The sequence below is a fragment of the Pygocentrus nattereri genome, chromosome 22 (genome assembly GCF_015220715.1).
Source record: "Pygocentrus nattereri isolate fPygNat1 chromosome 22, fPygNat1.pri, whole genome shotgun sequence".
NCBI classification, from domain to species: domain Eukaryota; kingdom Metazoa; phylum Chordata; class Actinopteri; order Characiformes; family Serrasalmidae; genus Pygocentrus; species Pygocentrus nattereri.
In genome coordinates, this window is record NC_051232.1 from 19,990,602 (window position 1) to 20,134,780 (window position 144,179).

A 144,179-nucleotide genomic window follows, 5' to 3' on the forward strand; every position below is an offset into this window, starting at 1 on the left:
TGTGAACGACTGAGCCTTTCAGGGATGCTCCCTGAGACCGACTTTTGTGACATATTTGGCCCCTTTTAACTGTTCCAATGCCACAGGTACCAGAGGGAGAAGATAAGGGTAGCTTTTAGATACTCGATTAAGGGCCCGATAATCAATTCAAGGGTGTAGGCCTTCGTCTTTCTTTTTGATAAAAAAAGAAGCTACAGGCTACTGGAGATGTGGAAAGGCAAATAAATCCTTGTTCGAGGGCTTCACTAATATACTTGTCTAGGGCTTTCTCCTTGGCTTGGGTCAGGGGATATATACGGGCCTTTGGGAAAACGAGGTTTTCTTTTAATTTTATAGAACAATCCCATGGTCTATGTGGGGGTAACTTAGTGTCCTGATGTTTGATAAACATGTCTTTCAAGTCTACATATTCCAGCGGGACTTGAAAATCATCATTGATATTAGGGCTTTCTACAGTGGTGGAAGCTATGTTAACTAGGGGTAGATATACAGTTCTGTTTACAAAAATCAGACTGACAATCGATGGTACAATCGGTCCAGGAAACGGAAGGATTATGTTTTTCTAGCCACGGAAGACCTAGGATCATGTTAAATTCAGAGTTTTGGAGCACAAATAGTGTCAAAGTCTCTACAAGTAGGGCACTAGTCTGTAGCTGAACAGGTTGTGTTTCTTCAAAAATGACTTCCCGAGCAGCTGGTTTCCCATCGAGAACAGTGACTTTCAGGGAGGTTTTCAAAGGGTCCACCGGAATCTCAAGCTGCTTCACCACTTTCTCCTGGATGAAATTCCCCTTGGCTCCTGAACCAATTTAGATTTAGAAACCAACCCCTTTTGTGGAGTATACTCCACGTGCTGTCCAGGGGTCAGCACCTTTAAGGTTTGTGGTCTGGCATGACATTCTCTGATACAGTGCCCCTCTTTCCAACAATATGAACACAGGTGTTCTCTCCTATGGGACTGTCTCTCCTCACTGGATAGTCGAAAGGTCTCACATTGCATAGGTTCAGATTTATCAGATGTCTCAGAGAGTGTGTGCACACGAGGAATAGTAGTGCAGGTCCGGGTCTCGTTCTTTGTTAAGGTCCGGTGATGTAACAGATGATCCATTTGAACAGTGAGATTAATGAGCTGGTTAAGATTCAGTCCGTCATCTTTACAGGCTAGTTCATGCAGAATATCAGTATTTAGTCCTTGATGAAAAATCACCAGGAATGCAGCCTCATTCCACCTACTACTAGCAGCCAAGGTATGGAATTCCAACTTATATATACAAAGCGAACTTATTCTGCTGCTCTGTCTGCTGTTGAGCGAGTGACTCTAACGAGTGAGTTACCCCAGAAAGAACATGTTGGTGACGTCCTATCCTTGTTCCATCAGAGCTTTCTGAAGGGTTTCGGAGTCGGCCATCTGTAGAGTAGTCGAGGTATTCTGTAACGCAGTCACAGAACTCAGACACTCACGGACTTTAAAAGATACATAGGTTTTAATGATAACATTCACATCCAAAGTCATAATCCCATAACAAGCATCAAAGTCACAACACAGAAAGAGAGCAGTGGGAGCAAACAAATCAAAGGGGCAGTCCAAAGTCATCGTCGTAACACAAGCATATGGGTCAGAACACAAAGGCAGAAGTTTCCAAGCAGACAAAGCCAAAAGGGACATCCAAAATCGAAATCGTAGGTAAACGAAACAAAGATCTTTAAGCTAAATAAAAACATTACATGATCCACCCACAGGTGAAAGAATTCAATAATCAGGTGAGTGCGAATGCGGATAGGAGCGTGGGGGAGAATCTGAAGTCAGCTGATCTCCCATTGTGTTCTGGTAGATCGAGTCTGCATGAGTGACCTGAGGGGAAGCAGGAAGTGTCATGAACACCTGAGGACTTCTGGGAAGAATGGAGTTCGTTTTCTCCGTAGACGTGACATACATATTAGACTCTAAATATACACATTTATAAACATCAGTATTGCACCATTTATATTTATATATATATATATATATATATATATATATATATATATATATATATATATATATATACACCACTGTTGTCGGAAGAACTTCATATATATATTTATATATATATATATATATATACAGTACAACTCTGGAAAAAATTAAGAGACCACTGCAGAACGATCACTTTCTCTGATTTTACTATTTATAGGTTTGAGTAAAATGAACATTGTTGTTTTATTCTATAAACTACTGTCAACATTTCTCCAAAATTCCAAATAAAAATATTGTCATTTAGAGTGTTTATTTGTAGAAAATGAGAAAAAGATTTCAAAATAACAAAAAAGATGCTGTGCTTCAAATAATGCAAAGAAAACAAGTTCATATTCATTTAGAAACAACAATACTAACTCAGGAAGAGTTCAGAAATCAACATTTGGTAGAATAACCCTGCTTTTGGGTGACTTTATGCCACTCTGCATTCAAGCAGTTCAGCTTTGTTTGATGGCTTGTGACCACCCATCTTCCTCTTGATTACATTCCAGAAGTTTTCAATGGGGTTCAAGTCTGGAGATTGGGCTGGCCATGACAGGGTCTTGATCTGGTGGTCCTTCATCCACACCTTAATTGACCTAGCTGCGTGGCATGGAGTGTTGTCCTGCTGGAAAAACCAGTCCTCAGAGTTGGGGAACATTGCCAGAGCAGAAGGAAGCATTTTCTTCCAGGATAACCTTGTATGTGGCTTGATTCGTGCGTCCTTCGCAAAGATGAATCTGCCCGATTTCAGCCTTGCTGAAGCATCCCCAGATCATCACCAATCCTCCGCCAAAGTGGAGGTCCAGCAAGTGTCCAGCAAGACACTGTGGCTTGTACGCCTCTCCAGGTCTCCGTCTAACCATTAGACGACCAGGTGTTGGGCAAAGCTGAAAATTGGACTCATCAGAGAAGATGACCTTACTCCAGTCCTCTATGGTCCAATCCTTATGAACTTCAGCCTGGCTCTTCTTTGCTTCTCATTGATGAAGGACTTTCTTTCTAGCTTTACATGACTTGAGCCCTGCCTCTAGGAGCCTGTTTCGAACTGTTCTTGTTGTGCACTTCACCCCAGCTGCCATTTGCCATTCTTTTTGTAGGTCACTTGATGTCATCCTGCAGTTGCTGACTGACATTCAAATAAGTTGACGGTCAGTGGAGAGTCGATTTTGCCCTCTGCCTGTCTGTGGCTTTGTTGTCCCCAATGTCTACTGCTTGACCTTGTTGTAATAAACTGCCGTCTTAGGAATTTTAAGGATGGAAGCAACATGACGCTCACTTTATCCCTCTGCCAGTAAAGCCAGAATTGAGCTCTTCTTTTCCTCACTCAAAACTTTTCTTTTCAACTCTTTTGGCATGGTCAATAGTTTTTATTCCAATTACTTTTGAGATATTTTTAGCACTTTTTTGCCATCCAGCTTGTCCTATTGCAAGAGGATAGTGATGACCACAGCAGTGTTTTTTATACTTTTCCTCGTTAAATAAGATTTGACTGGAGATATAATACACTGCGAAGTGTTTACAGTGTTTACATTTACAGCAGACGCTCTTGTCCAAAGCTACTATATGTATATGTATACGTATATGTATATATACATATATATGCATGCATGACCGACTTTTCACGATGTGAGTCGAGAATGATAACTGGCCATCCAGAATCACACCAAGACTTCTTGCTTCTATAGACGGAACAATCAGAGAGTTCTCAAATGAGATGGCAAGATCATGATGAGGACCTGTAGTTGCAGGGCTGAATATCAGCTCAGTCTTGCTAGGATTGAGCTTCAGGTGGTGACCTGCCATCCAAGTGTTAATATCTGAGATATCTTCAGGGAAAAATTCTAAGACAAATCATGAACGTCCTATGATTTCAAGATTGTATATGGAGTGTAGTTAAAACGGCAATGTAGCCAAGAATGTCCTTTTGGCTGGGCAGATGAGGAGTAGTAATGACCTTTCTGTACAGACGCCAGAAGGGAAGCACTCCGTTTACAGACTCAAGAGCTGTAAGGTTATGTAATGTTCTGAAGCTCTCAGTACAGAACGCACGCACTTCATGCTGACTCATATTGCAGCTATGACTGAAAATGGGTCTTATTCTGGGTCATTTCCTGTTACATGTTGCTAATATCAATCATGATATTGACAGAAAGATGTGTTGTTAATGCATATTACCACTTTATTTGTGCTTATTTAGACAGCTGATTTAGTAATCTCAATTTTGAGTTCCCTTTCCTGACGTATTGATTCTTTTCCATTTTAAACAAAAGAACATGATTGAGGAGGGTTAAAAAGTGCTGCAATTTGAATCATATACTACATTATTCAATGTTGTCGGAACCATTAAAGGGCCCACGCCACGTAAACCTCACATTTTACTTGCTTTGTTTTGAAAATAAGAGTTTGCTGTATTATGGAAGCAGAATTAAAGACTCAGAACATACCATTCTCTTCCTCATTCATGCAGTCCACATTTTGAAGTCACTGTTTTTGTGATGTCACAAAATCCAACATATTTACATACACCTATTCAGCCTACAGCAGTTCAGCTCTGTGCCATTTATGTTTGTTACGTTACAAAGAATGTTTCACTCTTGACTGCTTTCAGAATGAGGTGCAACATAATGCAGCCAGTAAGACCAGGGGTCATTTACATATATCAAGTCTTAAAGGTATGGTAACAAAATACTCTGGCACAACGAACGATTGAAAAGAGGTCATGTACAAATGAATTACAACTATTTTTAGGACATAAACCAGCATATACTATTTTAATGAGGCGTATCAAAAAGCAGCCAATAAGAACAGGGGTCATTTACATATATCAAGTCTTAAGGGACAGTATCAAAAGACATGGACCCTTTAATTTGCACTCACATTATTGGTCCCCCCCAGGCCTACCAGCTCTGGTGACGGGTATGGGGGTTGGGGGTGTGGTGGTCTTACATTCTTAAAAAGGTTCTTCAAGGGTTCTTAAGTAGAGGGAATTAGTAATGGGAACCATAAGGTCTATATAGAACATTTTCATTTTCATGCTTAAATGACCCTTTGTATAATGAAATGGCTATTAATAGCAACAAAAGAAGCCTTTTGGTGCTAAACAGAACCATTTCCATAACAGTCCCCATCAATCTGAAGAACCATTTCACCATGCAAGGAGCCATTCATACATGAAATTGCTCACTTATGGTTCTATATAGAACTATTTAATGCTTAAATGGTTCTTTGTGTGGTGAAATGGTTCTCCAGATTGATGGAGAATGTGTTTTGAAAAAAAAAACACCTATTAATAACAAGAGAAGAACCCTGTTTGGTGCTATACAGAAGCATTGCTGAAACACAATCTCCATCAATCTGAAGAACCATTTCATCATGCGAGGAACCATTTAAACATGAAATCAGCCACTTCTGGTTCTGTATAGAACAACTGCCTTGAAGAACCATCTTTTTAAGAGTGTAGGTGGGGTTGGGGTGATTCATTGTTGTGAAATAAGAACAACAATGTACAACAACCCAAAACTGCTTTTCCATTCACGGAGGGCGTAACTGGTTTCAGTCATCTCGACAACCAGTTCGACTCGAATGGACACCGAATGCGATTAAGACCGCCTGTAGCTTCGAGGTTGAGACTGAGAGTGTGTGTGTGTGTGTGTGTGTGTGTGTGTGTGTTAGCAGTGGGCGGGTCAGGTAGTTTGGGGTGTGTGTTTTAAAAAACCTTGGCCCATTCCTCCTCTCAGTCAACACCCATCCTTCACGCCATGTGGACGAGGAAGGCAGTTTTGTTAGCGTACTGAGCTCAAATCCTCCGACCTGTGTATCTCAGCACTTTCCGCACCCTTTCTCACACGGTTTTCTTTTTTTAATGTTTTGTGCTTCTTTTTTTTTTACATTTGCTCACGCAAAACTTTCACTCAGACCCACTTTTGGATTTTTCCTCAGCTAACAAAACTGAAGGCTAACGTGAAGTGAACTCTTCAAACTACCCCTCTGAAGGTTTTAGAGGTGCTCGGTGGACTTATGTGGACTCTGAATAACTTTTAACGGCATTAGGAGGTTTAGAATAGCCGTAAAAAGCTTTAAATAGCTTTCAGAACAGACGAGGGGAGTTTTGTTTCTGCCGTTGGCGTCGCCATGGAGAGATTTCAGAGATGCCGAGGAGCCTCCACAACAACAACGGCGCACCCGTTCGTTCACGATGTGAGGCCAACGGGAATGCAGAAAGTTCTGGTACGGCTCATTTCTCTGTGTGTTTATCTCACTTTCGTGTTGTTTAACGTGTTTAAACACCGTTTTCCTATGAAATGACAGGCCTAGTCTATCTGAAGTGACTTGCACGCTGTTTCTCCTTGACTGTTGCGCATGCGCAGTTCAGGAGTTCACGGGGTTGCGCTCGGTTAACGCAGTGAGAGGGCGCTTCTGTGGTCTTTAAATCTTTACATTATCACAGCATGGAAGTATAAAGAGTTTGGAAAACACGCCCAGGTTTTCGGAATGCTCTTCATACGTTGGAGAAGCGTATTACGTACGTATGTTCAGGGAATTTGGCTTGTGTACATTACGTGAAGGACATCTCCCTGGAACTGCGTAGACTCGGTGCTACTGAAAACTGTAAAGAGTTGCGGCAGCTAAACCGACACGTACAGTTGAGAAGCTGGCGACGGTTGCCCCGGCAACTAGCGTAATTAGGGCTACGCTACGAAGTTGACGTTATAAGCTGTCGCAGAATATGCAAATTTTAGTGATGCATGTAAATAAACTGGCTTTGTTTCCTTCAGCAGTCCAGTCTAAAAGCCATACAGATCAAAATGATAAAGGGAAATTCCACCAATTTTTCGAATTTCTGATCAGGTCACCCCTTGAGATGTAAACAAAGCCATTCAGAGTGTTTTGATGTGAAGTGATTCACTGCAGAGAGATTTACAGACTCAGATTTCTTTACAGTGGTGGCGATGGGAACCAGGGGTGCATGTCTACAGCACAAATATGGACATTTTATTTACTATCCAAAACCACAAGTGAAGTCTTCTGACTTTTAGATGTCACGTTGATGATGGTGAAAGAGACATAAATCTGAAATAATCATTTTCTTTGGGGACTGTTTTTGTCTCACATGTTCTCCTCCACCATGAATGGATTAAAGTACATGGAAGTAGATGGATTAAAAATGCATTTTAAGCCAAAACCTCATCACAAAAATATCACAAATCAATGTGTCATCATGCATTCATAACAATTACATGTAATAACTTTTTGTGAGGGAGCTTATAGAGGCGTGACGAGCACCACTGTGAACAGTTCTGACTCTGCAAATTTCTCTAAAATGGACCGTTTCACATCAAAGCACTGAATGACTTTACATCTTAACCATTTAATTATGTAGAAGTTTTGAAAAATCCGTGGACTTCCCCTTTACGTTTGGCACTTCACAAGTGTTGCTATTGTGATAACTTTGCAGGGCTTAGATGGTTTGATAATAGACACTTGGGGGTTGTGGATATACTGCATGTATGTTCATGCCTTTGCTCCTAGCAGGAATCTGTAGCTTGGAGCAAAGTATTTAATACTTGGATGGGCTGCTTTTACTCATTAATGTAAATTAATTGTAATGTAGTGTAAGTATTTCTAAACACTTGTTTAGTCTAATCTAATATTTTGCAGGTCCAGCTTTTGATCGAGTTTAAACCGTACTGTAGTCCAGTGCACTTGAAAGATGATGAACTAAATTGTTCCAGTTAAAAAGACCAAATGCTCCCTTTGTAATAAATTATGCAGTTTGTCAGTGTCATTTATGCACTGGTAATAAACCAGAATAAGCTCAGAAAAACATGTTTTGACATATTTTGATATAACTTATCACTGTGATGATAAATATTGTCATACTGCCCATGCTGTTTTGTAGCTTTATCAAAAATGGGCACTTCTTTAGAAAGGAAAAGCTTGGTGTTTTTCATTAAATGTGTTCTGCTATTGGGTAAATAGTTTCTGTAGTTAGGGCTGGGTGATATTGTCCAAGCCAGTATACCACAATACCCATGTTGTAATATTTATTTTAAATTTGGTGATATTTTAAGCAATATGTTTGTTAGATGATGAGCGTTTTTTCACTTTTTCTCTTTTTTTTCTTCCTTAACTCTGTGTGAAATTCTGTCTGGTATACTTATAAGAAGAGAAAATGGTCCAATCAAAACAAATCATGCCAGACATTCTTGTAGCATACTGTGGTAATGAAGCAGGTTTGCTTAACTTCACTGATGCAAACTCAAATATCTGGGATATTTATTATATAGTGGGTTGGGATAGTGTAGTGGTTAACACCTCTGCCTTCTACGCTGTAGACTGGGGTTCAATCCCCACCTGGGCAGGCACCCTACACTATACCAATAAGAGTCCTTGGGCAAGACACCTAACACCACCTTGGCCTACCTGTGTAAAATGATCAAATTGTAAGTTGCTCTGGATAAGAGCGTCTGCCCAATGCCATAAATGTACATATGCTTGGAAAATAAAGAATTCAGAACCATCCCAATACTGTCAAACCAAATCTTGAAAATGTTAGATTTTCTGCCCTAAATTTACTATAATTAAGTAGTTTTGACATCAGAGATGAACATTTATTTTCCTGAATGTCTGTGTAACATGTTCCTCCTCTTGTTTGCAGATGATCTTACTGGGCTGCATTTTCTTCCCTATTCGCATTGCTCTTGCCGTCCTCTTCTTCCTTCTTGTATGGCCCATAGCTCGGCTGCGATTGGCTGGGCTGTCGGAGGCAGATCGGGCGCGGCCGGTGGAGGGCTGGCGACGGTGGCTGTTTCATCCTATCGTCCTCTTCCTGAGTCGAGGGGTGTTCTTCTTCACCGGCTTTCTGTGGATAAAAGTTAAGGGTCATCAGGCGACGCAGCAGGAGGCGCCAGTGCTGGCTGTAGCGCCCCATAGTGGGTTCTTGGACATGCTGGTGCTGTGCGTGTCGGGGCTGCCTACAGTGGTGTCACGCTCAGAGAACGCTAACCTGCCGGTTATAGGAGGTGAGCGAGAAACTGAGGATGAGGAGAAAGGAGACGATGTTTTAGAATAGAACAGGCACAAGTTAAAATATAATATATGATACTATTGTGTGATGTTTAATAATAATAATAAGGCCAAGTTATACAGGCAATTCTGCAGTAAGGTGCTATATGAGATACACAGCACTGAGATGGTTTCAGGCACCTAAATACATTGTTTACACTCACTATCTGCATAGTAAGTCTGTTCTTGCTAGTAAAAACATCGTTAGCATAGATGCGAATAAACAAAAAAGTAGAGAAAAAGTAACAAGAATTTCTTATTTTGGAAAAAAGTGTGATTAGCGCCCCCTTGAGGAGGTGTGAAGTAGTGGTAGTCAGGTAAATCAGGATAAATCCACTTTGAGTGCTGGTGCCTTGTAATAAAAATACATTGATGCTTGGTGGATCAGTACTTCTCACATGAGGATATATATTCAAAACACTGAGAGATATATGCTAGAATTAAGTACTCTTTTCTCTTTTCTTTCTCTCTCTCAGCACTGTTGGAGTTTAATCAGTCAGTGTTGGTGAGCAGGAAGGATCCTGAGTCCAGGAGGAAATGTGTGACTCAGATCAAAGAAAGACTCACCTCCAGCGGCTACTGGCCTCAGGTATGCTATGATGCAAGGTCAGAGGTGGTCTGAAGAAACGTATTTGATGGTGCTCTGCAGTCACCTGCTGAACATATCCAACCAGCTTTAACCTCAACACGTACTGATTTATGGGAATGTTTCTCTCTCTCTCTGTCTCTCTTTTTTTTTTTTTTTGTCATTCTCTCTCTCAGATGCTCATGTTCCCTGAGGGAACCACCACTAACGGCCAAGCCCTCATTAAGTTCAAGCCTGGTGAGTGATGGTCATCAGACCAGTAAAAAAAAAAAGAAACGCCTGACTGTAATCAAGGCCCAGAAGGCCCGATCATATATAAACTGAACAAACGAGTGAACAGGGCTGCAGTGATGAGTCTGCAGCATCAGTTAGAGCTCGGTACAGACGTGAGCTTTTTTTTTTTCGCATGTCATTCTATAATTAAGCCACAGAACAATAGAAGTAGTTTAATTAATGTCAGTAACATCTCAGCTGGAATTTGGTTGCAGGCATAAGCCAAAAGCGACATCATCTCAGATCATCAGAGCTGTGATGTTGTTCACAATAACACATGACCTGTTACTGTTACACAACAGTTCTGCTAAATAAATAGAGACGTGAAGAAAGGCAGCCCTCATCGTATCAAAAGTGCTTTATTGTTGACAGTTATGAAACTAACACTATATAATGTTTGTATTTGTTGTTTTTAGTTTATGTATAAATAATAGTTTCTAGCTGTTTCAAGTTTGTTTTAGGGGCTCAGCTGCTGGACGAAAAGCTTTCTTAGGGGCTATGGCAGGTTTGGACTTTGGCTTGGATCTGCTCATCTCTTCAGAATCTGACTAAATGAGCTGAAGTTCAAATATCTGACAGAAGCCATTTAACATAGTTTTTTCTGTTTGTGTTCAGCCTTATGCAAAGGTTTGGGTAGCCCTGGTCAAATTACGTGTTTTGTTAATTTACTAAGTGAACACATTCTGTACAGAGAACACACTTCACTGCACAAGGTGTGGTACTTACTGCATAGTGTGTGGTACTCACTAGATTTTTACCTAAATAAATATGGGAGGCAAATCCAGCCAAAAAGGAAATGAAAATGAAAATAATAAAATGTAAACGCAAACCTCTTTTTGCCATTTCTTGTTCCAAACATCTGCGCAAATATCCTGCCAAAATTGAAAATGAATTGAGCACGAGCCATTTGTGACAAAAATAAAAATAAATTGAAAACAGCTATTTTGTATGTTCATTTTAATTTTGTCAGATTTGCAGCCGATCGCTATGAAAAAGAAATAAGAAAGTAAGCATTGCATTTTGATTTTAGTTTTGACACGTATTCTGCTTTTCACAAAGAAACTGAAGTTTGTCTTTAGCTTTTTCATTTTAGATTTGGCCATGAAATACCAGAATAAAGACTAAAATGACGTGACATATAGCTGATTTCAATTCATTTTTATTTTTGTCACCAACGGCTCGTGCTCAATAACGGCATATCATTTTCAATTTTGGCAGGATATTTGTGTAGATGTTTGGAAAAAGAAATGGCAAAAAGAGGTTTGCATTTATGTTTTATTGTTTTCATTTTTATTTCCTTCTTGGCTGGATTTGCCTCCCATAAATAAACAGTACACCATGTCATTTCAGAGGCTCTGTAATTTTTTATCTCTGGAGCTCCGACTAGTTACATTGCTATGCGAGGTTAGATTAATCACTTAATAGAAAAGACTGAAAAGTTGGAGGGTTAAACTAGGTTGGGCTAGACTGAATAAATAAATGAAAACATTATTCTTAACTGATGTCCTCTTTCTCTCTTGTTGTCTTTCACAGGTGCTTTCTTAGCAGGTGTTCCAGTGCAGCCAGTGTTGCTCCACTATCCTAATAAACTGGTGAGTGGGGAAATCTTAATCTTACCTGTTAACCCCTTAAATGGCCAGTTTTATTACACACTTGTATTTTATTTTTCTATTTTGATTGGCTGATAGCTTCACTTTTCAGTGCCACTCTCCAACACAGACACGTTATGAATGACCAATGAAAGACTAGTAGGAAGGTCCAGTAATGTTTGATTATAGGGCTGTGGTTGACTGGTGGTTGAGATGTAAACACAGTAGTTCAGTGTTTGATGTGAACTGGTTGTTTGTTGAGAAACGGATTTGATTACAGTGGTGGTGATGAGAACCAGGAGTCAACACAAATATAGTCATTTTATTGTACTATCCAACACCAGCAGTGAACTTGCATGTGTCGTCTGAGTTTTTATATGTAATGTTGATGATGGTAAAATAGTGAAAAATCTGAAAAAATAAGTTTTGGGGGGACTATTTTTTTGCCTCGCAACACCCTTCATGAATATAATTAATTGATTAAAATATATTTCAGGCCATTTTTTAATCACCAAACTATCATAAACAGTGTCTGTCATCAGTCAGTGAATTCATAAATATTTCATGTAATAACTTTCTGTGAGGGAGCTTTTAGAGGTGGACGTCTGGTTCCTATCACCATCACTGTGAACAATTCTAACTCAGAATTTCACACCAAATCACTCTAAATGACTTTGTTTCCTTCTGAGCAATTTTTATGCAGATGATTTGAAAAATTGGTGAAGTTCTGCTTTAATTTCTATTGATCTCCAAGTTTTTATTGGCAAAGAATTTTGATTTTTCAAAGTCTGCACGATGCAATTGTTGATATGTAAACGAGTGGTTTGATAATAGTGTGTGAATATAATAATAGCTCTAAATCTTGTATATAATATTAAAGTAATAGAATAGTAAGCAATATCTTAGATTGATATGTAAACAAGAGTGGTTTGATGATGGCTTGCGAACAATCTACCTTTATGTGACATTCGTTCATTCATCAAGTCATTTGTTGAATGTTGTCAAATTATTTGAACTGCTTTAAAATCCTGAGACATTTCTTTTGCAGGACACTGTTCGCTGGACTTGGAAAGGAATATCCTGGTAGGAATGTTCATATCTGTATATTTATCATAATATTGTTTGTGTACATTACCTTGATATTTGAGCAATGATTAAAGCCGAAGTAAATGTGTAAAAGTATTGGCTCTTTTGGTTCTAGGCTTGAATGTCTCTGGTACACCACTTCTCAATTCTACACCAATGTTACTGTGGAGGTATGGGGCCTTTGTCATCTCTGAGCCAGTCATATGTTATTATTTATTCATTAATTTATGTGTATATTTGTGACTGCTGAAACAAGTGATAAGACTGTCTGCCTGCTTGGTTACAGTTCCTGCCGGTCTACATGCCTTCCCAGCAAGAAAAGGAGAACCCAGAGCTGTATGCAGATAATGTGCAGAAACTCATGGCCAAGTGAGTCAGCAGTTTACTTTGTGTGTGCCGTGCTTTCAGTGCTGTACTGTACTTACAGTCCATATCTATAGTTTTTAATGTCCTTTGCTGTTTGTTCTCTGAGCTTGCATGAAAATTTTCAAAGTAATCAAATAATCTGGCTAAGAAGTCTTTAACACAATTGAATCTAGTCATCTAGACTAATTTCTTACAAAATTACAGACCATTTAAATGTGAATAAAATGAAAATGAATGTAAAAATAGCTGGTGTTGGATGTTCATCCAGTATAAAACTACCCAAAATGTGATCACTTTACACCAACCAAAACAAATTCCATAGCCCTTTATTTATATCATACCTAGTACACATGGTTACTCTGCAGCCTCACCGCGGCCCTTCCGTGATTTTCAAATGCCCCACTCATTGTTTAGTTCTGGTGCTGGGTTGGTATTTGCAGATAATGGTAGATAGGATCTCTGAAGGGTTAGAAGGAATGATTCCAACCCAGTCTGGAACAAATCTGTCCTGAAATTGTACTCTCACATTGTGTATTGTGATGTGTGTGTCTTTCTGTGGGGTAAGAGAGAGTTAGAGTAGTTTTTGATTAATAGGCTACTTTTAGACGTGCATCTTAATAAAGTGGCTTAAATAAAAAAAAAAATCTTCATGGTTATTAAAGAAGAAATATTTAGGTTATTTAAGAATATTTTTATCTGTAGCTACTAGTTACAAAAACACTTCGACAGATTGTGGATTTGATTTGATTTCACAGGATTTAATTTTTTCTACATCATATGTGTGTGTTTATTTCAGAGCCTTGGGAGTTCCTGCTACTGACTATGTAATGGAGGGTCTTTTTCCTGCCACAAAGTTGGGTGGTCTGTCTCTTCCTCTAGAGTCTCCAGCAGGGGAAACCCTCAAACTGCTCAAACGTCACAGGTGTGTGTGTGTGTGTGTGTGTGTGTGTGTGTGTGTGTGTGGGTGGGTGGGTTGTATGTATGAAAGACAGAACATGCATGACAGCCTTTTTCTTACGTCTTCCTCTTTCTTACGCATTTGTGGTCAGAAGCAATGAGTACTATATATGCCTATATAGATTTATTCAATTGCAGGAAATCGATTGCAAGATTATTTCAGCCTGGATTGCTGGTTTGTTTAGCCCCATGACAGAAACAAACAAATAAGCAGATTGTCTTTGGGTGCAATAAGACGGGTACAGGGAAACAGCAACATTGGGTGGGTTACTTTCCGTTTAGAGATAGCCAAAGGAATGCAGAGAGTTTCACCACCTCATTCAGGAGCCGAATCTTTGAGAGCTTTCACTTACAGCTCACTTGTCTGTAACCCAGTCTGAGACACTTTTAATCAAGCATAGCATGCGAATCCTTCTGATGTTTGTGAGAAAGTTGTAGATGCTGGGACACAACTGGCTGTCACCAGAGACATTTGATTGGTCAAGAAGTTTGTGTTGATGGCAAAAATTTGCAAAATCTACATAAAATAATGTTACTTTTTCGCTGTCTGAAAAAATCAGGTTTAGCACACACGTTGTCTTCTGTTATGCATGTATTTTGAATCAATTAGAATTTTTGATGTCTGAATAAATTGCACAAATGAATCCCACTTTGTTCTAAAGCAAAGCAAAGTGCCTTTAAAGAGAGGATGATGGAACATGGCCATGTAAAATTGATTTTAATTGATTTTTGTGTTTAAACCCACATAGACGTCATAAATGGACAAGAACCATGTAGGATATAGTTTTGTTTACTGTATTCTCTCTCTCTCTCTCTCTCTCTCTCTCTCTCTCTCTCTCTCTCTCTCTCTCTCTCTCTCTCTCTCTCTCTCTCTCTCTCTCTCTCTCTCTCTCTCTCTCTCTCTCTCTCTCTCTCTCTCTCTCTCTCTCTCTCTCTGGGTCTGTCTCTGGGTCTGTCTCTGTGTGCCCAGTTTTAGCAGCGCTCAAGTGGAAACAGTGATGAACACTATGATTGATTACTGTCACTCAAAGCAGCACTCTATGGTAACTGTCAAACAACTGGCCTCCTTGCTGGGACTCGCTGACGAGAAGACTGCTGCAAAAATCTGTTCACTTTATTCAAAGGTAGAGTGTGTGCCAAAGTGGACAGCATAGTTACAGACGTAGATGCAGATGTTTTGGCACCCCAGGTCAAATTCCATGTTATGTGAATTTTTGTGACTGAAAATAAGTAATAACATTTCCTTTATAGAGGCCACTATTCTGCACGTTAATGCCCAAATTTTGTTTAATTTACTAGAAAGAAATCGTAAAAATCTGGCCTTTGCAGACATTATGGCACCTTTTTGTTTTTCCCATCATGATAAACTCAGCAAATAAATATAAAAAGTGCACTACACTTTGCAGAAAGTTCTATTTAAGCTTGTTCCCTGTAGAGGATGTGCTAACTTATTTTGACTTAAACATGTAATTTGACCAGGGGTATTCAGCTTTTTGTATACAGCTGCATGTTTTGCTGGCCTAAAGTGAATGGATTCTATGTATACTCTGTCTACACAGTGTAGACAATAGTGAGCATCACAAGGTGAGATGTTGGGAGTATGTGGTAATGTAATGATCAATAGAAGTCCATGCAACTTGTTTGTGAGAGCCTTTAACAGCATGTATTAAAGGGCTGTGCATATGTGTGTTTTGGAACAGTGTGTTCACATGTTCGCACTAAGACAAAGGTGTGTGTGTGTGTGTGTGTGTGTGTGTGTGTGTGTGTGTGTGTGTTTTAGAATGACACATTGGATCTGAGGCAGCTTTGTTTGAGTGTGTGCACTACTGCGGGACTCAGGAGCCCAGAAGCTCTCCTTCATACTGCGTTCATGGTGAGTTTGTGTGTATATATGTGCTGTCTCTTTCTTTCTTTTTTCTTTTCTCCACTTCCTTAATCAGAATGCTAGATCCGTGCCTAACCTGTAATGAACCCTTTTCTCTCAGTAAACAAAGCACCTACAGTCACGTAGGCTGGCATCAGTCTTTTGACAGTGACACTTTCAGATACCATTACAAAGCTACATCATTATGTCAGGCACAAAAAAAGCAAACAGAGGAGGTGAGGTCAAAGTACACACCTTTCACAACTCGCCTCACAGCCTGTTGGTAAAGGACCATCGAATGACTTTTACAGTTGCTGTTTACAACTATAGCAGTTGTTTGCATGTCAAATAAAATGTCAGTGCAAGAACGTTACTCTACTGCCAGCTAGTGTAGTGAGGCATCAAAAGAAACCTGGGGGATGTTTCACAAAGCAGGATTTCTCAATAAGCTGAGTTATTTAGACTCAAAATGAGGAATGCCCATTGCCTCTTCTCATAATGGACAGGCTGGAATTAAAGAATTCTTCAGAGTTTCACCAAGAAAATGAATCTATATAGAACTATAAACACTCAACCCTTTGCATGATGTAGATGTGTGTTGTAGATGGTTCTGTATAGATCCTTTTTGAAAAGGGTTCTATATAGCACCCAAAAGTGTTCTTCTATTGTTACAATGTCAAGCTTGTAGTAGAAGAACCCATTTAGGTGCTATATGGAACCCTTTTCAAAAAGGTTCTGTATAGAACAACCTATGGCAGAGGTTCTAAAACTTTTCTACCCACCTGTCTGTCACTAGAAAACATGAACACCACAAGAAAGCAAACAATATTTTTATTTAATGTCAGTTTTGGGAAATTTTCAACAGAGTGATGTGTGGGGGCACTATTATTGCAGGCTTGTACTAATACTGTTTACTGTCTGAAAACATTTTATTTCTTTTTTTATTGTTGAGTTGATTGTTTTTTCAATGATTTTAATGACTAAATCCACTTCACGGCCCACTTGTGGTCCTCTGCCAAGTGGTTGAGAAACCCTGGTCTATAGCACATTCATGCATATCAATCCAAAGAACCTTTTAAGAACCATTTCTTCACTGAAGAACCCCTGAAGCACCAGATTTCTTTACAGTGGTGGTGAATGGAACCAAGGATTGCAATGTCAACATAAATACAGCCAATTTATTTGCTATCAAAATGACTAGTGAACTTTCTTACACGTGTATTCTGAGTGTTTATATGTAATGCTGAAGGCAAAATAGTGTTAAATTTAAAAACCAACCTTTTCCTTGTGGGCTACTTTACTTGCCACCCTGCATACATATTTCTGCCATGAATGGATTTTTAATAAGTTTTCTTATTTTTCTCAAACCTTCTCTCAGAATTACTCTAAAAACAATAGGCCTCATTCGCCAACTGTTTGCCAAAAATAAATTTAAGAAAAACTTCTCGGTGAATGAGTTCCAATGTTCTCAGGTATCAGACAGCATATTTGTTCACTTTTTCCACTTTCTGTAGATTTTAGAGGCATTAACACCTTTAGGCATCCAGGTTCTGTGAATAACTCTGAGAGCAAGTTTCTCTAGAACAGCATTTCACACCAAACTGCTCTGAAGGTCTTTTTTTCATCTTAACCACTTTGAAAATTCTCTATTTGAAGTTGGCTTAAGTTTTCTGTTTAACTGATATCTTGTGAAAACCCTCCTTGTCATTCATTATCTAGAGGAGTAAAAAGAAAGCAGAATGTGAAAATCTGTGCCTGTATGTCTTCCAGCTGTACGATAGTGATGGTGATGGTTTGCTAAGTGCAGTGGACCTCTCCGGCCTGATGGCAGCACTGGTAGGAGTTCCTCAGTACAACATTGCAGAGATGTACACAGAGCTGACCACTAGGGGGCAGCCCACAGAAGGTCAGTAGATATGCACTCATTGAATCAGTTTTGTCCAAGGTTCAAAAGGCTGCCTTTATCTTTGTTCTGTCTCCATTTACACAAAAACAAATCTATTATTTTAAGAAAAGTAATATGAGGTCAGTTTTGTCATTCACGTTTTTTGGGTTTAAAGAAACCATTAAAGTTTGAAGAGGCTTATAATGGCCAGACCGTTCTTGCTATTCATTCGTTATCAAATGGGTGAGCATTGAACAGTATTACTGAGCATGTTTACATGGACTTATTAATGTGATAACTGCAGAAAATTTGATTTTTGTCAGTAATCCAATCAATACGTTTACATCTGATTATTCAAGGATATAATGGTAAACTCCAGGTCTATACGAGTCAGTAATCAGATTTCTGCCTTGCACCCAGATACTAAAGTCACAGAGGACGTGATGTAAACATAAAACTCAAACTTCATATATATATATATATATATATATATATATATATATATATATATATATATATATATATATATATATATATATATATATATATATATATATTTTTTTTTTTTATTTTTTTATTTTTTTTTTTTTTAAAACACCACTTTACCTGAAAATATGAACGTGCATGTCAAGCATGTAGTTGGTTTCAGCATTGCTCCAAAAGTGTTGTGCTGCGCCTTTTGGCAATGCTGCTTTTTTAAGTTGTGATACCTTTTTAAAACCCACAAACAGGGAAATTCCACCTCCGCATTTAACCCATCTGTTAAGTGAAACACCACATACACACTAGTGAATACACACACTTGCCCAGAGCGGTGGGCAGCCCTATCCACAGCGCCTGGGGAGCAACTGGAGGTGAGGTGTCTGACTCAAGGACACCTCAATCATGGACTGTCGGCACTGGGGATTGAACCGACAACCTTCTGGTCATAGGGCCAGTTCCCTAACCTCCAGCCCACGACTGCCTGTTTATTTCTGGTACCGCAGTCTGTTTTTGGACATGCACAGACTCAGAAATCTGAAAGAAGTCAGAGTTTGCATGCACTAAGAAATCTGACTACTGAACCAAAATCCACCCTCTTTATCAGATTTCTTATTCAGATTACTAGACTTTACTTTGATCTAAGAAATTGGAGTGTGCTGCTTACGTAACCATTTGAATAATCAGATATCTGCAGAAATCTTATTATGGTTACATTATTGAGTGCATGTAAACGCATTCACTGTTGGGGTCCGAAAAATCCATGTCTGTGAGAGTACTACAGCACAGTCATTGTGATTAGAACAAAAACTTGTAACTCCAAAATGGTAACTTTACAGGAAGAAAAAACATTCCTAATTTATAATGGAAGTTAACGTGACAAGATTTTTCTTTACCTTTTTTGTTGGTCCAATGAGATGGGTAACGGGAAAATTTTTCAAATTATGACACTAGTAGGATGTTCATGAAGTATTTTTGGGAAATACTTGTTTAAATATCAGTGACTCTATTCAAACTTTCTGCTGAAAAACATGGTCTAATTATTGATTCAAATTTCTCCACTAGCTGCTTTATATGACTTGCTGACAACTCACCCAACCTATCAGAAGTTCCTCAACGAATGCTTCCAGTCTGAAGGAGCGGGTCTAGCCATGGCTGATGGAGATCACTTTCTGAAGGGAAAAGCTAGTAGCAACAACAATGGCATTCATAACGGAAATGGAGTAGCCAATAAGAAGTTTTACTGAGGGCTATGACGTCAGACTCTTGCAAGAATATATAAGTGGCTGTGTTGCAATAAGATGATGGACAAGTGACTGCAGAACAAATGTATATATGATCTACAGAGAATTCATGCAGCCACATTTTATCAAAGACTATTTTATGTGTGTGTGGGGTTTGTAAGTGAGACAAAGTGTGAGTGTGTGTTTTAGCGTGCATTTAATGTGCGCTGCATCAAGGGAAATGTTTACTGGTCTGTGTGATGGACTATTGCTTGCTTCTACATTATGAATCCAAGCCATTCGTACACTGTGAAAGTCCGTCATTCTGTCTGACGGACGTTAGTGCCTTGATATTTGTACTGTATTTTTAAATGTCAACCGAAGGACTGTTTTTGTATCTTTTTTTTTTTTTTTTTTTTTTTTAAATATCTACATGCACGCCAAAGGGTTTCATACCAAAGAATGCTGTCAACTTGTCGTTTTACATTTTAATATATGAAGTTTGTAAATAAAATAATGAAAACTGATCAGGATGTTTGTGTCACCATCTTGCCTTCCTTTTTTGCATTTTCCCCAGTCTGTCACTCTACCTCTCTTGAATTCCTTCCTTCTTTTTTTGCTCAATATTTCCTCTGCTTTTCTTTTGAGCATCTCTTTTACCTCCCTGTCCTTTATGTCTGTTTACTCTTGGAATATCATGCCTTCCACTCTGCCTTTCTCCCCCTTCCTTCTCTCTGTTTTCTTACGAAGGACAGAACTTTCTTTGTCTTAATTTTCACCCTGGATGTTCCTGCTGCCTCGTCAGATTGCAGTGAATCAAAACTCTTTCTAGTATCCATTAAAGAGCAATGATCAGACTTAATGTTTTTCTCTGGTTCTTTTTTGCTTAGCCTCTCTGATCTGCGTACGGTTTGCATTTTCTCTTCATTTATCATTCTTTGCTGCTTTTCAGCAAGTATCTCTTTCACTTTGCACCTTGTTATTCTTCTCATGACCTCATTTCTTTGGTCTTTGACTGTCTGTGCCACTTCAGTTTCAGTCACTTTCAGGTTTTGTCGTTTCACCATACCTGTTTTCTCACATCTTAAACCTTTCATGATCTCCAGCTTTCTCTTGGATTTGTTTCTCTGTATACCTGAAGATCGGTTTCCTCCTGTTTTATTTTGCACTCTCTTTTCTGCAGTCTCAGTTTTTGTGCTTTTGCTACTAACTTTCTTACTCTCAGATGATTCCTGTTTTAGAAGTGAAGCTCCAACTTCCAAGTTAATGGTCGTCTTTGTTGCTTTCTCAATGGTGTTCTCTGTGAGATGATCATCTTTTCTCTGCGCCTCGTCTTTTTTCATATCTCCGTTTTCTTTTTTGAGGCTACATTCGCATTCGCTCTGTCCTTTCCCAGTAATAACTGGAGCATTTTCTAATGTTAGTTCAGGCTTTCTGGCCAGACTTGTTTTGTCTGTCAGAAAGCTATCACCCAGTCTTTTTCTCAGGCCCATCTTCTCCATCTCCCTGTTGGCAGTTCCTACCGTTTCCTCAATCTTTTGAGCTTTTGTTTTTGATCTGGTCATTCTTTTGTTCGCTCTTCCATCATCACTCCTTGTTTTTTGGTCATCACATTTGTTTTTGTTTAGGTTTTCCATTGGTTTTGACGGTGTTTTGTCTCTACTGGATAACTCCCCAGCATTTGTAGTGACCGGGCTCATACTTTTTATGTTGCCTTTGTCTTGTTTATGTAGGCCAGTTTTTTGATCCAGGCATAATGCTTCTTCACTCATGCATAAACTGTTCTCAGCTGTCGTCTCCTCTGTTGATGTGTTCCCCTCCTCTACTGTTGCACTGAGCACTTCAGTTGCAGTCTGCGCCACGTCAGCTGCCTGTTTGTTGTTTTGTACTAGGAGACACCCAGGGCTTGCCACATATGTTTGCTGGCTTATATTTGACGTCATTCCCTTTATCTCCACATCAGAAACCTTTATTTCATCTTCCTCAGTCAAAGTTCCCTCACTATCCTTCTGACTGTCTATCTTGTCAGTGACCTCTGCATCAGTCTCTGTCGGTTCCTCTGTGCCTCCACCCACATGTTCCTGAGGGATTTCAACTGCTACATCCTTCAAATGTGTAGCCAGCTTGGGATCAGCCTCATCTGAGGTGCTGTCCAGTCTCGTGTTTGAAAGCTCTGATTGTGTGTCCACATCCAAACATTTAGACACAGTTGATGTATTCACTAAATGGGTCGATGACTCCTCATGTGTATTGGACAGACTCACAATGGGATCTCTCGCTTTGCCTGAATGGTCTTCTGTTACAGGATCATGTTTGGTAAACTTGTTTTGGATGACCACATCATCATGTTGAACTATAGTTGGAGACAATTCAGTTGTTGAAACTTCTGACTTGGAGTCAGTATCTGCACCTTCCTGTTGTGGTGCGTTCGACTGTTTATCAGTCTGAGATGCTTCTTCGCAAACTTGGTTGACCCTGGGGCTTGTCTCAGAGTCCTCTTGGGGTGTCTCTCTCTCAAGGGTAGCTATAGAGGCGAGAGGGCAAATAGTTCTTGGAGGGTCTAGGCCTGAGCCAGAATGTGTGGAAATCAAAGTCACTTCCTCTGAATGTCCTGCCTCACAGTCAACAGAAACATCTGAGTTGTCTTTGTGTAGCAACTGGGCAGCTGAACATATGTGCTCAACTGCATCCTCCATCACGATGAATGCAATATCTGTCCCATCGTTGTCTTGTATGTCAGGCGTGCCTTCCGTTATTTTCTGTTGTCCTATCACACATTTGTTATCATTTTCTTCAGTGGTCTTCAGTTTGTTTACTGTGGGTGTTTCAAACAGAAAGGTTTCTCTAGCAACGTCAGATTTAGATCTAACTTTTTGGGTCCTGGTTTCGGTGAACTGAGAGGTGGTTTGAGGACTATTTTGGGAACCACAATCTGTTGTTTGCCCATTTAAATGGCATGCTTCTGATGCTACAGAAACACTGCTGGGCACCTCCTGTGAATTGTCCTAGAGAAGAGAAGATTTGTTATGTACAGAAGTTCCTTAATACTACTGCAGTACTGCACAGAAATCACAGAGCACTTTCTGCTTAATTCATTTCCAGTCAAAATGGCTCTTGGTTTATTCATTTTGTTTAGCATGAGGAAAAAACACAAACTGTTTAACAGAAACCTGGAAGCCTCAACAACTAAATACAAAATCAAATGAACTATTAAATCGGTGTCCACCCATTGCTTGTATTAATGCTGTTCTTCTTCAGTAGAACTTGCTTTCAGTTTTTCAAAGATGTCTGTCCACACCTCTTAAGTTCAGTCTAAGAAGTTGGTTTTGCACTTTCTGCTTCTCACTTATCTAAATAATCCCAACCACATTCAGAAATGCTGAGGTTGCACTCTGGGGTGGTCAGTCCATTGGGCCTCATTCACCAACCGTTCTTATGAAGAAATGTCTTTTTGAAACCCATTTATTCAGTTTTTACAAACATTCTGACATTCACTAGTGTTTTCTTGTTTAAGATTTGCTCTTGGGTAAGAACAGAATCTACACACACTCAAGAGCATAAAGGTGTGAACTGTTCTGCACTTTAAGAACAGATCATGAATCTGACGTAGACTTTTTCTTAGTACACTAGGAAGATATTGGTGAAGGAGGCCCACTGTTCTCAGAATACCAGCAGCTTTGTTTGATGCATCCGTCTCTTTTTCTCAGTGATGGTTCTTGACTGTAAAAGTCAAGAAATTATCTTATTCTACTGGATAGTCAATCATTATTTTGACTGGAATTGAATAAGTGAAGGGTGCTCTCTGATTGTTGCATATTGCTGTATTTCAAAAGAAAAGGACGATTTATAGAATATATCGCATAAGAGAGATCACTAACCAGATCTTCTGGCTGCATTAGCATGTCTATAGCATTTGAATCTGAAGACAGCAGTGAAGAGATATATGCCAGGTCTATCTCAGCTCCAACCTGACAAAGAAGAATTGTGATAGGGATTAAATGGCAGTGAGTCTTGTGAGAAAATGTCCCACTTTACACAGAAATACAAGTATTTCTCCTCCAAAGACGTGCACCTGTGGGACTTCTTTACCTCATTTACGAACTCCTTCTGACTGCAAAGTTCATTAAGATACTCTGTGAACGATCCTTCCTCTTCATCACCATCATTCACCTTTTCCTCCTTTTCAGAACCTCCTTTGTGCTTTGTTTCCAGGACCACCATGATCTCGCTATACTCCCTCAGGGCCTCCTCAGCCAGGTCTTGAACATCCCTTCTCAATGTCTGGCCACCATGAGGTGTTCTAGCACCACCTTGAGCTCCTCTACTGCCTGCACCGCTTTTCTTCAGATGGTAGCCTTCAAAGAGAAAGAGGCAGTTCTGTTTTCAAGGGGTTGTGTTCCTTAAGCTTACCATATTTTTAATTTAACATTGTTCCAAACTGAATATCGCTAAAGAAAACAAGCCTAACTGACATTCATTCATTAACTTCTGACCTGTGGACTTGACGGATTGTTCGTGCTTCAGAATTGGAATATGCTGATGGTTTGCAGTTTCCTGAATGGCTTGTGCCTCTTCTTCCTCCCTTTGGCATTTCAGCTTCTCCTCTGCAAAATCCATGAACCTGAAGGAGCACACGCATGTGTCTATAGGCACTTTGTGCAATCTTGACTGCAGAGGTTTCACCCCCTCTCAAAGACACTCCCAAAGTCTGACCCACAACCCTACTTTGTATGGTTACTCAGTCACATTTATGACTGGAATGGGGTATTGGAACTTTATTAGACATACCGTCGCTGTCCAAATAAAATAGCTGTAGCTTTACAGAAGACAAAAACACTCTTACCTTTCAATGTAGGTTAAAGAGATTTTATTATAAGTGATTGCTTTTCTGTTGGTCCATTCACCATGAAATATTCACAGAACGTAAAGGAAGACAGAAATGATATAGAATTGGAGATTGTTTTCTTTAGACAGCGACTAGGCCTATATTACATTTTTTTTAGAGAAGCTTTGCGTACCACAATTTAGAACTGGATGTTGTTCAAAACGTTTCAGTGCTACTACCAATACTAATATTTTAACATTGACATGTGGCAACTGCCAGAAATGAGTGAGTAATGCTGGAAGTGGGTATAACATAACATTAATAACATGCATGTGCACTACAAATGCATGCATAATTGTAATTATAACATTCGCCAGTCTAATTTCTGGAACACACTTGTTTATTGGCTCGCGAATGCTGATAAGTAACCACTAAAATTTTAAACTGAATGCCATGATATTCTAATTCTGTACTAGTTCAGTTGATACCATAAAAGTACTCAATTTCCATTGAGCCCTACTCAAGCTTTATTACTAACCTCTGGGCTATGTGGTAATACTCCATGCGGTCAAAGTTAGAGTGCCTCTCCCATTCTGATACAGCCATTTTTACTGCTTCAGAGAAAGGGATTTCCGGACATTGAAGAGTGACCGAGCGAATTACTGGTCTGAAAGAGGAAGAAGTGCTTTAGCAGTGGGACACTGTTATACTTTATCGTTTGAATTTAAATCAAAGTGAGCTATGTTGAAATCTGTGTATGATTCAGTCAGACTTTAGTATAATACTCACATGAAGAAGCAAGCCAAGGCTTCTGCATCAGGGCTGCTTGTGTAGACAGACTTTGCTACCTTGCAGTATACCTGCCACAACCTGTAGTTTTCATACAGCTTATGAGAGTGGCTTTGCCCTTCATACGTTGACTGTACCACAGAAGGCTGCTCAAGACCACCCAGCCATAATGGACAACGAGTGTTTGGATGAGCAAAGTGACTGCAAACATTTGTTTGAAGGTGTGGGGAAATGGAGAGTGGGTTCTTGTAGCATATAAGAGGGTTAAAATGAGGCACTAATACTGATGAGCTACTGTCAAGTTTTATCTGAGGAACGAGAGGCACCCAGTTATCAGTTGCAATGCTTGCTGGGAGGAGCCTCATTTCAGAAATAAAAGGATGTGGCAGGTAATTATGGGGCTGAAGGCATGGCTGAACACAAACAGATGCTAACTGATTATCTGGTTGCATGCAGTTGACACCAAGCGGTAGGACTAGTGGAAGGTAAGGAGGCCTGATGAGTTGGACTGGTTGTGGGTCTGAATCAGACAAAACTGGTGTCTGATGGGTATTAAGATGGAATTTAGTTGAGTGGTATTGGGAAAAGAAAGGTGTTTGGAAATGCTGTGGTAGTCCTGAAAGGTCCTGAAAAGTCCCAGCACCAAGTCTCAGAGGCTGAACTGATGTAGAAGGCAGCTGCAGTCCTCTTGCTGATAGTAGATCAGTGTCATCTCGAGGGTCAGACTGTCCAAGGTGTGGTTGAGAAATGACATGCTTCAGTATGTCTTTAAATGGCAAAATGGCAGCCTTCTCTGTGAACTCGAGGCAGGAAAGTGGAAAAGATGGGCCCAGTTCAGCTGTACTAGAACGCCCTTGATCATATTCCTGCAGCCATACATTTGGCTCTGACTGCAGCTGAGCAGGAACAGAATATTCTGGAATCCGATGAGGTGTTTGCAGGCGTGCAAGATCATTTTCATGTGGTTGCACAGATCGCTGAGATCGCATTTGAAATGAAACGAGCTCAGCTGGGTTGAGAATGTTCTCAATATGCTGTGATTTCACATCAGCATTGTTTAATTTTTCAGAAAAAGCTGAAAGAGATGTAGGATCGCTGTCAGGTATAGTCACTGGAGCAGTTTTTGTCTGTCTTGATAGGTCTTCAACTAGGGCAGCATCTGTCTGGATCACACCAATCTCACCTTCGAAAATAATGTCCTCAAAAGGAAGACGGGGAGGAGTGTGGTTTAGCCAAGGTGAAACTACAGGCCTCGGTTTCCCTTTACAAAGTGGTCCACAAAGTTCTAAAAGCATATCATTCATGAAAGGATCTTCTGTGGTCCATTCAGCAACTGCTGGCTCCAGTGCACTCGTCTTTGAAAGTTCAGAAGGTGACAGAAGAGTAGAGGCTGCAAATTCAGGAGCGCTGTTTGGTCTCAGGTGAGTTTCCTGTTTAGTCCCAGAAGATTCCAAGTCAAAAGCAACGACAGGATCCTCTTTGAACAGTTTACTGCCATTGTCTAATGAGTGTGGTTCTTGTGTCCTAACCCATCTGTTCTCTTTAGGAGGAGAGAAGGTGGTCCGCTCCATCAGTGAGGTCTACAGGTCACACAACTGTGTCAATATGCTCTTTGATGGAAACAAAATCTGTAACCAAGAGTGAAAGAGATGGAACTCATAAAAAAGAAGTCTAATCAGTCTAATCATAGGGAATACAAGTCTGGTGTAGCATTTCCTTTAACAAAGCAGCAGCTGATTTTGTTATGGAAAGTGTTTCAGGTTTGAGGCTTTGAGAACGAATTATGCAATGTAAATTCATCAATAACTTTGTAATCTTTTCAGAATAAAAGAGGTGTACTTTATTTTTCTCTATTGTTTCATGTTTCTTAATAAAATCACACACATTCCTGTTAATATAATACTGTCACAGATGCATTGTTGCATTGATCAGTTATAAATATGTAGTATAGGCTTCTATGGTCTACAATCACTTAAAAGAGTCACTCCTTATTGTATTTGCACACTAATTACCTTTTGATATGTATTTCACCAGCATCTGAGGGCCGTGATGAGTTATATTATCATCCTACTTAAATAAACATATTTCAAATTTTACTAATATTTTCAAATGATAATACTTTTACATATCGCTGTTGTCGGAAGAAAATCTTGGATCTCCAAAATGGTAACTTTACAGGAGAAGGAAAAAACGTACTTTACTTTGAATGTAAGTCAACGGAACCAAACATTTTTTCCAAGTCATTTTGGGTCATTTCTACTATGTAAAGGTTAACAGGCGTTTTCAAACTATGTCCGAAACCGAAAAACGACAAAAATGGAGATATGAGGTATTCTTCCGACAGCTGTGTTCACTCTAGTACATTTGTGAGGCAGTTCATCTAGTATCTATATTTAAGTCCTTCATCCTTACATCCTATTCCTTTTTTTCTGTTCTTCAAACCACTTTGAAAGTGGTCTCTGGGGTCAGCGTCTGGAGTGTGGCTGTTGCTGTCACTTTCCATCTTTAACGTATCATTTTAAATTCTAAAATATCACCACACTACAGGAAGAGTGCCTAACAAACTACGAAATATCACACCTCAGTGTGGTTCATGGCCTTCTACACGCCCAGATATTAGATGTACTAAAAAGGTTCTACCGCATTTCTACCTCTTGGGCCTGGCAAGTAGTAAAGGTCTCTTTTACACGTCAAACTACACAGCCCCTAAGGCGACATGGTGATTATTTTTGTAATAAGGTGTGCCCATGAATTAATATGCTGAGGCCACGGGTAAAGTTTCTCACAGCTCACGGTCTCAATATATTATTTTGTGGCCAAGCCTTTTTAAAAACCATCACCATTTCACATTAGGGCACATACTTCTAATCAAACATTTCATTTTGGGTCGCTATTCTGTTAAAATGATAACATTTTACCGTATTTATCATTATATATTATGTTTACTGTACGGTGTCAGGCTTCTTTACCCACCTCTGGTAGCGTAATACAGTAGCGAGGCTCTTAATGTCCAGTCAGCCGAGCGTTAGCAGTTCGGGCTAGTCGGTGATTTTATTAGTTCACTTTCGAAAACAAACAGCCGTAAACATTCCGACATAGGAATTCCTAACAGACAAAAACAGTTATTAAAAACAGTACCGCCCATTTAATTCATGTTATTAAAACCGTTAGTTTGGCCCCGTTCCACCTTAAATGGTGCAGCAGTTACATTCCGGCGATTATTTAAGGTGGAACGGAAAAAATTGAACAAGAAGCTGGCGAATAAGACGCTTATTTATTAGCATTTTTTTTTTGGTATTGCAAATTTCCTTGGCCGGGAATTCAGTTTTGACAAGTACACCATTTTGTTAAACATGTTAAAAATAAAATATGAAGTGTAAAAATTCTAACTTGTCAAAAAAAGGAAGTTAATATAAAAAATGTAAAAGTATTTTATCGTATAAGATTTATTTAACATCGTGTAACAGTCCACGCTAGTTAGCCTGCTTGGCCTTTCCCAGTCCATGACGCCAGAGGGCAGTCGCTCTTCAGGGCCGATTAGTTTACGAAGAACTCCATTTCCCATCATCCTCCGTGCCTTTCAACTATCGGATATCCTTTGCGCTGGACGGAGGTAAAGGACCTCGTGTGCTAGGAGACGGCGCAGCTCTTTGAAAATCGGCTGTTTGTAACTCGATTTTTTATCGAACTACGCTGCTTTAAGGGTTTTGGCTCAGCCAGCCGTCACCTCAAAACACCCGAACTAGCCGGATATTCGACTAAAGCTCCAGCCACCATGTTTCTGCAGTTCTACCTCAACGAGAGCGGAGAGAGAGTTTACACGCTGAAGGTGAGCGGATCCGCTGGGCTTCCTTTTGAGTTGTACGTTTTCTGTTTTTTGTACATATGGATGAAAGTATTGCGGTGTGCAGAACGAATTAATCTGTTTATACCTATGCGGTATAGAGCAGTAACGTGTAAACAGTAAAGGGGAACTCCACCGATTTCTAAAAATTCCTGACTAATTCGGTCATGGACGTGCAAACAAAGTGATTCAGGGTAGATTTATGTAAAGCGGATCGTTGTAAAGAAAATTACAGACTATTAATGATGGGGGGGGAAATGGTCATAAATCTGGGAAAAAAACTTTGGGTAGTATCCCTTTCATATAATGACTCTCTGTGAGAGAACCTTTAAAGGCGGACGTCTGGTTCACCAAACCGCCCTGAATGACACTGTTTACCTCATAACCATTGTGTGCAAAATATGTCTCCATCATCAACTGGTACTTGTGGTTCACTGTTATCTGTATGTTATCACTGTTATTAAGGCTGTGATGGAAGTGATGTTTGTTTTTTCTGTAAAAACTGTGGTGCAAACCTTGTTGGCCATCTCTCCTAAAAGTTGTACACACTTAAAATGATTCTTCATGGGCTCCTACAGAAAATGGTTCTGTATAGAACCATGAAAACATGGTTCTTCAGTTTGATGGAGAATGTGCTGTATAGAACCATTTTCAAAAAGGTGATGTATAGAAGCAAAAAGGTTCTTGTATTGCTACAAGATCATGTTTGTAACAATAGAAGAACCGTTTGTGGTGCTATATAGACCACTTTTCACTAACGTTCTTTATAGAGCCATATGCATCACATTCTCCATCAGTCTGAAGAACCATTTCATGATGTAAAGAACCCTTTAATCATGCAAAGGATTATGAGTATTTATGGTTCTATACAGAACCTTTCTCTTTACTAAACTGAAGTGTTTGGTTTTGTTTTTTAATCTTCCTTTTTTCTGTAACTCCACAATTTTCATTTGTAGTAATGAACAGCATTTCTGCAAATCAGTTCTTCTTCAAAGAGCTTTGTGTTTTTTTTTTTTTTTATATTACTTTTATTTATTTTTGTTTATTCACTTCTCCATTTCAGAAGCTGGATCCAGAAGGCCGACCCACCAGTTCTGCACACCCGGCTCGATTCTCCCCAGATGACAAGTTTTCCCGGCATCGAGTGACCATCAAGAAACGTTTTGGACTTCTGCTGACCCAACAGCCGCGACCTGTGCTATGAAATGGACAGTCATTTGTGTGTGTGTGTGTGTGTATGTATGTGTATACCCCCCCCACCCCCGGCTGACCTATGATACTGATATGGCTCATTGTATTGCTCTGTTCAGCAAAATTTGATGTGAACTGAGTTACTTTTTTTTTTTTAACCTGATCACCCCCATCCTCTACTGTAATGTGATAATTGTGTGCAGGAGCCTCATGTATACAATAAAAACATGTGATTTTGCTGATATTCTGCGTGTCTGCGTGTTAACCTCACATTGTCACAAGCCCTCTTAAAGAATCGTTGAATTCAGCTGTTTTGTAAGACTACGTTACCCAAGAGGCATTTCGGGCATTTACGGAAAGCGAAAGGGTACAGCAGGACGGAAGGGCGCTAGAGTTCAGTTGAGACAGGAGGACGGGCGGTAACAACTCAAGCATGAATGGATTTAATTTAGTTCAGCACATCCAGCTCAAGCGCGGATTTCCTTGGACGTGAGGCAAAGTGACACAAGGTAAGTGCTACAACACACGAACAAGAACCCCAGTCTGTTTATTTACGGTCAGGCCGCGGAGTGTTTTATACGGGCGAAGTGAGCGCTGTCACGAATGTAACACTAGCCAGATGTGCTAGCTAATTCAGTGTCGTCAAGGAACGATAGTCTCAAAGAAGTGAATGATTTAACACGAAATACATCAGAGAAGGAGTCAAACAAGAAGTAGATAGCTTATTTGGACATCAGTCTGTGAAGCTTCTGTGGTCGTTTAAGGCGCTAGCCTACCGCTCGTTAATGTTAAACGAGGCTTTGGTTGGATTCTTGTTGGAATTTTCACGTTCCATCTTAAATGATGCAGCCGTTACACTGGCGCGTGAGACGTCGGTTCGTTTTAAAATGTTTTACAGCGAACGTTATTTTACAGCGTTTTCCTGTTTAAGGTGGAACGAGAAAACCCGTCTTCAGACTCGTTTAACGTTGTCCGCAGCGCTGGCGCAGTGCACTTTGTGCTCACTGGACATTTCGTCCCGGTGCTGTCAGTGGGAGTTTGCGGGAACTGTTCGCTCGTCCGTTAGGTGTGAAAACGGACGCGGACACGGGCTCGAGCGACCGGTCGGATCCAGAATTCCTAATTGGCTTAATATGGATGCTAGCGGTGCTAGCTGCGTGATGCTAGCATTAGCTACAGCAGGTGGCAACATCGACCCGCTTGCTGCGGCTCATTTTTACGCGTTTATATATATATAAAAAAAACTTGTCAGGTTTAGGAAATGATTTTTCACCTCGAAGGGTCGAAACGTCGAGACGAGACGCGCTCCGGTTTGATCCAGACAGACCTTTTAGCTTTTATCAGCCTCTACGAAAAGTCTGATAGGTTGTCTTAAGGGCAGTTCCGCCGATTTTTCCCAAATTTCTGAATAATTCAGTCTTTGAGATGTAAACAAAGCCATTCAAACTGGTTTGCTGTGAAACGGTTATTTGTACAGACTGCTTTATTTACAGTGGAAGTGACAGGAACCTAATGTCACCATGCCTGCAACACAAATGTTGGTATTTTATTTATTCTTCAAAACCATCAGTGAACCTATGCGTGTTTTTGGTGTAATAGTGGTGATGATAAAATTGTCTTAAATCTGAAAATAAGTTTCGTTTGGCTGCTATTTTGCCTTACAGCATCGTGCTTGCACCGCTCCACTATGAGTGGGTTAAAATAAATGGATTCAAATACATTTTAAGCCAGAGGTTTATCACAAAACTCATGTGAATCGGTGTCTCTGGCACTCTGGCGCCGGAGCAATGCACCCCAAACCACTACGAATGGACCTTGTTGACATCTTAAGTATTGAATTAGTCAGAAAGTTTGAAACTTTGGTGGACTTCCCCTTTAAAATCATTTGGCCATAACGAAACCTTGCGTGCTTTCTCGGGAGTTTGGGGTGGCTTATTTATTATGTGGAGACCTGCCACATCCCACAAGAAAGGAGTACACCCGAGAGACATGAGGAAAGCCTAGAAAATACGGGTAAATTTGACAGATTTGTGCCTCTTATGTGATTTGACAAGGCGAACACGAGTCGTCGCCTCAGCCGGTTTGAACCGCCTTTGTATAATGATTACATTAGATGTGCGCTGGTCACCTCAGGTTTATCTTGGTGTATGAGTTGTTCCATATGGCCTCACTTACTGTATCCACCTTTCTCTTTCTCCCTGTTTTGTTTGCACACATACACACAACCTTTGTCGTGTCAGCCCAGTTTTCATTCCTGGAATTTGTATGAATAAGAGCACTTTAAATTTACATGACAAAAGTGGGCCCATATCTAGTTTAGTCAGCTTGCAGGGAGGGTTTACATTCTATGAAGAAAGGCATTTCCAGACATATCTTTAAGTACCAGAATGTACAACCTGCTCCCTGAATATTCAACGAAAGCCATTTTTCTGACATATCCTCTATTTTTCCATTCGAAGACTACCTTGCTAATGTATAGAGCACTTTACTGAGAGCGTTTCTACCTCGGACTATATACCAGTCTCAAGTACAATTTCGTTTTGGAACAGGGTAAAATTCCACTTGATCCGTCTCATACTTCAGTCTAAGCTACAACACTTAATTGGCAGCGATTTCATACCTCTTTTGAAACTTGGTAACCTATAAGTCAAATTCTCAGCTGTTTTATAAGTATTTTGACCCATAAGCTATATCAAGGCTGTAGGACCCACCCATCCGTAAGCAAACAGGCGAGCATATCCAAAAGCCTCTCTCACTCACTTTCAATGGAGACGCGCTGGCCTGGACCCGTTCCTGCCCACACACTTAGCTGAGAGTGGACGTGTCGTCCCAGTGGTCACCCTGGCGGAATCCCAGCAGCCCCGGGAAGCCATGGCATCCTCGGTGCGCTTCACTGTCACTCCAACCAAAGCCGAGGATGTCCCAGGCCTCTCTGACACTTCGCCAGACCTCAGCTCGCGCTCCAGCGGCCGGGTGCGCTTCGGCTCCAGGGAGAGTGTCAACCGCAGTGAACCGCCCAGTGAAGCGTCCGGTGCGCTGACCACCACTGCTGGAGTGGACACCCCAGACCGCAGCCACACTGAACATGGTGAGTCAGAGAAGATGGTCGTGGTGTTGCTGGCATTCTAGGTTCAAGTTTTGACTGGTGGTAAAGGCCTTTAAGCTCTTTATGTTTCTGCAGGGGTTCTTTAGTAAAGAAAATGGTTCTGTATAGAACCTTGAACACTCAAAAAACCCTCTGCATGATTAAAGGATTCCCTGCATCATGAAAGGGTTCTTCAGACTAGCAGGGAATGTACTGTAGATGCTTCCATGTAGAACCTTTTTGAAAATGATTCTATATAGCCCCCAGAAGGGTTCTATTGTTGCTGTGTCAAGCTTGTAACAATAGAAGAACCCTTTTAAAAAAATTCTATATAGAACCGTATATAACACATTCATGCACATTTTCCATCAATCTGAAGAACCCTCACGTGATGCAATGAACCCTTTAATTATGCAGAGTGTTCTTTGAGTGTTCATGGTTGCATGTGTTTTTTAAGAGTGTGGTAAAGACTCCTATTTCTCATAGTGTGCTTGTTCTGTGAGAAAAGGAAAGGTTAATTCAGCTGTAGTTGGCGTAATATGATGGATCTGATGCTCAATAACAATAACAACACGGCATATTGCTGTGTCTGTTAGCTTTGTTAATATAGTACATGGTTTTGTTAGTACATTGTTATGACAACTGAGAACAATCTGTGTTCAGCAAATTGAGTCATTTACACATCACTTACTACTATCAGAAATGTTATACACACGTTGCATATTTGTTCTGGGTTGAAGTCATAAATCTTGTCTGTAAGCATTTAAATTACGGTTCCTCATCTGGTAAAACAAATCCATTTTGCACAGGGCTTTAGTTGGTGTATAAAGATGTTAGTAATTGTTAAAGCCATGTATTAAAGGTAATTTCAGTGGAAATAACGAGCAAGAGGAAGGCGGTATGAGTGAATCCCTGTTGTGGTCAGTTATACTGATTAGACTGTGAAGATGTGCAGGCTGGGTGAACTGGTCAGCAGTCAAGAGGTTTAAAAAAAGGTTAATTGTAAACATTACGTTCAAGTAGTCGGGGAAAGCTGTAATAAATGGCCATATTGGCAGGCCTTTAAAGCTTTACATATCTTTTAAATGTCTTTCCCACATTTTCTCCCCATTTCTGTGGACAGTTTGAAATGCAGTCAGTCTGTATGTCACAGATTTGTGTTCTTGTTGGGCTGCTGAGAAATAGTAGCCATGTTATTTTAGTTCTCACATAATAAAAATTATATAAAAATGTTAAAAGAAAAAGTAAAAAAAAAAAAGAAAAAGTAGTAGTCTGTCAAAAAATGAAACTGACAATAACAATGTTACCCCAGACACTCTTTAGTTTTAGAGGATACCCAGTTTGCAGTATATAGACTACATTCAACTGCATTCAGGCTAAAGGAAAATGTATGTAAATTAATGTGTTTGCTGAGCTGCTCCTTTAAACCAGAATGCTTTGAGAAAAGAATATCATTCCATAGCTGCTGTAATTAATCAGCACCCATGCACATTTGTGCCTACACAACAAAATACCTCCCATCCCTTCCAAATGTTGATCAAGTGCATGAATGAAACAGAGTGTTGAGGAGAAAAGAGAGGGATGGAGGGAGAATTAGAGGAGTGAATGCTGTTTCCAAAGCCTCTGGCGCTGCGTGGTCTTTTGTTTTATCGGTGTTATTTTTAGTCAGTTATGTGTATGTATAAAATTTGAAATATCAGTGGACTCGTTCAGCTGAGCTGGTGAATGTGCCCTGATGCAAACACACACATGCTGACGGTCTAATGTTTCCAAGTACACGCTGTACTTGGAAAAAAGAACATCCTGAAAAAAAAGAGATTCATTCAATGTTTTGTATATATATCCTTTTGAGATGAATGAGATAAATGACAGTGACATAATTATTGCCAAAAGTAAGTAAACTGAAAGACATGATTGTTTTCATGTAGTATGTTTCATTCACACTGAAAATACAGCACTGTGCAGAAGTCAGAGACCACCTGTTGGTTTAATTAGTTTCCTGAAATTATGTCAGTAGTTAAGTACCAGTTATGTTTTTTTTAGCATATGGGAAAAAAAGAAAAACATTCTACAGAGAGTCTTTGCCTTTCGCCACTGCTGCCACTGTAAGTAAGCTGTTCTTAATAACAAGCCTGGTTAAAAAAGACCAAAAATAAAAAATAATAAATAATTACACAAGCCTAAAGAACCAAGTAGAATCTCAAATATTTCAGTATTAAGAGTGTCCACAATTTTTTTTAAAAGAAATGCTGTATGCAGGGATATTTTTCCACACCTTTCCACAAGTTTTTCAGCATTCTTCAGGTTTCTCACGCTGAAGGTCTGCTCATTGTTGATGTCACCAAAGTGTGGACTATCAGGTGGACTGCCAGCAGTATTTTTAAGCTGGGCCTACGCATCACAATATTTAGCCTGATTTTAACCTTGATTTGCTTTATATCTTTTGATATATTTTCACATTCTGAAGCAGTTTTCCAGGTCAGGAGCCTGATCGGAATCTGACTGTGCAGATGATCTGGTAATCTGAGAAGAGACGTGTGTCAGTTTTTGGCCCTCCAGCATTTACAAACATTTGATTTTTATGGCCCAGACTGTTCACTAATCCAGAAGTGTGAGACTGTAAGTGTAAGCGAATGCTATTTAGGTAGCAGCTAAAAGAGAGCTAGGAGAAAGAGAAAAAAGCAAAGAGGCATCCTTGCACTCCATCACTGAACACAGGCAGAGAATCACTGTCTTTACAAGAAGTGAGCTGCCTGTTTGTAATATATATTGAGAGTTTCTCCTCTCGTGTCTGTGTTTCTCACCCCAAATTCATCCTCACTTTTTTGCTATGCACAAACAGGCTCGGTCTAGTTTAGCTTTGTTTGTATCACGTGAAAATGGGGGTGATTTAGTGTTTCGGGTGCTTTGTCGTAACTGAAACTCGTTTGTCTCATTCTCATGACAATAAAGATGAAATTCTGTGAAAGTGTGATGTCCGGTTTTTGAGCAAAATTTTTCTGTTCTATACATTTTTTCTGACACAGAAAAGAATAACTTGCACTTAATGGTCATGTTGACTGGTCTCTGACTGCACAACAGTATAAATATTGCTTTTTCAGTGAGGACTGCATTTCCACATGCTTATAAATCCCCTGACAGTGTCTTTATTTATGCATGTTTACACACAAAAGGTACAGAGTGTGAGTTAATTGTTTGCAGAAAGAGGAACTTCCATGGAGACGAAGTTACAGCATTTGCATTTGCATGTCTACACATGACTGTGTGTACTGGTAAGGGTTTGAATGTGTGTGTGTGTACGAGGGGAAGCGAGAGTAGCAGTGCTGACACATTTGCTGAGACTGATGAAACTGAAGTGTGATGGTGAAGCTTCTGTGGTAACAGTCTTTCACTCAAACACATATACGCACCCAGACACACATCCTGTAGATGGCAAATGTTACCCAGCAGAGAGATTTCCTCTTGTTTCTTGATAACTACAGGTGTAATGGTTTCAGGTATAGACCACTTTGTTCTGTGTATGCCCCACCCCTGCCCTAAATTATGAGGTTGTCAAGGAGTTGAAATTTGAATATTGCTATCTCCATCCTACTGGCAGGCCCAAAGTTGACCTACACACATCTATAACCTAAGGATACATTCATTAAAAAAGCTGGTGCTTCAAGGGTTCTTTAGTAAAGAAATGGTTCTGTATAGCACCTTAAACTCTCAAAGAACCTTTTCCATTATTTAAGTGTTTTTGCAGTATGGAAGAGTTCTTCAGATTGGTGAAGAATGCAGTAGATGGCTCTGTATACAACCTTTTTGAAAAGGGCTCTATGTTGTAATAAGCTTGATATTGTAACAATAGAAGAACCCTTTTTGGTGCTGTATAGAATCATATACAACACATTCTCCACCATTCTGAGAAGCTGTTTCACAATGCAAAGAGCCCTTTAATCATGCAAAGGGTTTTTTGAGAGTTTGTGGTTCTACACAGGACCATTTTCTGTGCCATAAAACCTTTGAATCAACAGAGGTGTAGCTCAGCCAGTTTGCACCGAAGTCTCTGTAGTTACTGAAAAATGAGCCTTAGTATGTAATAAGCCTTGGATTTTAAGGGGTTAATACAGTTATATACTAACAGCAATGGCTCAGACTTTAGCTGAGCACTGCCAAAGCACTCACACACACGCATCATCTAAACCGCTTAGCCTTCTGGGTTGCAGTAGAGTGCCGGAGCCCATCCCAGTCCCAGTTCCGACACCGGGCGGATGGCAGGATACACCCTGGACAGGTCGCCTGTCCATTACAGGGCAGACAGACAGACAGACAGACAGACATATACATTCTGCCAAAGCACTCTAACTACCAAATTTGACAAAGCTTGCTTGTTTGCATGGGGTATTTTGGTGAGGTTACCAGTCTTATGATGTTAGTTCAATGCCCAGTTTTGATGCATTAGCAATATTCGTATTTCAGTTATTTAATGACCTCTGAATTCAGAGGTTCAATGACATTTACGTAGAAAATGTACATATGGCAAAATGTATTGCCTTTGGAACATTTTAGTTAACCCCATGTAGAATGGCATTCATGTTTATCATAGAAAAAACCTGCTTAGACCCAGAGTTTCTTTTTGACACATCAGGTTTTTTTAAATCATTTATTTCTATGCCTCTATTGATAACAACTCTCTCTCTCTCTCTCTCTCTCTCTCTCTCTCTCTCTCTCTCTCTCTCTCTCTCTCTCTCTCTCATTCACTCTCAGGTGATGGCAATGCCAAGATCTCCAGTGTGTATATCAATAACAGTCATGCTATTGATGATGATGATTTCTATGATAGAAACCTGGCTCTGTTTGAGGTATGTGTAAAATCAACCAACTATTGTAGTACTACTACTGTTCTAAGGTAAAATGGGATAATATAAAACGTGTTGATCCCTAAAGGAATGTTCAGTAGTTCAGAGCGTCAGTGTGTGTATAATACGGTGTATAAGGTTCAGGAGGTAGACATATAAACATATTGTCACTGTCCTAAGAAAAACAAGTATCAAAATATCAATTTTACAGGACAGGGCAAAAAAACTCTTACCTTTCAGTGTAAGACAATGTAAAGACATTTTATTCCAAGTGATTTTACAGCATTTTTATTAGTCCATTATGAAATTTTCATAAAATGTAAAGGGCAGCTGGTGTGTTGAAATTATGTAGAAAAATAAGAATCTTCTCATCCTTAAGAAAATCTATTAAATATTGTGTGTAATGAAAATATTAGGATAGCAAAAGCAGTGAAGTGCTCCTTTGATAATCCTTGAGTTCATTTTTCCTTTTAATGGCATGCTTTTAGCATGCATATCATAGTAATTTTAGTTTTGCATTTATAATAATAAGCTTTTTTAAATGATGAAAAACATGTACTGTGTTCCTTTAAATCGGCAGCTCTTTACTAAACTTGAAGCTGGGTCTTATGTGTGTTGTTGCGAAGGCTTGTTAGTTAGCTAATTTGCCTAATGTGATTACCATTCAAGTTAAGATAATGTTGGCTTGTGAAGCCAGTAAGCCTACTGAGCAAATAAGCTTCTTAACACCTTATTTGCTCTTATTTGTGTATGTTCCTTTATTAATGTATATATGTACTGATAAACAACCCCTGATAAAGGTACACTGTAAAACAGTGTCAATATCACAGACTGTTGTAATGTTTAATTACACACTGAGGCATGCTTAAAGCATGGTGTGTTGCATGACCACGTATTCAGATTCAGATTCAGATTCCTTTATTGATATCCTTGCTTACTAATACACAAAGCGGGTAAAGTCTTTATGCTACATAAATGGAACCATAACTCCAAATCACTCAAGAACATTTCATTCAGACATTGAACAGAACTCATTTGTACCGGATTATTATTGAGATCATTAGGCTAAGTAGTATAGAGCTGGCAGTTGCTTTAGTCGATTCAGAGTCCATTAAGTGAGTGCTGTCTTCAGAATGACCAAGTTGACCTATAGGAGGCACACTTAAAGGCTCTCTGTCTTTATCCCACTTAATACAGGTCAGGTACAGTACAAAGTAGTACAGTGATTTGCTAATCAGTCACTCTCTCTATATGTAGGAAGAGATGGACACTCGTCCGAAGGTTTCCTCTCTTCTCTCCCGTCTGGCCAACTACACCAACCTCACACAGGGGGCCAGAGAACATGAGGAGGCAGAGAGCATCGGAGAGAAACGCAAGTCCAGCAAGGTGTGAACACACAAAGACACAAACAGAAACCCACACACCTGCACCGCAAACTGAAAGCAGTGCATTTACACTCACACCCACACACACACACACACTCTAATAAATGGATATTACAAGTCACATATTCAACAGTAGAACAGCGCTGATTCACACTACTGTTGTAATCAGTGAAAGCATTCAGACCCAAGGAATCCTAACCATGGTTCTCAATTTTTTCCTTTTACACACATACACACATGTGTGCATACTGTAGAAAAGTGGCTCATCAGATCTACCTAACAAGTAATTGAACCAGTTTTATTAAACTTAAAATACTTGATTGAAAGAATTGTTCATTCAGAGTATTTATTTAGGTTGAATAAAAGTAGTTGGTTTGTTTGTTACCACATGAATTTTAGGTAGATCTGATGAACCAAAAAACATACTTTACTTTTAATTGAAGTCAAAGGGACCAGACATTTTTCCAAGCAATTTTGGACAGTTTCTTTTGGTTATTTCAAACTGAAATAATACATACACACACATTTTCTTCTGTCATGAACTATTTATCTGGTCAGTGACTCAGCATCAGTTCCCGAAACAGAGTCTTTCATTTTGCTCATAATATTTTTAGCTTTCTTGAGAAGTGTCTGCGTAGAGTTAGGAAGTATGCACTTTTTTCATGCCATCAAACTTTGTCCTAATGCAGTGGTCTCCATCCCCAGTCTTGGAAAGCTACCTTCCATGCATTGACCTGCACTGTCATTTACCTAACTCTAAAACATCTTATTCAGCCAATCAGAGACTTGGAAAGAGGTTGATTAGCTGGAACAGGCGGATTGGGGTTGAAACTAGACTCAGCAGGAATGTAGCCCTCCACGACCAGGGTTGGAGACCACTGCCCTAATATTGCTCTGTGAGTAGCAGAATAGGGGTTTTGAATTGCTTTCACAAAATGTGAGTTTGCGAGAAATTAATATTTTGTAAGATAGAAAAAACATAGCCATAGAACAAAACCTGTAAAAGCAGTAAAACAAAACCCCTCTAAGTTTTAAAGGGGCTTAACCTGAAACACAAGGGCCCAAGAACTTAAAAAGCAACACATGCACTAAAACATGCCTATTGCACAGTACTGTACCTATTTATCTGCCTAATTTCAGTGATTCTAAACTGGATTTCCTAGAAACTGTTACTCCAGCATCAGTTTCTCAATTTTATTCTCTAAACTTACCTCAGTGATCCAGAATCTAACCTATCCTGTGGTGTATAGAACTGTTAGCCTGGTATAGAGCTGTTAGCCAAAACTATCACTAGCACCACAAACAGCCTCACTCCACTGTACTTGTTATTATAGTGTAATATATAGCTATTGTTTATTGAGTGATGAATTGGAAAGCACACTAGTTTATTTTCCTGCTGCTTTTATGAGCTGAAAGTCACTCATAAAATTTCTCAACTTGGCTGTTTATGAAACAATTTTGAAATATATGACATATGACCAACGATTGATCAACCAAACAATTTCGCAATTACTATACAGGCATGTAGCTGTTATACTGGACTGCATTTACCATGAATCTCTCTCTGCTGTATGTTTTGTCCCACAGACCCCTCAGATGGGCACTTTCATGGGTGTGTATCTACCATGTCTGCAGAACATCTTTGGCGTCATCCTCTTCCTCAGGCTCACCTGGGTCGTCGGCACAGCTGGAATTTTACAGGCACTGTGTATCGTCTTTATCTGCTGCTGCTGTGTGAGTCTCACACGAGCACACACACAGTCTGCAAACATAATTATTTACTTATTTTAGTGGTGAGGGACATTCGTCTCTTTGCAAGAGTCCTTATGTATGCCTCTGTGACCAAAGGAAAGAACAAAAGTCATTCATTAACTCACTTGGCTCTCCCTCTCTCTCTCTCTCTCAGACCATGTTGACTGCTATCTCGATGAGTGCTATTGCCACTAATGGAGTGGTACCAGGTATGCTTCGCTCTCTTCATTTTCCGCAGTCTTCGCCATTCCCACAGTCCTTTGAAATGAACAATGAGTACATTATTTTAAGTGATGAAATATATTCTTTGTAGCTGAGCGAATGTCTTTGAAAAAGAAGCCCATAAAAAGCCTGTATTACTGTAAGATTTTAAAGTGTGTTGAGTCTAGAGTCTAGTGTGGAGGGGCTTGATAGATAAGGACTATGGGTGTAATTCATCTGAATGTGGTGCTTCAGTCACATTAATTTTAGAATCTTACAGTCAATTCTAAACTATTAAAAAAATTAATATGTCTATATTGTAAAGCTGTTGAAATCCTTCCTGCAGTCACATTGTTGTATTCAGTGTACTTTAAAAAATATTTCTGAATTGTACCAGATTAAGGCTACGTTCACATTACAATTCAAATTCTGATCTTTCTCCCTTGCTGGTTCATGTTTGTGTTTTTAAATGACCCATATAAATGTCCCATATCGACCGTCTGCATGAGCACATCCAAATCAGTGATGTCACATGAATTATATGTCAGTATTAACAAATGATGAACTAGCAGCAAAAGCTGTCACCGCAAAGATCATGAGCACTAATCAGCTCTCAGCTGTTTATGATGATGAGAGGTGGCGAAAGAAAGCCAGATGCATTACTGCTTTCGTAGCTATTACCATTAGTAACTTCAGGTTAGCCACTGTTTCCATACTGCCAACACTTGGTAATGATGGCAATGTTTATGGACAGGAAAAAAACTTATGAATTCTGAATGTTTATTTCTACTATTTAAGACTATTTGTTTGTTTCTAGTAATTTCCTGGGTGACACAGATTGTGTTGAGGTTTCCTACGTATTAAGTCATATGTGGAAATGTGGTTTGTGTCTGTTTAATTTTCAAATTAAAATATTCTTTTTCTCAACTTGGTAATGTGAATGTAGCCTAATAATGGTGGAATTTCAGATTTCCTTGTACATTTCCTAAAGAGCCATAGTCAGATTGAATCCATATAATGTCATACCTAATATGACCCAGAAAATGTTGTGTTGTAGACAATATGGCAAAACATACTAAAGCCTGCAGCTACAATGATTTATTTAGTGTTTTTTTAAACTGCAGTGCACTACATCTAATCAAACAAGTCTAATTATGCTCACATCGGAATGAAACATTGCATGAAACAAAGCAGTTGGGATGTGTTTTTAAGTACTGATGATATTTGCCCAGAAAAGTGTATTGTGACATAATTTTTCACAATAATCATAAAATATAATTTTTGCCTACCCCATGTCATTGTCTATAAATCGTTGCTATTTATAAATGCGTAATAATATAATCATTATGCTTGTTTTTTTTAATTGTGCACAAACTCTGCTCTAGGCAGTTTGCAGCTCTTGTAACCCCAATTTGTGTCTGAACCGATTTCTTTGAAATTGAGCAGAAGATCTGTAAATTGGAGCTGCAAAGCCAAAAAATAATAATTTTCACCATAAACCAGTGTTCTCCTCTTTATACAATGTGCTGTTTGAAGAAGTTAAAGAAAGTCAACATCAGTTCTGTCCTCTTAGCATGCTCCTTTCTGACTTGTGCTTTGACAGCACATCAGCATACATTTGTAGAGTTTCCATAGACTAACTTAGATACACTAATACCTCCTTTTCTTTTTTGTCTCTCTCTCTCTCTCTCTCTCTCTCTCTTCCTCTGTTTTCCTGTAGCCGGGGGCTCATATTTTATGATCTCGCGCTCACTGGGCCCAGAGTTTGGGGGTGCTGTGGGTTTATGTTTTTATCTTGGTACCACCTTCGCTGGGTCCATGTACATCCTTGGAGCCATTGAGATCCTTTTGGTGCGGCAGCCTTTCTCATGCTCTTCATCATTAAATACCACTTTCCACCTTCTGTAGTATCATGATAACTGCTTAATGTTGTAAATGTCAGTCTTATAGTGATCGTATTACATTTCTACTATCAGCTTTTCCAGTTTTACATGTGTTACAATTGAACAACTGTAGAATAGTATTTGACATGTGAACAGTCAGCCTGTCTAGGCTCCCCCTGTAGGTGCATTCTTTCACATTACCTTATGTAAAATTGGAGTCTTAGAACAAATTGGATTTTTTTTAAGCAGAGCCTCACAACTGTTGTCTAAGGCAGCAGATTGCTGCACTTTCTGTTTTGGCTGTAATGTCAGTGTATAAGGATGATTGAATGACAAGGGAAATGTAGGCAAATGCCCTACATTAACTACGACTGCATGGGTTTCCTCCTGGGGCTCTGGTTTCCTCCGACAGTCCAAAAACATGCAGTCAGGCCAATTGGGCACGCTAAATTGCCCTCAGGTGTGACGGTCGTGGGGGTTGCTGGAGCCTGTCCCAGCTCTCATTGGGCAGAAGGCAGGAAACACCCTGGACAGTTCGCCAGTGCATTACAGGGCAGACAGACATACATACACATTTACATACCTAGGGCCAATTTAGTATCTCCAAATCGCCTGACTGCATGTCTTTGGATTGGGGAGGGGGGAGCCCACGCAGACATGAGGAGAACATGCAGAGTCCTCACTGAAAGGACCCTGGCTGCCTGGCTGGGGAATCAAACCCAGGCCCTTTTTGCTGTGAGGCTACTGTGCGGCTTTTGAAATTAATAACGCAATTTAAATGTAGGTTTTTTTTTTTTAACTTATAAACATATGTACCAATTTATCAGCAGGCTAAATGAGCCTTTGTTCTCCAGCAGTTCAGCAACAGTTGCTACATATGCATTTGTGGGCGGAGCCTGGAAGAGTCAGTATACTTGTTACTAGAGTTCTTTGCTTTCCAACTGTACTTTATTTACAGGAAGGTTACATCCCTTCTCAGTTTCATTGTTTCCTGTGTCTCTCTTTTGGTTTGGCTCAGATGTACATGGCGCCAGGAGCTGCAATCTTTGATTCAAAACAGCCCGAAGGCGAGGCGGCGGCCATGTTGAACAACATGCGCATCTATGGCTCAATTTTCTTGCTGCTCATGTCTCTTCTGGTCTTTGTGGGGGTCAAATATGTGAACAAGTTGGCATCCGTGTTTCTGGCTTGCGTCATCATCTCTATCCTCTCCATTTACACTGGCGCTCTGGTGTCTGCCTTCAAACCACCTACTTTCCCGTGAGTGCAAATCAAAATGCTTCTTAAGCTTGATTGTGGTTAGTTCTAAGCATAGCGTGTTTATGATTGACAAATTTGTGATTAAAGCAAGCTTAGTTACAGCCATTACATGAGGCTAAGCCTTCGCAAAGCCTTTGCAAGTAACTTGCCTATTAGTTTATAAATGAGCTTTAAAGGGTTGTACCCCACTAGGACTTTTCTGATTTTCAAGAGTTAACTAACAACAATAACAAACAATTGGTAAATAGTAAATCCGTAACATAGACATTTATTTATGTAAAATATTTTGTTTTATATATATATATATATATATATATACATACATACATATATAATATGGCTGAGAATGTTTGTGTTATATTCTTTTTTATTAAAACTGCTTAGAAATATTTGGTTATCTAAGTTGTAGCATGCATATCTGTAAAGTAAGGGGGAGTTTACCATACAGTTTACCATAATTATTATAATAGCTTAATAATAATCACACATTTTTAAAATAATTATTTGATAGTTGCACTGTGGTGAGTAACATCACTTGCATAGTTTACAATTTACCTTATTAGAATCATCTTTAAACCTTTTGAAATGCATGCACATAGAATTTTTTAAGCTGTATTTGCCTTGCTTTTAAGTACCCAGTGACTGATCTACTTGAACAATACGTTTCTAAAAAGAAGTAAACCTCCACAAGAATCCATCAGCTGTATGAACAAGAAAAGGAGCAAGAGGTTACAGTCATGGGAGAATTGAATGTTTGACTGTGTTTAAAGTATATTTTATAAACACACATTGTCAGGAATATACAGACACTATTGGGGGTGGTTGGTTAGTGTAGTGGGTAACATCTCTGCCTTCTACACTGTAGACTGGGGTTCAATCCCCACCTGGGCAAGCACCCTACACTATACCAATAAGAGTCCTTGGGCAAGACTCCTAACACCACCTTCACCTACCTGTGTAACAATAATCAAATTGTAAGTTGCTCTGGATAAGAGCGTCTGCCAAATACCATAAATGTAAATGTAAATGCTCTCACTGGATGTCGTTAATGCAAATTGGAAACTACATTAACTGTATGGAAATCATATGATTTTCATGTTCAGGTTCATGTGAGTGCGGCATTCGCATGCTGGGAATAATGTTGTTGTATTATTGAAAGTAATAAATGCATTCTAATGAAAGTTATTTTTTCCACTCATATAGCTATTAGAAAATGCAGTGTTTTTTCATTGGACATAAACTTTTATTTAGGGTCAAATTTGAACCTAAATTTAGAATTTATATTTAAAATGTCTTAACACATGGTTATTCAAAAAGATCCACCCAATTTCATAATGATTTATTTCACTTCAGATCATTACAGAACAATGCATTAAATTGTAGATGGTTTAAGTGAGTTTAGTATGTAATTTCCCAAGTGCTCAATGCTCCAGCTGTATGGACATGAACACCATACTCAAATTCATCCCGTACTCGATTGAGCATGTCGGGTGTCACTGTACTCACGGTTCTTTCAGTGCGATTTCAGAGATCATCCGGTGTTGTTGGGAGTGATGGCACATAAATAGAGTCCTTAATGTATCCCCACAATCTGGTGACGCTGGTGACCTTTTTCTTGGAACTGTTGGTGCCAACGACGAATGCTCTGAGCTGTTGGAGGTTCACTGCCATACTGACAGTCAGAAACTCTATGACCTCCTCTTAACGTTGGTGTGTGATTGGTTCCTAGGCACCTCACAGTTGTAAAAATATGGCGCTTTGAAAATGGATTAATCTTTTTGAATCACCCTGTAAAAATATAAAAATAAATGTTTTGTTGGCTGACGTTGACTGAGAGTAGCTTAGAGCTTTTCCTCTATAAGGATGGAGCATCTGACCAATCAGATTCCTGCCTCTCCTTAGGGTGTGTATGCTGGGGAACCGAATTCTTTCTCGCCATGAACTCGGCGGGGACAATCAATGTTACAAGACAATTCCAGTGCCCCAAGATCCGCCGGTGCCCGAAGAAGCGAGCATTAACGTTACCTCAGGCTTCAATGGCACGGACACCTCTCCTGCTTCGCCAGCAACAGTTGAGAAGACAACAGTATTATGGATGCGTTTCTGTAATTCTTCAGAATTGAATGCAGTGTGTGATGATTATTTTGCTCACAACAACGTCACAGAGATCAAAGGGATACCAGGACTTGCAAGTGGGGTTATTACAGGTATTACACATGCATATGTCTGCAACTGACAGAGGGAATATTGGTATTTGACAGTGGAGTTATAGTGCCATTATAGGTGCTCAGAAATAAAATATATCCTTTAACCTGTAAAGTTTGATTTCCATCTTTGACACAAAGTGCTAAAATTTAAAGCAAAATATTGAGAATGACAATTTAGTTTCATTTGCCCACAGTTATGGACTGTTAGGTTAGAAATAGTCTTTGTAATCTACAACTCTAATTCAAAAAAGTAGGAAGAGTATGTGAAATGCTAATAAAAACAGTAAGCAATGATTAGCAAATCTGTTTGACATGTATTCAAGTGAAAAACACAATATTTATTACATTATTAACTTTGGTTTTTGTAAATACGTACTCATGCAACACATTCCAAAAAAGTTGTTATACGAGCATGGTACAGTCTTGACTTGCATTTGTGGGTGCAGTGACTGTGTTTATTGACAACCAATGACGCTCCGATCCACAGTTTGAAAGCTGCTAGTATATAACATAATTGCTACTGCTAGTCCTGGTGATAGTGATAGCCTAAGAACATGCATTAACTGTGTTGTCTCCTTCCAGAAAACATTTGGAATTCGTACCTCAGTAAAGGGGATCTCCTGGAGCGACATTCTCATCCCACTGCCGCCCCTGTCCATGTAAACCACAACTATCCATATGTCTTCGCTGACATCACCACGTCCTTCACGCTGCTGGTGGGAATTTTCTTCCCTTCTGTCACAGGTGCTTTTTTGTTTTTTCTCAGGATATACAATACATTTGTTTTATTCACTCACTGGCCACATTATCAGATTTGTAGCTCCTCCTTGCTGGTGGTGCAGTGAAGATACCGCAGCCCATCTATTGACGCACAAACTTCTTGTCGATATATTTAAGTGACACTGAGATTCTGCTTTAGGATTCTGAGAATCTGCACTGTCTGTCACTGCTGTGCTGGGAATGACCCGCTATCCAAAAAATAGCTGGACAACAGCAGTTCTGTGGTCAGAAATTAAGGCTGACAAATGTACAAATTGTCTGATAACAGATGGGCTACAGTGTGTTATTGTATACCTATATAGTGGACCTATAAGGTAGGTGGCACTCATAAAGTGGCCAGTAAGTGGAAATACATTGCTGAATGTACATTTACAGTGAGATTTGACACAGATATTTTCTTTTGCTCTCACACTCTGTTTCTCTTCCACAGGGATTATGGCAGGCTCTAACCGGTCAGGGGATCTGAAGGATGCTCAGCGCTCTATTCCTATCGGGACTATTCTAGCCATCCTTACCACATCTCTAGTCTGTATCCTTCAACACTTGTGCACATGCAAACAATGAATATAAATGTAATGAATTACATAATTAATTCTAATTTAATTGCATTCAACTGTGATTGTTATTGGGCACGGTGCAGTGGGTAGCGCTGTCGCCTCACAGCAAGAGGGGCCTGGCTTCAATTCCCTGGCTAGGCAACCAGGGTCCTTTCTGTGTGGAGTTTGCATGTTGTCCCCATGTCTGCGTGGGTTTCCTCCGGGTTCTCTGCTTTCCTCCCACAGTCCAAAGACGTGCAGTCAGAGCAATTGGACATGCTAGATTGCTAGATTGCCCCTAGGTGTGAGTGTGTGTCTGTCTGCCCTGCAATGCACTGGCGACCTGTCCAGGGTGTATCCTGCCTTCCGCCCAGTGACCGCTGGGATAGGCTCCAGCACCCCCCCGCGACACTGAGGGAGAAGCGGCTGAGAAAATGTGTGTGTGTGTGTGTGTGTGTGTGTGTGTGTGTGTGATTGTTATTGCATTAAATAGTACAATAAAATAAAATTCTAGAGGGGTGAGCAACATAAAACAGTTCAAAACCGCACTCCCAGCAGCCTCTCACTAGTATGCATTATGTATCATTTCCTGAGTGTGTCTGAAACAGATCTGAGCAGTGTGGTGCTGTTTGGAGCCTGTGTGGAGGGAGTGGTACTCCGAGACAAGTAAGTTGGTTTCTTCCAGTTTATTTTTGCACTTTCTTTCTTTTGCTCTTTCTAGCACTCATTGCAGGGTTCTTGCATTTTCTGTGCAGGTTTGGAGACTCAGTGAACGGGAACTTAGTTGTAGGTACACTTTCTTGGCCATCTCCCTGGGTCATTGTGATCGGCTCTTTCTTCTCGACTTGTGGTGCTGGCCTCCAATCACTGACCGGTGCCCCGCGACTTCTGCAGGCCATTGCTAAAGACAACATCATTCCCTTCTTGAGAGTAAGATGTCTTTCTTGCTTGTGTTGTGGTCTGGCATTCATGTGGTGTGTAAGCCTTGGTTATAACCACTGCCGTGATCACTGAAAGCGAAGGGATCATCTACAAATCGCATTGGGGCAATATGGAACTAACAGAGGCTTCAAGAGAAGGCACAATATTTCACAATATTTCTTTCATATTTTCATATTTTAAAAAGTAATTTAGCATACTTACGAAATGCAAATTTTGACAAGACTTTTGAATACTGTATGACATATGTAAAAACATCAAATATCGTGAAATATGGAAGGAGTAACAGCTGATATGGGAAGCACATTTTTATTTCTTTGAGAAAGGTGGTATTATTCATTATATAGCACTGACATTTTTTGTGTGTGTAAAGCCCACTGTTAACAGTGTATATCACCGAAGTTTTCAAAGTGGTCTTAACTTAACTTAACAACAATCACTCAGTTCCTTGTATTTTAGTCTGAGATCACCAGAATGCTTAATATTTGTGGTAAAATCCTCAAAACTGGCTCTTCTACAGGGAACAGGTTTCTGAACTTGTGATGTTTCTCACTGTCTGGGAATTATTTAATTGTTCTGTGGGTGTTTGTTAATATGATAATTTTGTTCATAGGTGCTTGGTTTGGATCTCTCTGTAAGCTTTTGATAATTATGATAATGTTTAATCAGTGTAATAGTATTCTCTTTTGAAGTAATCTCTCTGTAGGTCTTTGCTAATCGATGCAGTACTTATTCCTTCATTACTTATTCTTTAGGGTTTGATCACAGTAATGGTAGAAACAACTTATACTGTACATTTTTAATAATATTAAAGGGTATTTGCATGCTCTTAGGTATGTTGCTATGTTGATGCTGTGTAATACTCCCCTGTAGGTCTGTTATAACTGTGGTGTTATTTTTGCTCTCTGTAGGTCTTTGGTCATGGTAAGGCCAATGGAGAACCTACATGGGCTCTGCTGCTGACTGCCTTCATTGCTGAGCTTGGCATTCTCATTGCCTCCCTGGACCTGGTTGCACCTATTCTCTCCATGTATGTGTGGATTAGGACTGCAAATTATGGAAAGATATGCCAGTCACAGTCCATCAAATTAAATAATTTTTATTGTTCATTATATACAGCTATTAAAGGACAAGCTTAAAGTGACCAAATTGGCTGATTAGTTGTCTGGCTTCCTGGTTATTGATATGTAGTAGCTCTCAACACGTCTAAAGGTGTTGCAGCACCAGTCAGAAGTTAGAAATTTTGTTTTAAGACCCACTGCTTATATTTGCATGCATTTCAAATTCATCCGATTCACATTCTGCTTTTTGCAGTGTAAACATATGATTATGAAAATAATTGTGGTCAACTTAAATAATTGCCTTCAGCACAAATAACTGCAGTCAGGTGATTATGTAGTAATTATGAGAGGCCTGTGGACTGATTGTGGCTAATTTGTATGTATAGTGAATGTGACATGCTTTGTAATATATTAAAATCTCATCAAAGTGCAAAGATTAACCCGCATTGTTTTGACCAAAATTATCACCTCATATTGGTTGGGATGCTCAAGGTACCCAACAGAAATGTAGTGGTTAGTTTTCCTATTGTGCTAGAAGTATTGCAAAGGCCAGTACTGTAATTACAAAGCTGCGTATTGTGCAAACTTAGTGTGTTTTAGGGTAGTCACTACCGATGATATTAGTGATGATATTATAACTACAAACATTTATGCATTTGAGAGATCCTGCTGGTGTGGATTTCCTATATGTTAGGGATGTACACAAAAGCAAATTGAGCACTAATAGCTACTCCCTTGTGGAGGATGTTCAGACGGCTGAAAACAGGTTTATAATGACCTGCGGATATCCTGTTTATTAATTGCATTGCAAAGCATGTTCATTGAGAACATAACTTTTTTATCAGTTCTCTTTTTTTTTTATCTAGTAATCTATCAAGTAACAGCCCATGTGTGTGTATGGATCAGTTCAGGCTGTATTATGTAATTGTTATCTGTCTCTCTCTGTGCAGGTTTTTTCTGATGTGTTATCTGTTTGTGAACCTGGCCTGTGCCCTTCAGACACTGCTGAGAACCCCCAACTGGAGACCTCGTTTCTCCTATTATCACTGGTACATGCATACACACACATTTGAACCTTAAGCTATGAAAAATGGCATCTTGTTAAATATGGATTTAACTCTCCCTCTCTCAGGACTCTGTCGTTTTTGGGGATGATTATTTGCTTGGCCTTGATGTTCATTTCATCATGGTACTACGCAATTGTCGCCATGGCGATCGCCGGCATGATTTATAAGTATATAGAGTATCATGGGTACGTTGACATGGCAACCTGAATACCTCACTTTTCTTTTGCCTTTGTTCATGCTAATGACATGTGTTGATGGAAAAAAAATAAAAAGAAATGTTACATTGTTAAGTGATGGTTATATATGTATGTATATGTTACAGAGCAGAGAAAGAGTGGGGAGATGGCATCAGAGGTCTCTCTCTCAGTGCAGCTCGCTATGCCTTGCTCAGACTGGAGGAAGGCCCACCACATACAAAGAACTGGAGGTATGCAAGTTCTTATGCATACCCTCTTTTTAGGTCCTTTCAAAGAGAAATTCACCTCTTAGGTACAAACACATTCTACGCATGCAAGATCATGTGCATTATGCCGTTGTACGATTGTTCCCCCCAAGCCATTGATGATAGTATTGTAGGGGAGGCAACCTAGTGGTTTCAAGCAAGCAAGAACTATTATCCAAACAAAGGTCTGAGCATCTTCTCAGGATACATATGTACCACAGAGTTTGCCTCAGAGCTTCTTATTTAATTTACAGACTGAGGAGACAGATGAGAGTCGCAGCCGTTTTCTACAATAACCAGTGTCAACAATGCATCTAATGCATTAACACCACAGATAAGCCTGCTGTAACCAGAGAAAATAACTTTGCTTATGCCACCAGTAACTTGCTAACTTTCTAAGCTGTCTTTGTTTGACTGGGATATATGACAGCCCTGATCGAACCACACAAGTCAGTTAAGTCAGCATTCATGTTTCTCAAAGAAAGATGCGTAGAAGGCTACAGCATGGCTTTATCTGTTTAGCAGGCACGACCGCAGTAAAAAAAGAAAAAAGTGCTGTCTCTGGTTGTTAAAGAATATTCTGACACCAGATGGCACATCAGAACATGGACCACGCATTGAAATAAAACAGATTAAAAGACATGAAGCGTGTCACTTCAAACCTAATATAAACTTTCATGGTGATGATCGATAATTGATAGATTGAATCAAGAGGCGCTCTGGCCAACATGATCTACTGTAAACATACCTGCTTGCCTCCCAGAGCCATGCCAAAGTAGTCACCAGAGGAAGATGTTCTGGTTTAAAGAATGAAGACGTTTTGAAAAAACTACAAGCGCTTTAGAGAGATTATTTCATCATCACCACTGGAGAGATTCCCTTTGTATGTATGTTGCATTTGCGTAAGGCATAGCTGGGTTTTGTATTGAGAGAATGTTGTTGTACAAAAATATGAAAGGATGCAAAATACGGGATACAAATACTGTGTTTATACAGAATACTACATAATCTGACTAAAAGCAAATTCAAAAACCCTTATTCACCACTTATTCACTTATTTATATTGTGGTCCTAACGATGTGTGATCCTAATGATTTCTAATGCTCAGTTTTGTGCGAATAGTATTTTTATCCTTGATTAAAACAGAAAGTAGTTGATTTGAGAAAACTGAACCAGTTTCATACTGCAAAGGCCGCAGATGGCCTTTTTCATTTTCAGTAATTTTAACACTGAAAATAGGTCCCTAGCTAGCTCTTACAGTGGTTTGTTCTGTTGCACGTAAATAGGCTTGTTCGGTTTAATGCAGGGATGTAGGCCATGTCAGTTTTCAGAGCCAGGTGCTTATTGGCTCCGTTGACAGCATTGTAGGCAGAAGCTGGAGTGAATGCACGCTTAAGAAAACTGCGTGTAATGTGTGTAGTTATTAGTTTCATAAGTAAAATATACAGTCTTGTATTTCAAAAAAAGTCTTTTACGCAAATGTTATGAGAACCGCTCTGGATAAGAGCGTCAGCCAAATGCCATAAATGTAAATGTAAAAGCACATCGCCACCTAGTGTTCTGTAGAAACAGCTATGCTGTAAATACTGACTGAGTGGTGAAATAATTTCATCTGAGTATCCCAAATGTTCATTATGACCCTCAAAAAAGTTTGTTTCATGACTATGTTTATCGTTTTATTGCTCAGGCCTGCACTCACTCACTCTCCCTTGCATTTGTGTAGGCCTCAAGTGCTTGTCTTGCTGAAGCTGGACGAGGACGCTCACGTCAAATCTCCACGTCTGCTGACGTTTGCCTCTCAGCTGAAGGCAGGGAAAGGGTTAACAATTGTGGGCACTGTCATCTCTGGGAACTTTCTCCACAGCTATGGAGAGTCCCTCGCTGCTGAGCAGGTCTGTCTTTGTTTCTGTTTGTCCATCTGTCCGTCCATCTGTCCTTGGTTCATGTTTTACTTCCAGAGGTTCTCGATCAATATGATGTATGAACGTGGTTAATGAAAAGTGATCACCATCGAAAATAAAGTTGAATTTAATAGGAATTAATCTCAGTATCAAATATCAAATAAGTCTTTGATCATTTAACTTCCAATTTGTTTAGTTCTATTGTACTTACTTTATGTAGAATTATTATTCAGTACTAGTGTAGTATGTTGTGTAGTTAAGATAATGAGGAACTAAAGTGTGGAACCACATTCACAAATGGGCCCTTGTCTGTATTAATACAATATTTGTTCTCTATATTAGTGTCTAATCACTGAGTCTGTTTAATAATCCAGTCATAATCATAATCTGCAGTTCAGTGGTGTCTCTTTTTTTAAACAACAGTTTATTGTGTCCCACCAGGCTTTATATGACAGAAATGCCACTGCTGCAGGTATCCGATTATTCAATTGTCATGTGAACAGCAAACGCTGATTTCTTAGATTGGATTAAGGTCTAGAAATCCGATAAAGAGAGATGGATTTTAGCTCAGTAATCAGATTTCTGTTTCTATGTAAACTCTTATTCAGATTTCTTCTGCACATGTACAGAAATCGCTCCTAGAAATAAGCAAGCAGCGTTTAACAGCATTTACGGCATTTGGCTGACGCTCTTATCCAGAGCGACAATTTGATCATTTTACATAGATAGGCCAAGGCGGTGTTAGGAGTCTTGCCCAAGGACTCTTATTGGTATAGTGTAGGGTGTTTGCCCAGGTGGGGATTGAACCCCAGTCTACAGTGTAAAAGGCAGAGGTGTTACCCACTACACTAACCAACTAACTAACAGCACTAACTAACAGCACCCATGCTTCACAAAATTAAGATTTTATATGTTCTAGATGATGGATGTTTATATTTTTATGTAAAGTGACTCGAGGTTTACCTGACGTTTATGTTTCATATTCATATTCTTCTTTATTTGCTGGGTGGAAAGCAGATATCCAGTTATTGTCTGATTCATGCAGACTCTGATTACCCAGGTGCATGTGAACGTGTTCATCAGATCACTCGACAAAGTCTGGTTTTCTGCAGTTGTGGGATTATTACTTATTGTTTTATATTGCGTTATTTAGTAATTGTATGGCAAATAGAGAACCTCCTTGGCGTATAATCTTTTTGATCTCCGTGGTTTACCATCTCTTGCCCCTAAAACGCTTTTTTTAATACTTGTGACTCTTTCCTCTTCTCTCACTCAGACACTGAAGCACCTGATGGAGAAGGAGCGTGTAAAAGGCTTTGTGCAGTGTATTGTGGCCCAAAAGCCTCGTGAAGGCATCAGTCACATGATCCAGTCAAGTGGCCTGGGAGGCATGCGGCCCAACACGGTGGTGATGGGCTGGCCACATGCCTGGAGACAGAGCGAAGACCCACAGAGCTGGAAGACATTCATTAGTAAGTGAGGGAGAGGGGAGAAAGAACAGGGGCAGTTAGCTGGGGAATATGGGAGTATGGCATATTGGGAGACAGTTGCAATCATAGTAGTTGAGTGAAAGATCTAATTTACGAAACTTTTTGTTTACTCCAAAACATGTTTGGTGCATGCTTACGTAACTTAAACTGGGCACACAGTGTCATGTTGTGAAGAACCACTCTTATGAAGCAACAAAAGCCACTGGTGTGCACCATCTTGTGGAGATATTTTAGCTGTGAGCGAGTGAAACAACTGCACCCCCTGTTTGCAGATGGCATTCAAGTTCAAGTGGATTTATTGTCATTTTAGCTGTATGCAATTAACAGCAGTCTTCCAGGACCAACACGGGAACACAAGTGCAAAACAGTACATTATACACAGTGAAGACAAAACAGTGCAATAAATATGAAAGACTTACAATAAATACAGAATGGGGCACAGACAGTACACGGTTTTGAGAATATGTAGAGTTGTCCAAAGCAGTATGTAACATACTATGACATGCCAACGTTTTTTTATTTGATTTTGTGTATATGTAACCTTATCTTTCTGTTTTACAGACACGGTGCGTGTGACCACTGCGGCTCACCTCGCTCTGCTGGTGCCCAAAAATATCTCCCTGTTCCCCACCAATAGCGAGCCCTGCACAGACGGCTACATTGACGTGTGGTGGATTGTACACGATGGAGGCATGCTAATGCTCCTGCCTTTTCTTCTGCGCCAACACAAAGTGAGAGAAAGAGAAATTGTTATGGGCTTAGAATCTTAACTGATTCCTTCTGAAAGCTTAAATAGCTAATACATGTATTTTTAAGAATACAAAATGCATTAATAAATTGTATTTGTGTTTTAGGTTTGGCGGAAGTGTGGGATGCGTATCTTCACAGTGGCTCAGATGGAGGATAACTCGATTCAGATGAAGAAAGATCTGACCACCTTCCTCTATCACCTGCGCATAGAAGCTGAAGTGGAAGTGGTAGAGATGGTATGCATGTATAATTGCTCTTGGTCACTGGCAAAAACATGGAAGCAAGCAAAAATGTTTTTAAAGTTTAAAAATTGCAGTTAAGTCAATTTGTCAACAACTAAAACAACAAAACATTTTTATTGATGTTTGTTAGTCTCAGGTTCAACAGCACTTCAGGGCTTGTTTCCTGATGAAGGATTTATTTCTTATTCAGCTAATTTCTAACTTAGTTCAATCTAACCCTAGATTTTCTGTCTCACAATGGTGGATCACTTTTTTTTACCAGCCTACATCATCATGACAACTTGCATGCTTAACCTGCTCCAAGGCTAGTTAAATTGGGCATTTTTACATCATAAACAGCTCTTCGACAGCCCTTCAGCCAGGGCCAAATTTGTGACCAATCAGGGACAGCCTTCTGATGAAGGTGGACCCCTCCTGGTCTTTTTGCTGACGCCAGATGTTTTGGCGAAGGAAACAACTGCCAGTACATAAAGAGTACAAAGCAGTTAGTACTACAGTGCCAATGTAATTTTTTTCTGCCTTTATATCTGCGTTACTTTCTACATATTTATGTAGTATGGTATATTTTTCCTACTTTGAAAAATAAGCCACTTGGGTCTATAATTATAAATATATTATGGTTCATTAATAAAATTACATGTTCTTGTGTTTTTTTTTGTTGTTACGAAGGTTTTGGCCTGTAGTTCCTACTTTGTGGGGTTGAATAATTTGCACCTGGACATTTGGAGAGAATCAATTTTCATTTGAACTGTTTACAGAAAACTCAACTTTATGTTCTCAAAATTGCTTGAACATGTGGCAATAAACCTACTTTGACTTTATTAAAGCCATGGTTGATACATTTTCATGAAAGTTCATTGTTATTACTCAGCTGCTTTGCACTTTGAATCATTTTAAGTGCAACTGCGTATTAATTTCTGTCCTTGTTTTTCAGCATGACAGTGATATCAGTGCATATACATATGAAAGAACCCTGATGATGGAACAGCGGTCACAGATGCTACGGCAGATGCGTCTCTCCAAATCTGACCGGGAGAAAGAGGTATGTTTGTGTACGTGTGTGTGTGTGTGTTAGAGTTAGTCTTGTTTTATTGCACTGAGTGTTATGTTTGCTGTGTTTTGCTGTGTTTGACTTAACTTTTTTTTTAATATGAGCTCTGTCTTAAGCGTGTTCGGTGGAGTTTTGATGATGTAAGTTCTTCATTTCTGCAGTTGTTAAATAGTTACTTAATAGTTAAATAGTTAATTCTTGCAGTAGTAGCTTTTTCCTCTTTTTTAACTGTGTGAGTGTGTATGTGTCTTTGCAAGTAGTTAGTATGTATACTAGGGCTGTCTGGGTCAATTATATTGGTAATTTAGTGATTATTCTAATGATTAATCAAGGTGTCCTTTCAAATGATAAAACTGGGCTTAATTAAATGACATAGTACATAGCTTTTCAAAGGTTCTAAGATGTCATTCGTAGCTGTTTTATACAAAAATACTTATTTCTGCTAGGCACATCTAGTTGCTTCTTTAGGGAATCTCACTGTTAATGCCAAGCTAATGGTGGTGTACATTTATTTCCCACATGGGGTTTAATACTACTTTAAGCAAGCTGTACTTAAACACATACATATGAAGCATTTGAAGCTTCTAACAAACATTCAGATTGCATAGTTTTTACTTTGTATTCTTCACTTTTACAGTAGAAAGGTTGGTTAGCTGTCTGCTGAGCTGTTCACACTAGACCTAGTTAAACAAAACCTTTTTCTTCTTATGCACTTTTACTTCATATTCACACGATTTATAACAAACGTTCAATTTTATTTAAGGTATGTGAGATGTTTGTTACTACCACTGTGGAATTTTTCTTTTTCAGTAACACAAAATTGACTTGATTGCTAGTAGCACCCCCTTGTGGATAATCTGTTAAATCCAGCTTTATATTTGCAGATACCCTGTTTAGCAATCAAATTGAAACTAACCACTAAGCTGAGTCATTGAGAATGTAAATTTTCTTTGATTAATTTTTTGAGTAACCATTTTTAATCATGTAGTCATGACGGCCTTAATGTGTACTTATTTTAGGTGTTATTGTGTCCCAGTGTGAAGATAATAACAATCAACAGCCATCCCAGAAATACCATAGAAAGAGAGTGAAGAGAGAAAGGAAGTGGTACAATAGTGACAGGAATAGGAAAGAGTGAGAGAGAACTTGCTTGGGTTGGAATGGTGTGTGTGTGTGTGTGTGTGTTTGTTTGCCTATCCATACATAAAACTATATGAAGAACAAAAGTAAAGGTGTGAAAGAAAGTTGAGCTTCCCTGATGTTAACCAGTTGACTTTGTGTGTCTGTCCATGCATAAATTACCCTCTTGCAGGCTCAGCTGGTGAAGGACAGGAACTCCATGCTGCGCTTGACCAGCATCGGCTCCGATGATGATGATGACACGGATGGGGTGGGTGGGGTTGATAAAGTGACTAGTGCTGCAGAACACCGCCGTGTCCATATGACCTGGACTAAAGACAAGGCCCTTGAGCTCCGAGCACAAGCACACATACCGTCTGGCTGCAGCACCCCTGAGGGTTTCAGAGACATGCTCAGCATCCGGCCGTGAGTCAGGGCTCAGGGACATATGTGGCATATATGGTTTGTGTGTGGGTATGTGTGTGCGTGCATGCATGCATATATGTGTGTGTGTGTGTGTGTGTGTGTGTGTGTGTGTGTGTATATATAGTTAGTATCTCACAAAAGTGAGTACACCCCTCACATTTCTGCAAATATTTTATTATATTTTTTCATAGGACAATACTATAGAAATGAAGCTTGGATATAACTTTAAAGTAGTCAGTGTAGAGCTTTTGTAGCAGTACAGATTTACTGTCCTCTGAAAATAACTCAACGCACAGCCATTAATGTCTAAATAGCTGGCAACATAAGTGAGTACACCTCATAGTGAACATGTACAAATTGTACCCAATGGTGTCGTTTTCCCTCCCTGGTGTCATGTGACTCGTTAGAGTGACAAGGTTCCAGGTGTGAAAGGGGAGCAGGGCTGTTAAATTTGGTGTGTTGGGTACAATTCTCTCATACTGGCCACTGGATATTCAGCATGGAACCTCATGGCAAAGAACTCTCTGAGGATGTGAGAAATAGAATTGTTGCTCTCTACAAAGATTGCCTAGGCTATAAGAAGATTGCTAACACCCTGAAACTGAGCTATAGCACTGTAGCCAAGGGGTTTGAAGAACAGGGTTTGCTGGAACCATGTCCTGTGGACGAGACCAAGATAAACTTGTTTGGCTCAGATGGTGTCCAGCATGTTTTTTGGTGCCCTGTTGAGGAGTACAAAGACAACTGTCTCTTGCCTACAGTCAAGCATGGTGGTGGTAGTATCATGGCTGCATGAGTGCTGCCAGCACTGTGGAGCTGCAGTTCATTGAGGGAAACTTGAATTCCAACATGAACTGTGACATTCTGAAGCAGAGCATGATCCCCTCCCTTCGGAAACTGTGCTGAATGGCAGTTTTCCAACACAGTAATGACCCCAAACACACCTCCAAGATGACAAGCTGTTTAGACATTAATGTCTGTGTGTTGAGTTCTTTTCAGAGGACAGGAAATCTGTACTGCTAAACAAACTGCACACTAAGTTATATCCAAGCTTCATTTATATAGTGTCGTCCTATGAAAAGATATTATAAAATATTTGCAGAAACATGAGGGGTGTACTTTTGTGAGATACTGTGTGTGTATATATACAGTACTGTGTGAACGTTTTAGGCATCTAAGCAAATTTGTAAACAATTTACCTCAGCAGTGAGTTTATCACAGTATACATTAGAATAAAGTCCTATTCATAATGCAAATAAACATAAAAACAATAAAAAGTAACAAGAATTTCTTGGGTCAATATTTTTTCTTGACACCTTCACAGCCGCCACAGAGACTTGTTAATATCATCAGTTACATCACGAGAACGATTTAATGAAGCACTGGTTCGTCAAACCAAGAGTTGCTTTTTAACTACATATAATACTTGAGGAGAGGTGTTTATATATATATATATATATATATATATATATATATATATATATTATTTTTATTGTCATTATATATTATCATTATTACTTAATATTCTATAAATTTTGTTTATTCAAATAGTAACACTTTTCTCAGCAAATAAACACATACTACACATATAAATAGATTTTGAAAATGTGTCTTGGGTGCCTAAGACTTTCGCACAGTACTGTATATGTATATATCACTGTTGCTGGAAGAAAACCTTGAATCTCATTTTTCACTTTTTCAAATTTGAAAATTTCTGTTACCCTTTACATTGTAAAGTACCCTTCCTTTGGAGATATGTTTTACACTTTTTGTTTAAAAACATAACTAGGTAAAAAAAAATAAACAAGATGTTGTGCGTAACTAATCTGCATATGCTCTTGCAGGGATCATTCCAATGTGCGGCGCATGCACACAGCGGTCAAACTCAATGAGGTCATTGTAAACAAGTCCCATGATGCTCGGCTGGTCCTGCTCAACATGCCAGGACCGCCCAAGAACCCTGAAGGAGATGAAAACTGTATCCTTTCTTTTATCCTTTATCCTTCCCTTCTAGCAAACTTCCCTATCAGCAGCGACTCAGGAGCTCGGTGGACACGATTAAGTGCATGGATGTTCTGGTGCTGTAAGAGGGGAAACTATCCTCAGCCTTCTGATCGAACCCCTGAGTTATATCAGAGGTCTTCTGATATTTTCAATCTTGTTTGGATTCCGTGACTGTACATGAGTATAAGTCCTGTATCGTTTGAAGGTCAGCCACAGAACTGATAGAGTAAAATGCTTTTCTAGTTCTTGAAGCAGAATAGAATATCCATGTTTCTCCAGCCCAGTTTGTGTTTTGCTGTGCAGTTTGTCTCATTTCAGTCTTGACTGTGTCACATGATAATGACACATTTCAGTTTATTAATTACTGAAACTCATTTTTGTTTGATACCCTCTCTTTGCCTTATTATCTAGTGCATGACAAAAAGACAAGAAGTTGTATAAAAGTCCTCTTGGTGTTTTATTTAAACGTTATTATGTAGTTACTTATTTACATTATGATTAATATTAACATTTGATTTACATTCTGTCAGAGATTCAAGCAGGCAGTTTTGACTGTTTTCCATTCCATTAAGACTTTAAAAAAAAAAAAACATGTTAAAATGCGAAGGATTGATTTCCGTTCTTCACAAGGACACCAGAAACCTGCAAACATCTCTACTCATCAATACGACCATTGTATCAGCCAAAGTTGAGGATCCACATTTTCAAAATAACTTATCATTTGCTTTGTATTCCTGCAAGTGATGCAAGTGATAAATATTTCAGTGGTTTTAATTGAGAAGAGGCATTCGAGGCATACACACCAATGTGTGTAGATCTGTAGGTCTGTGTGTTTGACATTTATGATTAACCTTGACTCAAACGCAGATATGGAATTTTTGGAGGTCCTAACGGAGGGCCTGGAGCGTGTCCTGTTGGTCAGAGGCGGGGGAAGTGAGGTCATCACCATCTATTCTTGATAGCCAGTGCAAATTTACTGGCTGCACAGCGGCAACAGCAGCCAACAGCACAGAAGAGGATATAAAGGGAAGCGTGACTAAGTGGGGGGTTTGGGGGTTTGTCACATAGAACTGGATGATCTGTCTTTGGCTGTATCTGGAAAAGTGCTCCGTCCATTGTCAGCTCATTTTACATCAGCCTGTGTTCACCAACACCACCCAAGATTCATCAATAAGTGGTCACGATCAGTGTTTTTGAATGGAAAGACTGGACGATCAGTTTGCGTGTGTATTCATACGTGTGTGCTGGACTGTGTGGTTGTTGAGATAAAGTAAGAAAGCTCTGGGAACAAGGGGCATCATGATGGACCAATCAGTGAGGGACCATACACACAAACATGCACACATATGTGTATCACACAGCAAGACAGTGAGCGTGTTCCATGGACTGACTGACTCAGGGTTTGCTCTGGTTGATGCTGGACCTTGAATGAGTGCGTATGTGTACATGTGTTATTGTGAGGGCTAGCCATTTGTGAATGAACAGTTGAATGGAAGGATCACTGTTAGTTGAAATTCAGCTAATGTCCATATCACTTGTTTTGTGTTTGGTTGGTCCGTGTGTCACGGAAGATTTCAGATTGCGGTTCTGTGGAATAAACGTTCGTAGCAATATGAAGCAGGCACTGTTGCACATTCAGCCACTTTTTTAGAGACCAATACTTTCAGCATGCCATTTAAGTGTTGTTCAGATAAACGTGGTCTAGGCTGACAGCATGCTTGCATGTTTGTGTATGTGCGGGAATGTGTGCGAGAAAGAGAGATAGATTATGTGTATTTAAATACTCCAGCATTTTTCAATTGGATCGTCAGCGATGTGTCTGTAGCACCATGTCGATCACCACAAACAGCTATTTCCCTGTGTTTTTGGAAATAACAGAAAACTTGTTGATTAAAAACACAAAATACACAGATCATGGCATAACATTATGACCGCCTCCTTGTTTCTACTCATTGTCCTTTTATCAGTTCCACTTACTGTATAGGCGCACTTTGTAGTTCTACAATTACAGACTGTAGTTAGCCCCCTTTTACCCTGCTCTTCAGTGGTCTGGACCCCCCCATGGATCTTCACAGAGCAGGTACTATTTGGGTGGTGGATCATTCTTAGCACTGCAGTGACACTAATGTGGTGGTGGTGGTGGTGTGTTAGTGTGTGCCGAGCTAGTCTGAGTGGACCTGACACAGCAGTGCTGAAGGAGGTGGTCATAGTGTTATGCCAGATTGGTGTAGGTATTGGTGAGTAGGCGCTTCAGGAGATCCTGGAGCTTCAGCAACTACCTGTTGTCTTTTATTGTAAATTTGTGTTGAGTCAACAGGTTTTCCGTAGGGATATGCTGATTTGAGAATTGTGGACCGATGTCAGTATCCCATATTTTTAAGTACATATGTGCCAATAGCAGTGTGTGAAAACTTGTACATCTACCTACATCAGCATTACAGAGACATATCTCACTGCTGTCCGAACGAAACCTTGTGTCTATTTTTTGGCGTTTGTCAATTTTTTACATAATTTGGAAATGCTTGTTGCCCTTGTGCAAATTTCATGATGAATAGACCAAAAAATATGGCCGAAATTTACTTGCAAAAAAAGTCCAGTTTCCATTGACTTACATTAAAAGGGAAGCAGGTTTATTCTTCTCCTGTAAGGATATCATTTTGGAGATAACGGTGATTTGTTTCTGTAGGTTTACAAATGAGTAAAATGCAGACATTTTAGCACTGTAGCCTGGCGTCACCTAACTGTTCTGTTTTGGAGAACAATAAAGAAGAGGTGTCAAAGCTAATGCAATATATTATAAACACCTTTTTTAATGCCGTGCACTAACACATTTTCCAAGTTCCACCTTTCAAGCAGTCCTTTGTTTCAACCTGATGTCCAGCTGCTTGTGTGCTGTTGCTTTGACTCCATGGCTATAGCCCTCTTGTTGACAGCTTTTGAAGTGAAAGTTCCTTTGATGGCTCTCTTGATATAAAATGTACATCTAAAAATAAGTTCTTTACAGTTACAGTATTGCTGTTAATTTTCTTGAGTCCTAAGTATTACACAATACTAATGCTGTTTAATATTAGTGACATTAGAGCGCCAGAAGATGCTTTCAGTAGATTACACTGGGCAGAGCTCATGAGAGAACTGGAAAAATATTTCCATTCATTGGTTGGATCGTGCAGCCGCTGTTGCTCTCACTGGACGTTTGTGATGAAAACTACAAACCAATTTGTAAAATTGTACAAAAAACTCATTTGTAAGCTCATATAGGATTAAAAAATAACAAAATGCGCTGCTTTCAAGTTAAATCTTTTTAGGGTCAAATTTTAGGATCTTTAAATTCAATAAGCCATGATTAATTTCACAAAAATGAGATTAATGATGTTTGATATTTTAATCTTTTAAAGCTTTCCAAAATCTTGCATCCCTAGTTTTCTGTGCCGGGACTTACAGGGAAACATATCAAGCTTATTGTCCATGTTTAACTGGCCATATGCTACAGATGAGACTGACAGAGATCAGGTTGAAAAATGCTACAGTATTATTTTTTTTTTGTCCAATGTGCTGTCAGCCTTTGCACTGTAATTCCTGCGCTGACTGTATTCGTGCTCCCTGCTCTTTTGTACGTGTGTGAGAATGTGAGAGTGTGTATGCGCTTGGCGTGCTTTAGAAATACATGATGACAGCAAAACAGTTGTCTTTTTTCACAAATTGCTTGTCATATCATTTTTTAATGTGCGGAGATCATCATTTTCTCGGCCTACCACGAATCTTTGCTTGCGCATCGATGCCGAAGACCCAGATTTTATGTTCTTATTTTTTACCTTATTATTCAAAACATGAAGGACTTGTAAGTTGGAACAAACTGGTAATAAACTGATTTTGGAAAGAAACCGTTGTTGGATTGGTTTGTCTTCTTACGCTGGCATCATGCATTCGCTAACAGCTTAGAATCACTTGCATGCTTTGTAAAGAGAGTTGATTGACAGATGTGTTCAGTATTTTTGATAGGGCCACAATTAAGCGTCCTCTGGAATTTGTAGAGTTACTGTTAGTTTGTATTACTAGTAACTAGTAACTCAACTAGTAAGTATGACCTCACGCTGTTCAGGTGCTTGTTGAAAGCTATGCCCACCACACAAAAACGAAAGCAAAGCAAGGAGGTCTGGAGAAAAACGCTTTGCTATATTAAAAACACCTGAATCATAGAAACACATCAGGTTAATTTATTCACCTTTACCACCATGTTCATCGTTTTTTTGCTGATAGGAAAGGTGATTGGTCAGGACAAGTTTGGGTTATACTGCTAAGAAAAAGCAAAAAATAATTAATTATTGTAGCAACTAGGAACTACTTTTCCTACTGCCTCTGCTTCTAATGGCAGACGTGCAGTTATATTCACTCCTGACTGGCCAGTCTGTTTAAAGGGTAGTTCATTTAAAGGGGCTTTCTGGCCTAAAAGTAGCTTTTGATGTGCTATTTGTGAAGGACTTGGTGTTCTGTACCACAGCACTGTATCCCTCCGCCTCGTCAGTTTGATAGAATTCAAGATTTTCTGTCCATTTTGTGTTTCCAACCATCAATGTTCTCTCAAAACAGTACCCAGCATGCATTATATGTAGAAACATAGGTTTTCAATGAGTGTGTTTACACACTTACTAATCTGATACAGCAGAAAATCAGATTTTGTCATTAATCCATTAGAGTTTACATGCACTTGCGTAAACATATAATGGGAAACTGGCTTGACATTAGACAGACAGTAATTGGATTGCTGCTTTGCCACCAGCCAACAAACCCACAGAATAAGACGTGGAGTAAAACCCAAAAGTTATATGACTGCGAGTCACTTTAGCGGAAAAAAATACGTGTACATCATCCAGAAGATGGACAACATTAAAGAGCAGCATCTCGATTACTGAACTACAATCCACTTCTCCTTGTCGAATTTCTCGGCCCTAATAATCTAATAAATCAGAGTGTGCTGTTCAGATGACCACTAGAACCGCCAAAAATCGGGTTATTATTAATTGTATGTAAACGCACTTATTAATATTGGGATCCTTAGTATTAATTGGTATCGCACAGAAAAAGAAAAGAAAATGGGTGGCATCGCCCATCCGTAGTACAAACCTTTATTGTGTTCAAACTGAAGCAAACTGAATTGGAACGTAGCCACAACGCTCCAGCTCTACGCGCCCTCATTAGCTAGTGGACAAGTGCCCTTATTGGAGCGCGGCCTCTGACAGTGTGGCCCGGTTTCTGGCTTTAAAGCTACTGCTGCACTAAACTGCGATGTCTGCGGTGACTTACAGTTACAAAGGCTTATTAAGTCCGGTCTCAGGCTTAATCTGGGCCCCAGGCGACCTCGTCTTCTGTCGTTCGTTTAGGCGATTCGTCATTTCCTCTGTGAAGCACACTAGCCGGTGCCATGTTGTGAGTGTGTGTGTTTTTGTTTCCTGTGAGAGTCGCTTTGATCGGAGTCACAGGACAGAAATCGTGTCGAGTTCAGGGCGAGTATGGAGGTAAGAAGAGACGTCTAGAAGAGCTGTCTGAATACTTCACCCGTCTTAGCCGCCTCGTCCACTCCCCTACTCCTTCATTCACTCTCTTACAGCCCTTTTTCTCCGGTGCTGTAACCCGGAGTCTTTATAAAAGCCACCGGCGAACCTGCCCGCACCAACAACTTCCTCCTTTGTAGCTAGCAGCGTTAGCAGCTAGTCAGAATGAATGGCTCCTTCATTTATTTGCACACTTTCCTCAGCGTTTTGTCTTGAAATGGTCCACTTGGACGTCGACCCACTTCTTGTTTGGGTCACTTTCGCCGCACTTAATTCCTGCTGACTTTGACAGAGTGCCGGTCAGCAAGAGGACAACTTAGTGCTCGTAGCTAACTTAGGCTAGCTAAAGTAACAAGAGCTAGCCGCCCGAGCTCGTCGTCGTTTTCATCATAATAGCAAGTTTTTATTAGTATTATTAGTATTATTATTATTATTATTATTATTATACGTCGAAATTTTACACTTTTATGTCCTTCTATACGGAGCCCGCAAGGAGACATGGTAGTTATTATTTAATAAGTCGTGGCCACGAATTAATATTTTGAGGTCACAAATAATATGCAGGTGTAGGTTACTACACTGAAGCTTTAAATTTATATATATCTAGGCCACGAGTTAACTTTCTCATAAGTTTCTCTTGCAATTTGTGGCCACAGCTTATTAAGAATAATCAGGCCACCGTACTGTACTTACTATGTTGAGGCCAGAAATTAGTATATTGAGATTACATAATATATTGAGTCAGCAAGTGTCTCATAACTTATGGCCTCAATAAAATAATTCTCCAGCTTCAGTATATTAATTTATATATTCTCATATATTTATTCATGGCCTCAATATATTCATTGTTGGCCTCAATATTGTAATTTGTGGCCACAACATATTCAAGACAATAAGGCCACCTTACTGTATTTACTATATTGAGATTACTGAATAATATGTTGTGGCAAGTTTATCATAACTTTTGGACTCAGTAAAATAATTTGTGGCTTTCGTATATTCATTTGTGGCCTAAAAATATTTATATGAACATATTAATATTAATTATAATATTAATATTATATTAATTATATTAATATTTTTTCAGTATAGTGAATTGTACACAATACACAATTAAGGCCACAGATTAGTATATTGAGATTACAATATATCAATCCACAAGTTAAGTAAATATTGTAATTTGTAGCCTCAGTATTATAATTTATAGCAACACCTTGTTAAAAATAACGTCACCTCACTATAATTAATATATTGAGGCCACAAATTTGTATACTGAGGTTAAATAATAATATATTGAGGCCACAAGTTAAATTTCTCATAACTTATGGCCTCAGTATATTAATTTTGCGGCCTCAGTGTAACAATTTGTGGCCACGCCTTTTTAAAAATAATGAGCATGTCCACCTCAGCGGCTCTGTAAATTCGTACACCTTTATGCCCTTTTTAGACCTTTGGGTCATGTTCTCCTGTGTTAGTGGTAGATGGAAAGTCCTCAAAGAAACAGACAGATGGTGTTTAACGATGTTTAACAGATGTGTCTGATTCCTGAACCGAGCAGAGGTGGCACGATAACGATACCGCTTCTTCTTTCCAATTGTTCCGATACTGATGTTGAAACCTTGAGCAGCACGTATTTTTCTGTAAATACTTCTAAGCTTTGAAATGAGTCGTTTTTGAAGCACTTTGTTTAAAGGGGTGTTCTGGTCTAAAACTGTCATTTAACATTATCTGGGTCGCATTCTGTAGTGCAGCAGTGCAGTGTTTAGGAGTGCGTAAATAGAAGAAGTAAACATAAATACATAAAATATACTAAAACATCCATGACATATAATGCGCAGTATGAAAAGAAGTAGTAAAATTGCATAAATGCCACGCAGTTGACAATGCAGTGGTGCATGTCCCGTCCAGTGAAAGAATACAGTGAAGTACTGTAAACAATAACAATAGCAAGATTAAGAGTTGTGCAGTATGAAATATTTCTGGATGGATAAACGAAGTGGCATCTGGCATTGCTGATAAAGCACTGGCCTCAATGGGTCTCCAGAATGTTCACTTTGTCAACTGAAGGATTAGCCAGATAGCAGAAACCTACTCAATTAAACAGGACGTTCAGAAGCACTTGCAGTCAGAATTTCCTTCACCTTCAAGATGCATCATCAGAAGGGAGCTTTCCTCACTTTAGAAACTACTGTGGCACTGCTGTACAGGGCAAGTAGGCCTGTGTACAGTTGTAGCAGTGCTTACGTTTGTCTTTTTGCCCATAATGTCCCTTCAAGATGAGCTTCTAAAAGTGGGTTAAAATAATCAATCACTACCTACCCAGTAGGAAGACACACACAGCTAACATCACACTGCTGACTTGGCCCGATGCTTGTATTCTGTCTCGAATAAACAGTCGCTTTTATGTAGGTTATTGATGTCACACTGTGTAAAACCTTCAAAACACCCAGGTTTAATTTTTAGTACGGCCCGGATTTGGATAAAACACTCAGGAGAACTGATGAATAGCATGAGCTGAAGTTCACAGTCAATTTAAACATATAAAAAGCTGGCAAAAGTGCCAAAAGGCCATTTCAGAACATTGTAGTCTGGACATCAAAACGCAGACCTGAAAGTTCTTCGCTACAGTCTTGAAGAGATGTGACCCTCTTTACTGTAAAGAGCAAGAAGACTCACTTAACCGCAAGTGGAATTCCACCCTTCTTTGAAAATTTCAGTGCAGTTCCGCTGTTGAGATGTCAACAGTCGTTCAGAGTGGTTTGGTGTGAAATGGGTCCTTGTAGAGAGACTTATTTAAACTTAGACAGTAAGATTTCTTTACAGTGGTGTTGATGGGAAGCAGGAGGTTGTGATGTCTATAAAATTTTGCCTTACAGTGCCCTGCATATACCTCTCTACCAACAAGGGCTTTTAAAAAGTATGTCTCAGATCAAACCCTTATCTCATTGTTATCATACAACAGTATCTCAGCCATCCGGCATCGTATTGGTAACCTTTACATGTAATAACTTTCTGTGAGGGAGCATTTAGAGGTGGACGTCTGGTTCCTATCACCACCACTGTGAACAATTCTGACTCTGGTAAGTTTTTCTATAACAGAACATTTTACACCAAACCACCCTGAATGGACTTTGTTTGCATTTTGATAATTTAACTATGCAAAAAATTTGACAAATCGGTAAAATCTCTTTTTTTAAGGCACAATGAACACAATATAGAGGTTTCAATAAAGGAGGAGCTGCATTTTGTGAAGACGATATGACCACAATAGATGAGTGAGGAGTGAACATGGTGCCTTTCTGCTTTGAGAGGGAAATGCGGTCCATGTAGGTGAATCCAATGTTACACAAGGAAGACTGACCTGGTTATAGGATAACTTATAATGAGTGCTGTTACTCATCTTAATGTTCTTTAAGTGGAACAATTGACTCACAGTATGAGACACAACAAGTTCTAGTGAAGGGATTAACAGTATGTAACGGTAGCTGCCTGATGGTCATAACACTATTAAAGGGAAATCCCACTGATTTTTCAAAATTTCTGCATAATTCAGCGGTTATGAGATAAACAAAGTTATTCAGGTCAGTTTTTTATGTGATATGGTTTGTAGAGAAACATCTCAAATGTCTATACAGTGGTGGTGATAGGAACCAGGGGTCGGCATCTCTACAACATGTCTTATTTACTATCCAAATCCACCACCTGCACATCTTCTGAGTGTGTGTGTGTATGTGTGTGTGTGTGTGTGTGTGTGTGTGTGTGTGTGTGTGTGTGTGTGTACATATATATATATATATATATATATATATATATATATATATATATATATATATGTATATATATATGTATATATATATGTATATATATATATATATATATGTATATATATGTGTGTGTGTGTTGACGGTGGTAAAATAGTGGAAAATCTCAAAAATGTGTTATGTTGTCCCTCTGCCAATAGATTCGGACATCAGGCAGCATATTCATAACCATTTAATGTAATATCTTTCTGTGAGGGAGCTTTTAGAGGCTCTTTAGAACGAAGCATTTCACACCAAACCACTCTGAGACTCTTGATATTTTAAATATGCAGAAATTTTGAAAATTGGTGGCGTTCTCCTCTAACATAATTTGCTGTGGTAATCAGGTAGAGGCATTATTGGGGTGGTGGAACGTTCTGAGCACTGCAATAAGACTGTTAATATGTGTTGTGCTGGTACGAGTGGCTAAGACACAGCAGTGCTGCTGGATTCTATTATACACTCCTACCTTGTCGGTCCACCTTGTAGATGTGAAGTCAGAGACGATAGCTCATCTGCTGCTGCACAGTTTGTGTTGGTCATCCTCTCTGGCTGGATATTTTTGGTTGGTGGACTATTCTCAGTTCAGCAGTGACACTGAGGTGTTTAAAAACTCCACCAGCACTGCTGTATCTGATCCACTCGTACCAGCACTAACACACCACCACCGCCACATCAGTGTTACTGCAGTGCTGAGAGTGACCTGCCACCCAAATAGTACGTGCTCTGTAAGGGTCCATGGGGGTCCTGACCACTGAAGAACAGGGTAAAAGGGGGCAAAGTATCAGAGAAACAGATGGACTACAGTCTGTAACTGTAGAACTACAAAGTGCTCCTATAGAGTAAGTGGAACTGATAAAATGGACAATGAGCATCAAAACAAGGAGGTGGTCATAATGTTATGCCTGATCGGTGTATCTTGCAGAAATGTTTAAATTGGAGCCGTTTTATTTCAGGAGTTGACAGCATTTTGCACAAATTTCTCTGGTTTGTATTTGGTTGTTTATGTTAGTAAAAACCTGGAATGATTGACTTTGCCTTTAGTCTTCATCTTTGTTGGATATCACGCCTTTGGGTGTGTAAGTTTGATTGCTGGTTACACTTTTTGGTGATCTGCTTGTACATTTGCAGCTTTTCAATTGTGTTTCTTTCAAGTGGAGATTCACAAACGTTCTGACAATCGCGCTTTGAAAGTAGCTAAAAAAGTAGCCTACTACAAATTTTGGGAAAGTAGCTAACTGCTAATTTTTCAGTAGCTATCCCAACCCTGCCCACTACCCACAAACACACAGGTGCCACGGTCGAATTGTCTTGTGAATCGGCTCAATTGAATCATTGCAAAGAGCCGATTCGATGGCGAATCGGGCATCGCAAGTGCACAGCAATGAAAGGGGGAGAAATATCGTTGGCAATGTGACCACCAGCTTTTTATTTAGTTTAGATATTTTTATATTCCCAGTTATAGTCTGCGCCTTATTGTACGTCTAGTGGGTGTTTGAAAACGTTAGCGTGCTGGTGTTTTTCCTCCATGTGTCTGTCATATCGGTGGAGGTGAACGTTACACACCGTCGCCTTCCACGTTAGAAGCGAGCTAACGGTTAGCCAGCCGGCTAGCGCGGCTCTCCGGTCCGGCCGGCTCTGGGCACTTCTCCCGCGGATGTGAACGTCTGGCTTCGCGTTCAAGGCTTTGTTGGAAAGGTTGGCTGTTTTCAGTGTTTCCTCCGTGACCCTGCGAGGGGTTTGGAGAGCCGAGTTAGCTCAGCCGTTCGCTGCCCGGTACCGCAGTGTGAGTCAGGCTGAAGGCTGAGAGAGACTCCGGGCTGCTGGGAGTTATTTTTGGTACAGGAGGGAAGGCTGAGGGGCGTTAAACCCACCGAGCTGGACCCCCACTTGCCACCCCTGCCGCTAAAATAATCTACTCTAGACCCTGCTTGTGAGCTCAGGCTATCGGAGCTGGGATCCGTGGCTCGAAATGGATCTGAATTTTTACTCGGATTTGACGGACGGAGCCGGCCAGCCGGGCGATCCGGAGTTTCTGGACCCTCAGGCTTTTAACGGATTTGACACGGTTCAGAAGGTGAACACCTGGAGTTTCAAAGGGCAATTCCACCGACTTTAGAAAATTGGTTAAGATGTAAACAAAGTCATTCTGAGTGTTTGGGTGTAAAATCGTTCATTGTTGGAGACTTTTTTCTTTTTTAACAGTTGTGATAGGAACCGTGTCTACATGTCTGTGTGCCATGTCTACGTCACACATACAGTCGTTTTATTTACCATGCTAAAGCCACATGTGAACACCAGCGTGGCCTTTGAGTGTTTGTATGTGATGTTGATGATGGTATAATAGTCATAAGTCTGAAGTCTGATTACTGTACACCCTGCAAGTATTTCTCCACCGTGAATGGATGTTTGAGGCCAAAACTTCATCACAAAACTGCTGTCATAAGACAATGTATGAGACATCGGGCAGTATTACTCTTATATTCTTAAACATTTCATTCAGTAACACTCTGTGAGGGAACTTATTTAGAGGCTGGTTCCTATCACTACCACTTGTTTGACTCTCTAGAACAGAGCATGTCACACCAAACCGCTCTGAATGACTTCGTTTTGTTCACATCTGAAACATTTAATTATGTTGAATTGTTTTTTTTTTTGTTTTTTTTTTATGGTGGAGTTCTCTCTTGAAATGTCAAATAACCTGCCTTGAGCAAATGTTTATAAGTACAGGCTGTACAGTTTTTAAAAAATAATTTACATCAGAAAACTCCTAGTATTTCCTCGGTGACCTGTGAATGTTCATGTATTTGGTTTGGTGTGTGATGTCACTGAGAAACACAGTTGATTTGTGTGACGTTACTATAGTTTTGAAGGAAAGTTTCATTACAAATTTACTTTTTTTTTAATTTTTTTTTTATACTAACTTTTCCCTTCATCCTAAACATATTCTATCAGCCAAGGCACATTTGGTGTCTGAAGTTTGCTGCTTTAGTTTTTCACAAATTATCCTAAAACACTGTTGAGATGCATATGAGGTATGTATTGAATGTCTCACACTGTTTATATTGTTTCTGTTTTTGTTGGCAGTTCCCTGGAGGAAGCGACAACTACTTAGCTATAAGTGAAGAGGGACATCCTTTCCTATCCTCCTCTGAGGTAGCTCTCCCCTCCACATACTCCCTTCAGATCCAGGTGCTTCTTTCTGTCCATGTTTGTGTTGTCCTCCTTTAGGCTGAATTTCAGCTTGACTTAGAAATGTAATGCTTGAATTAGGACTGAAATGTGCTGTTTACAATTGTTAATGTGGCAGAGCTTTGAACAGAACTAGCTTTCTAGTAGTGGATTTTTTTTTTGCATTCTCAAGTCTCATAAGCCTTTGTAGGAATCTAAGAATACTGAACCGGGTTCAGCTCATACCTGACTAGTTACGTGTATTTATTGAACTGAATCAGCCACAGAATTTCATCAGTGAATCCTTCTTCTGCAGACCTTCCATACACCCAGCTTGGGCGATGAGGAGTTTGAAATCCCACCTATATCACTGGACCCTGACCCTGCTCTTAGCGTCTCTGATGTTGTGTCGCACTTCGGAGAGCTGGGCGATGGTGGCCCTTCCTCAAGCGTCCCTGGCAATGCCGTCGTTGAGGGTGATGATCCCTCTTTTGCCTCAACCTTTGTGAATCCTCCATCACAGGGCCTGGAACACCTCAGCCTGATGAGCCAGCAGGGAGGGGGTCCTATGTTGGGATCGACACTGGGAATGGTAAGTGCAAGTTGGAAAAGGGAGTGCTATGTTAATCTTGCTTTCAATTCACATTACAAGTCTTGCTGCTTAATTTAGCTTTTTCCTTCATGTCCGATGTTTTACAATCAGATCTGTGACAAAAAAACAGCTAATTACCTTTGATGTGAGAAACAATCTGGTACCCAAACTGAAATTGAAGTTGCTCTATTCCAGGATCTCGGCCATCCTATTGGCTCTCAGTTCAGCAGCTCTTCCCCCATGACCATTGATGTTCCACTAACGGACATGAACCATAGCCTACTAGGACACAACCAGCTGACCACTATTGACCAGTCGGAGCTCAGCGCTCAGCTCGGTCTCAGTCTAGGAGGAGGGACAATTCTGGCACGCTCACAGTCACCTGACCAGCCACTATCAGCCACCGGCTCACCGTCTGAATCGCTCCAGGATGACGACATGGATGACTTCAGAAGAGTGAGTCTGTCCATTTTTTGTTTCAGTGAGAAATGCTAAGAGAAGTTTGGTTTTCTTGAGATGTTATTCAGTTTAGTCATAGTTTTCAATTGTGTTTTAGGATTCACGCACATTGTTTTATAATTCATACATTGTGTGGATACAGATTTGACGTCATTTTCTGTTACGTCATCGCATCAAGATGTTATTTTACAGACACAAACTGTTACATATCCAAGATTGTGGATTGGACAATATATATTAGGAATACAGCAGTACTGTTTTTCACTGTGAGAACAAGTACAAACACATTTTTAGTACTTGCCGATACAGAGTCCGGTACTATACTGAGTGACCTATGTAGAATTAAGTAGTTGTCAGTGTAAATGACTGTAATGTACTTTAAAAAGTAAATAATTTAAAATGTAGCTGTTTTTTTTAATGGAGTAAGTCAGCTAACAGTGCTACATCAGTTACCTTTCATCGATAAGTGTTGCAACATAGAAGAATGGGGTTTGTCAGAGAAGTTTCATAGTTTTGATCCGCATCTGGTGTGTGTGTGTGTGTGTATGTATGTGTGTGTGTGTGTGTGTGTATATATATATATATATATATATATATATATATATATATATATATATATAGCATGAAACTAAATAATTTAAGAAGCTTTTAATTATTTGGATGTCCTCTACTTTTAGTGTGCAAGCATTCCCAGATCTTTCCTTTCTCATACTTTGATGTCAGCCTGGTATTGCCTCACGTAATGGGTATCAATACTTGCACTGTCTCTAAGGAGTAACAGAAGGGAGCAAGATGGGTCATAAACTTTTCAACTGGTTAGCCTGTTTTACCAGTAACTAACCCCTTCGGTTTTTCCAAGTTCCAGAATTTGTCATTTATTTATTTATTTATTTATTATTGCTGATGTCTGGGCATCAGCAATAATATCATGTAAATGTTTATCTGAATTTTTATGGAAACTAATCTGTCGTTCTTCCACACCCACTCCTGTCCTTCCTTCCTTTCTCTGTCTGTCTTTCTGTCTCTTTGCCTCCACCTCTCTGGCCCCGTCTGGCTCAGAAGAGCGTGCTGGTGGACTCCCCTGTCTCTCTCTCTGTCTCTCCTGGTGTCATCTCTCTCTCCCCCTCTCTTGCGGAGCAGCCTGCCACCTCTGTGGCTGTGGCCCCACCCACGCTGGCACGGAGAGGTGTGGCTGGAGGAGGGGGTGGGGCCAAGAAAGGAAAGAAGAAAAAAGACCCAAACGAGCCCCAGAAACCTGTATCAGCCTATGCCTTGTTCTTCCGAGACACGCAGGCAGCCATCAAGGGCCAGAATCCAAATGCCACGTTTGGTGAAGTGTCGAAAATTGTGGCCTCAATGTGGGACAGTTTGGGAGAGGAGCAGAAACAGGTACAGGAAATTGTAATAATTGGTTGTAGTTAACGCTTACCAAAGGTTTAAACTGTTAGATTCTCATAATCATTCGTCTGCTAAGTCGGGGTGGCGAAAACATATCAACCTGCTGAAAAGTTGTACCAATCTGCGAATATCGAATACCAGGGTCAGTTTCTGCCCTCCGCCCCTGGCAATTGTGCTCGCTGCCCCCTTGTGTGTGTCTTCAGTAGTGTGTATGTGGTGTTTCACTGCACAGAGGGGTTCGATTGCGGAGGTGAGATTTCCCCACTGGGGGACTTAAAAGAGTCACTTAATATGAAAAATGTAAACAGGAAGCATATTAAATATAAACATAAGGTGAAATAAATCTGACCCGTTTTAAGTTTCCCTGTATTCAAAGTAGAAGCTGGTGGAATAACTTGATATATCCAACTATCTATTGTAATTGTAATGAACCGTGTCTTGCCCAGGTTGTTATTAGCTCATTGAATCAATCTATTGCCTTTCTTATTGTTTGAATACGGTCAGAAGTAGGGCCACGTTTGGCACCAAACATAGCTGGAATCATTGGCTGTGCCCTTGGTAGCCCGGGTGCTCTGTTATTGAACACAGGGCAGCGCTGTCTCTCAGCGAGACAAAGAAATAAATTGTGGTTCGTATCATATGCGTCGCATTTACATGCATTGCATGTGGAGTTTCCTTTTGGTTCAGAACCGTTACACCACAAATGCTGACATGTTCAAAGATGTAGTCATGTCTCCTAGTTGCATATTCTCACTGTTTTATATTCCATCATATGCATTTCTGCTCTAGGTTTACAAGAGGAAGACTGAAGCTGCTAAGAAGGACTACCTTAAAGCACTGGCAGCTTACAGAGCCAATCAGCTTTCTCAGGTAACATGCAGTCCGCCAGCTTCTAACGCATGCAAACTAACAGCATGTGTATTAACACCAATGATGACCTAAGAATTTTGTCCATGATGATTTTGAATGTTCCGTGATTCGAGACAGATACAGTGCTCCTTTAGTAACAATCTCTCATTATTGGTTTTATAGCCTACCATTGAGGTGCTGGACACGCCCCCTTCTCCCCCTGCTGCTCCTGCTGCTGTAGCCGCACCAGAGCCTCCACCACCTGCTCAGCCGCCAACGCGTTCCAGCCGAATCCCACAGCACGCACCTGACAACAACACTATCACCAACATCTGCACATCCAACATCATTATCGACCTTCCACAAGTCACCACACGGTCTCGCACGGGAGCTTACAAGCCAGCTGCCAGCACTGCGGCAGCAAATGTCACTCCGACTCTGCCCACTGTCACCAAGATAATCATCCCCAAGCAGCAACTTCAGTCCATGGCAGCCTCTTCAGCGCGCCAGCCTCCTCCCCTTCAGCAGATGCAGAACACCCCTCCACCCCCACGCCTCCAGCAAATGGTACATTCCCCTGCCCCACCGCCACTCCAGGCCAAACCTCGCGGTGGGGGTGGAGCTGGCCAAGTTACCGCCACTGTCACCACAGCACCTCCACCACCTCTGCAGATCAAGATAGTCCCTGCCCCTGTGCAAACGGACGTGGCCACGCCCATCATTGTGACAACGGCAGCGGGGGCGCCGGTCTCAGCCACCCCAGCAATGGCAGTGGAGGTGGCCCAGCCAGCTGCCATAGTGACAGCAGAAGGAGAGGAAGGGGTAAGACTGGAGAGGACGGATCTAATGGTGCCTTCAGACAGTCCTTTTAAACTCACAAATTTTTTCAATAGTTTGACGAACTCTAAATACCACTGGTGAACTAGAAAGGTCAGTTGTGTTGCTTGAATTGAGAGTTGTGACATATGACCAGCCAGTAATCTGATACCATGTGAACATAGTGGACCAAGCCCCGGTATTGGTCGATTCAAGCAGATTCGTACTGTTCACATGATTGTTTGCAAATTGCCAACATTCATCTGAATGCAAGCCAGAAGTTATGATTTGGTGACATGGCAATTTTCCAAGCTTATTTACGAGCTTGCGACCCAACACACCATAAAATACAGCTCATTACATATCCTCATGCATCCCTAAAATAGGTCTGGGACGTTCCATTACACTTTAGTTTTATGAAATATTCTTATTTTAGTGGTTAGGATTAGTAGTATTAGTAAGTTGTATTGCACTGGATTTGTTAATTTATTTTGTTTTAATTTATTTTTTTGTTTAATGTTCTGCTTCCTGCTTTCCCCTGCTTGTTGTCATACAATCTCTCATGCCTTCTTTTTTCTTTTTTTTCCCCTCTTCATTCTCTCAGATGGAGGTGGAGCTCAATGGATCTCCAGCACCTGAGGTAGCTCCACCAGCAGGTCCCGCCGTGTGTGTACGAGCAGGCTGCAATAACCCACCAATAGAGAGCAAAGACTGGGACAGAGAATACTGCAGCAACGAGTGTGTGGCCACGCACTGCAAGTACGGGCAAAAGACCCCTCTCACCTGCCACCATCATGCTCTCAGAATCACATTTATTTTTCACATACAATTCCAATGAAGTTGGGACGTTGCATAAAACAAATAAAAACAGAATACGATGATTTGCAAATCCTTTTCAACCTATATTCAATTGAATACACTACAAAGACAAGATATTTAATGTTCAAATGGATAAACTTTATTGTTTTTTGCAAATATTCACTCATTTTGAATTTGATGCCTGCAACACATTCCAAAGAAGTTGGGACAGTGGCAACAAAAGACTGGGAAAATTGAGGAATGCTAAAAAAAACACCTGTTTGGAACATTCCACAGGTGAACAGGTTAATTGGGTATAAACGGAGCATCCCTGAAAGGCTCATTCGTTCACAAGCAAGGATGGGGCGAGGTTCACCACCACTTTGTGAACAGCTGCGTGAGCAAATAGTCCAACAGTTTAAGAACAATGTTTCTCAACGTGCAGTTGCAGGGAATTTATGGATTTCATCATCTACAGTCCATAATATCATCAAAAGAATCAGAGAATCTGGAGAAATCTCTGCAAGTAAGCAGCAAGGCAGAAAACCAACATTGAATGCCCGTGACCTTCAATCCCTCAGGCGGCACTGCATTAAAAACCGACATCATTCTGTAACGGATTTTACCACATGGGCTCAGGAACACTTCAGAAAACCATTGTCAGTGAACACAGTTCGTCGCTCCATCTACAAGTGCAAGTTAAAACTCTGCCATGCAAAGCGAAAACCACATATCAACAACACCCAGAAACGCCGCCGGCTTCTCTGAGCTCATCTGAGATGGACTGACGCAAAGTGGAAAAGTGTCCTGTGGTCTGACGAGTCCACATTTCAAATTGTTTTTGGAAATCATGGACGTCGTGTCCTCCGGGCCAAAGAGGAGAAGGACTGTCTGGATTGTTATCAGCGCAAAGTTCAAAAGCCAGCATCTCTGATGGTGTGGGGGTGTGTTAGTGCCCATGGCATGGGTAACTTGCACATCTGTGAAGGCACCATTAATGCTGAAAGGTACATACGGGTTTTGGAGCAACATATGCTGCCATCCAAGCATCGTCTTTTTCAGGGACGTCCTGCTTATTTCAGCAAGACAATGCCAAGCCACATTCTGCACGTGTTACAACAGCGTGGCTTCGTAATAAGAGTGCAGGTACTAGACTGTCCTGCCTGCAGTCCAGACCTGTCTCCCATTGAAAATGTGTGGCGCATTATGAAGCGCAAAATACGACAACGGAGACCCCGGACTGTTGAGCAGCTGAAGTTGTACATCCAGCAAGAATGGGAAAGAATTCCACCTACAAACCTTAAACAATTAGTGTCTTCAGTTCCCAAACGCTTACTGAGTGTTGTTAAAAGCAAAGGTGATGTAACACAGTGGTAAACATGCCCCTGTCCCAACTTGAAAAGGATTTGCAAATCATCGTATTCTGTTTTTATTTGTTTTACACAACGTCCCAACTTCATTGGAATTGGGGTTGTACATTAAGTTGTCTTAGAAATTAGTCTTGATCACAGCACACTACATTAAAATTGTCTTTTGGTCATTTTATGCCTTTGTAATAGTCCTATGCTAAAGCATCTGATTTGGCTCTACAGTTTCTTTAATTGCTCGTTAGCTTAACTTATTGGCTACACTACAACTTAACACTAATTGAGCGACATGAAGTGATAGTGCTCTTTTCTGCTCTCACAACACTCAGAATCAAACAAAGCATACTTTTTTCTGCTGATTGTGAGAACTTTCATTTTGGAAACCAGAATAAATGCTAATAACGTAAGCATTAGCTTTCTAACTAATGTCTCCTTAGAAAACTTTTCATAAGTAATGATTCTAAAAAGAGCAGTTGGACCATTGTACTTTACATTGTGGTAACTTACTGGTCGTGAAATTGTACTTGACCTTAAGCTGAGAGGGTAAAGAATTCGCTAAATTGTGATTAGCTTCAGCTGCAAGTTTTACCAAGCACACAGAAGAACCCACTGGAGTACCATTGGATCCTGTTGGGACCAATTTTGTGCAGGTATCAAAAATCATAAAACGTTTAGTACTAGATCAGTGGCCAACGAAAAAAATGACTGTTTCAGTTTTCTGGTGCCAAAGGTTCTATAAGAACGTGTAGTGGCATATGCCTGTAGTCATGCAAATGAATTTTGACTCTTAAAGGATGTTTCATCCACAGTAAATGAAATTGACCATACATGCCAAAACATACATAATTTACATTGTACCATTGACCATATCTTGGCCATCTATAGCTGAGCTGTGTCTTCTTTATTTGTTGTTTTTCCCGCAGGGATGTGTTCATGGCCTGGTGTGTGATCAGAGGGCAGAGCTCCACCACAGTCACCTAGAAACTGATGCACTAGTAGAAGAGATTGGAAGAGATGGAGAGAGAGAGAGAGAGTGTGTGTGTGTGTGTGTGTGAGTGTGTGAGACATGTGTATAGACATAGGTGAGAGAACTTTGAGAGGAATATAGTTGGTACGGTCCTAAAGAGTGGTTTTCACTACCTGCTCCTAGTAGTGCTAGTTAAAGAAATGGTTTATGGAAAATCTCACTAAGACAGTTTTCCACTTTTCATAGATGCAGTCGATTGGCGTTCAATTTTTTCTTATTTAGTTTAGCACTGGAGTTTCAAGGCTGATGTTGCTGTCAAATGCTAGAAGTTAAAGTGACAAATCTTTTCTGTTGATACATCCCCTAAACTTCTCTCAACCTGCTCAAACCACGTTCAGGTCTTGCGGGTTGTGCAGGCTTGTTCATGTGGTTTAGGACAGAGCTACTCTGCTGTAAAAATGAGCTAAACTTTACTGTGTAGATGAATGTTGTGGTCAGCCACTTCAGACAACGTGCTGAATTCTGACTCGGCATGACTTTAACGAAAAACCTAGATGTGAAGGCTGTGATGAAAGACGTTTTAGGGATGTTTTGCATGGAAAAAATTTGAGTGACTGATTCAGCAACATTTGTCTGATCTACTACATCTGGGTTTAATTGGAAATTTCTGCACAGTTGATTTTTAGCTGAACCATTTAGTAAAGCGGCTCTTGGCCTTGTGGCTCTTTGAGAACGGCAGCCTTAAAGGGATGGTTTGACCAGCCAGTGCTAATGTGGCTAACAGTGCATGAGACCTTGTGTTACTTTGTTAGCATTCTGACTAGCAGTTTGGTTGCGCTCTCCCTTTAAGCACTTAAACTGGGGACTGACAATTGTTTCGTTGAAGAGTGAAGGCAGCTTAAGAGAAGCCATGGACCTTAACGTTCTTTGAAAGTTTATGAATTTTTGTGATAAAGAAAGAAAATAAGGCCTTGAACATGTTGGGAAATGGGTAAGGGGTTTTTGAAGGGTATAAAAAGGAAAATGTTATCAATGTAAATTAACTTAATTACGTATTTGAAAATGTGAAATTTATCTGTGAATAGTTGTTCCTCTCTTCTTTTCATCTCTTTAGTTTCTGTGCAGTTTCTGTTTCAGTGCATTCATGTACAACAGGGAAGATAGCAGGAAGGGCTGCTTTAAGAATGGGTTCTCTATAAGATCTCTTAAAAGGCTTAAAATGGTTGTACAGTATGCAGATACATAGAAGAATGAATTGCTTAAATACTAAAGACTGACGTTAGGAAGTGGAGGATGCTTTTAAACTGGACTCATTTTGGATTATTTTTTTGAAATTGTGCGGTCATCATGTCTCCGATTACACAGGGCAGAGTTTATTAGTGTATTTCTCACTAGAGTTGAAGGGATGGGAGAGAAAAAGAAGCTAAGAATCGTTAAAGGTGAGTGATTGAGAGGATGCGTGTTCATGTGTGCAAGTTGGAATGAAACCACTTCTTAAGCTAACAGATCATTGTTGTACAGGGGACGCAGTGTCGATCGATGGTCCGTAATAACCCACTTCACCTCTAGACTGGTCGTTGGGTTATGTTAACATTATGTACAGCTTTAATTTTCTTTGCTTAAACTACATTTCTACCCAAATATTTTGACGGTTTCATAAGAAAAACTGCTGTTTAAAAAGTCGTTGTAACTTCAACATTTCAGTCGCAGCAACCACCACTCTCATTGTGCATCACGTCTCTAGAGAACATTTACTTGGGCTATCAATATTTTTTAATAAATGACGCCAGATAAGTTTTTAAATAAGCTGTATTGCTACATGAACAAGACAAGTATTTTATTCCAGGATGGATTTTGTTCCTTGTTTTGCAACCAGCAGGAGATTGTGAACAGTATTGTTGGAGACCAAAATTGCACAGGCGCTACATACATAATATTGTGTTACAGAACTTGTCTCTTTTTATTGAGTTACAATGAAATGGACATTTTTGTGTTTAATAAACATCGAGGACAAGTCCCCTGTTTTTGTGTGTGGCTTCAGAATGATCAAGATATCTATAAGGAGTACACCACATACTGTTGACAGTATATGCCACTGTTAGTCTTGATATGTGTCTGTTTTCAGGGTTATTTGGCAAGAGCATATTACACTGTCTGTAAAATACAGTTTCAACCTGTTTTGGAGGTTCCTCTGTGTTTGTTCTTCAGTTATGCTGATTTATTTAGATGGAAATGTGTATGATATTTAGAAAATCTGAAGTGAACTGTGTATTTAAGTGCTGTTTTTATTGTTATTGCAGTTTTGATATCAAGGAAGCTGCAGTTGCTCTCCGTTTTATCTCAATACGACTGTCTTTGCTAAGAGATGTTAATTGTTTTTACTGTAAGGGGTTCTCATCCCTCCCCTCATTGTTGCTAGCAGCTCAGCAAAGTCACATTTCGTACACAGAGAGCCGACGGTGTGTGGGTTAGTCTGAACACAGATTTGCTAAGACAAATTCATTTAATATTAATTAAAAATATACATGCTGATTTACGTTGTACTGATGTAATGGCCTCTAGCGGGCCTGCAGAATGAGGTTTATATATGCGCTTACATATTTCTTGTGTTTTATGGGTCATTTTCACCATATGGAACTGTGGACCCCCACAGATCTGCTACCTCCTTAGGAGCAATTTCCAAAAGCCTGAAGGTCCCATGTTTATCTGTTCAGATGATAATATGCAAGTTTTAACCCTGGGGACCACATAGCTGTCATACTGTTCAGAAAGAAGATGCGTTCTGTCTCCTATAGATGAACATACTTTGGTGAGGAAAAATGCAAATCGATTCAAGAACAACAACAAACAACCTTGTGAAGATGCTGAAGGAAACGGGTACAAAAGTGTCTGTATCAACAGGAAAACGATCTAAATTTATATGACCTGAAAGGCCACTGAGCAAGGAAGAGGCCACTGCTCCAAAACTGACCTAGTTTGCAACTGGGGACAAAGATCTTACTTTTCTGAGAAATGCCCTCTGGTCTTATGAAACTAAAACAACTGTTTGGCCATAACAACCATCGTTATGGCTGGCAGGCCATAGAACACCTTTCCAACCTTGAAGCATGGTGGTGGCAGCATCATGTTGTGGTGGTGCTTTCTGAGGAAGGAAAATTACGTAGAGATATGGAAGCAACTCAAAATATCAGCCAGAAAGTTAAAGCTTGTGTGCGCAAGGAGGCCTACAAAGCTGACTCGGTTACATCCTGTCTGGAGGAATGGAACAAAACTCAAGCAACTTATTTGAGATGCCTGCCTGAAAGGTTTGAGCCAAGTTAAACAATTTAAAGGCACATAACATACCCTCCTGAGCCACTGGGAATGTAATGAAAGAAAGAAATGAAAATGAAAAGCTGAAATGATCTTTGGTATTATTCTGATATTTATACTAGGATTAAATGTCAAGAATTGTGAAAAACTGAGTCTAAATGAATGAGGCTAAGGTGTAAACTTATGACATCAACCGTACTAATATCTGAAAACAGCATATTTAAGTAGGAAAAGAAACACTTCTGTGATATTTAAAATGCTCAAGATATTGGAGTATGCAGTTACACCATTCCACCCTGGGGACACCTTAAGGATGAGAACTATCATTTCTGGCATATTTTATGCAATTCTGTTCATTAAAAACGGTTTGAGAAATGTTTGTACTTTGCACTGGTGGGTGAGCTAGGTCTACCAGCATAGGTGACACTGTGACCATTAGGAGCCTTCCACAACAATCTCCATTATTTAAAATGTTTTACTCTTCAGCGTCATGTGAGCAGAGCTCTGTCTTCTACATTGTGTCAAACTTTTTTGATGAATGGGCCAATAGAAAAGCTCCAAATTGTTTGGAATAGAGTCTTTACTTTTTATGATTTTATGAACAATTTTGCCTCTATCTATCTATCTATCTATCTATACTGCTCAAAAAAATAAAGGGAACACTTAAACAACACAATATAACTCCAAGTAAATCAAACTGCAACTTAGGAAGCAACACTGACAATCAATTTCACTGCTGTTGTGCAAATGGAAAAGACAACAGGTGGAAATTATTGGCAATTAGCAAGACACACTCAATAAAGGAGTGGTTCTGCAGGTGGGGACCACAGACCACTTCTCAGTACCTTTCTGCTTTCTGGCTGATGTTTTGGTCACTTTTGAATGTTGGTGGTGCTTTCACATTCGTGGTAGCATGAGACGGACTCTACAACCCACACAAGTGGCTCAGGTAGTGCAGCTCATCCAGGATGGCACATCAATGCGAGCTGTGGCAAGAAGGTTTGCTGTGTCTGTCAGCGAGACGTGGAGGAGGCCGTAGGAGGGCAACAACCCAGCAGTAGGACCGCTTACCTCCGCCTTTGTGCAAGGAGGAACAGGAGGAGCACTGCCAGAGCCCTGCAAAATGACCTCCAGCAGGCCACAAATGTGCATGTGTCTGCACAAACGGTTAGAAACCGACTCCATGAGGATGGTGTGAGGGCCCGACGTCCACAGATGGGGGTTGTGCTCACAGCCCAACACCGTGCAGGACGCTTGGCATTTGCCAGAGAACACCAAGATTGGCAAATTTGCCACCGAGATGAGACCCTCAGACCCCTTGTGAGACCATATGCTGGTGCGGTTGGCCCTGGGTTCCTCCTAATGCAGGACAATGCTAGACCTCATGTGGCTGGAGTGTGTCAGCAGTTCCTGCAAGATGAAGGCATTGAAGCTATAGACCGGCCCGCCCGTTCCCCAGACATGAATCTGATTTAACACATCTGGGACATCATGTCTCGCTCCATCCACCAAAGCCACGTTGCACCACAGACTGTCCAGGAGTTGGCGGATGCTTTAGTCCAGGTCTTGGAGGAGATCCCTCAGGAGACCATCTGCCACCTCATCAGGAGCATGCCCAGGCGTTGTAGGGAGGTCTTACAGGCACGTGGAGGCCACACACAATACTGAGCCTCATTTTGACTTGTTTTAAGGACATTACATCAAAGTTGGATCAGCCTGTCATGTTTTTCCACTTTAATTTTGTGTGTGACTCCAAATCCAGGCCTCCATTGGTTAATAAATTTGATTTCCATTGATGATTTTTGTGTGATTTTGTTGTCAGCACATTCAACTTCGTACAGAACAAAGTATTCAATGAGAATATTTCATTCATTCAGATCAAGGATGTTATTTGAGTGTTCCCTTTATTTTTTTGAGATTATAGAGAGAAAAGTAAAAAATGTATTTTACTTTTACAAGTTGTTTACAGACCATTTGTTTTAGTACATATATCATGAAATTGACATACAACGTAAAGTATAACAGGCATTTTAAAATGGTCAAAAACTGAGAATCTTAAAAAAATGGAGATCCAAGGTTTTCTTCCAACAACAGCGATATGTACAATTTTTATTTATGCTTAAAGGTATGTTGTATTTCTGTAATACGTAAGGCAACCCGGGGGACGATTTTCACTACATAGCAAAATAGCATTGCATGAATTTAAATAACATCATGTAAGTAATTTTAAATTAAAAAATGGTTTACGATTTTAAAAGGGAAGATCAAATGTTGACTAAGCTTACAAATCCCAAACTTACGTAGACACAGTAGGATATTGCACATTATTGGAACTAACTTTATATATTCAAAACAAATGCACTGCTCAGACTGCATAAACACCAGTGCGCACCACTGTTTAACTGATTTTTAATAATGTTTTCCTCGAGATGTGAACAGAGTCGTTCAGACTGGTTTGGTGTGAAATGGGTCATTGTAGAGGCTCGGGTGCCTTTACAATGGTGGTGATGGGAACCAGGCGTCACTATGACTACAAACATGGCCATTTTATTTACTATCCAAACCACCAGTGAACCCATATGAGTCTTCTGAGTTTTTATATATAATGCTGATGATGGTAAATGAATCATAGATCGCCCTGCATGTATTCCTTCGCTTAAATTGATTAAAATGCATTTTAAACCAAACCTTTAACACAAACTTTTAGAGGTGGATCGTGCTTTACTGCCCCCTTCAGGCGGCCACGTATAAAGAGAGCAGTTTGGCGGGAAATTAGAGGAAGGCGGGAAACTAGCTTGAACGTTATTGGTCAAAACTGGAAAGGGGCGGGGTTTACTCTAGGCGCTGTTTTCCTCGTTGCAGAGCAGCGCGGGAGTCGGTAGAGGGTGCTGTTGCCACTCGCCTTAATGTCAAATAAATGTGCAGTATTTGTGTTGGGTTTATTAATGTAATCATTTATGACGGCACGATCATCTCAGAAAACCTGTAAATGTTTCATGTAATAATATAAATGAAACCCTGAACGTAAAAAACGAGAGACAAAACAGGCAGTCAGTCTGATAACAATGTGACCTGATGGACACTAATAGGGAACAACGGTCAATATGATATAGTTGAATGAATAAAAGAATCTGAATTGAAAACCGTCAGGAGGGCCATCGACACAGGAAAAGAGCGAGGGAGGGAGGATAGGAGAGGAGGAGGAGGGGAAGAGGAGAAGTAGAAGGAGAAGGAGGGTGAAAGCAGCGTGTAATTACTATGTGCGTAGCTGTGCAGCAGCAAACATAACCCATGCGGTATTTATGCCATTATGTAGCTCCAGGGCGCCACTTTTGATAGTCGTGTCGTCCGAGAAAGCAGCGTTTTTAATACAGGCGTTTTTTTTTAAATAACAGCGCTTAAGCGTGTAGGCTTGCACTAACATCAGGTCTTGTTGAATCTGTTGAGGGAAAAAGTACCCAGCGGTTAGAAAAAAGAGAAAAGGGAAGGCGATTCGGGGTTGCAAAGGCGTGGAAAGTGCGCGCTTCCAGAGAGAGAGAGAGACTCTCACTCCGGCCTTCACTCTGAAGCCGGGACCTGGAGTTTGACACCAGCTGAAGAGTCGCCATGGCGGTAAATCTGGACAAGGAGGCATATTACCGGCGAATTAAACGGCTATACGGCAACTGGAAGGTATAACGAATACGTCAATTTGTGTATAAACATCTTAATGCACAGATGCATCTCTTACAAGAGGAGTAAATCTCTGACGAGGCCTCGGTTAACGTTAGCTTAGCGGGGTTTATTTAATGTCTATTTAAACCGCCGTGTAATCCCCTACCAAAGCTGCTAAAAGGCTCTTATGGGTGTCCACGAACAGTTGATCATTCCTGCGTTCAAATAATGTCACTTTTTTTCGGAAATAAAACCTAAATGGAGACGAAAATTGCATGAAGCGCTCGCTTAGCCTGTCCGTTGTGTTAGCTCACCAGTGTGATACTAGCTAGCGCGCTAACCGGGAACGTCAACCTCCTGCGGTGTTGGTGGCAGTAACGTCACCTGAACAGATAACGTTAAATCAATAATCAGACTGTTAAACAACGAATGTACTTTGTACCACACTTTCTCTATATTTTAGGATAATAGAGACGTTGTGGCGCATTGGACGTCTGTTAAGCTAACATGTTAACCTATGTAGCTTAGCTAGTTAGCGTTAGCAAGTTAGCGTCTTTTCTGGGGTTACACATTCAGGCTGACTGGCTTGGCTTACTTGTAAACTTTTTGAGAGCTTATACGAGTTGAAGTATACGAAAGGAAAACGAGATTTAACAAATACTGTTAGTAGTCCGTGTCTTCAGTGCGTTAGCTGCATTGGCTTTAGCTTGACGTTGGCTAAAGCTACCCAGCTAGCTAAGAAACGACACCGATTTCTTTACTAAGTGACAGTGATGCAAATTGGTATTTCACGCTGTTTTAGGTCTGTTCCACAGGAGGATTTGTTGGTCATGTTGGATAACCTGCCTGAACTCTTTATTTGCCCTTTTTTCTGACTGCAGAAAGGCGAGGATGAGTTTGGAAAGGTGGATGCCATCGTGGTGTCTGTTGGTGTGGATGAGGAGATTGTATATGCCAAATCCACCGCGCTTCAGGTCGGTTAAGCTACATGCCAATTGTAGGTTTAGTGACTTGAATTGTTGTTGGTGTTGGTAATATTTCTTGCCCATGTTTATTAATTTCATTGACATATGTATTTTTAACCAAGCTGCTGTACTGTGTTCTCTCACTCCTTCCTACCCATGCAGACTTGGCTGTTTGGTTACGAGTTGACAGACACTATAATGGTGTTCTGTGAGACCAAGATCATCTTTTTGGCCAGCAAAAAGAAAGTGGAGTTCCTTAAACAGGTGGCCATCACCAAGGGCAATGAGAATGCCAATGGAATCCCACCAATCACTCTTTTGGTCAGAGAGAAGGTAGAGTACTGTCAAACTGCATGTTCTTTGTTTGTTCTTCTAGTAGAAATGTCAATCTTTGAATGCCAGAATTCTCATTGACACAAAGTTTTATATTTATAAGGAATAAGCCACGACACGGCTGAACAGCTGATGTTTTCATGTGCTGTGGTTCAGTATAAGCGGAATGCCAGTAATTTGTTTATGAACACTGCTGTTTGGTCAAGAAATGTTGTATCACTATACCATAACATTCTTTGAATGGCTGACTAGTTCAGTAATTTATGTTTGAAAGGGTGGATAATGAATACAAATGATCAATCAGGGATTGAACATTTTTATCTTTGCCCTCTCTCAGAACGAGAGTAACAAGGCCAACTTTGAGAAAATGATTGAGGCGATTCGGGGAAGCAAAGAAGGCAAGACGGTTGGCGTCTTCATCAAGGACAAATTCCCTGGGGAGTACATGAAGAGCTGGAATGACATGATCACAGCTGAGGGCTTGGAGAAAGTAAGTGAAGGGAATTGAGAGAAGGAGTGCTGGAAAAGTTTTTGAGTGGAATAGTTGATTCAGATGTTTACCTCCTGTTGCTGTAGTCATTTGTGATTGCAGTTTGTAGGCAGTAGTATAAAATAATGCAGGGGTTGGCTAGATGTCTCATGAATGATATTCAGGGTAGTCCTCACCTAATTCTTCCCTTATGACATTGGAGTGAGAGATATATTGGTATAAATATGAATAGTAGCATGTCTTTGCTACCAATTTTACTGTGTTGTGCATAACATAAGCCTAAAAAATAGTGAACCACAAATGGTTCACTCAAAACAAGTCATTTAAATGAGCAGCTGTTACTTTGTGGAATAGGTTTCCTTTTTCTGTCTTTGGTTGAATAAAACACATGTAGTGTAATACTACGCACTAGTGCAGAACCATGGTTTTGGCTTCTTTGGGATGATTTACTATTATACTTACTTACATTTGTGATGTTTTCGGAAAATAATTAGATCATCCTCTCTTTATAGTTTTGTTGATGTAGATGGCAGTTGGCAGTGATCAGTACTGATAAAATAATTAAACTGTACGAGTTTGGTTTGTTGATTTTGGTGTATGGTTTTGCTTTTCTCAGGTGGACATCAGTGCTGTGGTAGCTTATACGATGGCAGTAAAAGAAGACGGTGAGCTGAACTTGATGAAGAAAGCAGCCGCCATTACCAGTGACGTCTTCACAAAGTTCTTCAAGGAGAGGGTCATGGAGATAGTGGACGCAGATGAGGTGAGCCGCACCCATGGAAGCTTTTTGGTCTCTGGCTGCTCTTTAACAGAAAGGGAATGTTGAAAACCAGGTTATTAAATATGATGTATCTTGGTTTACACTTGATATTACAGCATAACCATCTTTATGTACCTTCTAACAGAAAGTGAAACACAGTCGGCTAGCCGAGTCTGTAGAGAAGGCGATTGAGGAGAGGAAGTATTTGGGTGGCGCCGACCCCTCAACCGTGGAGATGTGCTACCCTCCAATCATCCAGAGCGGTGGCAACTACAGTCTCAAATTTAGCGTGGTCAGGTGAGAGTTGGTGGCACTTTGGCTGCTGTTGTGTATCTGAGTCTTTGTCTGTGTACTGCAGGGTTCTTCACACAGTGTATTTTAGTGTATTTTACAATAGGAAAAACACTAAATTTAGTGCTTGGATCCAATTCTAGATATACACTTAACTTTTGACTTCTCCCCCAGTGACAAGAACCACATGCACTTTGGTGTCATAACCTGTGCGATGGGGATTCGTTATAAGTCATACTGCTCCAATCTGGTACGCACTCTCATGGTGGACCCACCACAGGAAATGCAAGACATTTACAACTTCCTCTTACAGGTGGAGGAGGAACTCCTCAAAGAACTCAAACACGGTGAGTTGTATGTGTAATATAGAGGATACCATCCAAAGTCTTTGGACAGTGCTTTTAAAATATATTAAAATGAAGTATATGAACTGATTGTTGCACTTGTGTTGCTCTAGTAAAGTATTTGTGTTAACATGTAGGGGTCAAGATCTGTGACGCTTACAACGCTGTTGTGGAATATGTCAAAAAGGAGAAACCAGACCTGGTCAGCAAGCTCACCAAAAATTTAGGGTAAGTTTTACATATCTGCTATGCCCACATGCATAATAAGCAGGCCCTGTTGTAGCTACACTCAGCCGCAATGTTTTGCATTTTGGGCCCTAAATATGTGGAACAAGCATTCAAATCAGATTTTGTTGCCATTCGTTATGTGTAACCATCATGGTGGTAAACGTGGTGGTGTGACTGGTAGTCCCCTGCTGAGCTGGTCCATCTGGCATCATTGAGTGCGTATACATGCACTCAGTAATCCAGTCATAATCAGATTTCTGCAGTTATCAGATTATTCAAATGGTCATGTAAACCCCATTCTCCGATCTAGAAATCCAGTAGAGAAAGCTGGATTTTAGCTCAGTAATCAGATTTCTCAGTGCATGTAAATTCTTACTCCGATTTCTCAGCCTGCGTGAGAATAGACTGTGGATGTTGCCAGATGAGAGCAAAACACTTTCGGAGTGGTGCTGAAACACGAAATTAAGCATTTAAAAATTCATCTTCTAGATGATGCATGTTTATATTTAAGTAAATTTGCGAGATTAAAAAAAGCCACTGTATGAAGCTCGAGTTTTGTTACGTTTACGTCATGTCGTATTCTGTGAGTTTATTGGTTGGTTGTAAAGCAGAAATCTGATCATTGTCTGATTCATGTAGACTTGGAGTTTCCCATTATTTGATTACTTAAGTGCCTTTAAATGTGTTGATCGGTTTACTGACAATCTGATTTTCGGCAGTTATTGGATTAAGTGCATGTAAACACACTCAGTGATTGTGTTCTGTGCACTGAAACTTGCCAGTACCACTTGGTAGCTAAATAATATCTAATGAAATAACCTAGATTGGATGACATCAGGTTGAAACAGTGTAGTAGGGAGGATCACCATGGTCACCACAGCAGCAGTGTTGTGTTTGTGTGTATTATTTATTAATTTGTATTTTATTTATTTTTATAAATAAAGTGATACGTCAGTGTTTTTGGTACTAAAGCATGTTTGTTAATTGTGCGTTCAGTGTATATATGATGAACGAGTTTCTGTGATTCTGGCCGCATTCTTTATTTTACCACTAGATTCATTAGCTTTGTAGACTTTATGTGACAGGTGCAAATTTTGTAAAATCTGTGTCTGATAAATATTCTCTAAATAAATGCATGCAACCCAAATTATTGACTCTTTTGCTTACACACACGCACTCTCAAACAGAAGCCTGTTTTACATGTGCTGCAATGTGTGTTTCAGGTTTGCCATGGGGATTGAGTTTAGAGAGGGTTCCTTGGTCTTGAATGCTAAAAACCAATACAAACTGAAGAAAGGTGAGCTCACACACAAGGCTTGGGCAGGAATGCTAAAATGCTCTTGTCGAGACATCTAGGTAGTACCTATTGGTAACTAGCAAAGATGCTTTCTCTGGATAGACAAAGATCTTCTTGTAAGTTGCTCTGGATAAGAGCGTCTGCTAAATGCTTTAAATGTAAGTACATATCGGATTTGTTTTGATAACAGCGATATACTTATTTATTAAGAGTTGGACTTTTATGCTACAAGTCTGTTTCTTCAAATGGTAACTATGGAGTGGGTGTTGGTCGTATTTTGTCATTACGGCTGCTGACTGAGCCTTTTCTTGGAGGAGGGAGAGAATATGCACTTACTATGTCTTTCTAGGTCAGTTTTTAGAATGGGGTACAACAAATGGTGTACATTTAATGTGTGTTTGTGTGTTTAGGCATGGTGTTGAGTATCAGTCTGGGTTTTGCCGATTTGTTGAACAGCGAAGGGAAAAAGGATGAACAGAAGAAATATGCGCTGTTCATTGGAGATTCGGTTTTGATCAGTGAGGTGAGGCACATGTATATGTTAGACTTAATGTTGACCAAAATCTCATGAGTACTCATGATGTATTATTATGGTAATGATTTATTATTGTTTTTGTATATAGGAGGATCCTGCCACCATTCTAACCCCAGTGAAGAAGAAGATTAAGAATGTTGGAATCTTCCTCAAGGTGACTATCTCCTTTTTACTCTTTGCTGTCTTTATCTGTAGGGTGTTGACTTAAACTCTTATGAATGCCGAAACCTATACCTATATAGAGATGTAGTGCTATATGGAGTGTCTGTCTGTTTAGAATGATGATGAGGAAGATGAAGATGAAGATGAAGATAATGCTGAGGAGCTACTTGGTAAAGGAGCTCGTGCTGCCCTGATTGCTGAGAGAACCAGGGTAAGTGTGGTTACTACTGCTTATATGTATTACTTATATATTTGCATGGAAATTTGCATTCAAAGTGAGTTTCACACTGGTTGGATTGTAGACCCATTGAAGCTTTTGGTGTTGTACATGTGTTGAGTCCTCAAACGTGCAGAGCTAGAGTAATAATGTGGGGCAAATTATATTTTTGGTAAATATGGTGAATACGCTGTGCCTGCACTAACATTTGTGTTCTATATATGTATAGATGTAAGAAATGCAGTGCAGAAGAAAGGACCAATAAGTTATATAACTAAACGATTGTGTTATCTGTGATCACACAGATAGAACACTGTTATAAATAAAAAATGACCGCATACCACAAAAACATAAATACTATGTCGCAAACGTGTAAGGTACATCTTCTCATTTGCCACATGAGCCATCTAGACTACTTTATTGTATGGCCAGTGCTGCTAATAGCTTGTCTGTGAAGAGCACAAACTAACATTTTTCATGCAATGGTTCAGAACGAGATGACCTCAGAAGAAAAGAGGCGGGCCCATCAGAGGGAACTGGCCAATCAGATGAATGAAGAGGCCAAACGCCGACTGACAGAACAGAAGGGTGAACGACAGATCCAAAAGTAAGTAATGGGTACAGCAGTACAGTTCAGTGGTGCAGGAAAACTTGAATTTATTGTTTATTACATCTGTAAGCTTATGGGAATAAGCTCATCATTGGATGCATCCTTACTAAATAGCTGACCACACCTCTTTTCATTCCTAGGGCCAGGAAATCTAATGTGTCCTACAAGAATGTCTCCCAGATGCCTCGTGAGAAGGACATTCGGGACATGAAAATCTTCATTGATAAGAAGTACGAGACGGTAGTCATGCCGGTGTTTGGCATAGCAACACCATTTCACATCGCCACCATTAAGGTATTACTAGCGGCTTGTATCGCTGAACCATATAAGGAAAATCAGGCCGTTGAACAATGTTTGTAAGAATAGATTGCTTGTGTAAGTGTCATTACAATAAGCAGTCTGCTTATGAAAATCTACTACTGAACATAAATATGTGATTGTGTATGTTTTGTCTGTAGAACATTAGCATGTCGGTTGAAGGGGATTACACCTACCTGAGAATAAACTTCTTCGTGCCGGGCAGCTCGCTAGGAAGGCACGAAGGCAACATCTTTCCCAACCCTGAGGCCACCTTTGTCAAAGAGATGTGAGAAATCTTCTCCTTATTGGCTTTACAATATTATGGCATTGATGTAAAGCAGTAAAAACTAGGAAATGGACATTTGTGGTGCAGTAAGCTGAAGTTTTCTAAAGGAGTTTAGATAAATGCTTGTGGTATTTTTGTGTTTCTGCTTTCTTTTAGTACATATCGTGCATCAAACCTCAAATCTCCTGGTGATCCCTCAGTGCCCTCCACCAACCTGCAGAATGCCTTTCGCATCATCAAGGAGGTGCAGAAGCGTTACAAGACACGTGAGGCTGAGGAAAAGGAGAAGGAAGGCATTGTCAAACAGGACTCATTGGTCATCAACTTGAACCGCAGCAATCCCAAACTCAAAGACCTCTACATTCGGCCCAACATTGCCCAGAAGAGGATGCAGGGCTCGCTAGAGGCGCACACCAATGGTGAGCGAGAAGGCCAATAGAAGTGGATGCATGAGAGATGGCTCTAAATGGAAGTTAAAACCATTTGTACTTCTGCTGTCAGTTTTCCCCACTTGGCCTTTAAAGCTATTTTTCAGGGAAGCCTATGGCTCAGTAAATTGTGTTACTTGATGTGAAAGGGGGTTAAGGAACATACCAGGCTTATTGTTTTATAGAAGTGCTAGTAATACATGGCAGTGTTATGTCCTATGTGGAACGCATTCAAGTATGTGTTTACCTGTTTGTAGGTTTCCGTTTCACATCTGTACGTGGTGATAAAGTGGACATCCTTTACAACAACATAAAGCACGCCATATTCCAACCCTGTGATGGAGAAATGATCATCGTGCTGCACTTCCACCTCAAGGTATGCATTCATGCTGTCCTTTTTTTGTACAAGAAATTTGTGGACATGAAAACTTGAACAAGATTCTTGAAATGTGTGTTAATTCTTTTTACTCTTTGGCAATCAGAGTTTTAACGGCTCCAAAAGCCCTTAAAATAAAAATTCCACTGTACTATGTCAAACAATATCCACTCCTGAAGAGTGAGCGATTTCAGGTTGCTAGGCATCATTCTGGTGTACTGAAAATCATGAAAGACTTGAAAAAAAACTGATTTGAGCTAATTTGCCATTTATTGTATTAAATGGTCACAAATTACATATGTTTATGTTAAGCAAGCCAGTTTGTTTATTTAAAAAAAAAAATTCTTCTCTCCCTCTTTGCAGAACGCCATCATGTTTGGAAAGAAGCGACACACGGATGTGCAGTTCTACACAGAGGTGGGCGAGATAACTACAGACCTGGGCAAGCACCAGCACATGCACGACCGCGACGACCTGTATGCCGAGCAGATGGAGCGCGAGATGAGGCATAAACTAAAGACGGCCTTCAAGAACTTTATTGAGAAGGTGGAAACGCTCACAAAGGAGGAGCTGGAATTTGAGGTTCCTTTCCGAGACCTAGGGTAAGAGAGAATAGGAAGTAGAGAAAATTAGCTTGTTTTTCTTGCATTTTCACAACTTTAAACCCTTGACACCAGGGATATTAATTTCTAGTACTGTGGTCTGGTGTGCAGCACAGTTTGCATACAGTTGTGTTGTGTGTGTGTGTGTGTGTGGTGTTTTTTTTTTTTTTTTTTTTTTTTTTTTCCCCGTATTTAAGTGCACTATTTCCAAAAGTATTCACTCACTCATCCAAATCATTGAATTTAAGTTCCAATCGCTTCCTTGACCACAAGTGTATAAAACCAAGCACCTAGGTGTGCAGACTGCTTCTCCAAACATTTGTAAAAGAATGGGTGGCTCTCAGGTCAGTGAATTCCAGCATGATAGTGATAGGATGCCAGTCTAGTCGTGAAATTTCCTTGCTACTGTCATCGGTCAGTGGGATCATAACAAAGTGAAAATTATTGGGAATGACAGCAACTCGGCCATGAAGTGGTCGGCCACGTAAAATGACAGAGCGGGGTCAGTGGATGCTGAGGCACAGAGTGCACAGAGGTTGCCAACTTTCTGCAGAGTCAATCACTACAGACCTCCAAACTTCATGTGGCCTTCAGAACAGCTCAAGAACAGCTCAAGAACAGCGTAGAGAGCTTCATGGGATGGGTTTCCATGGCTGAGCAGCTGCACCAAGTCTTGCATCACCAAACGCAATGCACAACGTTGAATGTAGTGGTGTTAAGCGCCGCCACTGGATTCTAGAGCAGTGGAGATGTGTTCTCTGGAGTGATGAGTCCTGCTTCTCCATCTGGCAATCCGATGGATGAGTCTGGGTTTGGCGGTTGCTGGTAGAATGGTAATTGTCTGACTAGATTGTGCCAAGCGTAATGTTTGGTGGAGGGGGGAATTATGGTGTAGAGTTGTTTTTCAGGAGTTGGGGTCGGCCCCTTAGTTCCAGTCAAAGGAACTCTTAATGCTTCACCAGACCAAGAGATTTTGGACTATTTCATGGTCTCAACTTTGTGGGAACAGTTCGGGGATGGCCCTTTCCTGTTCTAACATGACTGGGCACAAGTGCTCGAAGCAAGGTCCATAAAGACATCGATAAGTGAGTTTGGTGTGGAAAAAATTGACTGACCTGCACAGAGTTCTGACCTAGACCTAATAGAACACCTTTGGGAGCAGAGACTGTGAGCCAGGCCTTCTTGTCCAACATCAGTGTCTGACCTCACAAATGTGTTTCTGGAAGAATGGCCAAAAATTCCTGTAAGCACACTCCTAAACCTTGTGGAAAGCCTTCCCAGAAGAGTTGAAGCTGGCTTAGCTGCAAAGGCTGGACCGACATCATATTAAACCCTATGGATTAAGAATGGGATGTCACTTGGTTTCATGTATGTGAAGGTAGACGAGCGAATGCTTTTGGAAATATAGTGTATGTTAAAAATTGGCAGGTGTGTTTAACAGACTCGGTGGCCCTTCTGTCTTAAACTGTAGGACATACTGTTAAAGTAATAACTTTATGCAGCAATAAAGTTGTGTAGTTATTGGATTGAGGTAAGGCAAAAGAAGTCTGGATCTACTGACCTTGGAGTTTAAGGGGATATTCTTGTGTATAGCTTCCAGGGTGCACCCTACCGAAGCACTTGCTTGCTGCAGCCGACCTCCAGTGCACTCTGCAATGTGACTGAGTGGGTGAGTATAAAAGTGCGAATAGGAACATTTGATGCCGTTGAAGAAAAGTGTTAACAATGTTAACTTTTTTCTCACTGTGTGCTTCTGTCTCTAGCCCCCTTTTGTAGTGACGCTGGATGAGGTGGAGTTGGTTCATTTCGAGCGTGTCCAGTTTCACCTAAAGAATTTTGACGTTGTTATCGTTTATAAAGATTATAACAAGAAAGTAACAATGATCAACGCCGTGCCTGTCAACTCTCTTGACCCAATAAAAGAGTGGCTCAAGTAAGTTTTGTTCACCACCCCAATTCCCCCAAATGTTGTCATTGTCAAGGCTATTGCCACGATAACTCTTGTTAACTTTAACTAAGTACAGTCCTAGTTGAAAATAATTAAAACATGAGGTTTTTTTTTTGTTGTTTCTAGCTCGTGTGACATAAAGTATACAGAGGGTGTACAGTCTCTTAATTGGACCAAGATCATGAAGACCATCGTTGATGATCCGGAAGGCTTTTTCGAACAGGGTGGCTGGTCTTTCCTTGACCCTGAGAGTGAGGTGAGAGCATAACAATTACATTGTTATTGTAATAACATTGACTTTTTAAAAAAACATTCTACAAAGCAAACAAAAGCTGAGGGTACAACAGCTAAAAGACACAAATACAAAAGAGAAATTAAGCTTTTAAAAAACACTGCATTTGAAGGTAATAATAATGCCAACCAATCAGCACTCATAGGAGGAATCTCAACCAAAAAAAAAACCCCAACTTGCGGCACAAACAAAGCCAGGACAACAGCTTTAACTTGAAACAAAACTCATTTTAAAGGTGCTGCGTTTGAGAGTTGCTCACACTGGAACGGCTCCCAGCCACTAGAGGTCACTGGTTTCTGCATGTGGGACAGTCATGTATCATATCTGTATGTGGGATATACAAAGACCAGTCAGCCATGGAATCATCAGTGAAGCATTTCCTGGTGAATTTGTCTGTTTCAGAGCTGTGAGAGGATTTTTTTTTTTTTTCTTCTTCAATGCAATTTTTAAATGCTTAATTTCTAGTAATGTGCATCTCTTTTGTGTTGTTTGCATTCTTCCATAATGCTGTTGTGTTCTCAGCTTTTGTTGGCTTTGTAAATGTTTTGATATGGCTCAGTGGGCCTCCTAACCTGTGTGCTCATAGGGTATTGTGTGGTTGAAATATTCTATTTCGTTTAAAAAGTGGAGCTCTTAAATTCCAGTGTCTACCGATGAATTTGTTTTTTGAGAGACCTCATGCTTTCGGTTGAGGTTCCTATGACTTATGTGATTCTGGTCAACAACAGCCTCTTCTCTCTCCCCGAATAGAATTCAGTTTGATGCTCAGTTTCATGTCCAGCAGAGGGAAGTGTTTGACTAAAAATGTTGTGAATATTCTTCTCTGAGGCAACAGTATTTCAGTTTAAATTTGCTCAAAAAAAAACCCCAAAACTTTGTAATTGAGAAAAGATGGTCATTTCATGTGAATTGTTTTTTTACAGGGTTCAGTTTGAACCAATTATCCAGTTTAATAGTAAGATGTTTAGATTGATGCAGATGTTTTTCTTTTGGTGTCCAGTAACCTTTTACTCAAAACAATAATTGCTGTGAATGCAGAGGAGCATTATCAATAACGGTGGGTCATGATTTGTAGGGAAGCGGTGGAGAGGATGACTCTGAGTCTGAGATGGAGGATGAGACGTTTAATCCTTCAGCTGACGAAGATGAGGAAGAAGAGGAAGACAGTGACGAAGATTACAGTTCTGAGACTGAGGACTCCGGTAATTCTCATAACACCACGTTTCTCCTCTCATGGATTACACACACAGACTCAAACCTGCATATGTACCTACTTTGTAGCTACATGCTTTTTCCAGTTTGTCAGGTGCACTTTGCATGTATTCAGTTGTTGTCCCGTCTGTTTGCCGGACAAGGTACAAGGTGGATGATAAATTGCGCATCAGTAGAAAGGGGTCACCAGATGACTACCGTTGACCAGGTATTATTTGGATGGTAGACCAGTCTCAGCATGGTAGTGGGATGTTATGCTTGTGTGAGTGTATCAGGCAAAGGAGCATTGCAGAGGATTTTACAAAAGTCATCGTTTGTAGTGTGTTAGGAATAATCCTTAAGTCCAATATCCATCCAGCTGAGACCCAGTGGTCAGAAAATGAGCACTGAAGCGCTGTAGGATAGCTAATCGGATGACTGCATGGAAAAAGTCTGATTGCAGTAAGGATGTGTTGGGGTACTTGAGCACTTGGTGGCCTTTGGTGGGTGGGTGGGTTTCGGTTGGTCGGTTAATGGGACTTCATTTGGCCATTCCCCTGGTACAGTCATTTTAAACAGACAAACTATGGTACATTTAGATCTTCTGTCCAGTAGAGTAAAATGTACAGTCTTGTCTAGGTGGAGGGCGCTAGTGTCACAGTATTTTGTTTTGCGGCCATACAAACATGGGGGAACCAGTTTATATTAATAATGTTGCATGCTGTTTGAGGACCATAGTATGACGGTTATGAACTGCCACTCATAGTAGTTTTTCCACGTGTTAAACAGTACTTTGTTTTGTCTCTTTCAGAGTACAGTGCGTCTCTGGGTAGTGAAGAGGAGAGCGGTAAAGACTGGGACGAACTGGAAGAGGAGGCCAGAAAAGGTAAGTTTGACTTCACACTAAAGCAGCATTTTAGTTATTCCATGAAGTGTGCAATTTGAGTCCATCGTCTAATGCCGTTTTTATAATGGAGACAAATCTGGATGTTTTTCGGACTTGAATACACCAATTCATAGTTCATTATTTGTAATGAAGACCAGGCATTTTTATGTGTTTGTATAGAGTGTTCCATTTCCAATAAAAGTACAAAACAAAGGTTGTTACCATTAAAGCTTTGCCCTGCTCTGATATGTGTTTGTCTCCACATTAGAACAGATTGGCTCGATATAAACATTAAAGTGCTTTCCACGCTGTCATATTACATTTATTTAGCCATGTAAATAATGTCTTGGCAAAAAAGCTGGCAAATATTGTACTTAACATTTAGTAATTTATTTTACATGTCCTCACCCCGGTGCATTAGTCATAACATTTTCACCTGATGTCGGGGATCTTTTTCGTTTTTATTATTTTAGATTCTAAGTCATGTAACTTGCTATTAATTTCAGAAGGTCAAACTTCAATGGGTTATTTGGCACAAAAACTAGAAATGCTTTGAGGTGGAAAATCTGTTAGATGTAATTTGAGACTGTGGATGACTTTTTTTTTTTTTTTTTTTTTTTTTTTAATTTATTTATATTTTATTTATTTTTTTAACATTTAAAAAGAAATGTTAAGTTAGCTTGTCTGTTTAGCATTGAGCTCATGGAATGATTCTCCTAATCTTCTTTACTTTTTTTTTTTTTTTTTTTTTTTTTCCCCTCTTTCTCTTTATAGCTGACAGAGAGAGTCACTATGAGGATGAGGACACTTCGAACAGAAAGAGGAAAGTTCGGCCTTCGGCCCCACCCCCCAGCAGCAAGAAGAAGCGGCGGCATTGAATATCTTGCGCACTTACACGCACATGCTCACCCACACTGCCAGATCATGGTTTCTGTTTTGTTTTGTTTTTCTTTTTCTTTTTATATATTCTTCTCTCTCGCTCTCTGGCTCTCTTTCTGTCTGTCACTCATACACACTGTAAATAAAGGATTTGCCCCTTTGGCCGTGTTTTATGGTGGGTGTCATTGAAATAGTCACGTACCAGAGAGCAAAACGCGCCTGACCCAACTTCATCATCCTCCATTCCTGTTTGGCATTGTGCGCGTGTGTGTTTGTGTGATCATGGAAGAGGGTTTTTTGTAAATTTTATGATTTTTTTTTTTTTTTTTTGTTAACTCTTAGAGCTACAACAGTGTTCGTGTTTCCTTTTCATTTCTGCCATGTGCTTTTTGAGAACGTTTCTCCTTGTTCTGTCCTTTCATCTCAACCCTCACCCCCCCTCTTTTTTTTTTTTTTTTCTTTTCTTTTTTTTTTTTTTTAAATAATGGTTTTCCTTAGCATTTAAGAAACAAATTGACCATAGATTTGTGTATAGATTACTTTTGATTGTTTTTGTTCCTATTTTTGGGGAGGGGTTAAGGGGTGGCTAAGGGGAGGGGTGGTGGGGGGGCACATGTGGACACGGACAAGCAATTTACACATGTGACGTGAAGATACACTGTCTTTTGTTATGACTATTTTTCTTCATCCTGAATTGGTAGTCTTGTATTGTTGAATAAAAGTCTTTTTTCCCCCTTTTTTTTAATAAAATTTAAAGGAAATAAAAAAAAAATGTCAACATTTGAGACATCATGTTTTCATTTAGGTAGGTGTAGATGCGGTTTAGGTTGGTGTGATTTCCATAGAACCTTTTACATTAACAAATGTTTCAAAGCAGAGGCAGTGGCTTCAGTAGAACCTCTACAGCACAACTCTGACGTCTGCAGACGTTCAGAGACTGTCTTGTCTGTCCTTTTATGATGACACTTCCTGTTATTGGACCAGTACAGTGGTGTGCATCGTCACTCCCGGAGACCCTGTGCATGTTTTTGTTTTCAGTGACTTTACACATGGAGCTTGAGTATCTTGGATGTGTTGGGTAATTGTAAGCACTAAAAGGTGCATGCATTGTGGTCTCCAGTGCTAAGAACACTGATTAGCCATAATGTTAAAGCCACCTCCTTGTTTCTGCTCATCCATTGTATCAGCTCCACTTACTATATAAGGGCACATCTGTTCCTCTGCATACTCTGTTTTACCCTGTTCTTCTGTGGGCAAGACCCCCCATGGACCCTCTCAGAGCAGGTACTATTTGGGTAGTGGGTCATTCTCAGCACTACAATGACACTGACATGGTGGTGGATTAGTGTGTGTTGAGCTGGTAGGAGTGGATCAGACAGCAGTGCACTGTATGTTTACTTTTTTGTATAGCAAGCAAGTTTTGGGCAGAAGGATGCCTCCTACCTAGTGCTGATTGGTTGAGATTCCTCCTATGAGTACTGATTGGTTGGCATTATTGTTACCAATTGCGGTTTGGTTTCGTCAAAGCCCAGTGTGCTCTGATTGGTCAGCTGGCCCAGCCTAATCTGATCGGTAGATCATCACAGCAGCATCCTGGTACAATTTCCATCCCCACACTGCTGTGCCAGAGTCCGATCCTGAAAGTCAGGTAGAACAAGTTGGCAGATCTGATCTATCGTCGCAAGCTAGACTGAAGCAGGACGTTTCAGAGCGATACGTTTTACTGTTTAGCTCTCTGCATGCTGTGTGAGGATGTGCTAAGCAGACAATTAGGATTGTGTCACAAGATGACATCACCATGTAACAGAGAAAAGGGCAGGAATCCCGGTTGTGTTATTATACTCACGTACTCCTTCAAAACTATAATGTTACACATCTTTCACTTAAAAATGCATTTGCAAAAATCCTCAGTCTCACTTTACAGATATACTATATTATTCTGTTTGTGTCTCACTCTGCTCTCTCTCTCCGTCTCTTTCTCTGTTTAACTGTCAAAACATAATTGTGTATGAAGTCATTAGTTTGATTACCAGATGAATATAAAAGAGTAAAGAAAATCAACGCTGGATAAATACCTGTGGTTGCTAATGATTTTAATAGTAGAAATATATTTTATGGTTATCCATGAGTTTATATAGTTTTGAATGTAGACCTCAACACCAATGAGTAAGCAAACATTCAGGGAGCTGATGAGCAGCAGGACTGTCACTAAAAATAGCAGTTTTTTTGTGTGTATATAAAGATAAAATGGAAACAGATGAACTAGGGAGTCTAATATAATCATGTAACTCTGAAATGCATGCAGCTTTAATATTCCTGACAGGAAGCTGTGTAATAGTGCACTAGCAGAGGGTACTGTGATCAGTCTCACAGCTCAGAACCTTTTTTTCTCATGTAAAATCATGTAAAATCACTTTTTACTGTAGTTTTTCCCCCAATAACACAGCCCAGTCAGATATTTTTATATTCTATATGCAAATATTAATCAGAAACATATTTGCTTATACATGTTTAAATGCTGTATAATTTCGTTTTGTGGACAAAATGTCCATAGACTGTACTTTTCTGTACTTTTTAGACGGTTTTATGCATTTTGGTGGAAGTTGAACCTTTTCGGCTTGAAACTGTAGAAGCAATCTGGCAACCCGGACCATAGCAACGGAGAGAAGCAAGCGCGGGAACGCCTCCACAGCTTCTCTCTCAGGTAGAATAAAATGTTAAATAACTGCTGTTTTATTGAACTAAAACCTGTTATTTTTTGGATGAATTAGCAAACTGAAGATGGAAACTGTTTTGACTGGACAGTGTTGCGTTAACCCGTGAGTTTTGTCCAGCTAAATCGCTGCAGTAACGTTAGCTAAAAGGCTAACTGCGCGGCTAGACTCGCCTTAACACTTGTGTAAACAGTGAGCTAACAGTTAGCGTAGCTAGCTCGGTGTTTTTCTGCCTCCTGAGGGCCTGAGGTTCTCTCTTGGACTATAAACTCCTTAACTCCTCTTGGGTTAACAGGTTTACTAACTCCATCAAATTAGTATTTTATATATTGTAAAGCCAAATACAAAAAGTGACTGACCACTACATTAAATACACCTCCTTTCATCTGCATTGTCCATTTTATCAGTTCCACTTACTCTATAGGAGCACTTTGTAGTTCTACAGTTACAGACTGTAGTCCATCTGTTTCTCTGATACTTTGCCACCTTTTACCCTGTTCTTCAGTGGTCAGGAACCTCATGGACCCTCACAGAGCAGGTACTATTTGGGTGGTGGGTCATTCTCAGCACTGCGGTAACACTGATGTGGTGGTGGTGGTGTGTTAGTGTGTGTTGCGCTGGTCTGAGTGGATCAGACACAGTAGTGTCACTGCTGGACTGAGAATAGTCCACCAACCAAAAATATCCAGCCAACAGCATCCTGTGACCACTGATGAAGGACTAGAGGATGACCAACACAAACTGTGCAGCAGATGAGCTGTCGTCTCTGACTTTACATCTACAAGGTAAACTGACAAGGTAGGAATGTCTAATAGAGTGGACAGTGAGTGGACACAGTGTTTAAAAACGCCAGCCATATTTTTTGCCTCAGCATGTTTCTCTTATAAAACACTACAAAGCATTAGAATAACAAACGTAAATATGATAAAAAGTAAAAAGTCTATGGTTTATAGTATGAATGTTATACTTTGTCACAGGTTTGATTTGTTTCAATCGAAGACCAGCACATCTGATTTAACTTTTAATGAAGCATTGATTATCCTGGGAGTTCCCAATCCAAGGCCTGATGACCCTTATTATCAGCATATTCTTTTTATTTTCCTTACTTTACACGTCTGACCCAGCCAGCAAGGCACTTGCTAACTAGTTAAAGTTGAATCAGTTGTGCTGGATGATACGAAGCACAAAAATGTGGATACTGGTAGGTCACCAGGACTGTGATTGAAAACCCTGAGGTTAGCCTAACTAGGTACAGCATGATAACCATTATAACTGGATGCCGTGAAGAGAGATTTGGAAATGGTTAAGCAAACACATTACAATAGCTGCTTATCGTTGTAATGTAATTTGTATTACATAATAGTGTTATTCTGAGTTATGAAAATACATGTTAAGAACTTTGCATGAAAAGATTCCTTCCATTGACACGCGTGGATGCCTTTAAAGCAAAAATTGAGAGAAAAACGAAATCCTAAGAAATTCTGGAATTCATGTAGAATTTGTGTAAATACCACCCAGTTTCCAAAGAAGTTGGGCTGTACAAAATGTAAATAAAACAATGAGGTGCAAATCATAAACCCCATATTTAAATGAAAATAGTACAAATACAACATGTCAATGTGGAACCAGAGACATTTTATTGTTTTTTGAAAAATATTTACACACTCTGAACTTGATGTCAGCAATTTAAAAAACACCTGGTGGAACATCTCACAACTAAGTATATAATATCATTAAAAGATTCAGAGAATCTGGAGAAATCTCTATTCAAGGGACAAAGCAGAAAACCAATACTGCTTGGCTGTGATCCTTGTAGTGGCATCTATACCATCCACAAATGCAAGTTAAAGCTCTGCCATGCAAAGAACTAAACCCAATATGAACTGAGACACTGCCTTTTTCGCTGCCATTTAAAATGGACCGAGGCGAAGTGGAAAAGTGTCCTGTGATCCGACAAATCAACATTTAAAATTCTTTTTGGAAATCACGGACACGTCTGAAGAAGAAAGGTTCTATCCGACTTTTTATCAGTGCACAGTTCAAAAGGCAGCATGTGTGATGGTATAGTGGTGCAATAGTGCACATGGCATGGGTGACATACACATCTGTGAAGGCACCATTAATGCTGAATGATAGAGGGGGAATGCACCAGTGGCCCCACAGTGTGAAATTATCACAGTACTTTAGTCACCATACAATATTGTTGGAATTTTAAACATATTGCGATATACTGCAATTTATTGCCAGAACTGCATATACAACCACCAGGTTTTTGTCAGCAATCTCCTGTTCTTGTGCTACATTTTGCAGGAGGTCTGCACTTTTTGCCAAGGTGTAACTTTCCAGCACTGTTCTAGTTTGGAGAGCATGAGGCAGCAGTCATCAGTCCTCTGTGAGGTAATGCGCTGTTATTGTCACATAGGAATCCACGGCCCTTGACGTCTATACATCGCATGTTAATGCAGTCCTGTCTGCTGTACTCCAAGATTCCTCAGGCTTAAGCTTCACTTCTCTGTTGAGGGTGAGTACAGCTGTGTTAGATAGATAGATAGATAGATAGATAGATAGATAGATAGATAGATAGATAGATAGATAGATAGATAATGCTGTATGGATGCAGGTGTATGCACATGAAGCAGGTGATGGATTATACTCTTTTCTTTGTATGCTGACTTTTGGACCCCGCTGTGTCCTTCTAGAGAAAGAAGTTTGAAAAGAAAGCAAAACTTGAAGGGCAGCATTTCTAATGTTACATGACACATAAGCCATGATAATTGACTTAAACTTATATAGACACGTATAAAAACTTACACAGTTTTAAAAGTGATCCAGCACACAAACAATACCTGCTCATCACTGCTTCTTTATCAGTACAGTTCACAGTATGTCTGTCCACATTGGTTATTTTTCCAAAACTGACGCTTTTCAGATGGACACGTAGTTCCTGAATCAGATATTTTACAAATAGAAGTCTTTTTATTGATGATTGATTGAATTGCACTATTGATTTGTCTGTGTGTCTTTCCAAAATTCACATTGGCTTCCCCAGTGCTGACATCTGAGATATAGGTTCATATATTTTTTAAATACAGATTTGACGTGCAGGTGTCTGTAATCTTGAAGCTGTTTTCTTATCTTTTCTGTTACCAGGTGTGTGTTCAGCAGAGTCTTTACTCAGCAGCTTTGGCTGTGGCTTCTGTAAGTATCTGAAACTCTCAGTCGCACTAGGAACCACAAACACATCTAATTAGACAGTTTGCTGAAAATCACTTAATGTCTTGCTTGTGGAAAGATTGTAGTAGTAAAGAAGTACTCAGCTCACTTTACGCCACTTAACATGTATGTCACTCTCTGTGGTGACACTCTTTCATCTTTGCAGCCTCTTGAAAATTTTTCACCTTTTTTGCAGCTTAAAGGGCTTAAAATTCCCCCAACTTTACAAAATGTCTTTATAATTCAGCTGATGAGGTTAAACAGTCATTCAGATGGGTCTGATGTGAAAATGCAGAGAAACCTTTTTCACATTTCCTTACAGTGGTGAGCGGAACCAGGGATCACAATGTACGTAATGCAAATACAGACATTTTATTTATCCAAAGTAACCAGTGAACCTACACGTGTCTTCTGACTTTGTTTATTTATTTATTTACATTAAAGCTGTTATCCATCTATGTGTATAGCATTCACTAAATGAAAATGTAACATATAAAAAGCTGCACAGGTTTAAAAAAAAAAAAAAAAAAAAAAAAATATATATATATATATATATATATATATTAATAAATTACTTAATAAAAAACTTGGGAAAGGTTGACAGATGAGGTCAGGCAGGAGGCTCCATGGACCATGATGTTTGCAGATGACATTGTAATCTGTGGTGAGAGTAGAGGGCAGGTGGAAGAGAATCTGGAGAGGTGGATGTTTGCACTGGAGAGGAGAGGAATGAAGGTCAGTAGAGATAAGACGGAATACATGTGTGTGAATGAGAGGGAGGCAGGTGTAAAGGTGAAGATGCAAGGAGTACAGGTCGTAAAGGTGGATGACTTCAAATATCTTGGGTCAACCATCCAGAGCAATGGATAGTGTAGAAAAGAGGTGAAGAAGAGGGTGCAGGCAGGATGGAGTGGGTGGAGATGGGTGTCAGGGCTGATGTGTGATAGAAGGATAGCAGCAAGAGTGAAAGGGAAGGTTTACTAGACAGTAGTGTGTCCTGCTGTGATGTTTGGTTTGGAGACTGTGGCTTTGTCTAAAAGACAGGAGGCTGAGCTGGAGGTGGCGGAGATGAAGATGCTGAGATTTTTGTTGGGAGTGACGAGGATGGACAGGATTATTAATGAGCAGATCAGAGGGACGGTGAAGGTGGAGCAGTTTGGAGATAAAGCCAAAGAGGCCAGGTTGAGATGGTTTGGACATGTGTTGAGGAGGAATAGTGGATATATTGGTCAAAGAATGTTGGAGATGGAGTTGCCGGGTAGAAGGAGAAGAGGTAGACCTCAGAGAAGGTTTATTGATGTAGTGAAGGTGGACTTGGTGATGGTTGGTGTAAAAGTAGAGGAGGCAGTAGATAGGGCAAGATGGAGGCAGATGATCCGCTGTGGCGACCCCTAAAGGGAGCAGCTGAAAGAAGAAGAAGACTTAATAAAAAACTTGCAGATTGCAAGTAGTTTTAATTTAATTTCAGTACCATAAATCCTTCGAAATATGAAATCAGCAGTTGCCAGATTGAGAAAAATGTATTTGTGACACTTTATTTGGATGGTTCACTAAAAATGCTTTGTAGATACTCAGTATATCTTTAAGTAACATTCAACTAAGTATCTAATACATGCAACTGAACTTGAAATTGAGTGTGAAGATCAAAAGCCAAAAGGCAGTCAGCAAAAAAACAGGCAAAAGTATCCAAAAGGGCAAGAACAAAAACAAAACAAAAAAAAGGGAATAAACAAGACTTGGCAGTGCAGACACTGAGGAACTGGCAATACTTCACAAAGTGTGAGTGCAACTGAAGGGTTTTTATAGCAGAGCAAAGTAGGGTGGAAATGAGGATCAGGTGGGGCTCATTAGGGTTGTCATGGTGTTAGAACTCAGGAGAGGAAGACCTCTGGTGGCAAGAAGGGGGATTGCTGACAATGTGGTCATGAGGGTTGCAGCAATCACACAAGACTTGAAATGCACTCCTTGAATTTCAGACTTCAAAAGAAAAACTAAAGCTAAAACATGTCTGTTAACAGGGGATTAATAACCAGCTGATGAGTTGAATTCAAAGAGTTTAAAGTTCTTGAGCCTTAAAACAATCACAGCTAACACAGAACGTGAGACATGCTGTAAGATTTCACAGTACAAGCCTGTCATGTTATGTGTTTCCTGAATAGGTAGCTGTGTCACAGCTTCACTGTGGTTTGAGTTTTCCACTCTGCTTTCAGTAAGTAGCTAAATAAATGAGACATCACTAACAGAAAGAGATGAATGTAAAGACTGAAGACAACACTGTGATGTACCTTTGTTTAATAATATGTTTAGACTGTAAAATAAGTATTTTTATAGCAATGCAGAAATAAAAGAAAATAAATTACTTGAAATAATTAACCCCTTACCAAGCCATATGTTTTATCACACAATTCCGTAACCTAAGAAAAGTTCCATTTGTTTGTATTGAAGTCTCTGTAGTTGCTAAATAACTGGCCTTAGTATGTAATAAGCCTGTGATTTTAAGGGGTTATTAAAAATGAATTTGTAATTATAATATCAAATGCTAGTGCCAACAGTGCATCATTTTCCTTCATGTATTTGAGTGAATTGAGCTGATTGTGGTAAAAGATCTAAACTCACTGATTTGCCTTCAGTACAAAGGCTGAATTTCGAAAAACATTTTTAAAAACCCCAGTAAGTCACAAAAAGGCCATGGTTGCAATGAATTGATGACCTCAGGACTTTGTTTAAATCACGACAGAGCAGCAAAATAGTGTCTGTACTCTCTTTTTTTGTATGATTTCCTGAGCTACGTTCACAGCTGTTGTTAAATACTCAGTATTCATTATGAATATACTAATGTGCACTAAAATCCTTCTTAAGTGTGTCCTTCCTCCTCATGTGCTCTTACAGCTGCAGTCTGCCATGCTTAGTCCAAAACCTGCCTGATAAACCAATCCGAATCGCCTTTTTATGAATCTCTAGTGACGCATACAGAGTAAAACAGGCTGATGATCTGTGATTATGAATGAACAAATGTGATTTTTCAGAGTTAGGAATCTGATCTATGTTATGGTGCCTGAGGTGTTATAATAACTGCTGCACCATTTAAGGTGAAACGGGAAAATTTGAACAAGAAGCTGAGGCACCTGAACATAGCCTAACTGTTTCACCATTTTAGGTGGAATGGGGACATGCGAACAAGAAGCTGGTGAAGAAGAAGACTTCAGCTTCATCGAGAGCTGAAAGGTATGAAAAGGGAAGAGGGTGTTGTTCTGATTCTGCTTCACAGGTGGGTAACATGAACTTATTTTTGCTGTTTTGCAGAACCAGTATCATTTTGTCCTGTTTGCTAATGTTTGTGATTGCAACTGGTCAGCTTCACAGCAGCAGCTGTAGTGACAGCTTGCTAACCCACAACCTAGCAAACTTTAGTTACATTACTTGTTGCGTGCTTGTTTGCTCTAACATTATATCATGGTATTTGTCTGTACAACCTTTGTGAAGAGTTTTATGGCCATGAATGTCTAGGAACACTGAAGGGAGGGGTGTACTTGTTTTGCTGTTGTTCACATATCAATAGTCATTCTCCAGAATCATATACTGCACCTTTAAAATGGAATATGTACAGTATATAACAACACTGTTTCAGTAAGGGGATTGCTTTGTCTTTAATTATACATACAAATAAATAATTACTGTCCAGAAAACTAAATAAAACAAAAAACATGCAATAGTTTTCCTACATCATTAGAGTACACCAACTATTCTTTATACTGTGTGAAAAAATGGATGATGATCAATATATATGGTCCAAAATTACTTGGAATAAAATCTTTCTATGCATACTACGTATAATAAAAAATCTCTAGAAGGGGAGAGTGTTGAATTGCTCTCTGTGTTTACATTGATATATAATTAGCTGCTAAAGTAAAAATCATTGCATGATTAAAATTCATACTGCTGTTAAAAATCACAAACATTGATCACAAAATCACAGAAAACACCATTTTGGTCTCTCTAAGGTTCTGAAGCATATAAGATCTCAATTGTAATAAAACCTAACAAGCAACAGAGAACATCTACTGATAAAGAATATATTAAACATACTTGGACTACCGTTAAACTCGCCTTAATGACTCACTTAAACAGAAACTAGCTTCACAAGAATCAGTTGGTACAATTATAGTTACTGGTCTGCTGGTTTCTAGACTTAAATGGCTAAAAGTTAATTATAGGTGCATCGTGTTTAGTATAACATCACATGCTTTATATTGTAGTACAGATCAGTGCAGGATCATGACCAGAGAATGTAAGTATAAGTAATCTGTCAAGTTTACAAGTAAACTGTGACAAAATTAGCTGTACAATTGAGCTCTCTACACATCGAAATGGTGACAAACTCACTAGAAATTGTGAAATAAACATTCAGACCCCACAGAAGTGAAACATTTTGATACAGAGAGGCTACTTTATATTAGAATAAAAAGCATTCAGAATTTCAAACACCATAACGGATTGATAGCAGGCAATCATACATGAACGGTAAGCTTATAAAAAGTTCCTCTGTTACCCATTTCTGTGGTATCAGACCTGATGAATGTGATCTTTCATGTGCATTTGTGTAAATTTCAAATCTCTGTCAAATAAATAATCAAATTTCCATTTTATCAAATAGTCCCCACTGGACAGTGATTGACTCCTGATTCCCTCTGCTGAGGTCATTTCAGTTACAGACTGAACTTACAGTAACTCAGACTGATTGATGGTCCGTGTTGAGCTCTGTGTGTGTTTGTTGTTTCTGAGTCCTGAGATTCTCCTTGCAGACCAGTGCACACAGGAAGGGGTCTAAGGGCCCTCACACTGACCAGAAAAGCAGACATGGTGTCAGAGATGCCCATATATCGTTTTCCTAGAAATAATTTAACAAACACAGTTAGTGATGGTGCACAGACAGAGAAAAGTGTCAGTGTAGAAGCTGTCAGCACTGCTGAGGCTGCCTTCTTGCCCATGTGAGGAACATGATCATGATAAGAAGAGACTTGGCTTGAAAGTATGCATGTGACTGCTAAGATACAGGAAGGCAAAAGACACAAGACTGTACTCAATAATACTTTAAAATTAAAATTTAAAAACTGGCAGACAAACAGAAGCAGCCACAGACTGATGCACAGGATGATAGAGCAGGGCAGTGAGGAAATCTGAGCAGAGCATTATTATAAACATAATTTTTACCTGATTTTCTCCCCAATTTAGTCATCTCCAGTTTCACCTGCTAGTTAGGACTCCCCCAATCACACAATGCTACCAACGCTAGGAGGGTGATGGCAGCACAGGCTTTCTCCGAGACCTGTGAAACCAGCCACCGCTTCTTTTTGAACTGCTGCTCAGGCAACAGTTGCCTGTGCTGACTAGCATTGCGTTGAGTGATGGGGGGAGAAGGGGGGCCATCCTACCCACCCAGAGAGAGCGAGGCCAATTGTGCTCTCTTGGACTCGCGGCTAAGAATGGCTGTAGCATCACCAGGGATCGAACTCGCGATCTCCTGATGATAGGGCCAACGCTTAGACGGTTGCTCCACTCGGGTGCCGCAGTTTTGGTTTTTAAAAGAGAAAATACTCTGTAGCGCCACCATCTGGTGGAGGAAAAGACCACCAATTCTAAGTGTAACCCATAATGCATCAACTAGACTATACAAAATATTAAAATATCTATGTACATATTCAGGCCAGGAGATCTGGTTTATATCCAGAATAAATGTAATATGGTTGTCAGACTATAACACTATAAACAAACTCAGGAGCAGCTCTAACAGGTCATTGAGGAGGAGGAGGATGATGAAGGCTGAAATTTGTCCTCCATTCTTGCTGTGATTTTATATATAATCCAAAAAGCCAAAATCAGAGCTGGCAGACCCCCACACACACACACACACACCAGTGATGAGGAAGATGAAGATGATAATGTCATCTTAATAATAGTAATACATTTTAGAAATGTTGTACATGATCAGGCCATGATCTGAATCACTGTAAAGCTAGTGCAGCCCTGAAACACAAGATAAGAAGAAAGTGTGTGTAAAATAGTGAAAATCAAGAACCAGTTTTTGCATAAAGTTAATAAGTGAATTCATTTAATAGGACTTGCTGAAAACACAGATAGATCACTGAGATGAGCTTTGCTGCACTGAATAAATGTCACCAGAAGAACCTACACTTAAAATAGGATCACAGAGACAGGTAGGTTCGTGTGAATCATGCAAGTTAAGTCTCAAGTCATTGGGGTTTGAGTCTGAGTCTTCAGTAGACCATTTTGTTTAGTTATGTTATTAGCTGCAGGCATAACATTATACAAAGTAACTCCTACTCAAAACCTGTCGGAATAAACACAGATTCAACTAACAGGCCATGCGTTATATTACAACCTTCTGTCTAAAGCACTATGAGCAGTAACTCTGGTGATTAAAGAGGCAAAAAAAGTTAAAATGGCAATGTCTATAGCAACTATGCTTGCTAGCCTGCGTAATAGTTAATCCAGCTGAAGTTGTAGTAAATTTTAAAAGAACGTTATCTGTAACTTCAGCCAGATTAGATGAGTTTTAGCTTAATAGCATACTTGGTCCCACTTTATAGACCTATATTACCTAGAAAGTGTGAGAATGTGAAATCTTCCAGAGATGGAGCAACTCAGACTCAAGTTACACTTAAGTTGCGTATAAATAGACTTCACTCATGACTCCCAAGGGTAACTTTACAGGAGAAGAGAAAATGTTTTTTTGCATAACAGCGACATTACATTGTCTCTAATAACTGTGTAGTTACACATTAACAATACATGCAGTTACAGATGAATTGTAGTAATGCAGTTTATATAAATACACAATATGTGTACAAAGTTTTTACACAACAAGTTATTTTCTCTTATGCAATTGCACATGTAATAGGGTGAGGGTAATTACATTTGTATGACTTGCTGCTTTTCTAGCAATACTTTTATTAACGTTCAGATTTAAGGGTTGTTAAGTTACATTATGAGCGTTATATTATCTGCCTAGGGAATGTCAAATTTCCAAACATTTAGCTGGTACACTCATTTTAAAGTGTAAGTTTTACATGTTTACTTTGTAAAATTTGTGTTATAGTGAACTGATCAAATCACAGCGATTAATATTTATCTGTAATTTAACAGTATTAGAATATACATCTTTTAAAGATTAATTGAACGCCTGCCGTTTCTGTGTTAAATACCAGAATGGTTTAAACCCGAACTTTGGTTTCCATGTCACTACACAAGAAGACTACTACAGCTAGCTGAATGTTGGATAACTTGGCAATGATCCAAAATTAATTGGAAAAAAATCTTGATACATTAATTGCAATTAGTTTTACCCACCCTCCCCACCAGCACCACATTATACCAGATACAACAATAAACAGATATCAGACAGTATAAATTCATATACAATACAATGTTTCAATTACAGTTAACACACTTAAATTAAGGTTCTTTAAGGGTTCTTTTTAGAACCATGAACATTCAAAGAACCTTTTGCATGATTAAAGCTTTGAGAAGTTGTTGCTAATTGTGGTAACACAGTTTATGTCAGTGACCTGTAAGTAGATAAAATGTTAATATGTGAGTAATGCATGTCTTTCTTCACAACTCACTGAGGTCACAACTTTCACCAGTGACTCCTCCTGCAGCATTTGGAACCAATTTTTACATACATACATGAGCAGAGCTAATACCTTTATAAATAAATACATTCATAAAAAGGAGTCAACTGTTTGTGAGAAATTTCTTTTATGAATATTCTGCTAGTAAATTTCTGTCATTTTAGTAAAATTCCTTAAATTCATAAATTCTCTGACTTTAAAGTTAAAATATATACAACTGCATTTCCAAAAAAGTTGGTATGCTGTGCAAAATATAAATAAAACAGATTTCAATGACATGCAAATCATGTAAACCCTATATTTACAAAGAAATACAAAGACAGCATGTCAAATGTTGAAACTAAGAACTTTTATTGTTTTATGAGGAAAATATGCCCATTTTGAATTTGATGCCAGTTTCAAGAAAAGTTGGGACGGGGGCAACAAAAGAATGGTAAAGTTGTGCTCTCTCTGAAATGCTGTTTTTTATATCCAGTCATGTTACTGACCTGAGTCTTTCAGAAGTAAAGATGGGTAGGGGTTTGCCACTCTGAAATAAACAAGATCCAGAAAAGCTGCTTCCTTTCTGGGCCCAAGCTCCTTTAAGTTGAGGTGAAGTTGAAAAGTGTCTTGTTATCCGACAAATCCAAATTTGAAATTTTTTGTAAATCATTGAGACCGTGTCCTCCAAGCTAAAGAGGAAAGGGGCCATGCGGTTTGTTACCAGCGCACAGTTCAAAAAACAGCATTCATGATGAAATGGGTGCATTAGCACACGTGGCATAGGTGACATGTACATCTTTGAAGGCACCATTAATGCTAAACAATATATACGTTTTGGCAACATGCTGCCATCCAGACGACGTGTTTTTCAGGGAAGGGCTTGATTAAAGAAACCACATTCTGCATTTATTACAACAGCATTGCTCTGTAATAAAAGAGTCTGGAACTGACGGTCCTGCAGTCCAAACCTGTCACCACTGAAAACATTTGGCGTATTTTGGAACAGTTGGAATGGTAAACTTTTCACTTTCAGTACAGCAACTGTTCTCCTTAGTTCCCAAACACTTACAGAGTGTTGTTAAAAAAAGTGATGAAACACTGGTAAACATGGCCCGTCCCATTTTTTTGAGATGTGTTGCTGGTATAAAAATTCAAAATGTTTAAAAAAAAAAATTCAGTTTTCACATTTGATATATTGTCTTTTTATTATTATTTCCAGTTAAATATAAGGCTTAAATGATTTGCACATCATTGCGTTCTGTTTCTATGTATATTTTGCATGGTGTCCCAACTTTTTTGGAAACATGGTTGTAATATATATCAAATTTAAAACAAAATCTCTAAAATGTAATGCACACATGCATATATACACATAGTTTATATTTTGTTGTTATTTGTGTTTTGCCAAAGTTTGTAATAATGAATTTGAATCAAGACGTCAGTTAGTTAAATTCTATTTAAAAATATTCTGATTTTGTGAAGACTAAATTATTTAACATATAAATGATACTTTCTATACAGCAGTGACGACAAATTAAGAAAGACTTATGATGGGAAGAGGGGCTCCTTTGTGTCCTTTTTTTCCTTTGTGTCCTATAAACAGAACTGCCTGTGGTTACAGTTTATTTTCTCTAACTGTGTTAAGGTTTATAAATCATCGTAGTATGCATGATAAACTCATGCACTGATATGGTTTAGCTTTACAGTTAGCTTTACAGTTACTAGGACATTGAATCCTTTTAATAACATAATAAACAATCATAATTCTAATCAACTTGGGACTGTTTGTGCTCTGTGTTAATGTTGTAGTACTCAAGTTTGGACTCGGTCTCATCATCATTTTGACTTGTGCAAGCTGGAGTCCAGAGTCACATGATCTCCCAGCGCATTCTGGGAGTCCGATCGAGGAGGCCAATGCGACATCTGTACTCTCGTGTTGACTGAAGAAATGGAAAAGTGGGGTGTTAATTGATGTGATATGATGTGACCAAGAGCCCCATCTTCTTAAAGTGTGTTTAGGTTTGTGGGTAATAGTGTAATCAAATGCTTACAGCTTCTAAACACAGCTGGGCATCTTTGATTAGCACTTGTATTTGTTAAGTCTTAATCTTTAATGAAATATTGTACCTTTTCTGTTATTCTTGGTGTTAAACTGTTTTCTGCTCCATATTAGGTTTTATTTTTGAATTAGAAACATGGCATTTTTCATCATCTCAGACATACTGCCAAACTACGCCCTACACTCACTGCTCCAGATTTTACTTTGTAGCACTTTGAGATTTGTTTCGAATGTAAAATGCATTATAAATGTCACACGCTTGGATTCAGCCTTGCAAGAGAGGGACTCCAATTCCCAGAATCCTTTGGAGTCGCACGTGACTTCATACTCCCCACCCGCTCCTGGCAGAGATCCAAGTCTCCTGATTACTAAGGACGTCCACCTGAATTTAATCATGAGACCCTAAGGTTGGGCTATTTAAGCCCTGACTTAGCACTACTACAATGCGAAGTATTGTTCTGCCGAACCCTACTGAGTGTATTGGATTGTGCCGTTTGTTTCTTGTGTTTGGACTTTAGTATTGTTCTGCTGACTTTCATTTTGTGCCTAGCCCTTTTTGGATACCTCTGTTTTGTCGTTTTGGATATTTGCCTATTTGACCTTCCCTCGGACTGGGATAACAATTTTGTGTCACTCTTTGTCTTTCGATCATTGTATCATTCGTTTACTACGCTGATCTCTGATCTGATCGTCTGCTCTCTATCTTACAATAAATAACATTTATTATTATTATTATTATTTTCCACGACCCCGTGTCTGACTTTGTGCTAGCCAGCTAACAAAATGAGCTTACTTTGAGCTGGGAGGTTTAAAAGCAGCTGTAAAAAATGAGGGTTAATGAACTTTCTCAGAGCCTGGTTTTAGAAATGAACAGAACACTTTAGCTTCAGCGTCTGCCCATTGACTTCTGCTACAGAGTTTAGTGCCAGTGGGTTCCTGTTCTTTTCTAAGTTCTAGCAATCTAACTGATCTTTCAGTGGGAAAAAGTCTTTAAAATAATCTACACTACGCAATAAATAATTCTACACTGTTTATTTTTAATGCTGCTAACAGAATTTTCTCCAGTAGTGTTTCTGGTGTAGTGATGCTGGAAAAGGCCACTGATCTCTGAGAGAGAACACAGAGTCCTGGGTTAATCCAGAAGGGTTCATTCACTCCATTACATTGTATTTTAACTGCTTTTATATATTATAATTATGATATGATGTGTTATACATGAAGTTTTGATGAATTGATCTCTTTATATTCCTCACTCTGTTGTACAGACTGTAATGAGGGTTATAATGAGAAAATAGCAGAACAGAATCAGCAGCTTTCAGTCTTCTACAAAACCCAGAATTACTGGGTTACAATATTGAACATGTTATTTTTGTGTTATTATTGTTTTCACTGTTTCTGAAAGAAGTGGTTTCCTATGGGAGCTGGCTGGGAAAGTCAGGCCAACAGTAAATTAATGCGCTATGACACGCAGTGTTCCGTTATGATGTCACATGTGTTCTTTATGACATCATTTAGAACTGCGAGAAAACGGAGCGCCTCATTCTGAATGTGCGAGTCTCTTCAACAGGTGATGGTAAGTAAGTCTCTTGCTCCTGATTTCCTGCAGTATTATGAAAATATTTCAGTTAATAGGGATGTATTACGTACAATTAGTGAAATCTTTCATTTTTAAACAGATTTCAACTACATTTAAGTGGTCATGGAGAGCATTGCGTGTGTTTATTATTAATATTTTACTCCATCTTCGTTAGTTAGTTAAATCTTGTGTTACATTATGAGTTATTTTAATTTTATACAGTGTAAAGCATGTTGGAGCTGGAAAACATTGAACTGTACAGAAAAAAAGAAACCGTTAGTGAAACACTGAAACAGCAAGACCATCAACGGTAAGTACAAATATAATTACAGTGGGGTTTAAATTACAGTTATTTACTTATTTTTACAAACACTTAGTAATACTAATTTTTATAACACGTCTATTGGCCTACAGTCCTCTAATGTACCGACTGATTAAAACCAAATGCAAGTTTATTAATATACTGCACAATTAAACTGGACAGTGAGCTCATTTAGGTAAGATAACTTTAGCTATAAATCATGTATTTAGATCTTTTTACTCCAGTCTCTAGACTTCAGAGAAGAAAGCCTAACCAGAGGAAGCTGAAGCATTCCTGAGCAGTCCCTCCTTAGGCCAGCTATCTACAACTGTATCAGAATCAATAGATACATCTACAGATACAAGAAATCACCAAAGCTGTGAATCATAAAACAACAGGACTAATAAATAAATACATACATACATAAAAGCAGAAAAACAAGAAAAAAGTGGATACAAATTTGGGCAGTGAGTGTTCTCTGGCAACATTCATGTGTCCAGTCATTTCATGTACCACTGTCACTGTAACAAGAACAAGAAAAACCTTGAGAAATATAATGTCCTCAATACTGGGGCGGTGATGTGGCCAAGTCTATTGGCCTGGGATCATTAATATAAATTAATAATCAAATAGATAAATATCTAAGCTAAAAAGCTCAGGCAATGAAGCACAGATAACACAAAACATTTATAAAAAATAAAATCAGTATTGTTATTCATATAACTAAGTAAATAAAGAAAAGAATAAATAAAAAAACAACAGAAAAACACAAGAAAAGCATTCACCACTGTCAATGAAACAAGACAAAAATAAAATAAATTAACTGTCCCTAAACTAAAACTAATGTCCCTATAGGGGGATTAGGGTGGTGGAGTCGACAAATCTCTTGGTCTGGGTTATTAAAAAAGTAAATAAATAAAAATAGCAGATACAAATTTGGACAGTCAGTGTTTCCCTCTGACAACATCGAGCTATCCAATGACTTCATGTACCATCGTCATTGCAATAAGACAACAATGAAATAAATCATAAAAATAGTTTCCCCAATAGTGGGGGTGTTGAAGTTGCCATGTCACTTGGTTGAGATATTAATATGAACGAAATAGGTCATAAATAAATAAACTGAAACAGTGAAAAAACTCATTAAAAGTAATTTCTCAGTGTCACACTGGTTATTAACCAATTGGAAATTAATAAATTGAATGTCAAAAGTTAATATATATTACTGTCTAAACGACGCAATTAACTACGATGATGATGATGGTGATAATACATTTAAACTGAATAACAACCAAACTGAATAAACACTCACATACACTAGAACAGGAGATATTACTCCATACACAAACTGAATAAATGCTCATATACACTAGAATAGGAGATATTACTCCATACACAAACTGAATAAATGCTCATATACACTAGAATAGGAGATATTACTCCATACACAAACTGAATAAATGCTCATATACACTAGAATAGGAGATATTACTCCACACACAAAGAGAATAAATGCTCATATACACTAGAATAGGAGATATTACTCCATACACAAAGAGAATAAACGCTCATATACACTAGAATAGGAGATATTACTCCACACACAAAGAGAATAAATGCTCATATACACTAGAATAGGAGATATTACTCCATACACAAAGAGAATAAACACTCATACAATAGAACAGGAGATATTACTCCACACACAAAGAGAATAAATGCTCATATACACTAGAATAGGAGATATTACTCCATACACAAAGACAATAAACGCTCATATACACTAGAATAGGAGATATTACTCCATACACAAAGAGAATAAACGCTCATATACACTAGAATAGGAGATATTACTCCATACACAAAGAGAATAAACACTCATACAATAGAACAGGAGATATTACTCCACACACAAAGAGAATAAATGCTCATATACACTAGAATAGGAGATATTACTCCATACACAAAGACAATAAACGCTCATATACACTAGAATAGGAGATATTACTCCATACACAAAGAGAATAAACGCTCATATACACTAGAACAGGAGATATTACTCCATACACAAAGAGAATAAACGCTCATATACACTAGAATAGGAGATATTACTCCAAACACAAAGAGAATAAACGCTCATATACACTAGAATAGGAGATATTACTCCATACACAAACTGAATAAATGCTCATATACACTAGAATAGGAGATATTACTCCATACACAAAGAGAATAAACGCTCATATACACTAGAATAGGAGATATTACTCCAAACACAAAGAGAATAAACGCTCATATACACTAGAATAGGAGATATTACTCCATACACAAAGAGAATAAAGGCTCATATACACTAGAATAGGAGATATTACTCCATACACAAAGAGAATAAATGCTCAAATACATTAGAATAGGAGATATTACTCCACACACAAAGAGAATAAATGCTCATATACACTAGAATAGGAGATATTACTCCATACACAAAGAGAATAAATGCTCATATACACTAGAATAGGAGATATTACTCCATACACAAAGAGAATAAACGCTCATATACACTAGAATAGGAGATATTACTCCATACACAAAGAGAATAAATGCTCATATACACTAGAATAGGAGATATTACTCCATACACAAAGAGAATAAATGCTCATATACACTAGAATAGGAGATATTACTCCATAAACAAAGAGAATAAATGCTCAAATACATTAGAATAGGAGATATTACTCCATACACAAACTGAATAAATGCTCATATACACTAGAATAGGAGATATTACTCCATACACAAAGAGAATAAATGCTCATGTACACTAGAATAGGAGATATTACTCCATACACAAACTGAATAAATGCTCATATACACTAGAATAGGAGATATTACTCCATACACAAAGAGAATAAATGCTCATATACACTAGAATAGGAGATATTACTCCATACACAAGGAGAATAAATGCTCATATACACTAGAATAGGAGATATTACTCCATACACAAACTGAAGAAACACTCATATACATTAGAATAGGAGATATTACTCTATACACAAATGGAATGTACACTCATATACAATAAATCACAGAAAAACCTTTTGTGCCTAATAGGGGGGGGGGGGGCGGGGGGGGGGGGGGGGGGGTGGAGTGGCCAAGTCACATGGCCCGGGATTTAAAAAAAGAAAGTAATTGAAGAAAAAAAAAAGTGTACAACAGAAAAAGTTACAGGAAAAATAGTGTCCCCAATAGTGGGGGGTGATGGAGTGGCCAAGTCACTTGGCACAGGATTTAAAAAAAGAAAGTAATTGAAAAAAGAAAAAGAAGTGGATACAATGTTGGAAACTGAGTGTTTTCCTCTGACAACATTCAGCTGTCCAGCGATTTCATGTACCACTGTCATTGCAAGAAGACAACAACAAAATATGTAAAAAAACAAATTGTGTCCCCAATAGGGGGGGTGGTGGAGTGGCCAAGTCACTTGGCCCGGGTCTTAAAAAAGAAAGTAATTGAAAAAGAAAAAAAAGTGAATAAAATGTTGGAAACTGAGTGTTTTCCTCTGACAACATTCAGCTGTCCAGCTATTTCACGTACCACATTCGCGTCAACAGGAAATGACAAAAGTGGATACAGAGGTGGGCAGTGAGTGTCACTTAGCTGTCCAGCCATTTCATGCACCAGCGTCTCCTCAACAGGAAATGACAAAAGTGGATACAGTGTTGGGCAGTGAGTGTTTTCCTCTGACAACATTCAGCTGTTCAGCAATTTCATGTACCACTGTCATTGCAAGAAGACAACAAAATAAGTAAAAAAACAAATTGTGTCCCCAATAGGGGGGGGTGGTGGAGTGGCCAAGTCACTTGGCCCGGGTCTTAAAAAAGAAAGTAATTGAAAAAAGAAAAAAAAAGTGGATACAATGTTGGAAACTGAGTGTTTTCCTCTGACAACATTCAGCTGTCCAGCTATTTCACGTACCACATTCGCGTCAACAGGAAATGACAAAAGTGGATACAGAGGTGGGCAGTGAGTGTTTCCTGTGACACTTAGCTGTCCAGCCATTTCATGCACCAGCGTCTCCTCAACAGGAAATGACAAAAGTGGATACAGTGTTGGGCAGTGAGTGTTTTCCTCTGACAACATTCAGCTGTTCAGCAATTTCATGTACCACTGTCATTGCAAGAAGACAACAAAATAAGTAAAAAAACAAATTGTGTCCCCAATAGAGGGGGTGGTGGAGTGGCCAAGTCACTTGGCCCGGGTCTTAAAAAAGAAAGTAATTGAAAAAAGAAAAAAAAAGTGGATACAATGTTGGAAACTGAGTGTTTTCCTCTGACAACATTCAGTTGTCCAGCGATGTCATGTACCACTGTCATTGCAAGAAGACAACAACAAAATAAGTAAAAAAACTAATTGTGTTCCCAATAGGGGGGGGTGGTGGAGTGGCCAAGTCACTTGGCCCGGGTCTTAAAAAAGAAAGTAATTGAAAAAAGAAAAAAAAAGTGGATACAATGTTGGAAACTGAGTGTTTTCCTCGGACAACATTCAGCTGTCCAGCGATGTCATGTACCACTGTCATAGCAACAGGAAATGACAACAGTGGCTACAGTGTTGGGCAGTGAGTGTTTTCCTCTGACAACATTCAGCTGTTCAGCAATTTCATGTACCACTGTCATTGCAAGAAGGCAACAAAATAAGTAAAAAAACTAATTGTGTCCCCAATAGGGGGGGTGGTGGAGTGGCCAAGTCAGTTGGCCCGGGTCTTAAAAAAGAAAGTAATTGAAAAAAGCAAAAAAAGTGGATACAATGTTGGAAACTGAGTGTTTTCCTCTGACAACATTCAGCTGTCCAGCTATTTCACGTTCCACATTCGCGTCAACAGGAAATGACAAAAGTGGATACAGAGGTGGGCAGAGAGTGTTTCCTGTGACACTTAGCTGTCCAGCGATGTTGTGTACCACTGTCACTGCAACAGGAAATGACAAAAGTGGAGACAGAATTGGGCAGAGAGTGTTTCCTGTGACACTTAGCTGTCCAGCCATTTCATGCACCAGCGTCTCCTCAACAGGAAATGACAAAAGTGGATACAGTGTTGGGCAGTGAGTGTTTTCCTCTGACAACATTCAGCTGTTCAGCAATTTCATGTACCACTGTCATTGCAAGAAGACAACAAAATAAGTAAAAAAACAAATTGTGTCCCCAATAGGGGGGGGTGGTGGAGTGGCCAAGTCACTTGGCCCGGGTCTTAAAAAAGAAAGTAATTGAAAAAAGAAAAAAAAGTGGATACAATGTTGGAAACTGAGTGTTTTCCTCTGACAACAATCAGCTATTCAGCGATTTCATGTACCACTGTCATTGCAAGAAGACAACAACAAAATAAGTAAAAAAACAAATTGTGTCCCCAATAGGGGGGGGGTGGTGGAGTGGCCAAGTCACTTGGCCCGGGTCTTAAAAAAGAAAGTAATTAAAAAAAGAAAAAAAAAGTGGGTACAATGTTGGAAACTGAGTGTTTTCCTCTGACAACATTCAGCTGTCCAGCGATTTCATGTACCACTGTCATTGCAAGAAGACAACAACAAAATAAGTAAAAAAACAAATTGTGTTCGCAATAGGGGGGGTGGTGGAGTGGCCATATCACTTGGCTCGGGTCTTAAAAAAAGAAAGTAATTAAAAAAAGAAAAAAAAAGTGGGTACAATGTTGGAAACTGAGTGTTTTCCTCGGACAACATTCAGCTGTCCAGCGATGTCATGTACCACTGTCATAGCAACAGGAAATCAACAGGAAATAACAACAGTGGCTACAGAGTTGGACAGTCAGTGTTTTCCTCTGACACCATTCAGTTGTCCAGCGATGTCATGTACCACTGTCATAGCAACAGGAAATGACAACAGTGGCTACAGTGTTGGGCAGTGAGTGTTTTCCTCTGACAACATTCAGCTGTTCAGCAATTTCATGTACCACTGTCATTGCAAGAAGGCAACAAAATAAGTAAAAAAACAAATTGTGTCCCCAATAGAGGGGGGGTGGTGGAGTGGCCAAATCACTTGGTCTTAAAAAAGAAAGTAATTGAAAAAAGCAAAAAAAGTGGATACAATGTTGGAAACTGAGTGTTTTCCTCTGACAACATTCAGCTGTCCAGCTATTTCACGTACCACATTCTCGTCAACAGGAAATGACAAAAGTGGATACAGTGTTGGGCAGTGAGTGTTTTCCTCTGACAACATTCAGCTGTCTAGCGATGTCATGTACCACTGTCATAGCAACGGGAAATGACAACAGTGGCTACAGTGTTGGGCAGTGAGTGTTTTCCTCTGACAACATTCAGCTGTTCAGCAATTTCATGTACCACTGTCATTGCAAGAAGACAACAACAAAATAAGTAAAAAAACAAATTGTGTCCCCAATAGGGGGGGGTGGTGGAGTGGCCAAGTCAGTTTGCCCGGGTCTTAAAAAAGAAAGTAATTGAAAAAGAAAAAAAAGTGGATACAATGTTGGAAACTGAGTGTTTTCCTCTGACAACATTCAGTTGTCCAGCGATGTCATGTACCACTGTCATTGCAAGAAGACAACAACAAAATAAGTAAAAAAACAAATTGTGTTCCCAATAGGTGGGGTGGTGGAGTGGCCATATCACTTGGCTCGGGTCTTAAAAAAAGAAAGTAATTAAAAAAAGAAAAAATAAGTGGGTACAATGTTGGAAACTGAGTATTTTCCTCGGACAACAATCAGCTGTCCAGCGATGTCATGTACCACTGTCATAGCAACAGGAAATCAACAGGAAATAACAACAGTGGCTACAGAGTTGAACAGTCAGTGTTTTCCTCTGACACCATTCAGTTGTCCAGCGATGTCATGTACCACTGTCATAGCAACGGGAAATGACAACAGTGGCTACAGTGTTGGGCAGTGAGTGTTTTCCTCTGACAACATTCAGCTGTTCAGCAATTTCATGTACCACTGTCATTGCAAGAAGACAACAACAAAATAAGTGAAAAAACAAATTGTGTCACCAATAGGGGGGGTGGTGGAGTGGCCAAGTCACTTGGCCCGGGTCTTAAAAAAGAAAGTAATTGAAAAAAGAAAAAAAAGTGCATACAATGTTGGAAACTGAGTGTTTTCCTCGGACAACATTCAGCTGTCCAGCGATGTCATGTACCACTGTCATAGCAACAGGAAATCAACAGGAAATAATAACAGTGGCTACAGAGTTGGACAGTCAGTGTTTTCCTCTGACACCATTCAGTTGTCCAGCGATGTCATGTACCACTGTCATAGCAACAGGAAATGACAACAGTGGCTACAGTGTTGGGCAGTCAGTGTTTTCCTCTGACAACATTCAGCTGTTCAGCAATTTCATGTACCACTGTCATTGCAAGAAGGCAACAAAATAAGTAAAAAAACAAATTGTGTCCCCAATAGAGGGGGGGTGGTGGAGTGGCCAAATCACTTGGTCTTAAAAAAGAAAGTAATTGAAAAAAGCAAAAAAAGTGGATACAATGTTGGAAACTGAGTGTTTTCCTCTGACAACATTCAGCTGTCCAGCTATTTCACGTACCACATTCTCGTCAACAGGAAATGACAAAAGTGGATACAGTGTTGGGCAGTGAGTGTTTTCCTCTGACAACATTCAGCTGTCTAGCGATGTCATGTACCACTGTCATAGCAACGGGAAATGACAACAGTGGCTACAGTGTTGGGCAGTGAGTGTTTTCCTCTGACAACATTCAGCTGTTCAGCAATTTCATGTACCACTGTCATTGCAAGAAGACAACAACAAAATAAGTAAAAAAACAAATTGTGTTCCCAATAGGTGGGGTGGTGGAGTGGCCATATCACTTGGCTCGGGTCTTAAAAAAAGAAAGTAATTAAAAAAAGAAAAAAAAAGTGGGTACAATGTTGGAAACTGAGTGTTTTCCTCGGACAACATTCAGTTGTCAAGCGATGTCATGTACCACTGTCATAGCAACAGGAAATGACAACAGTGGCTACAGTGTTGGGCAGTGAGTGTTTTCCTCTGACAACATTCAGCTGTTCAGCAATTTCATGTACCACTGTCATTGCAAGAAGGCAACAAAATAAGTAAAAAAACTAATTGTGTCCCCAATAGGGGGGGTGGTGGAGTGGCCAAGTCAGTTGGCCCGGGTCTTAAAAAAGAAAGTAATTGAAAAAAGCAAAAAAAGTGGATACAATGTTGGAAACTGAGTGTTTTCCTCTGACAACATTCAGCTGTCCAGCTATTTCACGTTCCACATTCGCGTCAACAGGAAATGACAAAAGTGGATACAGAGGTGGGCAGAGAGTGTTTCCTGTGACACTTAGCTGTCCAGCGATGTTGTGTACCACTGTCACTGCAACAGGAAATGACAAAAGTGGAGACAGAATTGGGCAGAGAGTGTTTCCTGTGACACTTAGCTGTCCAGCCATTTCATGCACCAGCGTCTCCTCAACAGGAAATGACAAAAGTGGATACAGTGTTGGGCAGTGAGTGTTTTCCTCTGACAACATTCAGCTGTTCAGCAATTTCATGTACCACTGTCATTGCAAGAAGACAACAAAATAAGTAAAAAAACAAATTGTGTCCCCAATAGGGGGGGGTGGTGGAGTGGCCAAGTCACTTGGCCCGGGTCTTAAAAAAGAAAGTAATTGAAAAAAGAAAAAAAAGTGGATACAATGTTGGAAACTGAGTGTTTTCCTCTGACAACAATCAGCTATTCAGCGATTTCATGTACCACTGTCATTGCAAGAAGACAACAACAAAATAAGTAAAAAAACAAATTGTGTCCCCAATAGGGGGGGGGTGGTGGAGTGGCCAAGTCACTTGGCCCGGGTCTTAAAAAAGAAAGTAATTAAAAAAAGAAAAAAAAAGTGGGTACAATGTTGGAAACTGAGTGTTTTCCTCTGACAACATTCAGCTGTCCAGCGATTTCATGTACCACTGTCATTGCAAGAAGACAACAACAAAATAAGTAAAAAAACAAATTGTGTTCGCAATAGGGGGGGTGGTGGAGTGGCCATATCACTTGGCTCGGGTCTTAAAAAAAGAAAGTAATTAAAAAAAGAAAAAAAAAGTGGGTACAATGTTGGAAACTGAGTGTTTTCCTCGGACAACATTCAGCTGTCCAGCGATGTCATGTACCACTGTCATAGCAACAGGAAATCAACAGGAAATAACAACAGTGGCTACAGAGTTGGACAGTCAGTGTTTTCCTCTGACACCATTCAGTTGTCCAGCGATGTCATGTACCACTGTCATAGCAACAGGAAATGACAACAGTGGCTACAGTGTTGGGCAGTGAGTGTTTTCCTCTGACAACATTCAGCTGTTCAGCAATTTCATGTACCACTGTCATTGCAAGAAGGCAACAAAATAAGTAAAAAAACAAATTGTGTCCCCAATAGAGGGGGGGTGGTGGAGTGGCCAAATCACTTGGTCTTAAAAAAGAAAGTAATTGAAAAAAGCAAAAAAAGTGGATACAATGTTGGAAACTGAGTGTTTTCCTCTGACAACATTCAGCTGTCCAGCTATTTCACGTACCACATTCTCGTCAACAGGAAATGACAAAAGTGGATACAGTGTTGGGCAGTGAGTGTTTTCCTCTGACAACATTCAGCTGTCTAGCGATGTCATGTACCACTGTCATAGCAACGGGAAATGACAACAGTGGCTACAGTGTTGGGCAGTGAGTGTTTTCCTCTGACAACATTCAGCTGTTCAGCAATTTCATGTACCACTGTCATTGCAAGAAGACAACAACAAAATAAGTAAAAAAACAAATTGTGTCCCCAATAGGGGGGGGTGGTGGAGTGGCCAAGTCAGTTGGCCCGGGTCTTAAAAAAGAAAGTAATTGAAAAAGAAAAAAAAGTGGATACAATGTTGGAAACTGAGTGTTTTCCTCTGACAACATTCAGTTGTCCAGCGATGTCATGTACCACTGTCATTGCAAGAAGACAACAACAAAATAAGTAAAAAAACAAATTGTGTTCCCAATAGGTGGGGTGGTGGAGTGGCCATATCACTTGGCTCGGGTCTTAAAAAAAGAAAGTAATTAAAAAAAGAAAAAATAAGTGGGTACAATGTTGGAAACTGAGTATTTTCCTCGGACAACAATCAGCTGTCCAGCGATGTCATGTACCACTGTCATAGCAACAGGAAATCAACAGGAAAGAACAACAGTGGCTACAGAGTTGAACAGTCAGTGTTTTCCTCTGACACCATTCAGTTGTCCAGCGATGTCATGTACCACTGTCATAGCAACGGGAAATGACAACAGTGGCTACAGTGTTGGGCAGTGAGTGTTTTCCTCTGACAACATTCAGCTGTTCAGCAATTTCATGTACCACTGTCATTGCAAGAAGACAACAACAAAATAAGTGAAAAAACAAATTGTGTCACCAATAGGGGGGGGTGGTGGAGTGGCCAAGTCACTTGGCCCGGGTCTTAAAAAAGAAAGTAATTGAAAAAAGAAAAAAAAGTGCATACAATGTTGGAAACTGAGTGTTTTCCTCGGACAACATTCAGCTGTCCAGCTATTTCACGTACTACATTCGCGTCAACAGGAAATGACAAAAGTGGATACAGAGGTGGGCAGAGAGTGTTTCCTGTGACACTTAGCTGTCCAGCGATGTTGTGTACCCCTGTCACTGCAACAGGAAATGACAAAAGTGGAGACAGAATTGGGCAGAGAGTGTTTCCTGTGACACTTAGCTGTCCAGCCATTTCATGCACCAGCGTCTCCTCAACAGGAAATGACAAAAGTGGATACAGTGTTGGGCAGTGAGTGTTTTCCTCTGACAACATTCAGCTGTTCAGCAATTTCATGTACCACTGTCATTGCAAGAAGACAACAAAATAAGTAAAAAAACAAATTGTGTCCCCAATAGGGGGGGTGGTGGAGTGGCCAAGTCACTTGGCCCGGGTCTTAAAAAAGAAAGTAATTGAAAAAAGAAAAAAAAAGTGGATACAATGTTGGAAACTGAGTGTTTTCCTCTGACAACATTCAGCTGTCCAGCTATTTCACGTACCACATTCGCGTCAACAGGAAATGACAAAAGTGGATACAGAGGTGGGCAGTGAGTGTTTCCTGTGACACTTAGCTGTCCAGCCATTTCATGCACCAGCGTCTCCTCAACAGGAAATGACAAAAGTGGATACAGTGTTGGGCAGTGAGTGTTTTCCTCTGACAACATTCAGCTGTTCAGCAATTTCATGTACCACTGTCATTGCAAGAAGACAACAAAATAAGTAAAAAAACAAATTGTGTCCCCAATAGAGGGGGTGGTGGAGTGGCCAAGTCACTTGGCCCGGGTCTTAAAAAAGAAAGTAATTGAAAAAAGAAAAAAAAAGTGGATACAATGTTGGAAACTGAGTGTTTTCCTCTGACAACATTCAGTTGTCCAGCGATGTCATGTACCACTGTCATTGCAAGAAGACAACAACAAAATAAGTAAAAAAACTAATTGTGTTCCCAATAGGGGGGGGTGGTGGAGTGGCCAAGTCACTTGGCCCGGGTCTTAAAAAAGAAAGTAATTGAAAAAAGAAAAAAAAAGTGGATACAATGTTGGAAACTGAGTGTTTTCCTCGGACAACATTCAGCTGTCCAGCGATGTCATGTACCACTGTCATAGCAACAGGAAATCAACAGGAAATAACAACAGTGGCTACAGAGTTGGACAGTCAGTGTATTCCTCTGACACCATTCAGTTGTCCAGCGATGTCATGTACCACTGTCATAGCAACAGGAAATGACAACAGTGGCTACAGTGTTGGGCAGTGAGTGTTTTCCTCTGACAACATTCAGCTGTTCAGCAATTTCATGTACCACTGTCATTGCAAGAAGGCAACAAAATAAGTAAAAAAACTAATTGTGTCCCCAATAGGGGGGGTGGTGGAGTGGCCAAGTCAGTTGGCCCGGGTCTTAAAAAAGAAAGTAATTGAAAAAAGAAAAAAAAGTGGATACAATGTCGGAAACTGAGTGTTTTCCTCTGACAACAATCAGCTGTCCAGCTATTTCACGTCCCACATTCTCGTCAACAGGAAATGACAAAAGTGGATACAGTGTTGGGCAGTGAGTGTTTTCCTCTGACAACATTCAGCTGTCCAGCGATGTCATGTACCCCTGTCATTGCAAGAAGACAACAAAATAAGTAAAAAAACAAATTGTGTTCCCAATAGGGGGGGTGGTGGAGTGGCCATATCACTTGGCTCGGGTCTTAAATAAAGAAAGTAATTAAAAAAAGAAAAAAAAAGTGGGTACAATGTTGGAAACTGAGTGTTTTCCTCGGACAACATTCAGCTGTCCAGCGAGGTCATGTACCACTGTCATAGCAACGGGAAATGACAACAGTGGCTACAGTGTTGGGCAGTGAGTGTTTTCCTCTGACAACATTCAGCTGTTCAGCAATTTCATGTACCACTGTCATTGCAAGAAGACAACAACAAAATAAGTAAAAAAACAAATTGTGTCCCCAATAGGGGGGGGTGGTGGAGTGGCCAAGTCACTTGGCCCGGGTCTTAAAAAAGAAAGTAATTGAAAAAGAAAAAAAGTGCATACAATGTTGGAAACTGAGTGTTTTCCTCGGACAACATTCAGCTGTCCAGCTATTTCACGTACCACATTCGCGTCAACAGGAAATGACAAAAGTGGATACAGAGGTGGGCAGAGAGTGTTTCCTGTGACACTTAGCTGTCCAGCGATGTTGTGTACCACTGTCACTGCAACAGGAAATGAAAAAAGTGGAGACAGAATTGGGCAGAGAGTGTTTCCTGTGACACTTAGCTGTCCAGCCATTTCATGCACCAGCGTCTCCTCAACAGGAAATGACAACAGTGGCTACAGTGTTGGGCAGTGAGTGTTTTCCTCTGACAACATTCAGCTGTTCAGCAATTTCATGTACCACTGTCATTGCAAGAAGACAACAAAATAAGTAAAAAAACAAATTGTGTCCCCAATAGGGGGGGGGGTGGTGGAGTGGCCAAGTCACTTGGCCCGGGTCTTAAAAAAGAAAGTAATTGAAAAAAGAAAATAAAAGTGGATACAATGTTGGAAACTGAGTGTTTTCCTCGGACAACATTCAGCTGTCCAGCGATGTCATGTACCACTGTCATAGCAACAGGAAATGACAACAGTGGCTACAGTGTTGGGCAGTGAGTGTTTTCCTCTGACAACATTCAGCTGTTCAGCAATTTCATGTACCACTGTCATTGCAAGAAGGCAACAAAATAAGTAAAAAAACAAATTGTGTCCCCAATAGAGGGGGGGTGGTGGAGTGGCCAAGTCACTTGGCCCGGGTCTTAAAAAAGAAAGTAATTGAAAAAAGCAAAAAAAGTGGATACAATGTTGGAAACTGAGTGTTTTCCTCTGACAGCATTCAGCTGTCCAGCGATGTCATGTACCACTGTCATAGCAACGGGAAATGACAACAGTGGCTACAGTGTTGGGCAGTGAGTGTTTTCCTCTGACAACATTCAGCTGTTCAGCAATTTCATGTACCACTGTCATTGCAAGAAGACAACAACAAAATAAGTAAAAAAACAAATTGTGTCACCAATAGGGGGGGGTGGTGGAGTGGCCAAGTCACTTGGCCCGGGTCTTAAAAAAGAAAGTAATTGAAAAAAGAAAAAAAAGTGCATACAATGTTGGAAACTGAGTGTTTTCCTCTGACAACATTCAGCTGTCCAGCTATTTCACGTACTACATTCGCGTCAACAGGAAATGACAAAAGAGGATACAGAGGTGGGCAGAGAGTGTTTCCTGTGACACTTAGCTGTCCAGCGATGTTGTGTACCCCTGTCACTGCAACAGGAAATGACAAAAGTGGAGACAGAATTGGGCAGAGAGTGTTTCCTGTGACACTTAGCTGTCCAGCCATTTCATGCACCAGCGTCTCCTCAACAGGAAATGACAAAAGTGGATACAGTGTTGGGCAGTGAGTGTTTTCCTCTGACAACATTCAGCTGTTCAGCAATTTCATGTACCACTGTCATTGCAAGAAGACAACGAAATAAGTAAAAAAACAAATTGTGTCCCCAATAGGGGGGGGTGGTGGAGTGGCCAAGTCACTTGGCCCGGGTCTTAAAAAAGAAAGTAATTGAAAAAGAAAAAAAAGTGCATACAATGTTGGAAACTGAGTGTTTTCCTCTGACAACATTCAGCTGTCCAGCGATGTCATGTACCACTGTCATTGCAAGAAGACAACAACAAAATAGGTAAAAAAACAAATTGTGTTCCCAATAGGGGGGGTGGTGGAGTGGCCATATCACTTGACTCGGGTCTTAAATAAAGAAAGTAATTAAAAAAAGAAAAAAAAAGTGGGTACAATGTTGGAAACTGAGTGTTTTCCTCGGACAACATTCAGCTGTCCAGCGATGTCATGTACCACTGTCATAGCAACAGGAAATCAACAGGAAATAACAACAGTGGCTACAGAGTTGGACAGTCAGTGTTTTCCTCTGACACCATTCAGTTGTCCAGCGCGGTTATGTACCACTGTCATAGCAACAGGAAATGACAACAGTGGCTACAGTGTTGGGCAGTGAGTGTTTTCCTCTGACAACATTCAGCTGTTCAGCAATTTCATGTACCACTGTCATTGCAAGAAGGCAACAAAATAAGTAAAAAAACAAATTGTGTCTCCAATAGGGGGGGGTGGTGGAGTGGCCAAGTCACTTGGCCCGGGTCTTAAAAAAGAAAGTAATTGAAAAAAGCAAAAAAAGTGGATACAATGTTGGACACTGAGTGTTTTCCTCGGACAACATTCAGCTGTCCAGCGATGTCATGTACCACTGTCATAGCAACGGGAAATGACAACAGTGGCTACAGTGTTGGGCAGTGAGTGTTTTCCTCTGACAACATTCAGCTGTTCAGCAATTTCATGTACCACTGTCATTGCAAGAAGACAACAACAAAATAAGTAAAAAAACAAATTGTGTCCCCAATAGGGGGGGGTGGTGGAGTGGCCAAGTCACTTGGCCCGGGTCTTAAAAAAGAAAGTAATTGAAAAAGAAAAAAAAGTGCATACAATGTTGGAAACTGAGTGTTTTCCTCTGACAACATTCAGCTGTCCAGCTATTTCACGTACCACATTCACGTCAACAGGAAATGACAAAAGTGGATACAGAGGTGGGCAGAGAGTGTTTCCTGTGACACTTAGCTGTCCAGCGATGTTGTGTACCACTGTCACTGCAACAGGAAATGACAAAAGTGGAGACAGAATTGGGCAGAGAGTGTTTCCTGTGACACTTAGCTGTCCAGCCATTTCATGCACCAGCGTCTCCTCAACAGGAAATGACAAAAGTGGATACAGTGTTGGGCAGTGAGTGTTTTCCTCTGACAACATTCAGCTGTTCAGCAATTTCATGTACCACTGTCATTGCAAGAAGACAACAAAATAAGTAAAAAAACAAATTGTGTCCCCAATAGGGGGGGGGTGGTGGAGTGGCCAAGTCACTTGGCCCAGGTCTTAAAAAAGAATGTAATTGAAAAAAGAAAAAAAAGTGGATACAATGTTGGAAACTGAGTGTTTTCCTCTGACAACAATCAGCTGTCCAGCTATTTCACGTACTACATTCTCGTCAACAGGAAATGACAAAAGTGGATACAGTGTTGGGCAGTGAGTGTTTTCCTCTGACAACATTCAGCTATTCAGCGATTTCCTGTACCACTGTCATTGCAAGAAGACAACAACAAAATAAGTAAAAAAACAAATTGTGTCCCCAATAGGGGGGGTGGTGGAGTGGCCAAGTCACTTGGCCCGGGTCTTAAAAAAGAAAGTAATTGAAAAAGAAAAAAAAGTGCATACAATGTTGGAAACTGAGTGTTTTCCTCTGACAACATTCAGCTGTCCAGCTATTTCACGTACCACATTCGCGTCAACAGGAAATGACAAAAGTGGATACAGAGGTGGGCAGTGAGTGTTTCCTGTGACACTTAGCTGTCCAGCGGTGTTGTGTACCACTGTCACTGCAACAGGAAATGACAAAAGTGGAGACAGAATTGGGCAGAGAGTGTTTCCTGTGACACTTAGCTGTCCAGCCATTTTATGCACCAGCGTCTCCTCAAGAGGAAATGACAAAAGTGGCTACAGTGTTGGGCAGTGAGTGTTTTCCTCTGACAACATTCAGCTGTTCAGCAATTTCATGTACCACTGTCATTGCAAGAAGACAACAAAATAAGTAAAAAAACAAATTGTGTCCCCAATAGAGGGGGGGTGGTGGAGTGGCCAAGTCACTTGGCCCGGGTCTTAAAAAAGAAAGTAATTGAAAAAAGAAAATAAAAGTGGATACAATGTTGGAAACTGAGTGTTTTCCTCGGACAACATTCAGCTGTCCAGCGATGTCATGTACCACTGTCATAGCAACAGGAAATGACAACAGTGGCTACAGTGTTGGGCAGTGAGTGTTTTCCTCTGACAACATTCAGCTGTTCAGCAATTTCATGTACCACTGTCATTGCAAGAAGGCAACAAAATAAGTAAAAAAACAAATTGTGTCCCCAATAGAGGGGGGGTGGTGGAGTGGCCAAGTCACTTGGCCCGGGTCTTAAAAAAGAAAGTAATTGAAAAAAGCAAAAAAAGTGGATACAATGTTGGAAACTGAGTGTTTTCCTCTGACAACATTCAGCTGTCCAGCGATGTCATGTACCACTGTCATAGCAACGGGAAATGACAACAGTGGCTACAGTGTTGGGCAGTGAGTGTTTTCCTCTGACAACATTCAGCTGTTCAGCAATTTCATGTACCACTGTCATTGCAAGAAGACAACAACAAAATAAGTAAAAAAACAAATTGTGTCCCCAATAGGGGGGGGTGGTGGAGTGGCCAAGTCACTTGGCCCGGGTCTTAAAAAAGAAAGTAATTGAAAAAAGAAAAAAAAAATGGATACAATGTTGGAAACTGAGTGTTTTCCTCGGACAACATTCAGTTGTCAAGCGATGTCATGTACCACTGTCATAGCAACAGGAAATCAACAGGAAATAACAACAGTGGCTACAGAGTTGGACAGTCAGTGTTTTCCTCTGACAACATTCAGTTGTCCAGCGATCAATTTAGTTTAATAAAGACAGTTGAAAAGAATCTTTACCAACTTTATGCTCAATTTTCAATAAAATCCTAAAAATGTAATTTTAATCAATATTAGTTACACCTGTAATTCTATAGGTAATCAAGCCTGAATTGGTAGACGTGCTCCTCCTCTTTTATTTTCTCTCTGTTCTTCTTAGATTTTTCCAAACGCATTTAAAACAAAAATAATGACTGATTATCAAGTTTTAGGGGAAACAAATGAAAATAACCAGATGATGTTCAAACGTGGTCTGTACGGTCTGTGACGTACCAGTACAGGATAAAAAAATAAATGAGAACACAGATGTACTTTGCTCTGCTTTAAGCTTTAGCTCAGCTAAAGCCACTTTTCTCACATTTCTGGCAGGAAACTTTTCCTCCAAAATTGTATAGTTTCTTGTAAAATTTCTCTCAACACTAAATGTTTATGAAGCTGAAGTCGCCTTTTCATTCTCCAGCTTCTCATTTGAATTTTCCCATTCCACCTTAAATGGCGCCAAACACGCCAGAATGTAACTGCTGCGCCACTTAAAGTAGAACAAGAACATTTAAAAGAGAAGCTGACTTCATCTTCATGTCTTCTTAGTGTTTAACAGTCGCTTGTTGCAGATTAAACGTATCGGAACAGCTACAGCAATTCCGATTATCGGAGAAATGCTGAACTTTGGCTCTATCTATGTTGTTAGTCGGGCTAATAATCAGTTCATGTTTCTTGGGCATCAGGATTATACCTAGGTGGGGATTAACCACGTAAAAACATGGATATAAATGTATTTATCACTTCAACAGCTTCAGGAGGTGATCTGAGCTGCATTCTGGGCAGATGTTATCCAGTGGAACTCAGTTATTCACCAGCTCTACAAGACATTATATTTCAGCACTCGTGGCCCATGACTGCAGTGACTAAAGCCACGAGGCTAATTCTTCTAAACAGTCATCTTGTACATTTTTGTTTAAAGCTGGTGTGAGGAAATAATGACGGGGTAATGCCATGATTTTTGAGGTGCAAACCTTTTCTTAAAAATAGAGCAGGTAAAACAAGGAAGAACACTGGCGTTTGGTTGTTGTATATGAGCTGATTCATACAGCAGTTGTTGAGCAGCTTTTTAAACCAAGTCTTACTAACAAAAAGAATGTTGACGTCTGTAGAATTTACTGGAAATTCTACAAAAAAAACTATAAAAGAAAATTATTATAAAACTATAAATGGCAAAAAATCTTTTCAAACTATACTGCTTGACAGGTCTGCTTGTAGTCCAGTGTGCTGGAAACAGTACATAGAGTACATTTGTGTCTCTAACATAAACACTGTATTTACATGGCTTTTGACAGTCAGGGCAGCACTGAAGATCATATATGATAAATCTACTGCTGTTGAACAAAAACAAAACAATCCTCAATAAAAATGTTACTGAATAAAAATAACGCTTTGTTTGTAAATGACCGACAGTTGAGTTAAAGTTATGTGGTTTTCTCTGTTCTATGACTGTTCAATAATCAAACTGAACAACACTGAGCAGAAAAAAGTCATTATTCATAAATAATCTGCCTGTTTCACTATTTGCATGAAAATGTTTCTCTCATTTGCATATTCCATTAATGATGTAAAAAAAGGTGATTTTATCAGTTTATCTGACTGGTTTTGGACTGAACATGGCAAACTAGCTGTAGGAGTGCATGAGGAGAAAGGTGACTTGCTTAAGAAGACTTTTAGAGCACATTAATATATTAGGAATTAATACTGTGCATTTAATAACTACTGTGAATGTGGCTGTTATCAAAATTCACCATTTTTATTGAAGGCAAAACAGTGAGATTAGATCTTTTACCACAGTCAGCTCAATTGACACTCAAATACAAAGGGAAATAATATACTGCTTAGTTTTATTACAAATTTTATTACAGTTTTTATTAGTCATATATATATATATATATATATATATATATATATATATATATATATATATACACACACACAAAAAAAAACACACAACTCACAAAAAGTTAGGGATATTTGGCTTTTGAGTGAAATGTATGGGAAATGTAAAAAGTTCATGCTACAATGATATTATATTATGAAAGTAGGGCATTTAAGTAGAAGCATGCAATGGTGATATCCTCATCTCAAACAATTTATTGAAACAAAGCCAACAACAGTGGTGGGAATACCCCAATAAAAAATGTCAATGTCTCAATAACATATCATATGCCCTTGAGCATCAATTACAGCTTGACAATGACGTCTCATGCTGTTCATAAGTCGACTTATTGAGGCACGGAATCCCACTCTTCTTGAAGGGCGGCCCTCAGGTCATTGAGGTTCTGGGGTTCAGAGTTACAAGCCTCTACATGGCGACTCAGCTGATCCCATAGGTTTTCTATGGGATTCGGGTCTGGAGAAAGCGCAGGCCACTCCATTTGAGGTACCCCAGTCTCCAGCAGCTGTTCCCTAATGATGTGACCTCGCTGAGCTGGAGCATTGTCATCCATGAAGATGAAATTAGGCCTGTGCTGTTCAGGCAGAGGCACAATGACTGGATTAATGATGTTATTCAAGTAGTATGAACTTGTCACTACCATTCACAAAGTGTAGGGCAGTTCTGTATTGACTAGACACACCTGCCCACACTGTAACACCACCACCACCACCAGCTTGCCGTTAAGCTCCTTGTTAGAGAACAGCAAGTTGTGCAAAGAGTACTGAAACACTGAATAGCTGGACATGTGCATTCAAAAGTTTAGAGAAGGTCAGGTTAGAGTGCATTTTAGGTTCATCCTGAAATTTCACCTGAAAGCCAAATATCCCTAACTTTTTGGGAGTAGTATATGTATGTATATATATATATATATATATATATATATATATATATATATATATATATATATATATATATATCTATATTCACGTTAAAGCACCTGTCACGTTCTGTGTTAGCTGTTCTTGTTTTGAGGCTGAAGAACTTTAACTCTTAAATTTCAGGAGTAGATTTACAGCCCTGTGTGAAATGTTGCAACTTTCAGCTTCACACCTCATATTATACATCAAACAGCCCCACAGGCTAATGTTACTGCCTTTACCTCCTACTACTACTCTGGAAATCACATAAACCTCCATCACTGTCCACCTGACTGGCTGATTTAATGGCCTTCAAAAAAAATCTAATTTACCCTTACAGACTGTACCAACACATTTTCCTCAACCTAGCAACCACTGATTTCATATTTCGGGGGTTTGATGGTACTGGATTTAGATTAAAACTGTAAACCAGCAGATTTATTTATTAATTTGTTAACCCATGTGGAGTTTTTATATCATATATAATGTATCATATACATAAATGCAGCCTAAATAAAAGATAAATAAAATAAATGAAAGTCTGTGACCTGGTTCCTCTCACCACGGTAAAGAAACGTGAGTCTCTAAGTTTCTCTGCAGTTTCACATCGGACCCCTGTAAATGACTGTTTAACATCAGCTGAACTATAAAGACATTTTGTAAAGTCGGGGGGATTTTAAGCCCTTTAGAGGTTAAGAAAGTTGAAAAATGTTCCGGATGCTGCAAAGATATTGAGTGAAACCACAGTGAGTGACACACATGCCGTCTGTTCAGCTGTACAGACGACTGAATCTGTTAAACTCTGTTACTGCAACGAGCAGAAAGCTCTCACAGTCAGAAACCCACAGATTAACCTCAAACTGAAACCTCTCTGCGTTAACTGGAACTCTCAGTGTTCACACAGGCCGTCCCAGATATTAGAGGCTGAGCGTTCAGTCATCAATCCAATTAAATATTTAACTAAAACTTCATTCATTAATAAATTAATCAAAGCTTGAATTTACACCACAACAGAGTCACAGCACATTATTCATGTTAATGACACATTAAGTAAAAACACAGAGTTAAAACTGTATTATTAGTTGAGTGAAACTGTTTGAAACTCAGTGTTTTAAATATCAGACACACAAATCAGTAATTCATATGTCTGGTAGAAATGTAGGAACATTAAAAATATTTGTAAAAATAATTAAAAAAACTGACTGAAAGCTCAAATGTAATGAAGGATGATTTTAATTCCTGTCATCAGACACTTTGCAATAAATGAACCTGTTGTGGAAATAAATTAACATTGAATTAGTTGATTTAAACTAAAATATCATTAAAAGTGTATTTATATCTACTATAGTAAATATATGCCAGCTCAGTTCAGTCGTCCTGTAAGCAGTTAAACTTTAACGTATTTAAAGGTTCAGCACAGTTATTGTTTGACATCTATTAAAAATAATAACACTTTCTATAAACTTCATATATTTCAGTCACCTTCCAAACTTTTTCCAAACATGGTGTTAAAGCGAACACAGAGTGCAGCGCTGCTCTGCACACCTGACCCAGCCAGAGAGGCGCTTGGTCATTAGTTAAAGAGCTGAATCAGGCGTGTTCGATGATACAAAGCACTGTAATGTGACTGGTGTTCGGTCACCAGGACTGAGACTGGAAACCTCTGGATATTTTCTCTTCCACTGACACACACAAGCTCAGACGACTGTCTAATGGATTTGAGCTGCTCATCAGAGATTTCTGCTCAAACTTTACTCCAAACGCCGTCTTTAGAGAAGACGGTGAGAGAAACTGAATACTAAGATGTTTTTCATTTTCTTTAAAATCCCTCCAAAATTCACACTGGTTTCTTCCCTGGTGACATCTGAGACAAACGTTTTGTTATTTTAAGTACAAACCTTGATGTGCAGGTGTCTGTAATCTTAAAGCTGATTCCTTATCTGCTCTGTAAGCAGGTGTGGGTGAGTTTGGCTCTGGCTTCTGTAACTGAAACTCTCAGTCAGCCAATCATGAACCACAATCTAATCTAATCAGACAGTATGTTGAGGGGCCTGCCACTGTTGTATATGTATGTACGCACAAACCTCTTGTGTGAAAGCACTTGCAAAGTTTAGCTCCTAAAATGAGGTGGAGAATCTCCAAAGTGAGATGTTCTCATCTCACTTTTCCAAAGAGGGAATTATTCAGCATAGAGTTACAGGCTTTCTGTTTTGTGATGGGTATATAACACTATTTGATATAGTTGATATATATTTTCCCAGTATATATTTTGATAGCCTTTATATTCTAACCAATTTTTCATGTCAAGTTTGGTGTGTAACAGCCGTCGGGAGCAGAATAGGACTGCTGCACGATTTAAGGTGGGACAGGAAAATGTGAATAGGAAGAGAAACTTCAGCCTCGTCAACTTCAGTGAATGTATGTAAGGCGACGTTCACCGAAACCTTTCCTACTGCTGCGCCATCCTGCAAGCACAGTGCTATGTGGGTGATCACATTCTTTCTCTTTTGGGGAGAGTAAAACAAAACGAGTGGAGGGCCAACAAAAAGTCCCATTTTATTTTGAATATGAATTGTAAAAAATCCAAAAATAACAAATGAATGAATGAACAACAATGAAAATGTACTAAATACAAAATACCAGTGTTCTTTAACTTGGTATGCAGTTTATAACATTATGATCTACTGATCCCCTGATATAAAGCATGAAATGTGTGACAAGATGCCCCCGGTCTCCCCTACAGCCCCTTCCAGCCAAGCTCTGAATGACTGTGCAGCTCATCCAGCCCAGAAGTACAAAATGAGGAGAAGAAAGTGTGTGTGTGTGTGTGTGTAAGTGGATCGCATGTGTGTGTGTGTGTGTATGTTTGTGTGTCGTGTGTGTGGATTGCACGTGTTTTTATGTGTCGTGTGTGTGTGTGAGCGTTAATTGCGTGTGTGTGTGTGTGTCGTGTGTATGTGGATCGCGTGTGTGTGTGTGTATGTTTGTGTGTCGTGTGTGTGTGGATTGCATGTGTTTTTGTGTGTGTGTGTGTGTGTGTGTGTGTGGATTGTGTGCGTGTGTGTGTGTGTGTGTGTGTGTGTGTGTGTGTGGATTACTGATCGTCAGACTGAAGGCTTTTTGAAGCCGTGTTGATCCTGAGAGCAGCACTAACAGTAATAACTGCAGGATTGTGGGGAAACTAAATCCACACATGTGAGGTTAGAAATGTGATACTGTTAGTTATTTACTGCGTTGATGTTGGAGCTGTTAATTTAATCACTTTTGTTTGTGGGTTTTTTTCTCATGATGAAATGGAGTTTCAGTTCTGAGTCTCCATTTCTGAAAAAAAAATTCTTAAAATTCAAAGATTTCATTTTTTTAATGTGCACAAATTTGTAGAAACCATGGTAAACATTTCAATTTCAAGATAAACAAATACAGGAAGTGTGTAATAAAGATGATAATAATAATAATAATAATAATAATAATAATAATAATATACTGATATACACCTTTCATATATTTGGATATATGTATGTCTAATTGGCCTGACAGGGGCGACAGCACTACCCACTGCATCACCACCAATTCATAGAGTCCAAACTTGCCTTGAGCTCAGACTGTCAGAAACTAAAGCCAGAGCTGATTCCTGAAAAAGAAAGCTACAGAATTAAGACAGCGTAACTGCAGTACAGTGTATCTCAGTAAGGGCTAGATTAGTGCTCACTGAAGCGCTTCACAGAGAGATGGACATTCAGTTTTCAGTTGAAGACCATGAGGGTCTCTGCTGTTCAGACAGTCAGTGGAAGGTCGTTTCACCACCCTCAGGTTCCAGGACAGAGAAAAGTCTCGATTCTTGTGTTCTGTGCGTCCTGAAGGATGGCAGGTCAAGCTGAGCTCTACTTAAAGCTCAAAGAGCTGAAGGTATGGAGTGAGTTTTGACCACTGCCGCATGTCAGAGAGGTCAATATCTGGCTTTGTAGACCAACATCAGGGTTTTAATCTGAGTGCAGCTATAGGAAGCCAGTGAAGTGGATGCAGCCGTGGAGTGACATGAGTGGACTTGGCGAGATTGAAGAAAAGCGGTGCTGCTGTGTTCTGGATCAGCTGCAGTGGCCTGATGGCCTGTTTAGGAGGACCTTGATCTTATTTGACTCTCGTCATTGTTGCTCAGGTCTTCATTCCGGCCCATTTCTCCTGTGTCCAACAAGCCAACTGATCTGACTGTCCGCTCACTGTCTAACATCCCAAACCTTCACATGCGCTACCGTTAACAAAATAATCAAGGTTTTTATCTGTAAGTGGTCAGAATGTTTTGACTCGTCTGTGTAGTTTAGTTATATTACATTCTCAGCCGGAAACTGTCACTTAAGCTAATGACATGTTTTCAGCATGAAGGGGGCGGGAGGTGGTCTTCTTTTATGATCTGACAGAACAGCATTGTATTCTTTTAGAGCAGCATTGACGTCTGTGGAGGTAAGAGCACAGTTTATTTAACATAATGTAAATATATTGATTGAGGATTTATTTTGTCCTGCCTGAGTCTTTTTCTCTAAGTGTTTATATTCCAGTGTTAAATCTGATTAACAGTATATTAGTTAGAGCATGAGCGTGGTGGGTAGCGCTGTCGCCTCACAGCGAGGAGGGCCTGGGTTCGATTCCCCGGCTGGGTGACTGGGGTCCTCTCTGTGTGGAGTTTGCATGTTCTCCCCGTGTCTGCGTGGGTTTCCTCCGGGTTCTCCGGTTTCCTCCCACAGTCCAAAGACATGCAGTCAGGCCAATTGGACGTGCTAAATTACCCCTAGGTGTGAGTGTGTGAGTGACTGTCTGTGTCTGTCTGTCTGCCCTGCGATGGACTGGCGACCTGTCCAGGGTGTATCCTGCCTTCCGCCCAAAGACTGCTGGGATAGGCTCCAGCATCCCCCCGTGACCCTGACGGAGAAGCGGCTTAGAAAATGGATGGATGGATGGATAGTTAGAGCATAGAGAGAGTCGGTGTGTCACCAATGTCTTTCTGTGTTTTTACTATCTATTTTCCAAATATTCACTTTTCACTTTTGCCCATCATTCCTTTTCTGAACACAGTGGTATTAAAACTCTTAGCTGGTGTAGTAAAGGTGTAGAACTCTAATGAATCTGTTTGGTTTATATTTTTTCCATCCTTTTTTCAGTGCGTTCAGGTGGTGGTTTGTGCTGGTTGCAGTTCATATCTCTGTATCTGGTGTGAAGCTTCAGTAGGTTCTTAAATCTCAGTTGATTTTATGATGGAAAGTCATTATTATTACAGCAGAAATGTAGTCTCACTCATCATTTTTACTCTATCATAGGACAGAGTGATCGCACTATGGAAGACGTCCCGTTCTTCACGCTTCCCCTTTATCCTGGAACAAACATCCTGCACATTTTTATGTTATTTAGTCTGTCAGCTTTTTTTGGGGATTTTTTTTTTCTACAATACTGTCATAAAAACAAACTCAGGACTTCAGCTTTTATCATCCTCCTCCTCACCAATGATTTACTGGAGCTACTTCTGAGTGCGTATATTATAGTAAAACTGTTCCAAGAAGACAGGTGTGAGGACACGATGTGCAGGATATTGTCCTCTTTCTGGTGGGGGTTAAGAGTCTGTGGTGTTTTCCTGCAGCAGATGTTGGTGTTAGAGGCTGATCTTGCTCTAAGGTCTGTGCTCTGCTGTGCTCATGTTTTCTTTCCCTGCTCTGTTATAATCTCTGCTGTTGGATTCATGTTGTTTTGTCTGTCCATCTTTTCCGCAGCACCACCGTTTCACCTTTTCAGTCTGTTACCACCGTTAGCTGTGACAGTCTCCTCATGTTCAGTCACCTGTGGAAAGTCACCCATTAAAATCCACAGTGCTGATAGAAACAAGAGGCGTGAATATGTGGTGTTAACCTTTGCACTGTTCACTATGATCCTGTATTTGCTTTTTCTCATTGCATATGTTTCTCGGAGTAGTTGGAGCCAGTGGGTGATGTGTTTTCTGAGTTTCAGGCTGATCATAGACCCCCTGTTGTGTGTGCTGGTCTGCAGAGGGAAAATCATTCAGACATGCACAAACCCTGAAACTGATCAACATCAGTTTGATCAGCCTGATTTATCTGTATTCAACCTTTAGTGATCATAAATCAGTTAATCAGTATAAACGTGAAGAGAAACAGAGAGAAGTTTGAACGTCAGTGTCAGTTCCTGTAATC

General features: G+C 39.7%; 5 protein-coding genes across 12 annotated transcripts; all 5 read left to right on the plus strand.

The window, feature by feature from the left end:
• The first annotated feature begins 5,748 nt into the window (after nt 1-5,748).
• lpcat4 (lysophosphatidylcholine acyltransferase 4) lies at nt 5,749-19,906 on the plus strand. The gene is made up of 13 exons (XM_017683973.2): nt 5,749-6,226; nt 8,658-9,021; nt 9,541-9,653; nt 9,827-9,887; nt 11,457-11,515; nt 12,561-12,595; nt 12,714-12,768; nt 12,885-12,967; nt 13,761-13,886; nt 14,892-15,045; nt 15,702-15,794; nt 17,556-17,691; nt 19,216-19,906. Exons 1-13 carry the CDS (start codon nt 6,131-6,133, stop codon nt 19,395-19,397), a joined length of 1,557 nt encoding a protein of 518 aa, XP_017539462.1. The 5' UTR covers nt 5,749-6,130; the 3' UTR covers nt 19,398-19,906.
• Nucleotides 19,907-28,574: 8,668 nt separating this feature from the next.
• nop10 (NOP10 ribonucleoprotein homolog (yeast)) lies at nt 28,575-30,266 on the plus strand. The gene is made up of 2 exons (XM_037532964.1): nt 28,575-28,816; nt 29,895-30,266. The coding sequence occupies exons 1-2, from the start codon at nt 28,763-28,765 to the stop codon at nt 30,033-30,035; spliced, it is 195 nt and encodes a 64-aa protein (XP_037388861.1). The 5' UTR covers nt 28,575-28,762; the 3' UTR covers nt 30,036-30,266.
• Nucleotides 30,267-30,400: 134 nt separating this feature from the next.
• Nucleotides 30,401-62,061, plus strand: LOC108412090 (solute carrier family 12 member 6). 3 transcript variants are annotated; one of them, XM_017683974.2, is made up of 26 exons: nt 30,401-30,531; nt 32,263-33,110; nt 37,857-37,951; nt 39,206-39,334; nt 40,921-41,067; nt 41,240-41,294; nt 43,007-43,137; nt 44,188-44,429; nt 46,332-46,636; nt 47,219-47,380; nt 47,847-47,945; nt 48,561-48,618; nt 48,708-48,882; nt 49,803-49,921; nt 50,903-51,001; nt 51,085-51,204; nt 51,342-51,446; nt 53,185-53,353; nt 54,639-54,834; nt 55,414-55,583; nt 55,707-55,838; nt 56,779-56,886; nt 57,012-57,035; nt 58,208-58,440; nt 60,285-60,418; nt 61,312-62,061. In XM_017683974.2, exons 2-26 carry the CDS (start codon nt 32,894-32,896, stop codon nt 61,401-61,403), a joined length of 3,516 nt encoding a protein of 1,171 aa, XP_017539463.1. In that variant the 5' UTR covers nt 30,401-30,531; nt 32,263-32,893; the 3' UTR covers nt 61,404-62,061. The 3 variants fall into 3 exon arrangements, with proteins under 3 accessions (XP_017539463.1, XP_017539466.1, XP_017539464.1); XM_017683975.2 differs by having other exon boundaries at nt 30,407-30,531; nt 32,268-33,110; XM_017683977.2 differs by lacking the exon at nt 57,012-57,035.
• A 3,697-nt stretch (nt 62,062-65,758) lies between these two features.
• tox4b (TOX high mobility group box family member 4 b) lies at nt 65,759-82,742 on the plus strand. Of its 6 annotated transcripts, none has more exons than XM_017683988.2 (9): nt 65,759-65,957; nt 72,881-72,985; nt 73,281-73,556; nt 73,752-74,012; nt 75,075-75,404; nt 76,203-76,283; nt 76,446-77,084; nt 77,683-77,837; nt 80,167-82,742. In XM_017683988.2, exons 1-9 carry the CDS (start codon nt 65,952-65,954, stop codon nt 80,222-80,224), a joined length of 1,911 nt encoding a protein of 636 aa, XP_017539477.1. In that variant the 5' UTR covers nt 65,759-65,951; the 3' UTR covers nt 80,225-82,742. The 6 variants fall into 6 exon arrangements, with proteins under 6 accessions (XP_017539477.1, XP_017539478.1, XP_017539472.1 ...); XM_017683989.2 differs by having other exon boundaries at nt 72,881-72,949; XM_017683983.2 differs by lacking the exon at nt 65,759-65,957 and adding an exon at nt 71,047-71,870.
• Nucleotides 82,743-86,739: 3,997 nt separating this feature from the next.
• On the plus strand, nt 86,740-100,758 carry supt16h (SPT16 homolog, facilitates chromatin remodeling subunit). Its single transcript, XM_017683990.2, has 24 exons — nt 86,740-87,194; nt 88,058-88,150; nt 88,304-88,474; nt 88,812-88,964; nt 89,581-89,727; nt 89,870-90,021; nt 90,190-90,362; nt 90,497-90,587; nt 91,811-91,884; nt 92,295-92,407; nt 92,508-92,573; nt 92,697-92,792; nt 93,290-93,405; nt 93,549-93,702; nt 93,867-93,994; nt 94,151-94,413; nt 94,680-94,798; nt 95,162-95,400; nt 96,994-97,069; nt 97,164-97,333; nt 97,475-97,604; nt 98,716-98,842; nt 99,643-99,717; nt 100,492-100,758. The coding sequence occupies exons 1-24, from the start codon at nt 87,129-87,131 to the stop codon at nt 100,593-100,595; spliced, it is 3,096 nt and encodes a 1,031-aa protein (XP_017539479.1). The 5' UTR covers nt 86,740-87,128; the 3' UTR covers nt 100,596-100,758.
• The last annotated feature ends 43,421 nt before the right edge of the window (nt 100,759-144,179 follow it).

What these genes read in the sequence shown, in the direction of transcription:
- lpcat4 (XM_017683973.2), top strand. Translation starts at nt 6,131, where the DNA reads ATGGAGAGATTTCAGAGATGCCGAGGAGCCTCCACAACAACAACGGCG. An exon ending in CCTCATTAAGTTCAAGCCTG is followed by an intron (nt 9,888 to 11,456) that starts GTGAGTGATGGT and finishes TGTCTTTCACAG; the next exon opens with GTGCTTTCTTAGCAGGTGTT. An exon ending in ACTTGGAAAGGAATATCCTG is followed by an intron (nt 12,596 to 12,713) that starts GTAGGAATGTTC and finishes TTTTGGTTCTAG; the next exon opens with GCTTGAATGTCTCTGGTACA.
- supt16h (XM_017683990.2), top strand. Translation starts at nt 87,129, where the DNA reads ATGGCGGTAAATCTGGACAAGGAGGCATATTACCGGCGAATTAAACGG. An exon ending in CTCTTTTGGTCAGAGAGAAG is followed by an intron (nt 88,475 to 88,811) that starts GTAGAGTACTGT and finishes GCCCTCTCTCAG; the next exon opens with AACGAGAGTAACAAGGCCAA. An exon ending in TCCTTGACCCTGAGAGTGAG is followed by an intron (nt 97,605 to 98,715) that starts GTGAGAGCATAA and finishes CATGATTTGTAG; the next exon opens with GGAAGCGGTGGAGAGGATGA.
- tox4b (XM_017683983.2), top strand. Translation starts at nt 71,766, where the DNA reads ATGGATCTGAATTTTTACTCGGATTTGACGGACGGAGCCGGCCAGCCG. An exon ending in GATTTGACACGGTTCAGAAG is followed by an intron (nt 71,871 to 72,880) that starts GTGAACACCTGG and finishes TTTTGTTGGCAG; the next exon opens with TTCCCTGGAGGAAGCGACAA. An exon ending in ACATGGATGACTTCAGAAGA is followed by an intron (nt 74,013 to 75,074) that starts GTGAGTCTGTCC and finishes CGTCTGGCTCAG; the next exon opens with AAGAGCGTGCTGGTGGACTC.
- nop10 (XM_037532964.1), top strand. Translation starts at nt 28,763, where the DNA reads ATGTTTCTGCAGTTCTACCTCAACGAGAGCGGAGAGAGAGTTTACACG. An exon ending in AGAGAGTTTACACGCTGAAG is followed by an intron (nt 28,817 to 29,894) that starts GTGAGCGGATCC and finishes TCTCCATTTCAG; the next exon opens with AAGCTGGATCCAGAAGGCCG.
- LOC108412090 (XM_017683974.2), top strand. Translation starts at nt 32,894, where the DNA reads ATGGCATCCTCGGTGCGCTTCACTGTCACTCCAACCAAAGCCGAGGAT. An exon ending in TTCTTCTGCGCCAACACAAA is followed by an intron (nt 55,584 to 55,706) that starts GTGAGAGAAAGA and finishes TTTGTGTTTTAG; the next exon opens with GTTTGGCGGAAGTGTGGGAT. An exon ending in GACATGCTCAGCATCCGGCC is followed by an intron (nt 58,441 to 60,284) that starts GTGAGTCAGGGC and finishes ATGCTCTTGCAG; the next exon opens with GGATCATTCCAATGTGCGGC.